The 141,398-nt window shown below is 31.6% G+C and overlaps 17 protein-coding genes across 26 annotated transcripts; 6 read left to right on the plus strand and 11 right to left on the minus strand.

Annotated features, from left to right (window-relative positions):
* Positions 1 to 5,340: 5,340 nt before the first annotated feature.
* On the plus strand, positions 5,341 to 6,994 carry LOC124912591 (the record flags this gene model as incomplete). The annotated part of the gene is made up of 3 exons (XM_047453236.1): positions 5,341 to 5,626; positions 5,726 to 5,848; positions 6,586 to 6,994. Coding segments are annotated over 3 exons (585 nt in total), but the record flags the coding sequence as incomplete, so codon positions are not given.
* A 1,437-nt stretch (positions 6,995 to 8,431) lies between these two features.
* LOC124920348 (protein IMPAIRED IN BABA-INDUCED STERILITY 1-like) lies at positions 8,432 to 10,703 on the plus strand. Of its 2 annotated transcripts, none has more exons than XM_047460819.1 (5): positions 8,432 to 8,909; positions 9,049 to 9,660; positions 9,789 to 10,016; positions 10,102 to 10,190; positions 10,249 to 10,703. In XM_047460819.1, exons 1-5 carry the CDS (start codon positions 8,568 to 8,570, stop codon positions 10,508 to 10,510), a joined length of 1,533 nt encoding a protein of 510 aa, XP_047316775.1. In that variant the 5' UTR covers positions 8,432 to 8,567; the 3' UTR covers positions 10,511 to 10,703. The 2 variants fall into 2 exon arrangements, with proteins under 2 accessions (XP_047316775.1, XP_047316776.1); XM_047460820.1 differs by having other exon boundaries at positions 10,255 to 10,703.
* Positions 10,704 to 15,919: 5,216 nt separating this feature from the next.
* Positions 15,920 to 27,872, plus strand: LOC124920347 (formin-like protein 20). 4 transcript variants are annotated; one of them, XM_047460817.1, is made up of 20 exons: positions 15,920 to 16,443; positions 16,536 to 17,245; positions 17,317 to 17,538; positions 17,617 to 17,839; positions 17,915 to 18,030; positions 18,151 to 19,137; positions 19,183 to 20,156; positions 20,541 to 20,670; positions 21,045 to 21,116; positions 22,628 to 22,726; positions 22,892 to 22,933; positions 23,781 to 23,861; positions 23,950 to 24,000; positions 24,080 to 24,161; positions 25,072 to 25,166; positions 25,398 to 25,469; positions 25,559 to 25,675; positions 26,295 to 26,363; positions 26,466 to 26,532; positions 27,185 to 27,872. In XM_047460817.1, exons 1-20 carry the CDS (start codon positions 16,371 to 16,373, stop codon positions 27,322 to 27,324), a joined length of 4,422 nt encoding a protein of 1,473 aa, XP_047316773.1. In that variant the 5' UTR covers positions 15,920 to 16,370; the 3' UTR covers positions 27,325 to 27,872. The 4 variants fall into 4 exon arrangements, with proteins under 4 accessions (XP_047316773.1, XP_047316772.1, XP_047316771.1 ...); XM_047460816.1 differs by having other exon boundaries at positions 18,151 to 18,987; positions 19,018 to 20,156; XM_047460818.1 differs by having other exon boundaries at positions 15,921 to 16,443; positions 18,151 to 19,816; positions 19,901 to 20,156.
* Positions 27,873 to 29,407: 1,535 nt separating this feature from the next.
* On the minus strand, positions 29,408 to 30,364 carry LOC124912597. The gene has a single exon (XM_047453246.1). It carries the CDS (start codon positions 30,362 to 30,364, stop codon positions 29,408 to 29,410), a length of 957 nt encoding a protein of 318 aa, XP_047309202.1.
* A 2,763-nt stretch (positions 30,365 to 33,127) lies between these two features.
* LOC124920349 lies at positions 33,128 to 40,398 on the minus strand. 4 transcript variants are annotated; one of them, XM_047460824.1, is made up of 5 exons: positions 39,904 to 40,398; positions 38,302 to 38,551; positions 35,303 to 38,153; positions 33,920 to 35,209; positions 33,128 to 33,636 (listed from the first exon to the last, which is right to left on the minus strand). In XM_047460824.1, exons 3-4 carry the CDS (start codon positions 38,104 to 38,106, stop codon positions 33,988 to 33,990), a joined length of 4,026 nt encoding a protein of 1,341 aa, XP_047316780.1. In that variant the 5' UTR covers positions 38,107 to 38,153; positions 38,302 to 38,551; positions 39,904 to 40,398; the 3' UTR covers positions 33,128 to 33,636; positions 33,920 to 33,987. The 4 variants fall into 4 exon arrangements, with proteins under 4 accessions (XP_047316780.1, XP_047316779.1, XP_047316778.1 ...); XM_047460823.1 differs by having other exon boundaries at positions 33,128 to 33,406; positions 33,508 to 33,636; positions 33,920 to 38,153; positions 39,904 to 40,397; XM_047460822.1 differs by adding an exon at positions 38,667 to 38,724 and having other exon boundaries at positions 33,920 to 38,153; positions 39,904 to 40,397.
* A 4,071-nt stretch (positions 40,399 to 44,469) lies between these two features.
* On the plus strand, positions 44,470 to 47,911 carry LOC124920350 (nucleobase-ascorbate transporter 6-like). The gene is made up of 15 exons (XM_047460825.1): positions 44,470 to 44,555; positions 44,694 to 44,861; positions 45,082 to 45,179; positions 45,256 to 45,429; positions 45,521 to 45,621; positions 45,704 to 45,779; positions 45,861 to 45,920; positions 46,002 to 46,186; positions 46,277 to 46,373; positions 46,493 to 46,579; positions 46,670 to 46,728; positions 46,966 to 47,057; positions 47,126 to 47,203; positions 47,288 to 47,448; positions 47,514 to 47,911. Exons 2-15 carry the CDS (start codon positions 44,753 to 44,755, stop codon positions 47,727 to 47,729), a joined length of 1,593 nt encoding a protein of 530 aa, XP_047316781.1. The 5' UTR covers positions 44,470 to 44,555; positions 44,694 to 44,752; the 3' UTR covers positions 47,730 to 47,911.
* A 4,038-nt stretch (positions 47,912 to 51,949) lies between these two features.
* On the plus strand, positions 51,950 to 53,242 carry LOC124920353. Its single transcript, XM_047460828.1, has 3 exons — positions 51,950 to 52,328; positions 52,424 to 52,584; positions 52,697 to 53,242. Exons 1-3 carry the CDS (start codon positions 52,016 to 52,018, stop codon positions 52,817 to 52,819), a joined length of 597 nt encoding a protein of 198 aa, XP_047316784.1. The 5' UTR covers positions 51,950 to 52,015; the 3' UTR covers positions 52,820 to 53,242.
* A 1,481-nt stretch (positions 53,243 to 54,723) lies between these two features.
* LOC124920354 (LIM domain-containing protein WLIM1-like) lies at positions 54,724 to 58,027 on the minus strand. The gene is made up of 4 exons (XM_047460829.1): positions 57,743 to 58,027; positions 57,544 to 57,640; positions 57,191 to 57,312; positions 54,724 to 54,976 (listed from the first exon to the last, which is right to left on the minus strand). The coding sequence occupies exons 1-4, from the start codon at positions 57,878 to 57,880 to the stop codon at positions 54,797 to 54,799; spliced, it is 537 nt and encodes a 178-aa protein (XP_047316785.1). The 5' UTR covers positions 57,881 to 58,027; the 3' UTR covers positions 54,724 to 54,796.
* A 113-nt stretch (positions 58,028 to 58,140) lies between these two features.
* LOC124920351 (calmodulin-binding protein 60 A-like) lies at positions 58,141 to 61,714 on the minus strand. Of its 2 annotated transcripts, none has more exons than XM_047460827.1 (7): positions 61,362 to 61,714; positions 61,227 to 61,291; positions 61,063 to 61,139; positions 60,572 to 60,966; positions 60,341 to 60,501; positions 59,950 to 60,156; positions 58,141 to 59,167 (listed from the first exon to the last, which is right to left on the minus strand). In XM_047460827.1, exons 2-7 carry the CDS (start codon positions 61,278 to 61,280, stop codon positions 58,340 to 58,342), a joined length of 1,722 nt encoding a protein of 573 aa, XP_047316783.1. In that variant the 5' UTR covers positions 61,281 to 61,291; positions 61,362 to 61,714; the 3' UTR covers positions 58,141 to 58,339. The 2 variants fall into 2 exon arrangements, with proteins under 2 accessions (XP_047316783.1, XP_047316782.1); XM_047460826.1 differs by having other exon boundaries at positions 61,227 to 61,296.
* Positions 61,715 to 64,878: 3,164 nt separating this feature from the next.
* On the minus strand, positions 64,879 to 70,634 carry LOC124920356 (alpha-mannosidase I MNS5). The gene is made up of 15 exons (XM_047460831.1): positions 70,444 to 70,634; positions 70,039 to 70,081; positions 69,894 to 69,959; positions 69,753 to 69,814; positions 69,576 to 69,675; positions 69,208 to 69,390; positions 68,691 to 68,739; positions 68,435 to 68,614; positions 68,093 to 68,213; positions 67,606 to 67,687; positions 67,114 to 67,199; positions 66,927 to 67,027; positions 66,156 to 66,297; positions 65,871 to 66,024; positions 64,879 to 65,371 (listed from the first exon to the last, which is right to left on the minus strand). The coding sequence occupies exons 1-15, from the start codon at positions 70,569 to 70,571 to the stop codon at positions 65,141 to 65,143; spliced, it is 1,728 nt and encodes a 575-aa protein (XP_047316787.1). The 5' UTR covers positions 70,572 to 70,634; the 3' UTR covers positions 64,879 to 65,140.
* A 4,857-nt stretch (positions 70,635 to 75,491) lies between these two features.
* On the minus strand, positions 75,492 to 76,763 carry LOC124912608 (peroxidase 6-like). The gene is made up of 2 exons (XM_047453255.1): positions 76,338 to 76,763; positions 75,492 to 76,055 (listed from the first exon to the last, which is right to left on the minus strand). Exons 1-2 carry the CDS (start codon positions 76,761 to 76,763, stop codon positions 75,492 to 75,494), a joined length of 990 nt encoding a protein of 329 aa, XP_047309211.1.
* A 5,413-nt stretch (positions 76,764 to 82,176) lies between these two features.
* LOC124917868 (mannose-1-phosphate guanyltransferase alpha-like) lies at positions 82,177 to 85,269 on the plus strand. Its single transcript, XM_047458150.1, has 14 exons — positions 82,177 to 82,425; positions 82,603 to 82,700; positions 82,820 to 82,920; positions 82,989 to 83,067; positions 83,164 to 83,224; positions 83,295 to 83,341; positions 83,426 to 83,518; positions 83,599 to 83,689; positions 84,024 to 84,072; positions 84,163 to 84,279; positions 84,353 to 84,500; positions 84,570 to 84,662; positions 84,730 to 84,841; positions 84,947 to 85,269. Exons 1-14 carry the CDS (start codon positions 82,368 to 82,370, stop codon positions 85,045 to 85,047), a joined length of 1,248 nt encoding a protein of 415 aa, XP_047314106.1. The 5' UTR covers positions 82,177 to 82,367; the 3' UTR covers positions 85,048 to 85,269.
* A 695-nt stretch (positions 85,270 to 85,964) lies between these two features.
* On the minus strand, positions 85,965 to 88,318 carry LOC124917881 (E2F transcription factor-like E2FE). Of its 2 annotated transcripts, none has more exons than XM_047458157.1 (11): positions 88,133 to 88,318; positions 87,959 to 88,026; positions 87,821 to 87,873; positions 87,644 to 87,721; positions 87,505 to 87,558; positions 87,287 to 87,395; positions 87,138 to 87,205; positions 86,992 to 87,064; positions 86,837 to 86,898; positions 86,364 to 86,754; positions 85,965 to 86,280 (listed from the first exon to the last, which is right to left on the minus strand). In XM_047458157.1, the coding sequence occupies exons 1-11, from the start codon at positions 88,222 to 88,224 to the stop codon at positions 86,189 to 86,191; spliced, it is 1,140 nt and encodes a 379-aa protein (XP_047314113.1). In that variant the 5' UTR covers positions 88,225 to 88,318; the 3' UTR covers positions 85,965 to 86,188. The 2 variants fall into 2 exon arrangements, with proteins under 2 accessions (XP_047314113.1, XP_047314108.1); XM_047458152.1 differs by having other exon boundaries at positions 86,837 to 86,910.
* A 1,521-nt stretch (positions 88,319 to 89,839) lies between these two features.
* LOC124912618 (protein PLANT CADMIUM RESISTANCE 7-like) lies at positions 89,840 to 90,949 on the minus strand. Its single transcript, XM_047453264.1, has 5 exons — positions 90,887 to 90,949; positions 90,613 to 90,811; positions 90,461 to 90,532; positions 90,124 to 90,336; positions 89,840 to 89,949 (listed from the first exon to the last, which is right to left on the minus strand). The coding sequence occupies exons 1-5, from the start codon at positions 90,947 to 90,949 to the stop codon at positions 89,840 to 89,842; spliced, it is 657 nt and encodes a 218-aa protein (XP_047309220.1).
* A 941-nt stretch (positions 90,950 to 91,890) lies between these two features.
* LOC124912629 (protein PLANT CADMIUM RESISTANCE 4-like) lies at positions 91,891 to 92,762 on the minus strand. The gene is made up of 4 exons (XM_047453276.1): positions 92,534 to 92,762; positions 92,377 to 92,448; positions 92,088 to 92,300; positions 91,891 to 91,985 (listed from the first exon to the last, which is right to left on the minus strand). Exons 1-4 carry the CDS (start codon positions 92,760 to 92,762, stop codon positions 91,891 to 91,893), a joined length of 609 nt encoding a protein of 202 aa, XP_047309232.1.
* Positions 92,763 to 93,487: 725 nt separating this feature from the next.
* On the minus strand, positions 93,488 to 98,263 carry LOC124917930. Its single transcript, XM_047458197.1, has 5 exons — positions 98,155 to 98,263; positions 97,810 to 97,986; positions 96,635 to 96,718; positions 94,240 to 95,217; positions 93,488 to 93,824 (listed from the first exon to the last, which is right to left on the minus strand). Exons 1-5 carry the CDS (start codon positions 98,167 to 98,169, stop codon positions 93,792 to 93,794), a joined length of 1,287 nt encoding a protein of 428 aa, XP_047314153.1. The 5' UTR covers positions 98,170 to 98,263; the 3' UTR covers positions 93,488 to 93,791.
* A 22,301-nt stretch (positions 98,264 to 120,564) lies between these two features.
* LOC124920357 (transportin MOS14) lies at positions 120,565 to 136,436 on the minus strand. The gene is made up of 27 exons (XM_047460832.1): positions 136,075 to 136,436; positions 134,733 to 134,810; positions 134,429 to 134,491; positions 133,519 to 133,566; positions 133,295 to 133,441; positions 133,026 to 133,157; positions 131,443 to 131,483; positions 130,978 to 131,069; positions 130,652 to 130,779; positions 129,822 to 129,897; positions 129,530 to 129,650; positions 129,358 to 129,457; positions 128,807 to 128,888; positions 128,039 to 128,121; positions 126,664 to 126,783; positions 125,619 to 125,670; positions 125,256 to 125,414; positions 124,159 to 124,282; positions 123,991 to 124,072; positions 123,833 to 123,921; positions 123,668 to 123,742; positions 123,520 to 123,574; positions 122,796 to 122,915; positions 122,619 to 122,711; positions 122,393 to 122,538; positions 121,757 to 121,934; positions 120,565 to 121,239 (listed from the first exon to the last, which is right to left on the minus strand). Exons 1-27 carry the CDS (start codon positions 136,195 to 136,197, stop codon positions 120,973 to 120,975), a joined length of 2,874 nt encoding a protein of 957 aa, XP_047316788.1. The 5' UTR covers positions 136,198 to 136,436; the 3' UTR covers positions 120,565 to 120,972.
* Between the last annotated feature and the right edge of the window lie 4,962 nt (positions 136,437 to 141,398).

Here is a 141,398-nt window from a genome sequence, read left to right on the forward strand (position 1 = left end):
TAGGTTCAAAACGATTAAATACCTTGAGCATAAGTCGTAAGGAACCACATTCCTGTGACGGGCAGCAGCCAGTGCATGTGTACAAGGAAGACCGGAGACTTCAAATACCCTACAAGTGCAGTCCTTGTCCTTTAAATTGACTTTATAATGTGCCTCATTATCATGCACATACAACTCAAATCGGTTAAGGGATGATACGGTATAGAATCTTGCTTTCTCAAAACCATCACATAATAACTTTTCATACGTTGGAGATAAAAATTCTTGGTGGTTGGACGCTTTTTTCTCTTCTATCATTAAACCACCCTTGTAATGTTGTTCTTAAAGACTCAAGCATTGCTGAAATTGGATACTTTCTGGCTTCCCTGCACTGACTATTCAAACTCTCTGCATAATTGCTTGTGAGTTGATTGTATCGCTTACCGGGGAAATATGCTCTACTCCATCTTTGAAACCCAATTTCTTCCAAATAGGCAGCAATCCTATGATCTTTAACCCTGATCTTGTCAAAAAAACCGATTAAATTGGGGGATAGTGTACGCACGAGAAGCCAAATCAAACTCGACATGACAATTATCAGTTTTGAATTTGGCATTAATATTCATCTTTATGTGATATGTGCACGCACCGTGGTCTGCTTCTGGAAAAACAGCACACAAGGCATTGGCTATACTTGGGTGTCTATCGGATACGAAGACGAGATCATCAACTAATCCAATTGCTTCTCTAAGTTTTTGCATAAAATAAGTCCACGAGTTGTTATTCTCTGAATCAACAACGCCGAATGCAACAGGATACAGTTGCTCATTGGCATCCAATGCAACAGCCACCAATAGTTGACCTCCCACCTTGTGCTTGAGAAAACTTGCATCAACACACAATACGGGATGACAGAAGGCTTTGAAACCCCTAATTGAGAGGCCTAGAGACATGAACATATATTTGAAGTGGCCGTGCTCGTCTGTCTGAATATCTGTTATGGTACCCGGATTATTCTTCTCCAACATGTATAGGTATGAAGGCAATTTTCCATAAGAATCCTCTACCGTTCCTCGCACCGCCGTTAAAGCCGTTTCCCTTGCCCTCCAAGCCTTATTATAAGTCAAAAACATCCCATAAGCTGACTGCATGTCTTCAATTATTTTTTTAGGCAAGTGGTTATGGTGATGGTCCATGTACTTACCCTTCATGCACTGCCCAATAACCCATGCCGGTGTTTGTATTTTTTTTTCCGGCCTCGACAAAACTGAGCATGAGTGTTGTCGATTGAATTTCCGAATCTCAAACATCTCGGAAAACTTACCTTTCACAGCACGTAAGCTCCACTTGCATGTCTCATCCATACATTTCACATACCAAAGATGTTTTCGAGACTTTTTCACTTTGAATTCAAAATGATAAGTCATCGCATATTTATATAGCGTCAGTTGAAGTTCTTTTTTAGTATCAAATAACGTACCGACTTCCAATACGGTTTCACTAGTTAACGCCAATGCAAATGAAGGGTCTGTCGGTGATACATCTGTAGGGTCTGTCGATGGTGTACCCATTGACGCTCTTGCACTAGATGGTGTACCCATTGACGCTCTTGCACTAGATGGTGTACCCATTGACGCTCTTGCACTAGATGGTGTACCCATTGACGCTCTTGCACTAGATGGTGTACCGATTGGTGTAGGTATTGACCGGTGCGGCGTGCGTGCAACTACTGATGCAGGACTAGTAGTAGCTTGGAAATCACTAACCCGTTCATAATTAAAGTCAATAACGCGTTCATGATTAATCAGTTCATGATGAGCCCGTTCATCTTCTTCTCCTCCTCCTTCATTATCACTTTCAAATAAAATCTGTTGAGAAACAACTCGAGAAACAACGCCGGGTATAGTTTTTTGAGTAATGATTGGTAGTGTAGTATCTTGACTTGGGTACTTCTCTACTAATGAGACACAAAGTGGTGATGAAGATGACGAACTTCGACCCGATATCAACCGTGATAAATACATGCCCACATATTTATCTCCCTCAATAACAACAGGGGGAAGTTTTACAGAAGGATCATACATGACTTTAATCACTAAATCATATGCAGACTTTTGCACGTTAATCGTCTCATAGATTGTATCAACTAATTCAGCAAATGTAGTACATTGAGGTATATCCATGGTTTTGCATGATTGTGCAGAGAAAGACCTGGTACCATTGGCTGCAATTTGCCACTCTCCATTGTACACAACAAATACGTCAGCAAATACTTCAGCTGCAATTGAAAAAATGATAGTATCAATCGAGAGACTCCATAACAATGAAATGCAAGTAAAGTGTATGGGGTGCGTTACGCATCTGCGTAACGCAACTACGTGACGCAACTGCGTTACGCAACTACGTGACGCAACTGCGTTACGCACCCAGTTTCCGCCGCGACGGTGGCATTCCACCTACTCATTCCCTAATCACTACACCCTAACAAACAAAGCGTGGAAAGAGAAATGAAGAAGGAGAAGAATACCTGTAGAAGCAGAAAGAGACATTGTGAAGGAAGAGAATGGATTCCGTCGTCGTCTTCGTCGGTCGGTGGTTGGGTTTTTTAGAGAGAAGGAGGAGAAGGGAAGTGAAGAAAGAGAAGAAGAAAGAAAGAATGAAAAGAACTGAGTTTTTTTTTATTATATAGTAAGGGCATTGTGGACTTTTCACAATGCCCTCAGGTGCGTCACGCAACGGGAGGGTGCGTGACGCAACGGGGGTATTTTCGGCAGAAAATTGTTTGGGGGTCACCAGCGCTATAAAAATTATCCCCCCGCACCGTACGCATTTAGCCCCCTTTTTGGGGTCATTTCCTCAAATTTCCCGCCACGTGGGTAGGAGAGAGAGTAAAAAAAATAATTAAATTGAAATTTTCCATTTTCCCCGAGACCAAAACTCTATTCTTTCTCTCTCTTTTGTTTCATTCTCTATCTTTCTCTTTTGTTTCATTTTTCCTAAACCCACCAGCGATTCTCTTCTTTTATTTTCATTGACTTCTCTTCCGATCAATCGAAATGGTAAGACTTCTTCCGTTTATGAAACGTTTCATTTTTCTTCAAAACCAAAACCCTCACGACATCTCTCTCTTTATCTTTCGTTTAATTTCCCAAAACCCAACCCACTGTCGATCTTACTTAAACGTTTCATCGACTTCTTCTCTTCTGATCGATCGAAATGGTAAGTCTTTTTTCTTTCCTTTGTTTATCTTCCGTTCGAAATGATTGTCATATCAATATTTATGTTTAACGTTTATGCTTTAGCTGCTGAATCGATTTAGATTAGGGTTGTAAAAGATTTGGATATCAATATTCTATTTCAGCTGCTGAATCGATTTGGATTAGGGTTGTAAAAAAGAGTCTTGAAACTACTATTTTTGGTCCCGAAACCAACATTTCTGGTTCCGAAACTACTATTTTTAATCCTGAAACCAGCATTTCGGGGTGATTTCTAGTCCCAAATTTTGTGGGGTGATTTCGGGTCCCGAAATGGTTTCTATAAGAACTTTTATGGCTGTTTCATTTCTTTGCAGTTAACTGTCATTTCTCCGGCGTAGACAGTGAAGAATAACAATGATCTATTGGAGAGGTCTGAAAAATAGATTACATTTAAGTTGTGTTGTTAATTTATTGTAAAGACATCAAGTATATATATATATATATAATTTTTGCTCAAAGAATTTCAGTAAATTTGATTGTCTATTCATTGCTTTTTTTTTTCTATACAAAATCTATAATACAAATGAATTAATAATGAATCATGTGGACAAAAATGTCATTGCTGGTTATAGAGATCATAAGAAGTCCATTAATGGAGAGTAAAGAAAAAAATTATCTTCATTAAAAAAATGTGATTTACAATGTTACAATTTGTCCTTTATAACACATTTAAAATAAAATCAATTATATATTTTGAGAGATCTCAAATAATCTCATTTCTTCATTAACTTGATCAATAAGAAGATCTGAATTTTCATACATGACCTACAAATCAAATTAGCATTACAATAAGATTATTGGTTTAAAAAAAATAAAATAACCATAAAAGATCGTATAGAAACCATTTCGGAGTCTGAAATAACCATTTTAGGGTCCGAAATAACTATTTTTGAACCCGAAATAACCATTTTTGGCTGTTTCAGGACTAGAAATGGCTGTTTCGGGACTAAAAATGGTTGTTTCGGGACTAGAAATGGCTGTTTCGGGACCAGAAATGGCTGTTTTGGGACCAGAAATGGCTGTTTTGGAACCAGAAATGCCTGTTTTGGGACCATAAATGCCTGTTTCGAGACCAGAAATGCCTGTTTCGGAACCAGAAATGCTGGTTTAAGGAACAGAAATGGCTATTTTTTACAACCCTAATTGAAATTGTTTTAGCAACTAAACCCAAAATGCAGTTAAACCCTAATCTCTAAATTCTAAACCATAAACCAATCATCTAAACCCTAATCATCTTAACCATAATCCCATGCACTAAACTATCAATGCCAAAATAGATTCAATTATGAAAAGATGAATACATGGTGTTTTTACCTTGGAGTTGGTGTTGTTTTGCCAGATGATGAACTTGCACTTGCACATGTACCAGCTTGAAGACAAGAAGAAGTATGAAACGGAAGATAAATGGAAGATAACGAACAATAGATAAACGGAAGAAGACTTACCATTTCGATCGATCGAAAGTTAAGTCGATAAAAATGAAAGAAAAGAAACGCCGGTGGGTTTAGGGGAAATGAAACGAAAGAGAAAAAGAGAGAAAGAGGGTTTTGGTTTTAGGGGGAAATAAAACGTTTCAATTTATTTTATTTTTTCTGTTTCTCTCTCCTACCCACGTGGCTTTGCCACGTAAAATTCGTGGTCTTGCTTTCGCTAATATTTCGTTGAGTTTATCATTCCTCTAAATTTAACATGACCCTTTCAATTTAATATTTGGTTTCATCCCTTACTTAGTAATACGAATTACAACAAAACTTTACAAATATCCATTTTTTTGTTTTTGTTTAATAAGATAAATTGTTTGAAATTGTTGTTATGTATTATTTTGTAATTATTTAAAAATTAGTTTACAAAATGTCAAATATTAGTTATTGCATGTATATGGTTTGATATTTAAAAATTATCAAACTAATAGACATATATGATGGGTTACAAGGTTATAACAGAGTATAACCAATACATTATGTCCGAATTTAAATTTATCTTTATAAATGCAAACTGTTTTTTATTTTTTATTGAACGTGAATGTTAATAAATAAATTTTAAAAAAATCTATTTAAAAATAAAATAAATTGAAGAAGGATATTAAACAATTAGGTCATTGTGAAATGTTTTTATACTCCGGCGTCAATTAGGCGAAATGACCTCTCCTTCCTCGCCGCGCCGTCATCGGGAAACTGATGGTGGCGGTGCCGGTGCCGGAAAGGATGATAGGCCAAGGTTCTTTGATTTGAAGGCAAAAGCAAAGTGCTGGTCCAACGCAGAGATCGTTTCCGGCCGGCATCCTGAACGGTGGCGGAAGGACGCTGCTGGTAATATAGTATGCAAGCGCTTCTGCAATTGTCAAGGCTGTCTCTGCTTCGAGTATGATCACATAATCCCTTACTCCAAAGGTTTTTCCTTCATTCTTCATCGCTTTGATCTGCGAATTTAAGCACTTACAAATTGATTGATTGATTGATTGGGGAAATCTGTAAACTACTTACTATCAGGTGGTGAATCTGTTGCGGAAAATTGTCAGATTCTTCAGACAAGGGTTAATAGACTTAAATCAAACAAAGAGATTATTGATTCTTCTCAATTACAAGACTATTCTTGTGATATCAAGTTCACTGGTATGTTGTTTGTTCGCTTCCCTTATTGCTTATTTTGAGCTATCATGAGATAATAAATAATGGGTTTGCAATTGCATTCTTGAAGATTCAGTATTTGAAAAGTGAATGTCAAATAAGAGACATACTTAAATGTTGTACAATAATGTTTGAATATGAGAAGATTTAGCTCATGTTATAGATTCCATTGATGATGGATGACATAGATAAATAATGGGTTTGCAATTGCATTCATGAAGATTTCCATATTTGAAAAGTGAATGTCAAATAACGGAAGATTTGTTTGATCAATCACTTAAAATTGAATGAATAGCTTCAAGCCTTCAATGTTCTACAATAATGTTTGAATATGAGAAGATTTAGTTCATGTTATAGATTCCATTGACAGATAAGGAGTTTGACATGAGATTGATGATGTATGACATAGATAAATAATGGGTTTGTAAATTGCAATTGCATTCATGAAGATTCAATATTTGAAAAGTGAATGTCAAATAGGGAAGATATGTTTGATCAATCACTTAAAATTGAATGAAAAACTTCAATGTTCTACAATAATGTTTGAATATGAGAAGATTTAGCTCATGTTAGAGATTCCATTGACAGATAAGAAGCTTGATAATGAGTTTGCATTTGCATTGATCTTGATTCAATATATGAAAAGTGAAATGTCAAATATGGGAGATATGTTTGAATATGAACATATTTAGTTAATGTTATAGATTCTGATTGATTGACAGATAAGGAGCTTGACATAATTGAAATGGCGGTTTATGGAGATGTGATTCGTCCTGGAAATCAATGTCGATGTAGAACAGTAGCTGAAATGCTTGGCAAATTCAAGCCTAAAGACAAAGCTGTTAGTGCTGCTGCTGCTTGTAAGTTGCCTTATGATGAACAACAATCATCCTCATAGCTAATAATTGGAAAACTCATTATTGGTTCTGATTTTAATAAACAAATTTGATCTATTTGTATCTTTTTAAAGTTTAATGATTTATTTAAACATTAATGGAAAGTTCAAGGACTTATTATCCTTTTTTCCTCCTGAAATAATAATTCAATGACTTTAAGTAGAGGGCCCGTTTGTTTATTATTGTAACACTGACTTTAAGTAAAACAATATTTTAATGATTGAATTTAAACCACTACATATGGCACTCTTCTAATAAATACATAAATAAATATATGAATTATGAAAGGTGTTATTATTATTATTGATGTTGGGGTTATGGGGGAAATGATAAAAATTGAGAATTTGGCTTCCTTTTAAAAGCAAAGAAAAAGTACTAAAGAGTATTTGTCCTTAATTATTTTTTTAATAAAGCAATTTAGCCTTGAAACTCTTAGGTGTTTGTATATTATTTTTTTATATAAATCATTTATGGATTATTTAAAAATTTTATGGGTTAAGATTTGTAGGAAATTGAATATTTTTTATAAAAAGAAAATAACTAAAAAGTAAGAATTTATTAAAAAAAAAGTTGATTGGTGTTAATTTTGAAAAAGATTATTTGTTTAAGTAAAAAAATTTAGAGGATATTAATTTATAATAATAAAATAATTTTTTATAAAAAAATAGAGTCTTTTAGTATTTTGTTTTTTTAGTATGTGTAAAATGATATTAGATAATAAACTTTTATGTTGGTATAATTTTAAAAATAGTTTTTTTTCATTTAATTTATTAATATTAAATTATTTAATATTTTAATTAAAAAATTTAAGCTTTAATATTTCTCTTTCTTAAATTTATTATTATTAAATTATTTTAATATTAATTAAATTAAAAAATATATATTATCTTTTAAAATTATTAAAATATTATATACATATAACAAACTTACAAATATTTAAAATTATATATATTAATATGTTTTCTAAATTATATAAATTTATTATATATATAACTTTTATAATTGTAAAACAATATATGCATTTTTTTTAAAATTTAATATATATATATATATATATAATTAAATATAATTTTTTATTTTCTCAAACATAAAAGAATATTATATATTATTTTTTAAATAAACAACTATGGTAGAATGTAAAAATAAATAAACTTAATTTATATATATTTAATTTGATTTATTCTTTATTATTACTTTTTTAAAATAAATATTTCAAAATAAATATAAAAAGGATGGATAAATAATTCAAAGGATAACTAGCTACAATTTAAGTAAATCAAAAATCAAAATTTAACTTTTGTTTGTTAGGCAATGAATAATTCAAAAATTAGAAACTCAATAAATTTGAATATTTAGCTTTTTTTTTAAGTTTGTTTGAATATGCCTACTTTTTTTAAAATATTTATTTTTATATAAAGATATATAATTTATTTGTTTTTCTCCATTTTTATATATAATATTTTTTTTTTCCAATAATCACACTCACTAACAAAAAAAGAGAGAGTTACTATTCTAGAACGGCTGATCACGCCGAAGAAGAAGAAAAAAGAGAACAAACTCCATTTCATCACCTTTTTCATCATAACTTTCTACAGCATACAGACAACAATGCTTTCGTTCCCGTTGATTCCGCTTCTTCTTCTTAATCTTCCAAAAACCCACAATTCTCCTCCCCTGCGCCATTCCCCACTTTGCACCAGTTACATTTCTTCATTCATAACTGTTAATGTTTCTTGCTTCCATTGCCGTTCCCATCTCTCTTTACTCCTTTCTTCACATGGGTTTTACTTGAAATCCCTCAATTTCCAATGGGTTGTGTTATATCCAAGCAAACAGTGTCTGTCACGCCGGCGATTGATCATTCCGGCGCCTTTCGCGATTATTCAACATTCTCAAGTTCAAATCGGAGCCGTCGAAGTGGGATAGATGGATTTGAGGAGAAAAGGAAAAAGAAGAAGAAGATCGAATCGTGGGTGAATAATGAGAACGATGTTACTGATTCAATAAGCTTTAGGTTGGGGAATTTACAAAAGTACGTTGAAGGAGAACAGGTCGCCGCCGGCTGGCCGGTTTGGCTCAGCACTGTCGCCTCTGAAGCCATCCATGGCTGGTTACCCATTTCCCCCGATTCGTATGAAAAGTTGGAGAAGGTAATATTACTTATGATTTAGCTGTTCTTCATTGTTTAGATTAGCCACCATGAATGATTCATGAAGTGGGCTGCTAGTGCCTGATTGAATTAGGGTTTTCATCTTTTTCTCTGAAATTTTTGTTGTTTTCTTTGTATAGATTGGACAAGGAACATACAGTAATGTATTCAGAGCAAGAGATCTAAAAACAAACAAGATTGTGGCTCTAAAAAAAGTTAGATTCGACAATTTAGAACCCGAAAGTGTTAAATTCATGGCACGAGAGATCACGGTTTTACGCAGGCTTGATCATCCCAACATTATAAAACTAGAAGGCTTAGTAGCATCAAGATCATCTTGTCAAATCTTCCTTGTTTTTGAATACATGGAACATGACATTTCTGCTCTTTTATCTTCACCAAATATCAGTTTCAATGAAGAACAGGTTAAATGCTACATGAAGCAGCTCTTATCTGGGCTTGAACATTGCCATTCTAGAGGAATAATGCATAGAGACATTAAAGCTGCAAATCTTTTGGTTAATAAGGATGGTTTGCTGAAAGTAGCTGATTTTGGATTGGCTAATTTCGTTAATCAGAATCGGTTTGGTCATAAACCAACGCTAACTAGTCGGGTTGTGACTCTTTGGTATCGACCTCCTGAACTCTTGTTAGGCTCCACTGATTATGGTGTTACTATTGATCTGTGGAGTGCTGGCTGTGTTTTTGCTGAACTTATGATTGGTAAACCGATACTTCAAGGCAGAACCGAGGTATGTACAATGTTGTTTTGTTTTGTTTTCGTTAATGAAGTAGTTTTGATTGTGTAAAAGTCTAGAGAAGATGAAGAGAAAGATTTCAAATGATACTCTGCTATGTTATTCTGATGTATTGTAATTAGGTTGAACAATTACACAAAATCTTCAAGTTATGCGGTTCGCCTTCTGAAGATTATTGGAAAAAATCGAGATTACCTCACACAGCAATGTTTAAGCCACAGCATCCTTACGAAAGTTGTCTTCGAGAGACATTCAAGAATCTTCCTGAAACTGCTGTGGAGTTGATAGAAACATTGCTGTCTTTTGAGCCGCGTAAAAGAGGAACAGCTGCTTCAGCCTTGGTATCGAATGTAATGTCATGTCATGTCTTTATTCAAAATAAACTGAATTCAATGATTTTTTTTATGTTTAATGTTGATTTTGTGTTGTTTTCAGTACTTCTCAATGAATCCATGTGAATGTGATTCGTCGCCTTTACCAAAATATGTTGATTTAAATCGTCGTCAAGAACAAGAACAACCTAGGTAAAAGTAAATTGTTCAAATATTTGGAATGGTTGGAAATTGAGTTTTTTTTTTTCAGGAACAGATCGGTTCCAGAACTTTTGGGATCAAGTGGATTTGCATGGGCAAAAAGACGAGTGAAAGATTCATCGGTTCCAGCCAAAAGGAACGATAATATCATGATTCAAAGGAGTCGAACTAAGCCAAGGGATAAAGTTTCGATTCATACAATGGTTAGACAATTAGGATGGCCTGATTCTTACCATTCACAAGAATTATCTCAGGATTTATATCAAAGACGCAAGAGAATTGGATCGGTAAAATTTATGTTTGGTTTTTAATGTTGTATATTGACATTCATCGAGTTTTTATGAGGCGGTTATTGCTCTTATTTGGATGCAGATTGATCCGGTTGAAGGGCGAAATATTGATTATTCCCGACATTTTTTTGAATTTTAGGAAGCCCTCTTGGTGTTTTTGTCACTCGAACTATATGTATAAATTCAATATCTTCAATTCTTCATATAAAATGAAAAATAGAAATGGAAATGGTGCAATATTTCAGCTGCTTTTATAAAAGATACACTAACTGCAGCCTTCAATCACATTATTATTATTATTATTATATAAAGATAAATATAAAATGTTCTCCAACTCCTTTTCCTTTTAAAATTCATTAATAAATTTTCTTTTAATTATGAGAAGTAGTAACTATTCTTTTTCTTATTAGGAAATATCTTATATGATTTATAATGAATTTTAAGTGGGGAATAATTTATGTATCTGATAAATAAATAATTAAAAAAATATATATTATTGTTGTTTAAGTAGTTTAGTATGAAAGTGGATTTGATCTAATATAAAATTAGTGTAAAATAATAATATATATAGTAATATTTAATAGAATGTCAATAATTCTACTTTATATTTATGTGATTATAAATAAATACTGGAAATTGATAAAACACAATTTTGGACGTGATTCAGAATATTTTGTAAAAAAAATTTATTTGTTCTCATAATTTATTCTAATATTTAGAATCATCAATAAGAAATTACAATATTGTTAAATTCTCTGTATTATAATTTTAATTATTGTAATTTGTTATATTATTTAATTGTTTTGATTTTATAAAATTAATTGTTTATATGTAATTTCTTATTTGAATTAATAATAATTTATTTTTTATAAATAAAATAAATAAATATGAGTGACATTTGTGTTAATATACTATAGCTGTGTTTGTTAAGTAGTATTAAAATGTAGGGATAAAATAATAATACTAATAGTAAATTTATTTATGTATTTAATTAATTATTTTATATAAACAGTATTTAAAAGATATATAATTTATACTTTAAACTAGATACAAATTTCTACATAGTGTAAAGAAATATTTTCCATTTTTACCCTTATACTTTTATTATTTTTTTTTGAAAACCCTATTTTCATATTTACCTTTATATTTTAATTATTTTTTCCCTTCCTATATATTACCTTTTACTAAATATATATAAGAAGTTAATACCGTGCTCATTTACTTCCTCAATTTTAAAAATGTTAAAATTATTAAAAAAAAAATATTATATATAGATTCTATTTAAATATATATAATATTATATAATAAATAAAAAAATAAAATTTTAAATAAATTATTGGTGCTATTAAATATATAAGATAATTTAATATATTGTGATAAAATTTAATATATTCTGATAATCTTAAATAAAGTAAATAAAAATTCCTTATTATTAAGGTGACGATGATTTAATATAGTGGTAAGAAATTTGATAATTAAATTAGATTTAAAGAGTAAAATTTCTCATAAACACAAAAATAAAAGAATTAAAAGTGAGAAACAAACATTCAATATTCAACATAAACAAAGATCAACATTTATTAATAACATTTTATAACCTAACACAAAATATGTTTACAAATTATATGTAATAATAATAAAAAAAATACATGAATGGAAAGAAATAAAAAGAAATCAACTAAATTTATATAAATATAAAGGGTAAAAATGTCTTTTACATTCCATGCAATAAGTATAAGAGAGAAATTATAAAATCTATACAATTTATAAACCCTCTTAATACAAATAACATATATAATTTATACCTCTTAATACCCCTTTATAACTTATACCCTTTACCATGGATAGTTTCTCAAACTAACCTTGTTTGGCGTTCATTTTTCCAAATTAACCTAATTTGTTCATTCATTCCCAAACTACCCTAGTTTACTATTCAAACTTAATTTGTTTTATTTATTTATTCTTTTTACATTTAAAATTCATTATATATAAAACTAATTAGAGGCATACCGTTTCAGAGGCATACCGTTTCCGATTTTGATAGTTTGAGTACTTGTATAAGGAGCATGTACATATAGATTATTAAGATCGGAAGTAATATGGTCGGTAGCACCTGAATCTGGACACCAAGTGGGATATACAATAGTAGATGATGTAACTAACATTGTCGTAGAATTTGTAGAAGGATTAAAACGAGGGCACTCGAGAGCACTATGTCCTTGTACATTACATATTTGACAAGATGGATTATAAAAACAACTTTCGGAGCGATGACCAATTTTATGACAAAAATTATATTGCGGACGATTATTGTCTCGGTTCTGTCTTTGGTTCTTTCCGCCTCTATGCCTATAAATATAAGCAACATTCGTCGAAACGTTTGAGCGCGAAATATTTTCATAATGAAATTTTCTTTTCTTGAATATGAGTCGTTGTTCATAATTTAGAAGGATGTCTGTCATCTCATTAAACAATAGATCTTGTCTGGAAGTTAGAGCACATATCATCGGCTCGAACTCGTCTCCAAGCCCGTTGAGTAGAGTTAATTGCAGATCTTGATCAGAAACATATTGTCCGGCAGCGATAAGTGCATCTGATAGGTTTTTGATGTGTTGAATGAAGTTAAGAAGAGAATCACTACCTTTGTGTGCGTTTAGAAGTTGACTCCGTAACTCAAATAGTCGACTCTTTGATTGAGAAACATAGATTTTCTCTAAGGTTTTCCAAAGTTCTTGTGTCGAAGATGATTTTGAGACTTGTTGACGAATCTCGTCGGTCAATGTTGAAAAGAGCCATGCAAGTACCCTTTGATCTTGGATACGTCATTGTTTAAACTTTGTATTCTTGATTTGAATTATATTATTTTGACCATCTGTTTCTTGAAGAAATTTGGGAGGAGTTTCAAGATTTCCTTCTACTATATCCATAAAATCATAACCTATCATGATTGGAGTAACTTGTGATTTCCAATAGATATAATTATATTTATCAAGCTTTACGCTTCCAGATATTATTGGTAGAACTGAGGAGTGAGTCCATTGAAATGAACTATTTGATTGAGTTCTTGAAGAGAAAGATTGAAATAATATTATTGATTGAATGAATAATCTTTACAATAATAGTTTATCTATATTTATAATATTTATAATAGTAATAGAGAAATAACTAAATTCAAAAAATATAGAAATTAGTTATTATATTTAGCCTAATTAATCTAATTAATAATTAATAAGAGATAAATAAATAATTTATCTTATTTATTTAATACTTTATCATATATATATATATTAAAATACAAATAATCAAATTTATAAAAAATAATTATATTTAAATTATATATCAAAATATAAATAATCTAATTTATAAAAATAATAATTTAAAATATATATTAAAATATAAACTTTATATATAATAAATTTTAAATGTAAAATAAATAAATAAATAAATAAAACTGAGTTTGAATAGTAAATTAGGTTAGTTTGGGAATGAATGAACAAACTAAGTTAGTTTGAGAAAGTGAACGCCAAACAAGATTACTTTGGGAAACCGTTCCTTTACCATTAATACTATATAACTAATACCATATAACGCTACCTAGTTATATCTTATAATAAATTGGTAGGTTAATGTTTCTTTTTGTTTTTATTATTAAAACTTTGAATTCAGTTATTTATAGTTTTTTTAATTAAATTAAATTTTATAATTTGAGCTTAATCTAATATCAAGGATTTTAATTAATAATTAATATTTATCAAATAAACTTAGTCAAAGTTATTTAATTATTTGAATTCAGCCATAAATTGTGTTATCAAAGATTAATACAATTTTTCTGAATATTTTTTCAAATTCTATTCTATTTGAGATTTCGAATTCAATTTTTGAAAAAAAAAATAAAGTGAGATTAACGGACAAACTCCAATTCAATATTTAAAATAGAAAGAGAAATATTCATTATTATTTTTTCTTATGACCTGGCAACTTATACCACTATTTAAATTAAAAATTATAGATTCTATAGCTATTAATAATTGTTAGTTGTCTCAACTTGATTGTGAAATTGAAACATTATAAGAGACTAATCTTAATTTAAGAAGTTTGGTATAAAGTTGAGATTATATCACCTAGTTATTATTACTCTTTAACAAACCTTTAATAATAATAATATCATCTACACCTTATACTTTTTCTATAATTTTTCATCATTTTACTTTGCTTAATAGATTGTTGGCAAAGAGGCCCATCACCCCTAACTTCACCTAAAAATTTATTTTTATTTTATTTTTTTAATAAATATTTATAACCAGATAATTAAATTGTTAAAAATATTGTCTGACCATAAATATAAGATAAAAAACATTTATCTTTGTCTTTTCTTATTTTTTTTGTTTGTTGGGTTTCATAGTTTTTCAAAACAAAAAAATTGTTTGATAATTAAAAAAAAGTAAAAATTAATAGTTTTGGGTGATTATTGACCAAAAAAAATAGTCTTACTTTTTTTTTTTCTTTAAATTGAATGATAAAATAATTTTAAATAATTAATATTTTTGATATTCATAAAGAAGATTGATTAAATAGATGAAATGATGTTCAAATTATGACAATTTAGACCCGAAAACAGATCTCAATCTAACATGAAAAAATTAGGTCAATGTCATGTATTCTCAATCTAACATGAAAAAATTAGGTCAATGTCATGTATTTTTTTGGTTTTGGTCAAAATTAGGTCAACCCATTTAACTTGATTAATAAACAAGTCAAAATCGGGTCGACTTAAAATAACCCGCTTACAATTTTTTTTTTTGAGATCTGTGCTTTCTTTTATTACTCACTTATTTTCTTTTATATGATTTTTTTGTAAGCCAATAAATTAATTACATCGGATAAATCGGATTGTGTTCAAGTTGAGTTAGGTAAATCGGGTTCAGATTAATTACAAATAAACAGGTCACGTTAATGTTAACAAATTTTAACCTAATTTACCATTTCAGGTTCAGGTAAATATCACCCTACCCTACCCGTTAACCAACCGGTCCGAACCCGAATTGTCACCCTTAATTGAATGATGATTGAGTTTTAGATAATAAAAAAATTCCTTAATAAACCCCAAAACCTAGAGATCAAACAACACCCTAGAAACAATATCATAAAATCAATCAATCTCAATTAACTATCTTAATATTTTTTAGGGTTCTTGAAGTAAATAACTCAATTAGAAAGTGTTGTATATAATTAATTAAAAGTAAAACAATTAATAGGAGTAATGAAACAATATTAAATTATTAATGATAGTGATAAAAGCAATATAATTAATTAATAAAGAATATTTTAGAAAGAAACAAACTAAACTGAAAAAAGAAATCATATAGAATTGTAATGAAAGAAAAACCAAAAATTGAGTCCTTTTGTCTACAAATGGAGTCTCTTGCCCCATTTGTACTCTCTTCTTCTTCATCCCTGTCTTCCTGCCACGTACAAACAGTCATCTTCATTGATCTAGCCAAACCAGTTGAGAGAGAAGTTATCAACAAGTAGAGAGAGAAAGACGGAGAAAGTAGGTTGAAGGAAGTCCAAGGCAAGCAGCTAGATTCTTCAAATCTCCATTAATGAATGAATTGTTGAAGTAAGTTGATTGATGATGATGATCAATTGTACGTCTCTATCTCTTTATCAAAGTTAAACACTACTACTGTAACTTTACCACACGTCTTCAACTCCATTCCAATTTCCATATCTGGATCCAATTATTGCTCGAATTTGAACTACATTTGCTTTGACCTTACTTGTTTTTGGTCAACATTGGATTGAATTAACGTTGTTTAAGAGATCCGTCGGTTGTTAGTGACAATTTTGATCTGAAACGGGAGAAAAACAGCGCCATTAGATGGCGTTGTTCAGAAGGTTCTTTTATCGTAAGCCACCGGATCGGCTTCTCGAGATCTCTGAGAGAGTTTATGGTATGTTCATTTCAGTTTAGGTTTAGCTTGTAAATAGTTCACTGATTAGATTTAGCTCACATTTACGGTTTTGTTTTTCTTTCTAATTGCAGTTTTTGATTGTTGCTTTTCAACTGATGTATTGGGAGAAAATGAGTATAAAGGATATTTAAATGGAATTGTAGCGCAATTGCAAGATTACTATCCTGATGCTTCATTCATGGTTTTTAACTTTAGAGAAGGAGATAAGAGAAGCCAACTTTCAGATATTCTGTCTCAGTATGATATGACTGTAATGGAATACCCTAGGCAAGTTGAAGGATGTCAGTTGTTACCTTTAGAAATGATTCATCATTTTCTTAGATCAAGTGAAAGTTGGTTGTCATTGGAAGGACAACAGAATGTATTGCTGATGCATTGTGAAAAGGGTGGATGGCCTGTTCTTGCTTTCATGCTTGCGGGTCTTCTTTTATATCGTAAACAGTACACTGGTGAACAGAAGACACTTGATATGGTGTATAAACAAGCTCCCAGAGAGCTTTTACATCTTTTAACACCTTTGAATTCACAACCTTCTCAGATAAGATATCTTCAGTATATCTCTAGACGGAAGTTTGGTTCTGAATGGCCACCTTCAGATACAATACCATTGGCTTTAGATAGTATTAAACTTAGAGTCCTTCCTTTGTTTGATGGCTGGACGGGTCTTCGACCAATTGTTCGTGTTTATGGATTAGACCCTAGTTGTTCCACAGTTAATAGATCTTCTAAGCTCTTGTTTTCATCTTTAAAAACGAAAAAGAGTGCTCGTCTTTATCAGCAGGTACAACTCATGATTTACCATATATTACTTGAAATTAACATATTTTACAAGTGTTTTTTTATTCATTGCAGGAAGAATGTGAGCTTGTAAAGATAGATATCCGTTGTCGCGTTCAAGGGGATGTCGTTCTTGAACTCATACATTTGAGTGATGACTTGATGACGGAGGAAGTGATTTTCAGGATCATGTTCCACACAGCTTTTGTCAGGTCACATGTTTTAATGTTAAATCGTGACGAAATTGATGTTTTGTGGGATGGAAAAGATCAATTCTCGAAAGAATTTAGAGCTGAGGTATTATTATTTTTGTTTCTATTTAGGTCCTATAACAGAAGCTGAAGGAGTTCATTCCAACTTATATTATTGTATCAGGTACTCTTCTCTGATGGTGACGCCATTCCATCTATTACCTCTACAGAAGTAGCTTGCGAGGATGAAAATGACGCCGAAAATGCTTTTGCTGAAGAATTTTTTGAGGTTGAGGAGATCTTTAGCAATACTGTAGATGGTATTGATGGAAAGATGGATGTTGATTCACAAACAAGTTTAGACAATGATGCTCAGGGATCCCACACGTTTGAGGACTGTGCATCAGGTATTGGGCATTCCAGACAAGACTTGAATGAGGATTCTCATACTAATGTGATAAAAATGGTTTTACCTTATGCAGATATCAAGTTGGATGACAGAGTATTAGGAATGGAAATCAAGAAACCTGTTGAAGATGGAAAACTGGATTCTGACATAAATGAAGCAGACAGCGATTCAAGAAGTACAGATACAGAGGTAAATAATGGAGAAATAGAATACGATGATATGGCATTTAATTTTGAAACAAAAATTCCTGTTTCATATGAAAATGGATAAGATTCAGAAAATGCTTATGTCTATGGCTTGGACATGCAGGGTTCATACCAAAATTTGCAAGTTGATACTTCTAGAAGAAAATCCGTTAAGCCTAATCCACCTATATCAAAGAAGCAACCAACTGCAAATGCAAAGCTTGCAGTCGATCCGGTTTCTACAAAACAAAAGTTGAGACAACAGGAAGGTCAAGGTTTTCCAGCAAGACAGGCAAAGGCAAACACATCGAGAAGCTGGATCCCTGCTAACAAAGGCTCATACAACAATTCAATGCATGTGGCATATCCACCAACAGCAAGGTATATTCCACCACCACCACCACCTGTGGTGGCAGTTGTAAAGGACTCTCAGTTGGGTGTTAAACCTAAGGCTTCCATAGTTGCTGCTAAGGTCTCAGGAGTTGTGGCCTCAAACTTTGAGGGTCGACCAAACTATCAAAAAATGAAGACCACATACTCCACACCAGCTCTAGATGCACCAGCAATTCAGCAACCCTCCCCCATTTCAAATCTACAATCAACCTCTTCAGGTCCAGATCAAGTTGATTTCCCTCTTCTCTCTCCTCCTCCACCTCCACCTCCACCTCTGCCATGTTTTAACTCAACTCCTTCCATAATGTCCTTTTCGCCGCCTCCACCCCCTGTTCCACCATCATTGCCCGCTCTTGTACCTAGATTATCACCAGAAATGACTAAAGGTGCCTCTCCTCCTCCACCACCACCTAGGAAGGTTGAACTTTCAGTAGCTAACACTTCGATAGACTTAGTATGTACAAATCCTTCTTCTATGGATTCACGTGCAAGGCCTGGACTTTCCCCTTCCCTAACCCATGTTGCTCATGGTGCTTTGCGTCCAACGTGGCCTCCTTCATCCAGTACACCAACTCCATCTCTACTTCCGCCTCCACCTCCACCTCCACCTCCACCTCCACCCCTCCTTCCTACTTATGGTCATTCATCATCTTCTTTTATTTTGAATCCTAAAACATCACACGTTACTTCTTCACACTTGCCTCCACCTTCACCACCACCACCTCCTCCACTCCCATCACCATCACATGTTGTTTCCTCATATCCACCACCACCCACTCCACCTCCGCCACCCCCACGATCACAATTTGCTCCAGCACCTCCCCCACCACCCCCACCTTCACGTCTGTCACACGGTACTCTTCCACTACCACAATTTCCTTTGCCATCCTCACCATCATATGTTGCTCCACCTCCTCCACCACCGCCTCCTTCACGAGGTGCTCCTCCATCTTTAGGTTATTCCTCACCCCAACAAACACATGGTGCTCCACCACCACCTCCACTGCCTTCTTTACATAGAAATCCACCCCAACCAACCGTATTGCCTTCTTCGCATGGTCCTCCTCCACCCCCACCGCCACCTCCATCGGAACTATGTGGTGGTCCACCACCACCTCCTCTTCCTCCACCTCTTTCAACTAGAGGCCCCCCACCTCCACCTCCTCCAATGCGTGGAGAACAGTCTCATATTTTTGGAGCTCCACCTCCACCCCCACCTCCATTTCATGGAGTTCCACCGCCACCTCTTCCCTCCAATAGAGGGTCGTCTTTACCGCCTCCTCCACCACCACCATTCAGCAATCGAGCACCAGGTCCGCCTCCTCCACCACCACCACTCAGCAATCGAGCACCAGGTCCGCCTCCTCCACCACCACCACTCAGCAATCGAGCACCAGGTCCGCCTCCTCCACCGCCACCACTCAGCAATCGAGCACCAGGTCCGCCTCCTCCACCACCACCTCTCAGCAATCGAGCACCAGGCCCCCCTCCTCCTCCTGGACCTCCAAGGCCTCATGGAACTCCACCACCTCCACCTTTTGGCTTTAAAGGACCAGCAGCTGGAGGTGCACCCACACCCCCTCCACCGATGGGAAGAGGTCGTGGACTTCCACGTCCATTAGCACCATCTGCAGCTGCAAGAAGGTCTAATTTGAAACCACTTCATTGGAGCAAGGTAACTAGGGCATTGCAAGGAAGCCTCTGGGAAGAATTGCAAAGACATGGAGAGACTCAAATGTACATCTGCTTACCTTACAGCCTTTTTTTGTTTAGTATTAAATCAATATATATTTTTTCATTAACATTCAATACTTTGTTTTATCAGTATCTTGTCAAACTTAAGCAACCTCCTCCAGAAATCAATATCTTTCTACTGAATGTTTTAAGCTTGAATTGGACAATAATTGCAAGCCTTCTTTCTTTACATGATTCACAAATGTTTTTGTTCTCAGTAATAGTATATTTAGCTTCAGCGCTTCAAGCTTATTTACAATATATTAGCCATGGGCAATCTCATGCAAAAGCCTATACCTGGCCTTTAATAGTTTTAAGCAGTTGTGTCTCCTCTTTCAATAGTACCCAATATAAATCTCTGATGTCTTTTTATATTTGTAATGATAGTGCTCCAGATTTCGATGTATCAGAACTGGAGACTCTTTTCTCTGCCACCATCCAAAAATCAGAAGGCTTAGGAACTAAATCTGGAAGTCGAAGGAAATCGACTGGCTCAAAAGCTGACAAAGTGCACCTGGTAATTGGGCTAAAAACTTTGCTTCCATCTTAAATTTCATCCAAAACTTATGCATGTTTTCTAACATTTGGAACTTACAGAATTTTATTTAGAAAAAAAGATTTGAGTTCTTCAGATCAATTTGTTGTGTTCAATTAAATGCTTGTTTTTTATTGTTATCTTTGTTCCCATGCTTACTAATTTTCTCAAATGGAGCAGTTGATTTAGTTTCCAATACTAAAATGTAGTTTCCAAGGTTGATTTGGCGTGATTGTTGGTTGTCGAATGACCTTGCATGCAGCTTCCTCAAGAAGAGAATAAAAAGAAATAAACGAATTCTACAATTTTATGTACATTTCTTAATATCAGATATCTTTGAATCTCCTATGTTGTAGGTTGACCTGAGGAGAGCCAACAACACTGAAATTATGCTGACCAAAGTTAAAATGCCACTACCTGATATGATGGTAAACACAACCCTGAACTTCATGGATTCTGTTACAGTTAGACATATTCAATGGTTATTTTTTGAGAAAAAAATCACCATCTTCTCTGTTAGACCAATGATGTGCCTGTTGAAATTGAACTTTTAATGGAAGCTAATCATACTGTATATTGTTTGTTTGTCTTTGTTGAGTTGCATACTTGTCCTCTAAACTGAACCTCCTGTGGGTATTTAAATTTTTATCTAGTAAGTTCTATGACATGAAAGTTGGAAACACAAAATAAAACTTCAGTGAACATAGCTGACTAGAATCTGGTTGAAACATTACCCAATTTGTTTTTAACAGTTAATAATATCCATAATCCACTAAGGTAGCTCAAGTGACAAGAGTTGGTGCCTAAGAAATCAAATGTCACGGGTTCAATTCTCCCACTTAGAACGCCTTCTCCCACTTAGAACATCTTAAGTTGAAGTGAAGGTCGTGACTGTGGGGGTCATGCTAGCTTCATACATTAAAAAAAATACACAGTTACTGATATTCATCTTGTTCACATCAGCCAGCTGAGGTTTAAACTTGATAAATCATTAAGATTCAGTACTAATGTAAAAGCTTATTGTGCATGGTTTTGAGATAGCATGTCAATTACGACTAACAGTTGCAAATCACAATTAATGTTTAGTTTTGATCTGTTCCCACAAATTAATCTTATTGGAGATTCTCTCTAATTCCTGATGATTTCCTTAAGAAGTTAATGGAAAAAGCCATAGTTTTCACTAGAAGTTGCAATACATACTTGAATCTCCTGATGGATTGGGAAGCTTTTTTGTCTTTGTAGAAAATAGTGGGAGTGTACAGATCAAGATGACGCTTTTGTGATTTGAAATTCGTTTGTTTTAGGTGGAATAGGAAATGAACTGAGAAATTCAATTATAGGTCTAACTAATTTTGTTATTCCACTCCAGGTTCGAATCCTTATTCCACTAATTTATTTTTCTTTGAAAATGGTCTGAGGTGAAGATTCGAATCATGAGTTCATGTGCTCTACCACTGAGCTATGAGCCCTTATTCCACTCATTTCCATTCTTTCTTTTTCTCATTTTTTTTTTTGGAATTTGACATAAAATCTATATATGATGTTTGGTAAAATGTTCTAAAATTAGTATTTTTTTTTTTCATTTTTCTCCCATCCATCTCACAATTTACATATATATTTTATTTGTTTCCTTCTTCCTTACCATATTAATATCATTGGTTTTTCACTAGTTTAAAAGACTTTTACTAGGGATTAAAATTACGAACCCTATCAAGAAGGTTAGGAATTGACAATGCTATTTTCACATGTCAAATTTCTATTCTTTCAAAAATATCATAACTAAATAATACAATTAAAATTGTACCTCCCTAAAAAAGTTATAATTCCTACCATTTTTCCCCTAAATAAATGGAGTGTGTAAATTAGGTATAGTCATTTTAACATGTAATTCATTCTAGCTCTTCAGATGAGTAACACTGCTTGTGCATGACCTCACCAGGCTGCAGTTCTAGCAATGGATGATTCAGTTTTAGATGCTGATCAAGTGGAGAATCTAATAAAGTTCTGTCCCACTAAAGAGGAAATGGATCTGCTTAAGGTGATACAGTGAGATATTGCACATTTCTTCTTTGTTGTTAATTGTATCATTATTGGTGGGCTCTTTGAGTAGCTCTATATGCTTGTAATTTGTATCTTCTACTTTTTTTCCTCATTCTTTTGTTCCCCGAGGTTGTACGCTTAATCTTCTTCTAAATGTCTACAGAATTACACAGGTGACATGGAGATCCTTGGAAAATGTGAACAGGTTGGTAAACTAGACCTTGTCTTGACCGTCCCACTAACTTATTCTTGATCTTAATAGATAAGGGAATCTAGTGCCAGGTCAAATAATTTTGTACTCTACGTTTTTCTCATTATTTCTCGTTATATTTTGATGCACTGATATATTGATAAAAAATCATAGCTTCTGCATCTTATTTATACTAGTCCTTAACCTCTGTTCCTTTTAGTACTCCAGTTCTTTAGTAGAAGCTTATATGTTCCGGTTACAATTATCTTTAGTATGAAAAGGTTTTCCAGTAAATGAGATACATAGAACCAATGTAAATCATAGTGTCTCTCCTTGAGGTTTTCTTTGCATATAAAGTGGGTTGAAATTTGTATTATGTAATTTTCAATGAAGAGAGATATTTTACTAAATCATTGAAATATACTGGTACTAAGTGAATTTCCATATTGTTTTCTTTGGTGACTGGATAACGTAAAGGATAAATATATACGGGGAAGTGACCTGGTTTAAAAATGGTTGTTGAGAGTCCATATGATATTCAATTTGTGTACCATGTGGTATTAAAGGAGTATGGGGTGAAACCTACAGAAGGTATATGAGAATGACAAGTGTATTTTCTAAAGCAGTTTTGTTCTTAAAGGCCAACATTTATATCATGTAAAAACCATTTATCCTTTCGCTCCCAAACCGTTTTCCTTCAAACAATTGTTTATTTTCTAAAGCAGTTATGAGCAACTTGATTGTAGAAGGCATTCGTTTTATATTCCTTTCTAGTTGTAAGCTACTAGATTGTGGAAATCTTTTGTCTTGTGGCTGTAGACATATGACTACTATTTTTGATGTTTTGTCTTTTTCCTTTCAGTTTTTTCTTGAGCTAATGAAGGTTCCTCGAGTTGAATCTAAACTCAGAGTTTTTCTTTTCAAAATTCAGTTTAATGCTCAGGTTTGTATTCTACTGAGTCTTTTAGTACTTCACTGAACTTACTGAAATTATCATGCTCCTATAACTGTCCAGTTTTCTATCATTTCAGGTTTCTGATTTTAAGAAGAGCTTAAACTTGGTGAATTCTGCATGTCAGGAGGTAAGGGCTTAATGAAAAAGCCATTATGTTTGGCTTGTTAAGGTTTGTATCATTCTGTGAACTTTGTTCATTGTGTTAGGTTCGGAACTCCCTCAAATTGAAGGAGATCTTGAAGAAAATCCTTTACTTGGGCAATGCATTAAATCAAGGAACTGCAAGGGGTAAGAAATTTACAGTTCCTAACACAATTCTTCTGTGTCATTTATTGCTTGACTTGTATGAGATCACAAGAACTTTGTGTCTTCCAATAAAGATAGTACACAAGTTGTACTATTACTAAAGGTATAAATAACTTAAGAATCAATGTACAATTCACGATTGATTGATAAAGAAACACAATCTTGGTCTTCTCATCCCAAATTCTCCCACTCTCTCATCTGATTTTTTTTGTAAAGGAAAAACAAATTAGATGAGAGAGGTGGGATAATTTGGGATGAGAAGACCAAGATTGTGTTTCTAAACATACAAACTGTGACAGAAGGTTTCAATTCTCTTTCCCAATCTTATTCTGGTTATTGATCTGATCTTAGAGTTTCTCTCCATATACAATACTGTCAAACCTAAAATTTAAGTAGCCGTTAATTACAAGGGTCAGTGAGAGTCCATAATTAACAACAATTAAGCATTTAAAGCACAATTTGAGACTGAAAATCCGAACAATTAGAAATGGCTACTTTAACAGAAATCATTTATTGCTTTGAGGATTTTTTTTAGCAAATTTGTTTTTGAGGCTGTAGGATACACTAGTTGATTGGGAAAATAATCTTCCCATTGATAAACGTCTACTTGTTGGCAAAGAGTCATTTATCTAGTTATACATGTACGTTGTCTTCCTTAGAGTAGTTTGAAGTTTTCAAGTTTCTTCTTGGACTCCATTTGTAAATGTTGGAGACAAGTTGATAAATTCATCTATGAACTTGCCTGTAGTTATCTCAATATATTTTCTAGTTTTACTTGCTGGAAACATCTTGCAATGGTTTTCCTTGTAACTTTGTTTCTGTTTTATTTCATAAGTTAAAAACACCAAACAAGTTGGAGAATTTATTGGATTAATGAAATATTCTCTTTTAGGTTCTGCAATTGGATTCAAATTGGACAGTCTTCTGAAATTGACAGATACACGTGCTTCAAACAATAAGATGACGCTCATGCATTATCTTTGTAAGGTATGCATATTTAATGTGCTTGCCTTTTTTTTAATCATGTGTTTTAACTTATACTGTCCAAAAATAATTAAGAACTAGTTTACTTCAGAATGGTTGACTTTAAACATTTCTTATATTGTATTTAGATATCTTTGTCTATCTTGGCTGAATCCTCTACCTATTTCCTTTTCACTATATTTTTATACTTATGTCAGACATTTAATTTGACCAACTTTGTTCTGTTGCCTTCAGGTCCTTGCCACCAAGTCACCCACTCTGCTGGACTTCCGTGCTGATCTGATAAGCCTGGAAACTGCGTCAAAGGTTTAAATGACATATTGTCCTTCAACCTCAGAAGTATTTGTTTGGAATTTTTTTGTTGTTGTTTAAATTAATATCTTATTCTCTTGCAGGTACAATTCAAATCTTTGGCAGAAGAAATGCAAGCTATTACCAAAGGACTGGACAAGGTGAAGAATGAGTTGTCTGCATCTGGAAATGATGGTCCAGTATCCGAGGTTTTCTGCAAGGTGTGTGGTTGATATTTTGTAGCTAATGTTCACCACTTTTCATGTAATTTTCATATATTTTAACTTTTTAAAGTCTTCCTTGGGCATGCTTAGGGAAATCCAAAGATAATCATGTTTCTTTTATACTTCCTTACCCATGGAAGTCATCACATACAACTTGTGTTATTTAACTAAGACGGTATATGATAACACAACTTACCACTTAGTCTAAATGATGAAGCGCTCATTCGAATTAAGTTGATTTGATAATTGTTATTTAAAAACACTTAAATATTTAGATTCATCTCAAATTAAGCTAAAAAATCTAGCTTAATTTGATAAGCTTTGAATGAATGACTTAACATGGTGATCAAGTAAGAACATCCAAAGACAACATTAACCCTGAAAATTAATCAAATTATATCTTTATAAGGGTAAAATAATTTTTAAGTGCTTTTTCGACATTAGTTCCACATTTTATCAAATCAACTTTCATAATGCTTAAAATTTAGATATTTTCATTTGGTTTATTCAATATTTAATTTTCAGGCACTTAAAGCTTCAATATTCATATTTCCAACACATAATTTTCAGTTTTATAAAATGCAAGATTGTACTAAGCTCATTGATATTTGTTCAGACATTGGAGCAATTTGTTGGTGCTGCTGAGACAGAGGTGTCATCCTTGACTAATTTATACTCGAGCGTGGTAATTAACATTGTTCAGTGTACTTTCATTTGGATATTGCAACCTTTAGAGAGAGTTACAAGATTATAAGGAAAAGATTCATAACTTATCGTTCCTTTGCAGGGTCGTAATGCAGATGCACTTGCCCTTTATTTTGGTGAAGACCCTGCCCGATGCCCATTTGAACAAGGTACTATTATATAGGAAACATGTTTTTCATACTCTACTAAAATAATGAGAAATTTCCGGAAGATCATTTGATGTGGGAGTTTTTTGGGGTTATTTGAAAGTTATTAAATGAAAATCTTGTTTGATGAAAATGTGGGTTTCTCGATTAAATTACTAAAAAATTCCTTTCATATTTAAATTTAAATTTTGACCTTGTTCGGTTTGGGTTATTTACCAAAAAAAACATCATTTCAATACTAAAATACCCTCTATTTTAAATTATTAATTTTTATTTTCTCCTTATATATTAATACCTTTTAAGTCTTTTTATCAAAAATATTCTAAATCTCCTCAAAATCATATGACCAAATAAAGTTATAATTTTAACCCAAATCCGAACAAGCCCAAAATGTATATTCAAATAACCCAACTTATTATAATTCCAATCCAAACAAGGTTATTTAAATAACCCCAGCCCAATCAAGGCCCCGGGGTGTTTTGGTTGATAAATTAATTAACAGGTTTTTTTCAAATAACTCGAGATCAATTATTTATCAAGAATTTTTGCTTATTTTTTGTTTCAAAAAAGAAATTGCATTATCCTGCTAATAATTAACCTTTTAGTTCATTGAGACAATTGAAAGTGGTTGATTTCTCTACTCATTTCCATGCAGTTGTCGCTACCCTATTGAACTTTGTAAGATTGTTCACAAAAGCCCATGAAGAGAACTGCAAACAGGTTGAGTTGGAAAAGAAGAAAGCTCTAAAAGAAGTTGAAATGGAAAAAAACAATTTGAAGAAGAGTGGGAAATAGTCTTGAGTTCACATCATTCACTGAATATCATTTCGAAACTCTCAAGCAAGCAATGGTTGGCGACAAAATGAAAGCCTGAAAAGACCTGTCCGGCTATTGGCTCGTTCAAGTTGATAAACCGATATAGTTCTGATGCCAATTGAAGCAACCCGAGTTTCACACATATATATATATATATATATATATATATATGACCGGGGATGAAGAAACTATATATTTATATATAATCGGAACTCAACCGGTACAGATTTTGTGTATAGAAACTGTCGTCGGAACACCACAACGAGGATTCAAATTCGGTTGAGGATAATCAAAGCAAGCAGAATCATTGTCCCATAAATGTAAGAAGTTAGGTTTATTATAACTTGATTCTTTCCTTTGTATCTTTGTGTATAAAGATTTTTTTGTATAGTTAGTATAGTTAATTTAGAGGCTATTTTAGTCCAAGTTTAGACTGATTTAATGTAGATGCTTAGTTTGGAAAACTTATAATTATTTTATTTATTATTGTTAGTTGTTTTAACTTCTAATGAAGCTCTCATTTTTTTTATTTTATTTTTTTTAAAGGATAAAACCCTTCTCATAATAAATTCATGTATTTGTGAATTCCATAAAGATTAAAAAAATCTAATAGTTTTTTAAATCTATTTTAATTAAAAATTAAAGATTTAAACTTGTAAAATGAAGGATTTATTTGAAATTATGAAAATTTAATTTGAAAAAATATTAGTTATATATTATTATTATTTATATTTATAATTAAATATTTTATACATTAACTATTTTTTTAAAATTATATATTTAATTATAAAATTAATTAATAATAATAATAATAATAAATAAATAATACTATAAATAAAGGTTATATTTACAAAATTAATTAAATCAATTTATTTATTTGAATAAATAATAACTTTTTTTAATTTATAAAAATAATTTTGTTTTTTCAATGTGAAATTATATAAATCGAAAATATTTATAAAATTCGTAAAATTTAATTATCGTAAATTTAAAATCGTAAAATTTATCTAAAATCAGACTTATTAACTCTCTCTCTCTCAAATCACAATATCTTAAGAGTTTTAAAGTCCACTTCAAATTTTAACTGTCTTGAAATGAATTCATAATAAAAATAAATTATCTAGGAAAATAGGAATTTTAGGTTTGATTTTTTTCATATATTGCTCAGTTATGTAATATTGTGGCTATGAAGATGAATGAGTGTTTGGCTGATCACCTAATTCTCATTTATTTTTATTTTTTTTAATTTTTCACCCAAATGGATGGTTAACCTACCACCTTCATACCCAATTTCCACTTCATTATTATTATTACTTAGAAATGAAATAATGTATTTAATTTTATGATAGGTAATTGATTGAGAGAATAAATTTAGAGTGATTAATTGAATAGACCAAATAAATCAAACTAAATTAATTTTTTATATAGTAGTAACCTTTTCTCAAACTTAAATTATACACAAATTTATTCATTATCAATTGTTTTCAATTCTAGTTTTAATTGTGTGAATATGCTGTGAATTTGTTATGTAATTTTATAAGTTTCATTGTATGGTTATTAATTCTTGAATTTACATAATATTACCTACATACTAATTACTTACATTTTTTTCATTGTGTTTTCTTTGGATTGGATTAAAAATATTGATAAATAATATTATGAGGTTATGTTAATTTTTTTTTTTTAAGATAACAAATTCTGATTTAAAAAATAAAATGTTAATTTAAACATTAATATTTTATTTTTGACCAGGTGGCAATTTGAGCATTTCTATCAAATTCGATGTGGAATTTGGGTTTTATCTTATTATTTTTTTTAACTAATTTTTAAAATGACTTTGTATCAATTGATTACCCTCATGCTTCATGAACATCACAAATTCAGTTATTAAAAAAAAAATCTAAATTCTAAATTTTCACATAATCAATCAATAATCATCATCTTTACATGTATGTGGTTTCATGGACTATTAGAAAAGGGTCTTAATGAAAATAAAAAATTGAAAAAAAGAACATTAATAATATATTTTACTACAAATCTAATTAGAATTTTTTTTGAAAACTCAAACATAATACAAATTCAAATACCCACTTGAAATCTCCTCCTCAATCTCATCTTCAATCCGATCATCAACAAAACAAGAATCACTACATCTCTTAAAGAACAAACAAGTAACAAGAAAATCAAGAACAAGAACAATAGAATACAAATAAGTAATCAAAACCCCTTCAAAAACCATACAAATCATCGAAATCATCTCATCATTTCCACCATAATAAACTCTCATCACCCTGTACTGAAACAGAGCTTCAAATCCAGCCATGGCTACCATCAAAGGCAAAGCAATCGACAAACCAATACCCATCTTCCCTCTAATCAAAACACAAGCTTTAAGAATCGAAACATACCCACCAATCTTCTCCATTCCAGATAAAGCAATCGCCAAGTTACAAATAACAACAACATTCGCAAGAACAACAGAGTAAATAACACATCCAAGAACAGAAACCAAGATGGTCGAACCCATAAAATTGAATGCAAAGAAGAAGATGAAATAACAAACGGAGTTAGCAGTGAGGATAATAAAGAAAACCCATAGTTGGGTTTCAACAATTGAACTGTAAATTGACCGGAAGTAAGAGAGAGAAACTTTCCGGCGACTGTGATTTTGACTGATAACATGAATTACAGAGGTTTTACAAATGGCGTTAAAAGAGATGGATAAAGGGATTAGTATGAAAGAAGATGTGATTACTTGAGAGAGTTTAAGATTTAAGAAAGTGAATACAACGGAGGAAGGAGGAAAGGCGGCGGCTTGAAAGAGTAAAGAGAGTCGCCGGAGAACAAGAAGTTGCAGAGGGGAATTGAGAAGAATCGCCGGAGAAAGGAGGACGGCGGCGGCGACGGGGAAGGCTATGAAGGAAGAGAAAGTGGAGAAAAATGGGTAATGTTGAAGAAATGTGAAAATGGATTTTCTTAGTATAATCTTTGTTGATAGATTCTTCTCTGTAAACGCCATTGTTGTCTCTCTCTTCATTCTTCAAGCTTTCTCTCTCTATATCTGGAACATATATAGGCCAACAATGGAAGAAAACTGTCTTTGCTTTGTTTTCACCAATTAATTATAATCTTTGTGATCTCCAATTTTGGCATTTTATAAAAAAAAAAATTGGTTAATTGTAATTATTATTAATAGATAAGTAAGTAAAAAGATTAATTTTTTACTTAAAGAGATTGGTTGTTTTTAAATAAGGAGATATAATGAGAAAAACCCAAAACAAATTAAATTATGGTAATCAATATAAAACACATATAATTTATAGTCATCTAATAAATTTTTATTTAAGACCTTGTTTAATATAAGGTTATTGAAACAATAGATTGATTATTTCAATAATCTTGTTTTTGTATAAATTAAAAAATGAAGTTTTTTCTAATAAAGAAACAACATAATATTTATAAATTTGATGTAATTTAAATCATTTAAGTGATAAAGAGTATGTCTTATCACTTATGGATATGTTAACTTTTTGAAGTTAAAAAAGGAATTTACAAATTTTAGGTCTAGTTTTAAAGAATGGTAAATTTTTTGGATTGAATTGTGTAAAATATTACCTTTTGGTTGAAGGAATATAATTGAAAATAGAAAGTATTTTTTACTCAAAGTTGTTTACTTTTTAGGGGAGCAATGAATAATAATAAGATTGAGGAACCAACTTGTATTTTTTTTCTAGGACCAACTTGGTTAACTTAGAATCTAAGAATAGGAGTAGGGAATTATTTAATTTCTATTTTTTTTAACAATTTTATATTTTTTGAACTCAACTAATCCTATGAGTTATACATTTCATTATGATCATTCATAATTAATTCTTGATGATTTTTATGGTCATTTAACTATGAATTAAATGGGATATGATAAGAATAATATTTATTTGTCACGTCTCAAACACTAAAAGAAAATGCAATATAATAGGATAGAGTCTTAATTCATGTGCACATTAAAATGGTGAGTTGAAGACTTACAATTTAATACTTTAATTAGGTTAGTCATCTTAATTTTTTGTTCATCAATTTAGATTATAAGTAATATATATTAAAATATGAGTCACAGTGGAAAAATAAATAAATATATCATGTAAATAGAGAGAAAGTAATGTTTGGGATGGAGACGAAAATACTCTCAAACATGGTCATGTTTGGGACGGAATACTCCCGAACATGGACGAAATGCAAAAAAATTCTACCGTGACTTATGTTTTGCCAGGTGGGGGTCGATGTGCATCGCTCTCTATCATTATTCTTAAAATATTTTGTTAATAAAATATTTTACAATTAAGTGTCCACTTCAATATATGACATTTTTTTTAAGTAGATGTGGTATGTTTCTAAATCCAAGCATTTTGTAATATGAGACTATTTAATTTGTGTATTTTTGTAACTATTATTATGTTGTACATTACACTAGTTTTTTTTGTTTTTTTATGTATAATTAAGCTAATGTTTATTTTATGATTGCATTTTGTTTATTTTATTGAACTTGAATCAAAATTTTGTTTTATATTTTCAATTTGTGGCATGCTTGATTTATTTTTAAAATTGCTTAAATTTAACTATATATATTTAAGTTACTCTTGAGTCATTTAAAAAAACTCAAGATTGGTTGAAAAAACATTACTTGACATTTATTTGTTATTTAAAGTGTGTACCATAAAAGATTGTAAATTTTTTGAATCTCTTTTGGATTATTGCAATTTGAATAATCTATATTTAATATAATTATTAAATAGAGTAGATATTTGTTGAATCTGAACCATATCCTAAATAAAACAACACAAGAAACACTAGGATTAACTAGCATAATCAACCTCAAATAGAAAGTGAAAGAAACATCTTTTTTTTTATTCATTTAAATAAGAACATTTTTAATAAATTAACTTAAGATATTTAGTTTCTTAGATAAAACAAGTTACCATTTCATTTATTGCATATCTCAACAACAACAAAAATTAGAGTTCTTCTTAAATTTTTTTATTTGGTATTCACATTCTAACACATTTTTAATTTATGAACAATTTTAATTAAATTAAAGGAGTTTGTAACTTTAATGCAACAAATTCCTCAAAACTATTGAGACATAATAAAAATATATTAAAATTCAATTTATTAATAAAATATTCAAAATAAACGAGGATCAAATTATTTATAATTTTAAAAGCGTCTTAATACTCGATTATACTCTATCATGACACTAGTAAACAAATAATAACAAATTCTAAGAATACTGAAATTTTATTTTTTAAGAATTAGAGGCTGTTTAATCTTTGGATTATGCTTTGAAAATCATGCAATATTTTGATTCAATTGACAAAAATTATAATTTTGTATTTAAAGTAAAGATATGTTAATTTGATATTTTATTCTCAATTTCAAGATCATTTATTATTTTTCTATTTTTCAAATTGTATTCATAGTTATAAAAAATTGTAACTTCTTTATTCATATGAAGTTTAAATTACAAAAACAATGACTAGTAAGTAATACAAATGATTTTTGAAGGTTAACGAGACAATCATTAATCATTCTTTCTTTTTCGAGATAATATACGCCTCACAAACAAATATAAAAATGGTAGAAAATTGAAGGTAAACAACATACAATAAGCTTACAAAACACACAAAACCATGTATAAAAAGAGGATTAATCTCAAGACCAACCTAGATTATATGTGTATGTGCAATAAACAAACAAAAACGAGATTGGGAGAAGAAGACGAACAATATGAATTGTAAAAAAAACGGGGGTTTAAATATTTTGCTTCGACAAAGGGGTGCGTGTGTTTTCAAATCAAGATATTTGCTACCGACCCACTCACAAACACACACCACAAGAATTAGATATGCAATTTGTTTTTTTATGTGTTCTTTTCGAGAGTTCGATCCGATGGAAAAATACACTTAGTACAAACATTGACTGACTTGACTTGACGAGATGATTTTTATCAGCTGTTCATGCAAGCAAAACCAACTGCATGCATGCATGATATCCAACAGTTAAATATCTACAAAAAGCACCCAAAATAATCCTCTAATCATATATGATTATGACTAAGAAGAAAGTAAAAGAACAAATATAAAGGATTGCAAGGGCCAAAATGCTCACCGTATGACAACGCCTCTTTATATGGTGGGGGGTCGGAGACTATCAAATAACAAGACTCTTTCTCACTTACCACCCATCTCTCTTCAAATCCGCAATCATCACCCCCCATCAATGTCTACCCAAACCGACCTGTTAACACAAACAAAAAACATATCATCAAAACAGCCTCAAACTTACCAAACAATCAAGGGCTTGTTTTATTTGGAAATAATTTAGGTTATGTACTCAATCTTGTATGGTAAAATAAGGGTACCGAACTATTTTTTTGACAGGTTTTCACCATCTGTTTTAAGTGAAATTGTTTTATCCTTCCAAACTTAAGTGAGTTAATGGTGAAATGAAAGGTCTTTTTATGAAAAGAAACCCAAGATCAAATAAGCTCCAAATATAAACATAATATTCATTTACTCACCAAGGGATGGAAGTCACTTGAGTGGAGGGTAAGGTCAGCCAGACCAATTGCAATCCCAGGCGTTTCTTTCACTGCCATGAGGCTTGTTGCTTGTCCCAGCCACCATCAGGGCCCTTCTTCTTTTGATGCTGCTGCTGCTGGTACATCATCATCCTCACCTGCTCCTCAGCCAGTGATTGAGAGCTAGCAAGAGATAGTTCTCTTCTTATCAATGCAGTTTCGTCTTTTCCTTCTATCTCCAATCCACCAGGACCTGCATTTAGGTCTAGACTCTGTCTTCCCCCCCACTTCCTCTGGTCTACTACACTACTACTCTCTTGAATACTAACAACATAAGGCGGCGGTGGCGGCCTTGGATACTGACATTGACCTAACAACTGAGAATTCACCCGAAAAGCGCCAGAAGAATCCATAAACGCGCCAGATCCACCTGAAAACGAGCCACTCGGTAACGAGAAGCTTGTTCCAAATGGAAAAACTGGGTACTGGAAAGGAGTTGTTGGAAATTGGACCGCAGGAGAAGATGACAACACTTGCCCCCTGTATACGTCGGTACTAATAAAAGGGATCCCACCATTCCCGCCGCCGCCACTAGAAGATGAAGATCCCAGTATCCTTGGAAAAGGCTGCTCCGATGGAATAGCGATAGGCGAATAAGTATTTCCAGGTGGAAACCATGGTGAGAAGTTCCCCACATGGCTGGCTAGAGGCGGTGGTGGCGGTTGCGATTGTATAATGCTCCTACTATTACCACCATACTGGTTTAACAATAACGGTTCTGTATTTGTTTCGTCAACAGCAGGTCCATCGTTTAAATCGAAGTCTCTTCTTACATCACAATTTTGTTTGGCTGCTAAAAAGGAAGAGACAGCTTCTGTTCTGTTACAACCACTTCTGACCAAGTATTGCCCCATCATTTCACTGGCTTCATCCACTTGATTCAAATCAAGATCTAATCCTCCTCCAGAGCTACTACGAGCAGCAGATGCAGAACATGTAACAGCAGTTCGAGACGTCATGTCTTCAATAACTCCTTCATCTGGCACATTCAGATCGAAATCTAGAACAGGCCTACGACTGTTTTTTCCAGTATTAGAATCGGGATTTGGGACAGCAGTACTAGAGCTGAGTGGCATCTCAAGAGCTTTCCTTGGTTCAGCTGGCCGAAATGCACTTGTTGCGGCAGATCCTTTCCATCCAGGCTCTCCCTTACTCTTCATAAGATCATCAGGGTACACAAACGGTCCTTTTGCAGCTGCAGCAACAGTTATGGAAGCAGTAGAAAAGCCACTGGAAACAGGGGAAACAGAAAAAGGAAATGAGTTTACTGAAGGAACAGTAGCTCTACTACTGGCTGTTGTCAAGTTTATTGGCTTTACATACTTTGACTCATCTCCCACAAATCCTTCATTCAAATCAAACTTCAGTCTTATCTCTGACCCTGATGTTCTTACAGCACTTGCAGATGTCTCTGCCAAACTGTGGTTGCTTTCATCTGCTTTCACCTCAGTCTTCTTCAAACACCCCTTTGGTTTCACATGCAACTCCATACCTTGGGCTGATTCATTTTTAACATTTTCTTTATTTTCATCAACCAAATCCAGGTTACCAATCACTTTTGGCACATTACCAAAAGAGGACGAAACAGCTTCAACCACCTGATCATATTTGTGCATCACAGTCTGATTACTGCTACCTTTGTTGTTAGTTTCATCAATCATTCCACCATTTTTCATCATACTGGGCTGCTGTAACATTTCATCATTGTTCCCCTCACGCTTTAGATGCACTCCTTCATTCAATGAGCTTTTGTTCACTTCATTTCTCAATGACAGGTCTGCTGGCAAGGGATCTCCGATTGTTTCTTTCTCAACATTAACACTAGAAACAGTATTGGTTTTATCATCATCTAACGATGAAGATCTTCCCATAGATTTACCATTTTGAACGCCATTAGCCATAATGTTCGTTGCAGCAGAGACTTTCTCCTCAAGATTCTTACTATCATCATTATTCAATAATCTTTGAAGTGGACTGACTGAGACTGAAGTGGTTGTCGCCAAAACGCCCATCAGTTCATCAGGTCTTCCATCATTTCCTGGGCATTGATCCATTGCTTGTGGAGGATCTTCATTTCCCACTCCTCTAGTTGAGGGTTCAAATTTAGGAGAACTGATGTTCCTCATTTTAAGTAAGTTGTCAGATGACTGCATACCTACATGACCCGGAGCATCTCTAGAAGACAAACTATCATCAGGACAAGTAACCAGTTTCTGAGCTTCTGTTGTGGCATCGTCGAAATGATGGGTGCGGTCATCACCAACATTATTATCAACTAAAGATTTCACCTTAGCTTCATCTCCCATGATTAAGTCTTCTTTCAGAGGTACACTTCTGTGAGGAGAATCCTTTGGTGGGACTGCGTCGCACTCGGCCAAAATCTCATCGGCGGCAACACTAGCAAGCAGATTCATTCCAGCATCATCTCCATCTGATGGAGATGCATTTGTTTCAGAATATTTTACACTTTCAATCAAAGCATTCATGGAGTTTAATGATGATTCGTGCATTTTCCCAGCCTTGTGTTCATTCCCTAGTGACGAGGAAGCAACTTTTGGAACTTCCAAAAACTTAGAAGCATCTTCAGCAGGCCTACTTTGATCCTCACGTATGGCTTCTGGTGAACCATCAGCTTCATCAGAAGCAGAGAGCATATCTTTCAAATCATTACTTTGCCAGGATTCAGCATTGACTTCAGAAGCAATAGGTCTATTGCTGTCAATCTTTTCTTTAACATTGGGATCAGAATTATCATGCTGCAAAGGAGAAACTGCCCTACTATTCACTAAAGAAGGATCGTCAACTGAACCCCCACTGACACTTTGAGGGCTTAGGCCTCTATTTGGTATCTTAACAACAATTTTGTGACTGTTCCCATCAATTGCATCTTTCTCCGGAGCTTGACTTTTGTGGAGCCTTGAACTTCTGCTTGTTCCAATTTCCCTGTGGCTTCCGGCTGATCCAGGGACTGTGGGCCCAGCATAGCCATTAACTGACTTTCTATGACGAGAACCACCACCAGATGTCTGACCACCTAGACTCATTGATCCAGCTGTAGAGCTTCTGGCATCTTCCTTTCCCGATGAAACCATAGTCTTTGTATGATCACTTGAACAAGACTGACTGTTATTATGAGACTGGCTTGAACTGCTGCTCCTATCTTCCCTTACAGCATTTGAAGGAATGTCTGAGGGACTCCCAAATGCCAATCTGAACTGACCATCATTTCCTGATGCAGGGGACATGGCTGACTTTGCTGGACCAGTTGGGGAGGTAGATTTAACAGCAAGCTCGCCGTGAACAGGTTTAATAGGAGTTTTTGAAGCAGTAACCATTGTAACTGAGCTCCGAGTAGCAACCATAGAAGACCCTCCAGTCTGTCGAATCCCAGGATGGGAAACTTCAGGAATACGTGATCTAGAAGGCCATGGACCAGCCTGAGGAGAACCAGATTTTGCATCAATAACATTCATTTCGGCCTCAACCCGCTTCTTCCACGTGTCCACTAGACTTCTTGCCTTTTTCTGAATCTCCAAGTTTTTATGTGTGCGTAGATGATTGACCGACTTTCCAATGTTACACATCTGTAAGGCTTGGAGATTCACTGGAAGCTTATCAAGAGCACGGAGCAAGACTACAAGAAAATCCTCTACATGTTTGTCACCATCCTTTGAGTTAACATCACCAATCTTTCCTTTATGAACGTCTTGTAACCATTCATCTAATACGGACAAGCCCTTGAGCTGCACAAATTGACTGAGGCAATCAAACCTGTCTGTAGCCGCCACCACAGCAGCAAGCATAGACCGGCTGTTTAGTTCCAATTTTCTATCAGTTCTATCAGACTGCATGAGTAGCACAAGTTTCTCCACCCCTTCAGTATCTATTAACCCGCCCTTCTCTGTTATCTTTGAAATCTCTGATTTAAGATTGATTTCTGGTCTAACCTGACCTAAATCACCATCTTCTGTCTTCACAGAACGCTCTCTTTTGACTGCCTCTGGTCCATGATCTGATCGCTCCCGTTTCTTACCCTTCCCGTGAGAAGGGAATGAAGTAGGTGTCTGTATGCTATCTGAATTCATCTGTTTAGGGGAACGGCCACCAGGCTGCAACGTTGCATGCATATTTATGATTGTATTATGAGTAACTGATAAACGTTGTCCTACTGAACCTGTGTAAAGGTTAAAATAAACAAGTTAGTATAAGACCAAATCAGGCATAAATCCAGAAAATTAGTAGATGAATCAAAAGAAACCCGAGGTAAAGAAAAACAAATACTAAAATAGGAATGTGATCCAAATGATACAGAGGCCACTCACATCAACAAGACTCTTCCTTAATAGCCACCATAAACGCTTAGTTTTGGTATCATGAACTTAATGGCTGACAAATTGGGATATCCCTGAAGAAAGTTCAATATTCTTGAGAAGGAATGCAACTTCGCGCAGATATAATATCTGTCCAACAGAAATCTCATCCTTGAGAAGAAGTTGAAAGGCTTTGTTAGGCAAAGGTTCCAACAGGATACCCTTGCCAAACTTTACTTCAAGCAAGCAAATTTGCAACTAACTGCAGAAAGAGACCCAAATAATTAATCTGACAGAAATAAAAAGAGAGTTTTGCATGATTTTAAAAGACCAAGTCAAACAAACATTGAAGCAGACATGACATAAAATACCCCCACCAATTTAGCAGCACAGTGAATTTTTTATTAAGATTCTAGAATCTGCTTGGGAAGGAACCTACAGAATATAACCATTGCATAAATAAAGGGATCACACTGAGATTTTGACTATATAGAGAATTATTGATCTACATAAATTTCAAAATGCAGGCAGGTAGACAACAATGTATATGCTGTTATGCTATGATTAAGTTCTATCATCAAGGACACCTGGATAGTAGGGATAAGTACTATTTGGATAAGGAACTGAGAGGATGGGTACAGATCATAGCAATGGATGCTCAAGTGCAAGGAACCTTTGATAAAAAAGACTTGCATCAATGATTGGTATAAAACACCAAGAAGCTCTTAAATTGAACATTTTCCCATAGAACAAAAAAAATCAATGTAATGGACCCAGTAGTTAACCAAAGCTAGTGCGCCATCAGATATTTTACTAATTGCTTTTACTGGGCTTATGCTAAAATTCCATATCTACAACTGACTCTCATTATTCTTAACTTCAAATTCTACTAATTTCCTCAACAGTAGAAATGCATTAACCAACTCCAGTCCTAGAAAAAACAAATACAATCCAATTGCACCCACACACTGTCCCTAAAGCAAGAGCTACCTAGCTTATAATGCAACATCAAGCAAAAGATCACTAACTGTTGCATAATAGTTCAGAAAAGTTTATATACAAACAGTCTATCGATAAAAATCTAAATTTGCTCATCTGTGTGTTCAGAATAAAGCAACCAGAAATTTTACATTAGGTTTAGCATCAATGACCACTAAATCTAACATTGCAGCGCATGCATAAACAGAACCTATGACTACATGGTTGTATAAACCAGCAGCCAGTGATAATGGTGCATACTGAAACCCAGGTATCATAAAACCATAACAAAAAAGTTTGCAAGACATTCAGAAGACAAATAAAATGACCATTCAAGGGACAACAGAAAAGGTATGAACAAGGTCACCACACGATGAATATGATTATCTTTCCTTCCCTAGCTAACAAAGGATGTCAATAGACAGAAACACATAACCAGACATATTTTCCAGTAAATACACATCATTTAGAACACATGCAAAATCATGAAATTAAATCCACAACAACCCAAATACGAAATCAATCTAAATATGAAACTTTTGAACTAACGATGATGAAAAGTTCAACAAAATCTTAAATTTAATAGTGTCCGCACCAGAAATCAAACTGACAAAAAAAAATCCACAAAGTTCATACCTGGCAGAAACAATAACATGTGGGTTCCTCCGCTCAATCAATATTACACCGCATGCGTTCAATCCGTCGACTATTTACACCAAACTCTTCATCCCCCAATACAATTGTCAAGCTAATTTACCAATTACAGCAGTGCGAAACCCTAGATCCCCCTTCAATAGCTGTTTCCAACAAAAAGTCACAGAGTTAGAAACCCTAATTCATGCAGAAGCTGATTCGAACCCTAGAAAGGTCTTCCAATTAGAATCTACAAAACTATCGATCCGATTGAAGCTCATGAAGCGATAAAATTCAGATCCAAGCGAGTCAAGCAAGCAAGTAAAGAGAGAGAGAGAAAAGGAAGCAGGTGCCTTCGCGAACCAAACGAAACCCCACGATCTAGAGAAAGAGAAAGCAGAGAGAGAAAGTGATATATAGAGAGAGAGAGAAAGCGATATATAGAGAGAGAAAGAGAGAAGTTATGATGTCGCGAGGGCTCTTGCTCGCCAGACGGCAAAAGGAAAAGGTGTACTTGGTACTTGGGGCAGGCAAACCGGGGCAGGGAAGGGCAGATCGGGCAGTCAGGGCAGGAGTTTTTGTAGAATTACATGTCTGTGATATTGGTTAGGTCAATGGCGATTTATTATTGGATGAAATATTCGTTGACTGATCTCTATTTGTGGTTTGACTTTTGATTTCTGTGCTCATTTTCATGGATTTCATCGCCCTCCTTTCTTTCTCTCTCTAATGGTTTTGTTACATTTTTTTTAAATTGGTTCTATTAGAAATCTCATATTCAATTTTGTATGATATAATGGTAAATGGATGACGGGGGTATCACTTAATTTACAAATACATATCTCATTCAAGTTTTAATGCAATTTGGGTGAAAATGTTTTGTGGGTAAACATTTAACTAAGGTTAAGAGTTATTGATTTCAAGGACCGAGACTAAATTTGTTGTTGTAAGGACAACGAAAGAGTTAGAAGAACAAGAAATCAAGGGTTTTAGAAGAAAAACGAAACAGAGATGAAAAAAGAATATTGTTAGTACGCCTACCAATCCGATAATTGAAGAAGACGAAGGAAAATTAAAATACAACAGGCTAAACTTTTCACAATCTTATTCATCTTTATAATTAGATTTGGGTGCGTTCAACTTATATATGAGTCAAACCTACCATTTTTTTAGTTAGAACTAGTTATAACGGCTCAAAAAGAGAAAATGAATTTAACAAAATGTGGTTAGTAAATAATATAAATCGAAACAAACAGATAATTACAACCATAACTATCTATCTAGAATTGTAGCAGATTATTAGTTATGAATAGTATTTTGTTCCTAATTACAATTGTAATGTCTAAAATGAGAGAGTATTGAATGTCTCATATTTTTACTATAAATGTTTTAAATTAAAGATAAAAATCGTGTTAATTTTTGAAATAAATGAAAAGGAATAACCCAAATAATAGTCTTACACTATACTAATTTAAAGATTTTACATCCGATTTTTACTTTAAAAAAAAAATCAGGTATTATAAAATAATAAAGATTAACTATGGTTTGAAAAGAAAAATGTTTTTTATTATTTTTTTAACAGGAAGTTATGTAAATGGCCATTTATTGATGATTTTGATTTAGCAGTTATGGTAGGACTTAGAAGATGGTGAAAGCCTTTTTCCGAAGGTTGGACTGTAAGACTGTTGTTAGTTTTGTTGGGCCTTTAGAAAATTAAATAAGTTGTTAGTGGGCTCCCTTACATATTGGGCTGCAACAAAGTAAATCAAACCTATTAAATTGTTTACAAATCCACTTTAAAATCAATTGATGGCCCAATTTAAAAGCCCAATTCAAAATACAGTTTAAGTTTGTTTGTGGACTTATAATTCGTCAATTCAAATAAAAAGTTATATATTAAAAATTAAATTCCACGACCAAATAAAAAAAAGACGCATTTGCAATAATTAAAATTTTAATCAAACAATTTTTATTTTTTTAGGGCGGCTCCAAAGATCCGTAACAATTTGATCATGAAATAGAGTAAACCAAACAAACTAATCAAACAGTGCCAAAAGAGTCACTACAAAATATTATGAGCGACATTGAATTTTGTTATTAACCGAGAGGTTGTAATCAACGCTATAAAATATCATGCTAAATAATAATTGATCATTTACATATATGGTCAGAAAAGTAAGAAACTCGTAGAAATAATGGGAGGATAATGTTGAGTGTCTCCAACTCAATTATCTTATTTGGTAACTCTTTATTGGAAAAATAATAAACGACTTCAAATCTGATAATTTCATCTCATTTGCTGCTAAAAAGGGAACAGACATGGACTTGAGAAAACATTATCAATACAATCGGAGGATATGAGTAACAAACAATCCACTGAAATTGAGAGAATTATTAGAATCACAAAAATTCGGAATAAAAAATTCAATCCAGCTAAATAAAATGTCGTATCAAACAAAATACAAGATCAACTTAAATCTAAGTGATGAAAAGAAAAACATGATACTTTCGATGCTAAAAATTTTATGAAAAAAAAAAAGACTTTTTAATTTATTTTTTTTACTAAATTTTTTACACTCTTTTTATTAGTAGTATATATATAATTTAGTATCATTTGGAATGGAATATAGATTATATATGAAAATTCTAAGACCTCACTTAATTATATTCACATTTAAACTTATATCAAGATTCAAATTTATATGATAAAAGTGTGTCCACAGTTGTGAAATATTATTATCACATCAATAAATATTTATAAAAAACAATTCCAAAATAGATATCAAACATCTTAAAGGTGTCTTTAAAAATATTAATAATCTCTTCATCACAAATTCAATATTTATTTATTTACCTCAACTAAACAAAAATTGGTTCAATTTCTACTAAAAATAGAGTAAATTAAAATGAACCCTATTAGTAACTTAAAACACAAAAGTCTTTATCCGTATTACATAGTTTACAAAATAAACTTGTTTAAAAAAAGCAATAATCAGTTACACAATATATATCAAGATTTTTTTTTTCTTTCTAAATTTGATATCTATTGAGCTGTAAAATTTTATAGATTCCATTTATAACACTTTTTTTTAAAGAGAAATATTCCATTTATAACTTAGGTCTTGTTTGATCTTTAAGTTTTCAATGAACTTTTACTTAAAACTCAACTATTACTTCATTTATCTAATTACTATTTTTATCTATAAAAATTACTAAGATTATCTTTTATTAGAAAGATAAAAAAAAAGTAAGAGTATTTTTATCAATAAACACCCCTATTTTTTTTTTCTAATTATCAAATAGGTTTATTTTTTATTTATTTTTTTGGAAAAACAGATAAAATCAAAAAATGAATTATAAGAGTTTGTTTGATATTGGGTTATTTAAGATTTTTATTGAAAAAATATAAGTTATTGAGATTATAATTAGTTAAATTATTGTAATATTTTAATTGATAGATTCAATAATGAGATGATTAAAAGTAATTAAGGCTTAGAATAAAAAAACTCAGCATCAAACAAGGTGTAATATGAAAAGTATTTAGTAAAGGCAATATTCTCTCATATTCATCTTCTCTACTGCATCCAATTTATATAGATACAAAAATAAAAAATAAAAAATAAAAAAGGTTAAATCAGTGATAAAGAAAACACATACCTATCGTTGTCTTTCTGCATCACCTTTTTGTTACCTTTTATGAAAGCGGGGTCTTTCTTTTATTTATTATATCAATTAATTAATTATTTAATTAATTACTGTATTTGACCTTTTGACTTTGGATGCTCTCCAAATTTTGAATTTAATTTCAGAATGACTTACAATACAAGTAAAATTAATAAAAAGGTGTTTTTAGTAACACTAAGTTTGGAATTTATTTCAATATAGGCTCAATTTATTATATTTTAACAAATTTAGGCTCGAACTTTGAATTGTGTGTTATGTGTTCTAATTATCATAATTTAACAATTTTTTTTACAAACAAATGAAAATAACAATTCTCTATTTTTTTCCGATATTTCCAATTATTTTTACTCAACACAATTTTTTTAAACATTCAAACATATTTGACAGTTTTGAACATGTATATATCAAAAAAAACACTCAATTTAAAATACAATTATATACAAATTGGTAGAGCTTACACAAAGTTACATCGTTATAATTTTTTTTTTAAAAGTAACAAATCTATCTATTCAATTTTTCTTAAATGTTTATTAGATTAAACATTTCTTTAGTCACCAAAATCGACTTTGACAAATTAAAAGGCGTAAATTAAAAAAACGTTTTATTTAAAAACGTGATAAATTAATTTAAAAAACAAAAATTATACAAACGTTTTTGCCTATTTTGACTAAAATTGGATAGTTTTTCACACAATTCAAAATTCAAAATTTTTCTTCGATAAAAACGACCCAAATTCGAATTTAAGATAAGAATTGGGGCTAAGTAGTAAAATTTGTGAAAAGGGTGTTTCTTTGACCATGAAGACTGAGTTTTAGAATTAACTTCACCATTTCAGTTTTTTACTGTAAGAATTTACTTTACATGGCCCTTTCAGTCAATTTATGATAATTACAGCAAAGAACGGACGGATTATCCATTTGGGTCAGTCAGTCAGTCTCTCTCTATCCTAGTGGAAACCAGACATGTGGAAGGTGGCTTCCATCTTTTCAATCTTAACACTATTATATGGTTATTGAGCTTTCTGGGTCATCTTATTTTCAGCCCTTTCTTCTTCTTCTTCATCACTCAAGTTCTAACTTTCATTCTCATATCTTACTCACCAATTTCAGGATCTGGGTTGTTTATGATCGGTTCGAATCTTGTAAAGGTGTAGTAAAGAGAGTAAATTATGGCAGGAGGTGGAGGAGCTCCATCGAAGCCTGAAGAACCAGCGCCTCATCCACCCAAAGATCAACTTCCTAATGTTTCTTACTGCATTACCAGTCCTCCTCCATGGCGTGAGTGTTTCTTTTTTAACCTAATATTTGTTTGTTCTAAAGTATTCTCGAATCTTCCTTGTTGGGTTTTTTGTATAATTAGGTTCAAAGTGGATATAAGATTCTCTGAACCTAACTCCTGCATTTTGATGTAGTATTTTATCATGAATCATTGAATATGAACGAATTTGATCTGATTTTATAGCTTTAATCATGTGGGTGTTTCTTTTTTTTATGTTAGCCGAGGCAATCCTTCTTGGATTTCAACATTACTTAGTGATGCTGGGGACAACGGTTATTATTCCGACTGCTCTTGTTCCTCAAATGGGAGGAGGAAATGTAAGTTAAAGCTCTGCTGTTGCCGACATTAAAAAAGGAAATTGTGGGATTCATTTTGTTTTTGTTATTGGTGTAGGAGGAAAAGGCTAAGGTTATCCAGACTCTACTGTTTGTATCTGGAATAAACACTTTGTTACAAACAACATTTGGTACTAGACTGCCTGCTGTAATTGGGGGATCGTATACGTTTGTTGCAGCTACGATTTCGATCATTCTGTCTGGTCGATTCGATGATCCAGATCCCAGAGAGGTTTGCTTAGTATCTTTGAAGGAGAAAGGGGCTGGGTGCTGTTATCGATTCTTGTTTCTGATCAAATTTTTGTTGTTTTTTGGTGTTGTAGAGATTCATGAGGATAATGCAGGCTACCCAAGGTGCTCTGATTGTTGCTTCAGTTCTTCAGATAGTTGTCGGTTTCAGTGGTTTATGGAGAATCGTTGCAAGGTTTTTGTTCTAGTAATTAAAGCAAATTGGATTTCTCTTTTCTAACGGGTTCTAACTGAGAATTTGATTTGATTTTTCAAAGGTTTCTAAGTCCGCTTTCGATTGCTCCTTTGGTTGCTCTTGCGGGTTTTGGACTTTTCGAATTTGGCTTTCCTACGGTATATATATGTAAATTTATCTTAGTTTCATTTTCAATAGATTTTACGAGTTTTAAGTTACTAATGGTTTACGATATTTAGGTAGCCAAATGTATCGAAATTGGGCTTCCACTTATTATTCTTATGGTTTTCTTCTCACAGGTAATTAGGTCCATTTAATGAACTCTTCTATTACTTCATTTAATCCGATTGAGCTGAGATTTTTCAACCTTTTTTTTGCAGTATTTACCTCATATTATTCACAAAGGAAAAGATGTCTTTGGCCGTTTTGCAGTGATATTCACTGTGGTAATTGTGTGGCTCTATGCTTACATACTTACCATCGGTGGGGCTTATAATGGTAAACCTCAGAAAACACAGATAAGCTGTCGCACTGATCGTTCTGGTCTTATTGGTGCTGCTCCTTGGTGAGACTTGCTCATCTTAATCTACACAATAAGTGAATTTCTAAAATAATGTGGAGTTTATATAGGGTTTTCGAATCTTTCATTCTACAGGATAAAATTTCCTTACCCGTTTCAATGGGGTACACCTTCATTTGAGGCGGGTGAAGCGTTTGCTATGATGGTCACTTCGTTTGTTGCCCTAGTTGAGGTTTGATGTCTCTTTATTACTCGTTATAACAAATAAAAACGAGCTGATATTGAATTTGAGATTGCCAGTTTAACTAACAAATGATTGTATTTGTTTTCTTATGATATGAACCATACCAGTCCACAGGTGCGTTTTATGCTGTAGCAAGATATGCTAGTGCAACTCCTTTACCGCCCTCTATTCTTAGCCGAGGAGTTGGTTGGCAGGTATAAAAAAAAAATTGTCTTCATGAATGAAACTCTTTGTTTTTTCTGGGTTTTCTCTCTGAATTCTCATCTTGGCTTCGGCTCTTTCAGGGGATTGCAATTTTGCTATCTGGATGTTTTGGAACCATCACCGGTGCTTCTGTGTCTGTGTAAGTTTAATATTTTTTGTTAAGATAAAGAAAGATCGCGAGAGGCGTTCAATTTTTTTACAAAAGGGGTGGGAAAAGAAAATACAGATATCAGTTAGATGCCAGTATGATCAAAAAAATTCTCATCCAGTAAAAGTTCCTCTTTTTCGAATTGATGCAAATGTGTGGAGCAAAAATCCTTTGATTCTTTGAATTATCTTGTTTATGCATTAATTGGTTATGAATGATGAACTGCAGTGAGAACGCTGGCCTTTTGGCTTTGACACGAGTTGGCAGTAGAAGGGTGGTTCAAATATCGGCTGTCTTCATGATTTTCTTTTCAATTCTGGGTAAGCTGCTTTCATCTAGCTTAAAATACAACAAACCATTTAAAAATATATTGTTTTTGATTATTCAGGGAAATTTGGAGCGATATTTGCCTCTATTCCTGCTCCAATTGTGGCTGCGTTATACTGTATATTATTCGCTTACGTGGGTAAGAATAATTCTATTTTTCTCAAGCAAAATTCGAAAGTTGATTAAATAATACCAGTCATTTGCTGAACTGAATCTACTACAGGTTCGGTTGGGTTATCATTCCTTCAGTTCTGCAATCTGAACAGCTTCCGAACGAAATTCATATTGGGCTTCTCTATCTTCTTGGGCCTGTCGATCCCTCAATATTTCAACGAATACACTGCAATTAAGGGACGTGGTCCAGTCCACACCGAAGGAAGATGGGTATGAAATTTGAATGATGAGAAATGCTTATTGTTTATTTACTTACTGATTTTCTCTATTGACAGTTCAATGACATGATCAATGTTCCTTTTTCGTCGGAAGCATTTGTTGCGGGTATATTGGCATTTTTCTTAGACAACACTATCCACAAGAAAGATAGTATAAGGAAAGACAGGGGCAAGCATTGGTGGGATAAGTTTCGTTCGTTTAAGACTGATCCAAGAAGCGACGAATTCTACTCTCTTCCTTTCAATCTCAACAAATATTTTCCATCCGTTTAATCTTGTAACACTCGATCTTCCTCTTCTTCAAAAGTTGTGGAGTTCTTTATGACTTTCATCTAATGTATTATATTATTATGTTCTAAACCAGACATCTTGAATGATGATTTAGTTTGTTTTGCTTAGAAAAATGAATACTTTTAAGACTTATAAATAATAGTTAACCTACTTCTTGTTTTATATGATTTTAGCATAATTTGCTTAGATTGCTTTTGTTTGTTTAAGTAGTAGTAGTTGGCTGAGTTTTGATTTGTGGGTAAAATTAGGTTTGATGGATAATAAATGTTATTTATAATTGCAATGTGTCAATATCTGATATGGGTAAATATCTGATATGGGTAGATGAATGGTTGTCAATGGATCATTGAATTATGTTTGGTAGTCATAAATGATATGTTGTACTATCAATTCCATTTGTCAATAAGAGGAGGTTGAGTGTGGGGATTAAATTGAAATAAATTGAGAAATTTCTATAAATAAGTTTTGTATTTGGTTTATGAATTAAGGAATTGGGATGACAATTATAATTTGTTTTCTCCGATTTTACTGGTTTTGGATCAATAATAATATTGGTGTTATCCGTCCCGATCTCACATTCCGAACTAATAAACATAATTAAATATATAACATCATCCATATATATATTTATTTTATAAAAGTTTCAAGTTATTTTTTTTATAATAATATAAAATTTTAGTATAGTACAATATATATAATATTAAAAAAATTATTTATATAATTTTATAAACAGAATTATTATTATTTTTAAAGAATATGATATAACGATGCTCAACGTGAATTTTTTGAAACTTAACTGGTCGGGAAGGTAATATAAAATGCTCGAAGTAGAATGGGAGGGGATGCTAAACACATTCCCACCACATTACCATTTCTTTTAAATCATCTCCAACTCACCTGCAAACTCAACTTTATTATATGTTTTAATCCTCTAACTCACCTGCAAACTCAACTGCATTTTGAGTTTTCTTGCAAAATCTCCCTCTTCCAAACTCAAATATGTAGGGATACTCTTCATATACTCAAAAAATTTTCATTTCAGTCTTTTTAGTTTGTTTTTAATTAATTTATATAACTTATTTATATTTTAATTTGTTTACATATTTTATTTATTTATATTTTAATTTATTTATATAATTTATTTATATAATTTATTTATATTTTAATTTATTTATATGTTTAATTCATGATATTTTAATTTGTTTATATGATTAACTTATATTTAAATTTGTTTATATTTATATTTTTTATTTTTTACGTATTATAAATTTATAATAATAAACAATATTGATAAAAAATAATTTAAATTTTTTTTAATAAAATAAAACACGTAAAAAAATTAAAAAATACGATAATCCATTACATAATTAAGAAATTGAAAAAGACATTTCGATTACATAACTAAGAAATTGAAAAAGACATTCCGATTACATATAAAATACAAGATGGATAATAAAAATATAATTAATAATATGGTAAATTTGCACCACTTCCTCTAAGATAATTGAAATTGATAAAACGTCTATTTTATGTGTGGAAAATATGTTTTAATAAAGTTTGTTTTGTTGTATTTTTTTGTTTGTAAATTAATGTAATTTACATTTATTTAATAATGTTTAATTCTTTTTATGCAGTTGTATAAATAATTGATTTATAACTAATTTTTAAAAAAAAAATAATTGAATGAGAATTTAAAAGTAATTAATAAATTATTGTAAAGTTATGGATTTAATTTGTAATTTTAGATCAATATATAAATAATATTGAAAAAATTAAAAAATATTATAAAAAATAAATATTCTGATAATATTATTTTGAGTTTGGGTTTTTAGGTTGAGATGAATTACTGTTTGATAGGATGTTTACTGCATTTTGGGTTTGAGTATTTGGGTTGGAGATGACCTTAGGGACACAACTTGTCTACCCAATCCCGACCAACCCATTGGGTGGTTATATATATAATAATGGCTTGTTAATAAGTTTGTGAATTATTATTATTTAGTTTATGAATTAGCTAGATCAGGTGTACGAAGAAGAAGATGAAAATGAATGAAAGAATGAACTGTAGTTTTGTTTTGTTTTGAAGACAATGGGGATCAACTTTTTAGTCCTAAATAAAACATTTGGAATATGGTTTGCTGGAATATATATGTACAATCAAATTTGTATTATTGTCTTTTCTTGTCTGATCTTATTTTTTTTTGTAAGGTAATAATTATAAAGTATCACACATTCAAACCACTTTTGTTTTTGTTGTTGATTAGACCTTGCTTTTTTTCTTTTTTTTTTGTGAAATGCACAAATCATTCCTGGTTCTTTTAGTTGTTCAAGTGGATTTTCAGGTCGGTCTCGAGAATTGAATAGTTTTAGTATCATACAAATTCGCTTAAACGTGACAAAAATATTATTTAAAAAATTAAAAATAACTAATTCAATTTCGAATATGAAGTTTTTTTCATTAAAAACATGGTTTAGGATTATAATAGATTAGTGGGCAATTTTAATGTCAATGAAGCAAATATTTGTCGGATTAAAAGGAGGGTCCGGTTTGAATATTCAATTAAAGAAAAAACTCGATGAATTAGGAATCAAACAAAGACTAAAGAATATATCCGTACATAAAAAAAAACAGGCAAACGTGGACCAGTGGAGGTGGTAACCAGAAATCATGGAAGATGACGTGGAGAGAGAAACACATTTTTTTTTGAAAATTTTACATTTTAATTTGCTTTTTAATAATTATTTAATGCATTGTTTTTTATGTTTTGAATCTAGATATAAAATATATTAAAAATACGTTTCCAAGAAGATTTCTATTATAAAAATAAATAAAACTAACACATTAGTCTCATTGGTATGAAACCAAAATTTGTTTTGTTTTAAAAAAATACTTGCACAATAATTTATTGTTAAGTATATAGTTCAGTGTAGAGCATTTTTTTAATGCTTCTATGATATGTTGTTATTTAATAAATTAAATTTTAATTAAATCCATTTACCCGAGTCAATTGGGTGGGTCCTGGTTTGAATGTAGCAATCCAAATTACAGCCCAACATGAATCATTTAACTTTTGATGGTCCCCTACTTTTTGCAATAATTTTACGTAGAGCAGTGATCATATACAAAGGAAGTGCATGCTTAGGCTCGTGCACTCTCTTCATAATAGCCAATTATTATACTCTTGATTATTTGTCTTTTAACATTATCATTTTGGACTATATTTTCATATATGGTTAAATTTATGTAAAACGTTAATGCTAGGTGTGTTTGTAGGGCGGTCGGTTCCGAAATTTGGGTGTCCTAAGCAAAATGTTAATTTTTATTTTTTTTTTAACTTATATCTTATATTGAAAATATAATATTATACAATTATTTTTTTATTTAAATTAATAAAAAATATAATTTAGTTGGTTAAATGGTCTAATTGAACGGTGGCATCTTTAAATATTGTGAAGGGTAGTTTTTTTTTAAAAAAATATATGAAGCCCGGCTAGGTAACTTGCCTCACCCTAGGTTGACACTGTGTGTTCAAATCTTATAAAGGGTAGTTTTGTAAAAAAAAATTATGGGTTCAGAGAAGGTAGCTCATCAATGTGGAGCTTATTCAATGTATTTGATAAGTTTAATCGTTTTATCTTATTATTTGATAAATAAACGCTCAAATATGTGTTTTTTTTTAATTTATTTGTGTCAATTTAATTGTTACTGTGTTATGTAAGAACTTAATATGCATTTAAATTATATTTGTATACGAACTGTATCAAACTAATTCATAATTAATTCAAATTACAGTAATAATTTTATTTAAAAAAAAAAATCAAAACATTAGTATTATTACAAAAATAAATAAACAATGATTGTATTAAAGTAGTTACACAAAAAAGAGAATACAAATAATTGTACCAAATTTTCATCTTTTTCCTTTTGCAGTTTTATAAATAAAATTTATTTTATTTGTCAGGAGTTAAACAAAACCCACAAGGCACATCCTGCCACGTCAGGGAATGGCCACTCATTAAAATCTGTCACGCTCTTCACTTACTAGACAAAAACTCTGCGTCTTCACCGAGTTACCATGCTACTGCTCATACTCTATCATATACCCCACAAGGCACTGTTTGGTTTCCTCATTATTATTATTCAAAGCTTGGTGCCTGCCTATAGAAGGAGACTATTCTCCTGAGTCCTTTCTTCCTTCATTCATTCAGTTTCAATAATTTACTGTTATAGTGAGAGAGAGAAACTGTTATAAAGAGAGAAAGAGAGAATGGGAAACTGCCAAGCTATCGATAATGCAGCTTTGATGATACAACAACCAGGAGGCGGAAGAGTGGAGAAGATGTATTGGCCGGTGGCGGCAAGTGAGATTATGAAGACGAATCCAGGCCATTATGTTGCTCTTCTTCTCACAACCACCACCTTATACAATCCTCATTCGTCATCTTCCACCGCCCCCGCACCAACAACAAAGCCGGCGAATGCTTCTTCCACCGCACCGGTTAGAGTTACAAGGATTAAGCTACTCCGGCCGACTGATACGTTAATCCTAGGTCAAGTTTACAGGCTCATAAGTAATGAAGGTTAGTTTTAGTACTCGATCGATCAATTGAATAGATCATCATCAATCGATTAATCAATCAATCAATCAATTTAATATGTTTTTGATGATTTGCAGAGGTGATGAAAGGACTGTGGGCGAAGAAGTATGCGAAGATGAAGAAGAAGGAAACGGAATCTGGAGAGCAGAGAGAGGAGATGATTAAAGAGAAGCTTGGATGTGAATTTGATGTATCGGCTGGACGAATTAGGTCAAGTGGAGATCAGAAAACTGATCAGGTATAGATTAAATTAAACTTCTGATCTGGATCAGTCTCATCTCAATTCTACAATGATTTGTGATTCTGTCGACCTGAATCCTGATACAATTTCTAATGAATTAACACAACAGGTAATGAAACATGATGAAAGGCGTCATCATCATCATCGTCATAACAAACAATCATCAGCAGGTGCAAAACCATCAAGAACATGGCAACCTTCATTGAGGAGCATCTCTGAATCTACAAGCTGATCGATGATGATGATCACAAGCAAGCAATTAAGAGTTAAGATAATCTTCACTTTTACTTAGTTGTACATGAAAGAAAGAAAGGAGGAGAAAATGAATTTGATGTAACTGTGGATCTGAGTTAGTTTTAGAGATGATGATGATGATCTTCACTTCCAAATTATGATTAATCTATCTAATAATAATAGAAGATTCATAGAAGTGTGCAATGATTTAAAAACCTAAATTAATAATTTAATTACAATTCGTACAAAAGAAGGGATCTGAAAAATGTACGAGCTGCAACAGAAAGAAAATAGATTCCATTTTTCCAGGTGAAGAAGAAGATGCACTCTTATTATTAGCTCACTAGCTAGCTGTAATCACCACATCCTCACATGCATCTTTATTCATTTCTCTAATCTCATAATAATATTCTTTTATTTAGGTTCTCATTTATTTTAAAAAAAATATTATTGATGGGTATTGATAAGTAAAATATCAAACATGTTACACTTGGGCTCTTTATTGTGTGGGTTAATGGGATTTTCGGACATAATTCTTTCAAAATTCGTAATTTTAAAATTGTGTTTCGACGATTTTAATTGTGTTTCGACGATTTCAAACGTCATTAACTTATTATCTATTTGATATTTATAATTATCTGAAATTCGGTACTCTCGTTTCGTTGAATTCGGTAGCTAAATTAATAATATAATTTTTTTTATTTAATTATTTATTTATAAATGTTACACAGATAATAACTTAAAGAGGAGTGATAGAGAGAGAAAATTTGGTGAGGGAATAACTTGACATCACCTTCATTGGTTGAAAAATGTAAAAGTGGGATGAAAGAGAGAAAAAAGAGAAATTATTTGATTTTTCAGTGAATAAGATTATGCCAAGTCATTCCCTCACCTAATCATTTCTCTAACTTAAATATGTTTTAAAATAAGAAACCCGTATTATAAAATTTGAATAAAATTGTCCAAAATCTCAGGTCATAATAAGGAGTCTCAATTTGAAAATTAAACCTTTCTTAAATAAACATTATTCATTCAAATTTATTCACTACAATCGTACATACAACTTGTATTGAAGTATTAGTCTAATAAAGTGGTAGAGATTTATTGAAAAGACCAAAAAAATTGATCTTTGTTTACTAAAGACACTCATTTAAATTGGGGTTTCACTAAATTCTTATGAGAATAAAAAACACCCCAATTACAAAACATATTTGAAAAAAGGGGTTTTGAGTAAAGTTGAAAAAGCATGATATAAAAAAGGTGTGGAATTAAAAAGTATAAGCCGTCCGGCCGGCGTGTACATTTGTGTTGACTGAGAACAATGATAACCAGCAGCATGAAAATAAAAGAAAGAAGATTTAATGATTATGAATTCTCAAGAGCTATAAAATTCAATGGCCAGCATTAGATATTGATTATCCCAATTATCTCTTTTTTTCTTTTTTCAGTGTTACAGACCAACAACATCAATTTGTTGTTTGTTTGGTTACACTTCCAAGGTAACAACAACAAAAGAATAAAGATTCTTTCTTTATTTATTTTATTGTCTCCTCCCTCCATATAAAACAAATCAAATAGATAACTTTATACTTTAAAATGGAAAAAGTTGTAGCATGCTCATCATCATTCTCAGATGAGCCTCCTATTATATAGCCAAATATCATAATCATCATCATTCCATTCCATTCCATTCAAATATTCAATCTAATGCCTAGATTCTTTTTAATTAAATTATTATACTATCAACTTTTTTTCTTTTTTTTTTTAATTTAAACAAAATTTGCACTTACCCTATATATAGTAATGATAACACATTTCTTTTTAATTGAGAATCAAATTCAAATTCTAAATATTATAAATCAGCTAAAATATCTCATTTCCAACATATAATAAAATGGCACAAAAGCTTTATAATTCATAAAAACAAATAGCAAATCTTACTAAAAATTCTCATCAAATATTCAAGTACTCCATTTTAGATGACTTGAAGCTTGCCAAGTTGGCTGAAATTTCCCTTGGCTTTGAAGAGCTGAGAATGATGGTGCCTGCAGTATAGACGTTGCTCGTGGGTCACGAAGTTCGACGGGCTTATCACACATCCTCCGTGATAGCACTTGAAACAAGCATTATGGTATGATATTCCATCGACAGTCACCTAAAACATAGTATTTGACAAATGTTAGGTTATTGATACACGGTGAAAGGATATTAGGATTAATGCACCAAGATGAATGTTACCTTTACTAGTTAATTGAATAAAGACGAAAAATACAACGAACAGTTACTAGTAACAGAATAAAGCAAAAACAATTGGGCCAGACAGGAACTGATTTTCGCGGGAAAAACAGTTAAGACTAAGCACTCAAATATCAGCCAAACAGGAAGGTGATCAATTGGTTAAACTCTTAGGTTAATTCATATTATCTCTCATCCCCATTTTCTTCACTAACCGTTAGGGTTCTATCTTCCTTCACTAAATCTTCACTACTCATTTCAATATAACTCTTTTATATTTAAAATTTATACATAATTCTACTTCAAGGTATAACAGTGATATCAGAGCTCGTTCTTAACAAAATAGTGTGTACAAATTGAGGTTTATAGTTGAAGCAGATTTGTATTTGAGTCATTTGTCTGAAATTACCTCCTTAGTTGCTGTTTGAAACAGTTCACAAGAATCCTAATCAAATCACTCAAGAAGAAGAAAGTTCCGCTGCTTAGAAATCCTAATCGAATCACTCAAGAAGAAGAAGTGCTGCAAAGAATGAAGATCGTCGCAGAACTGTATATTCTTTTGGCGCGATCGCGAATCTGAGTTCGCAATATTCACACGATTGCGATCACTTATGTGATTGTAATCAACCTTTGTTAAACCCAGCGACCGCCAACATCGTTTCTGTTTTCCGATTTTGTCCTGATTGTCAAAGACACCAGTGAGGACAAGAAAGGTGGATAGCATATAGTTGGAACTGTATCTCCCCATCAGTTTTGGTTGTCACTGTTTGGATATACTTTTGGTCTAACTAAATATTTTCTTAAGAAAAGAGAAGTCTTTTTTGAAGTACAAAATGCCCAAGAACTCAATTAGTCGGAAATGACGAAACTCAAAACGAGCTAAAAGAGATGTGTTTGAAGTTCAAAGAAAATGATAAAAGATTAGATTAAAATGATAAACGACTCGACCGAAAGGAAGAAATGTTGGCTGCAATACAGAAGCGAAACACTTCAATAATCAATGAATGTTTTAGAAAAAAAATCGGAACTATTTTGACGAATTGAAGAACTCAAGTCCGATTCTTCAAGTGGCACAACAAACCAGTGTGGATGAAGTAAAAGTGGAGACTCAAGAGGTATATGAGACAAAATGCGACAATTTTGGGTTTGAAGAAGAGATATGCAGTACTTTAAAATTGTCGATTATTTCCTTACAAATCCCAAAATTAGTCTTGGAAAACGAAATGGCACTAATAGTGATTAACGAATCGAAAGTGCAATCGACATACGTTAATACATACGATTGTGATCAAGTTGACCGAGGCATAGCTCAATTTGCTTTGACAGGTGATGCATTTGAAAGTCTCGATGACCAAATCTTGGCCAACGACCATATATTTCAATCATGTCTTGATTCAAAACAAGAAGTGCGATACTTTTTGTGGTTTGAAGAACCACCCAATAATAAAAGTTATATTCGAAGAAGTTTTGGTCATAAGTTGTTGATGAGTTGCATATACTTTCTATGGTTTGTGTAACCAACCGATAGCCTAAGGAAGCAATTCCGGTAATTCATATGGTTCGAAGAGCCAACGGATGTTTTTAAGTTTCAACTGAATCTTCTACTATTGTCGTTCGCGAACGAACGAATTGAAGGAGAGAGCAATGATACACGGGGAAAGGATACTAGGGCTAATGCACTAAGGTGGATGTTAAAGTTACTAGTAGTTAATTGAATAAAGACAGAAAGTATGACAACAATTATTAGTAACAGAATAAAGCAGAAACAGTTGGGCTTGACAGGTTGATAGGAACTGATTCTGGCAGAAAAAACAGTTAAGGCTAATCATTCAAATATCAACCAAAGGAAGGTTAATTCATGTTCTCTCATCTCCATTGTATTCACATAACGGTTAGAGTTCTATCTTCCTCCATTAATTCTTTACTACTCATTTCAATATAATTTTTTTATCTTTTATATTCAAAATTTATACATAATTTTAATTCAAGGTATAACAATTATATTCACATATACACTTTATATTTAGACCATAACATCCTACTCCCGTGATTCAAAATGTGTTTTAAGTAGAAATCGAACTTTAGACATACGTATCACATCATATATATATATATACAATACTAATGCACCTACCTTTTCTATTGGATAGACTGTTTTCTTGCACGCAACACACTTATCTTGAGTTCCAACAAATAATCTTGAAACTTTGTTGTTGGTTTGGACCTGATCTGCAGATCTAACCTGTCGCGAACCACCTGAAATGTGACGTTAATTAGAAATGGGATTAATTATCGACAACCCATTTGTAAACACTTTATAGACCTGGAGCTGAGTTTGGACAGAAATGTGATTTTTTTTTATGAATATGTCTAATTAAGTTACATTAAACAAAAAAAAAGTGTTTCAAAGAACATTTATTCACATTTTCTTGTCCAAATTAACTCAGATCGATAAAGTGATCCCCAAATGGACTTAAATATGCATGCCTTGGAAACTCTTCTGCAAGCTGCCTGTCATCTTCAAGAGTTGATCGAAATGAGGCTTGCAATACAGCACACCCTCGAAGGAGCTATAATTGCTCAGCTGATGAGAATGAAAACTCATTACTAATTCAAAAATACTCAAACCAGCCAGATCCATTAACCCCTAGAGAGAAAAGAAGATCAAAGATTGGTTTCATTATACCTTGAGAGTTCCCTTACAGTGATGGCATCTAAAACAAGCCTTGTGATAAACTCTACTGTCTGCAGTCAACTGATCCACCAAATATACTGTCTTCTCGCAAGACTTGCATTTCTGAGTTGTCCCTCCATATATCGCCATTTTCTCTCAAGATTACTAATGATAATCGATACACTCCACCTCTTAATATTTGGTTCTTGATGACCTAATAGGGATTTTCTGCAAAGATACTGAAAGGCTGGAAGAAGATACAGATAGAGAGAGTAGTTGGCAATTGACACCTGATCAATAAAGTCTTTGTCTTTCAATGAACTGTTTGAAGCTGTCAACTCTTGGCTTATACCAGTTGAATAATATATTCAATAATCATTAATAATATAGGCATCAACCACCATGCTCAATAATGACAATAGAATGGTTTTTATTGACCGAATTACATCAAAATAAGGTAATACTAGTTTAGTCATATGAGGGATAACAATTGGTGGCTTTTCTAGATGACATGATATAAAAGCCTCATAAGAATACTAAAAATAACTGAAGCATGTTACTCCTATCAACCGAAACAACCTCCTTTGCAAATTTTCTTACTCAGAATGATCAGAAGTCAGCAGTTGAACTGCCATCACCATCATCGTCATCATTGTCCTCAGTTGAACCAAAATGAGCAGTTTGCCCGTTTAGCATTCGACCATTGCGTAAAGAGCAGAACTTCATTACACTGGATAACACCCTCCATTTTCTCTGAGCTATATCTCTTTTCGGGACATATTTTCTCTGAGCCTTATTCATCATCGCTCCAGCAGTAAAATCACGCAGAATCTCGTTAACAGCAGATTCTCTGTCTTCCTTGCTTTCAGATTCCAAAAGCTGCAGATGCTCATCCACACAGTAGTCCGAAGACTTAACTTGTTCACTACTAGTAGATCCAACTTGTTTCTCCTCACCTTTCTTTCGAACAGAAACTAACCTCATCACGCTAGAAAGTATTTTCCACCTCATATGAGCCCTGTTACTTTTCGGAACACATTTTCTCGGAACCACGTCCATGGTAATGTCAGCATTAGCAGAAGATGGAACTTCTGCGTGATCATCAGAAAATCTCGAGCGTTCGTCCTGTGCGAATGCCTGAAACATCGACTCTGTATCACAAATTGAGTTAGTATGATCAAGATGATCAAACTCATCATAGTTCAATTCTGACCAGGGGCAGAGTGTCTGGTTTTTATCAGAGATAGTTTTAGAAAAGGAGGAAGCCTGTTGTAAATCTAAGCTTCCATTAGCCTCCTGAAAATTAGGAATAATGTTGAAAGCAGTAGAAGCGATTGACAGATCTGAAAAGGTCTTGGATAGAGAGGCCTCATTATCGAAACAACTAATGTTCTCAGCATCGGCAAATGCAGATCTTATTAGTTGAAGGGCCACATCCTGAACAAACAACCATTAGGAAGAAATTAGATGGATTCCGATTCTTGATGAATATTAGTTGTTTCGATAATGGTCATGTGGGTATGAATGAAGACAATGAGCACATCTTGTTTATTAAAAATCTAAGGACAAGTTGGGTGTTTTAATTGTTTATGTTAATGATAATATCATACAAGAAACTTTGATGCACAAACTTTGCAGCTAAAAAATAAGCTAGCTTAGGAGTTCGAGACCAAAGACCTAGGAAATTTATAGAACTTTGGGAATGGAACTGACAAAAATGAATAGTTCTAACCTAAATATCGTACACTCTAGACCTGTCGAAAAAAGTCTAGCAAAAGACAGTGAATAGTTTCAGAAGAAGTGTAAATAAGATCTCATAATACGAAGGATTGTGATTGCAAAAGTTATCAAAGAACACAAATACTTTAGGCCCTATTAGTAAACACTTATAATTTTTAAAGTCCCTAGAGATTCTACAACACAAATATTTTAGGCCCTATTAGTAAACACTTATAATTTTTGTTTCAATATCTGGATCTGGATCCATACGAGAAACAGCCGATAAATTTCTGAAATTGTCATTCACTAAGTTTAGTTTCCAAAACGTTTCAATTCTATATCTAAATTCAAAAACAAAAAAGTGTTTTCAAATGGGGTCTGTGTGAGAATCAATCAACCATTAGATTGGAAAACAAATCCAGTTCACTACGAAAAAACAAAACATAGTCACAATTATTATTCCAAAATTCTACAATAAGAAAAATGCGAGAAATACTTGCCTTCTGGGCTGTTGGCAGCCTCTCAGCCCTAGTATACTCGTTTTCAATAAATAGTCCAGTCAATAGTCCCACAGAATTAAAAACAACCCCAATCTTGTGCAGAGATATGGGAGACCAATACAAGAGTAGACTCTGATCAACTTCACAATTCCGAGCATGGTTCACCATAGTGTTCCAATTGTTACCATGGAAGCCAGGGCCAAGGATCTGTTGGATCCAGGAATTATCAGTTAGAAAGAAAATCAAGAAACTAGTTCTAAAATGAACCATCTGTTGCAATACACAACTCAATTAATCACTTCTCATAACACAAGCTTAGTTAGCCATCTTCATCATGATGTGTAATTTTCTAAAACAGCATATAAGAAAAGAAAGGAATCAATCTCCTTACATCTTTCAGCTTCTGCTGATCTGTATTGAGTAGAATCAACAAATCCTTTACAGTAATAATTTGTTCTCGATTTAAGTTACCATGGAATGGGCCATCCTTCTGAATGGCCCTCAGTCGCCAGATTTCATCAGATGGAGTTGGTGGATCGTGCTTCCCATTCACTGCACAAAAAAGAATTGTGTTTTCTTGATCTCTAGGGGAAGAGAGTGAAGAGAAAGCTCAAAAACTTACCTTTTGAACGTTGATCCAAGAGAGTAAATGATTCACTCTTTCCTTCTTCCACTCTATTTCTGTTATGACCAGTGATTCTTGCAATCAACCGAACTTCACACTTCCTAGTCCAAAGTTTAGTATGCGTAAACCGCACATTATGGAGAAATCCAATTCCATTTTCAAGGTTGAATCGTACATTCCCTATAAGCCCTTTCTCAAGTGGTCCTCTCACAACGGAAACTGCAATTTCCACTTCTGAAGATGATTCGGGGCCAGAGTTGACTATGTGTCCTGTTTTCCGATCAACAAGAACCACCTGAATCTTCGAACATCTGTCTCCGCAAATTTCCCTTCCAGTCAATACTTCACTAGAGGGTTTGTTTTGGAATTTCAGCTGCAGGGTTTCAAAACTCCTACAGAGTACAGATGATCATAATTAAGAATGAGCTATTCAGATTAACCCAAATAGAGTTGCTCAACTTTGAAAAGAATCAGTCTTATCCACTCACGGATTCCTGTAGTCATTATGATTTGATGTTTGGTTTTTCAGAGCCGATTGAACATCATCATCATCATCATCATTCATCTGGAAATAGTCAACACAACAGTCCATCATGATGTTTTAAGAATGATCATCTAACCCTGAAAAAATACATGAAGAAATTGAACTCACCTCAGTTCTATTCAATTCGGAATCAGTTGAATTGGAGTCATCGCGCATCCTCATTGTCTCCGACACTGCACTGAGAATTGAAACACCGGTCAGAAAGAAGGGCACTTTATCAAGTTATGATGAAAATCAGATTACCTTTTTAAGGGAAGTTGACACATCCGTCTACCCTTTGAACTGGGTACTAGATGGTCTTACTGATCTGGGTTTTGCGGCATCTCTTTTACCTTGTTTCTTCTCTCTACTAGGGTACGGACAAGGGAGATTCCAGTTGAAGACGATGAAAGTCTAGTCTGATAGTTTGGAAGTGATTTATAAGAAGGAATTTAGTGATTGGGTCCATTGGATTGGAGAGTGGTGCAAATTTTCAAATGGGTTTAAGAAAGTAGGGACAAAGAGAAGATCAAAATCCAGATACACACTGCCACACCCTCATCGTCATTTCATTATAATTAAACAAAAATGACATCTTTTTCATGAATCAGCCAATCCGATTCGATCTTTCTTCTACCCTAGAAATAAATAAAGAGAAAAGACTGAAAATGAATGAAAAGTCTGAAAACGAGTTTCGTCCGCGTTCATCACCCGCGTTCGTCACCCGCGTTTTACTTGTTTGATTTCGGTTTTTCAGAAAAATAAATTCAAGATTTAAATAAAATTAGGGCTCTTATGAATTGATATTTTCAATCTCGAGATTTTTATTGTTAAAATTATATCAAAAAATGTTTTGTCACAAGTTTTTAACAGTTCAAGTTCCATTAACTATGTGTTATTTATAAATAAATAAAAGATTCATGTCATTAATTTAACTATCGAATTTCGAAGAATGAAAAATCCAGACTATTTAAAATAAAATTTCGTTTTGTATAACTTAAAAATAATTAACCTAAAATTATAAAATTTGAAAGGCCATATTTGAAATTCTAATAAAATCCGAACACTAAAAAAAAAAGTTTTAAAAACATTACATATAAAAATATTAAATATTGCTTATAATTTTTAAAAATATTTTTTAATCATGACACCATGAGTTAGGAATCAACTACTTAATGACCAGAGGAGGATACATAGTTACATACTAATAACTATTAATTGAAAATTCAATATTTAATCAGATGATTAAAGAATATAATAAAATAAGAGATTACTCATAATATAATTTTCTCTATACTTAATTACAACTTTTAATTATGTAAGATGTTTGCAATTTCTTTACTTTACTTTTAATATTTTTAGATAAATTGTTTTTTTTCCAACTATTTTATTCTTTATTTAATTCACTGAAATCTAAAGTAACACCAATAATAACAATTTCGCGTAAAAGAATATGTGTCTCATATTTGATTAATACTAAAATCGCTTTAATTTTCGATAATCATATTTATAAATAAATCTTTTGTCACAAAACAGATAAATTAAAGTGGAATATTATACATTGTACTAACTTATTAAATTATAAGTATTATACTCTCACTACTAATGTATATAAGGCTAAAAGATAAGCCTAAACAAGAAGATTATTTGTATTTTTATAAAAAAAAAATTAATATATAATTTTGTGTCAACATCATTATTCACAATTCTAGAAGATATGATGCAACTTACATCATCATAATATGAAAAAGATGATGCAAAAACCATGCTTATCTATTATTTTTATTTAAAGAAAAAGAAAATTATATAATAAACTTTGAAAAGGAAAAAAAAAAATACTTATATCTATTATTGACCTTCAATTTTTTATTCTCAAGACTTCTTTCAAAATGTTTTATTTTTGGCCATTATATATATATATATATATACATGTTGTATTTAGAAAAGTCAAGTCTATATATGAAAACTTATAGAATATACTCATTTTCAAATATATACTCTTTTTGTCTCACATTAGTAGGAGTGTGTATTAATTATTAAGTTTATCTTTATCTCATACAATAGTAATTCTTAATTTTAAAAAATATATATTTTTGGATAATATTATGTTCATTTAAATTATTCTAATAAAAATATTTCATAGTCAACACTCTCTACATTTAGACTATTATAATAATGAGTAATTAGTTGGAGTGTATTAAGCTAACAAATATTTCATTTATATATTTTAGAAATTCATTGACCAATTAAATGGATTTCTAGATTAGGTTTAGGAAGAACTATTTTTTATTTTATTATTAATTATAAATATTTTTTTTAATTAATTATATTTTATTATTATTATCATTAAATATTGTCCACATCTTAGAGCACGTGAGATCTTGTTCTCAATGACTTTTGTACAAAATAATTTCTTGTCGTTGAAACACAATTGGATTGGATAAGCATTCACATTTAAATATTATTGCTTTTTCTAGAAACACAATTATTTCTTTCTAAACATTTAATAAAAATTCTGATTTTTTTTTTATATGAATGGTTCACTTAGAGAAAAATCGTTGAATATTCAATTATTTTTTATTATTGTAGTTGTGCAATACGTACTGTTCATAATTTATTATTACGACACTCTCTGAGATTTGTTTAGGAAAATCAGTAGAGTCTGTCGGGGAGTTAATCGTTCTTCTCGACGATTTACGAGCTCGATAATTTATTGAGTACCGTTTTTTCTTATTTTTTGTTTTGTATGTAATTTTTTTTTTAAAACATTTTTTTTTCATTTTTAATATTTATAACCTTTTCCAAAAAATTAAATTAAATAAAAAAAATAAACATTCTGCCTGTTTAATTTTCATTAAAAACTTCTTAAACTAAAATTAGGTGGTCATATTAATTTTTAAATTCAAATCTAAAAAAGTCATTATTTGTAAGGCTTTTTATAAATGAGTTATCTTGATATCCAATCCATTAATTTCATGAGTTAGTTTAGGGAATGTTTCCATACTGACTATATTTAAGGATTAAAAAATGTACATAATTTGATTATTAAATTTTAATTGAAACTATATATTTATTTGGTCAATGGTCAAATTAGGGTTTTTAATGTTAAAATTATTCAAAAACGAGATTTTATTTTGATTTTATTTTAACGGTTTCAAACGTGGTTAACTTATTATTTACTTGACATTTATAAATAAATAAAAGATTTACGTTACTAATTTAACTATCTAATTTCAGCGAAAAGAGGGTTTTGATTACCGATTTTCTAAAATTCGGTAGTTAAGATCCTCACTTCGTTAAAATTAGATAGTTAAACTAGTGACAGTAATATTTTATTTATTATAAATATCATGTAGATAATAAATGAAATCATTGAGACAAAACTTCATTTTATATAATTTTAATAATAAATTTATTTATTTTTTTTTGATAATTTGACCATATCTAATTTTTTTTAATAATTACAGCCAAAATGATATTTTCTTCGGTAAAAATTTATTTATTTATTTTTTGATAAAATCAAAAAATAAATCGAAATCAATGGTTTAAAATTTTCTTGAACAATGTAGTTGAGCATTTTAGTGTTCTAACAGAATCATTTACCCAATATAAACAATAATATGTTTCTCAATTCAATAAAGTTTTCAAAAGAACTTCATTATCCACTAAGAATAAATCAAACAAAATTAAAATCAATAAAAACATGGGAATGAGCACAATCCAATGAATCCATAACCAGACATAAATCAAACTAACATAATTATAAATTCAACATTCCTAATTTCATCAAGAAAAGATGTCCAATCTGTAATAATTTAAAATATACTTCTGTTTCTATTGTAACATATTGCTACAAATATCACACCCTATGGACCATATTAATAAACCTCATAAATAATTGTCTAAGAAATATACACCAAATTGTTCCAAGGGAAAAACAAAAACTGCTGTGTCTATACCGATTAATCACCATGTTTTCTCGGAATAAAATGGCTTTTGTTTTCGCGTGACTAAAAAGAATGCGATCCATCCTACAAAGTGTTTTATGTTAACAGCCATAGCCCACAGAATCCGGCTATGCTACAAGATCTTTGCCTGCAAGAAGTTGCATCCACTCCACAATCTTCGTCATTGAAACATCTATGATTATTTACAAGATCCCGAATGTGGCAAACACTCTCCACATGTTCCTCGTAACCATCCCTATGGTTCAAATTAGTTGCTGGACAGATTTGTAAAGACATAGCACTAACTCCTTTTTCTCGTCCCCCATTCTGCAAATAGACGGAAAACTAGAACAGTTATCTCCTGATAAATAAAAAATAAAATAAAATAAATCGGTCAAGTTCAAGACCACCATTATGTATAAAGAGCTCTGCTCTAGATACAAAAATTATTGATCCAGAAACATGTGGATTATGCTTCAAAACTAAATTTAGTCATTAGGAAATTGAGAAAATACCAAAATAACATTGCACCCCCATTTAGATAATTTTCAGTGTTGTAACGAAATATAGTTACGACTTGTGTGAGTTTCATTTGGAAAGCTGGATTATGATCTCAAATTTTATACCCACATCCAACCGAACAAACATGGTCTAACAAAAAAATGATCCCAAAATTTATTTTAACAAATATATTTTTGTTTGGTGAAAGATGCATTTTAAGCTAGATTTGGCCGAATGTTGAAATGAAACTGAATGTTTATCCAGCTAAAATTTTGTTCAACCAAGAACACAATGCATAAAAACGAAAACAAGGAATAGGCATCACCTCAATAGAATATGTATGGGTACTAGGAATATAGGTATCTGGTAGCCTATCATGCCAAGCACGAAGTACAGGAAGCGGATGACCTTCAGTTGTGAAAACATAATTTCTACCAACTAGAAAAGAATCGTTAAAGAGAAGATAAAGGTACTTGCACCTGCAAATACAGGACACGTTATGTCAGCCGTCATTCAAATGAAAGCCAAAATTTTGAAACAGTTATATTCTCGATAGAGCAAAAATCAAGCTGAAGTACTACTTTCTATGCAGTTGACCATTGTTACTCACGTCTCAGCTAGAAAGAAACTGTGTTGATGATCTTCTAATTCCATAGAAGTGACATCTTTAATGCTGGCAAACCCACCTTCAACTTTTGTGTACAAGTTCAAGGAATCTATAATTGATTCACCCACATCCATGTACCATGGATCTGTAAAAGAAAGCTAAATTGTAATTATATCTGAAAATAAAACTGTGACTTTCACGTTGATGTTTTAATGGAGTTCTCTGAAAAACAAGCCAAATTTATAAAAGGTCTGATGCCGTAGTATGCATATTTACACATTGAAGAGAATTTCCATCTATTTGAGAACAAGTAGTTTATCAACTTCTAATCGTTATCCCTGTAAAGCTAGAATTTTAGCAGACATCCCCCCCATAGCTCCTATAGCTAATATGAAGATAACGGGCTGTTTTGATATACATATACCAATTTGTTTTTATGTTGATCATGGGATTTAAAAGAATTTCTCTTTACCAAATGAAAAAAAATACACTATAAAATGGATCATGATCTAAAAGTTCATTTCTATACCAAATGAAGCAACAAAACTATACCAGAAAAAATATTATACCAAACGGAAAACAAATTTACTTTAAATTTTAACTTTGATGATTTTCCTGGGATTGTGACTTAGATCATCACAAAATACAAATTTCCAAATAGGCTCATATCACTAGTTATATTTTTCAAATTTAACATAGATCAACACTCAAAAGAAGTATAAATAGAAGGGAAAACTGTAGTTCGTCTGCATTAAAATTAGGAAGTCAACAGACCTTTTGTCGCTTGATAAAGGTAAAATGTGGATTCAGCTAATTCAGGACGCAAAGGATAATATTTTTCGGTGGGATGTATTATCTGATGATCTAGCAAGTACCTATAGTAAATGTCAAGTCACCAGTTAATATCTGTCCAACAATTTGAAGGATAAGACCAAATATTGCACAAGCTTTAAATTGACACCTTTCTGGTAATACTCCATATTTCTTCCACACTGAAAAAAATTCACGATGAGAAGAATTGGCACCAGAAACATCCCCAGCTAGGACCTAATAAACAAACAACAAATAAGATGCTTGTCCAGAATCAAACTACATGAAAAATGTGTGTTACCAAATTCTAGGTTTTTATGGATAATTTTGGTTTGACATAAAGCTTTCATATTCTCTGTCTGATTTTATTTTAACACCTATGCTCACATGGTGTTTATCTCATAAGTACAATTGAAAGTATATATATTTTTGAATTACATCTAGCAGCTAAATTACGTTCAAACTAACATGTACATAAATTCACTTAGCTTGAAACCAAATAGTTCATGAGCCTAATTTGAAGATTGATTGTTTGCCAGTGCAATGCAATTGAAGAAATAAATAGTTGCAACTTAATGATTGATTGTGTAAAAGCTTATTCTTGGGTGATAATCAGTAACAACACTTTTCCTTTTTTACTTGCCTGTAGACCAGGCCAAAATGCTTGAAGGCTAGTGAGTTGCCAATATGTAGCCATTCCTGTTCGCATGTCAGCTTCATGGTACCTATTTTTGCAGAGACATGCTCAATTCATTTTTAGAACAAAAATAGCCACTGAATTCACTGTAAGTTATATATGCCATTTTTCTTCAGATGGAATTTGCAAGTATTAGGGGAAGGCAAGATCGATCCAACCCAACAAGAACCTAGTAGACCCATATTAGCTTTGACCACATCAGGTCAAACATACAACTAGATTCAAACCTGTTTTGAAATAATTAAAATGACTTGACAGGAGTAGAAGACTTTCTAATACAATCTTCTTTTTTTAAAGCTAAAACTTGTATCTAAATGAATTGTCACGAAATACGACTTCGGGACTTCCTTATATCATCACCAGCATGGATCCTTAAAAGAAAATCAATTAATGACATGAACAAACAACACAACAAAGGTTGAAACAACTATACCATGGTCCATGTCTAAGATACTTCTGCACTGCAAGATATGCAGGCTGAAACATGCTCCAAAGTTCATCGCTTCCAAAAAGAATGTAGGCTTTGAGGAGATATTCATAGAACGAATCAACTCCTGAAATAAGGAGATTCGTAGAACAAATCAAGTACTTAAATAAATTAGCTCAATCAAGTAGTAATGTAGAAAATAAGGCAAAAAGTCCACAGAGTGGCATCTAGTGAGGTACATAAAAATTTGAGAATCAACACAACAATACCCTAACAAATAAATGTTACATGCATCACAACTAGCAAACAAGGCAAAAGCATAAAAAAGTAATCCCATAAAGTACATACCAGCCCCAATTCCTGATGAATATTCAATCCACTCTCCTGTTTCAACATTCAAAGTAGTTCCAAGAAGATTCAAAGAGCTCCTCATGCCCCATAACGTACGAAGAGCGCGCATAGCTGAAAACTCATACCTGGGATCACCAGTCAATCGTGACAAAACTCCCATTTCAAGAATCAATGAACCTGAATCCGTTGCATAGAAAGAGTTAATCACCAGCAGAACTTTAAGGACTTCACTCAACATTGAGGTGCTTCTCACCACAGCCAGACGTGCTTGTTTCGGTGGTTTCATTCTCCATCACGCCATACTGTACAACATTTTATCATAAAACATTCTTAAGTAAGATTGCAAAAGATTAATCTTGCATAGTTAAATAACGAGTAAGATATAAGTTTTAATGCAAATGTATGGACATGTGACAAAAAGTACAAAAGGAGTGGATAATTTGAGACATTGATTGTCCTATCAGTTAAATCATATATTTATGTATGAATGACTTTATGATCAGGACTTATTCATAAGACTCAAACTGCATATACGATTCTTTATTTTTTGACAAATGACAAGTTCTGGATTTATCCCTATGTCCTCATATTGTTGAGGCAATTTGTAATTATAACAGAAGAGAGTTAGAACGTTCCTGATATCAGTGACATACAAAGTATTCAAAAGTTTCTTCAGAGATCAATAAAGGTTTATTATTCAATTGCAGATTATATATGGATAAGATCCAAGTTTGTCTTTTTAACTTGATAAGAGTTAAGAAATTTAGTACCTTAAGGTTAACCCAAGCATATGGCAATCCAGTTGGGGTATTGAAAGCAGGTAAGAAACGTCGACCCAAATCTTCAGCTAGGACAAGAAGCTGATTCTTATAGTGTCCTTGGACCATCCTGTTTGTAGAATCAGTTGCAAGAATATGAGCAGAAACAAGTCCTCCAAGAACTCTTATGTTGCACTACACAATAGCAACAAAGAAAATAAAGCATGATTAGAATACAAGAAAATTAGACAAAATCAATGGAAAGTCAAACCCCCAGTCCTCATTATTGAAGATAAAATTAGTAACTGTCTTAACTAAATCTCCACGTGAAATAGCTTAAATATTGACTTAAACTTATGCATGAATACCTGCTTTTATACCTCAAAAAGATTCGTCCTGGCATCAACGTCAAATGACAAATTTTCTGAAAGCCAAAGAACTGCACGTTCAAATTCCGAGTTGTTTCCCATGATGACAAGGCTGACAGAAGCAAAAGGTGAGAGAAGATAATACATGGGGAGTCAACAATTCCAAGGTTTCAACAGCTCAATCCTAACCTGGACAATGACTCGATAAGAGTAAGGGCAGATCCATTGTACTCTTGTGATAAATGTTCAAGCTGTTAGTGAAAACAGAAGACATTCTTATTACAAATTTAGTGCTGGATGCTTAAATAGACATCAAGTAGAACTACTTGCCTTCAAATTTCCAAGCTCAACGAGCGAGTTGGTATAACTCTTGGTAAGGGGTTTCAGCTCATCATACTACAGATTAATGAGATGAAACATCATGTTTATTTGAAAGGATATAATAAAGATTTCAAAATAAAGAACTAGCACTAACCGGAAAGGCATGTGTCATATAGTTATCATATGCATGATAAAACCTGAGATGACAGTTGATCAAGTTACAAAGATTAACTTTGACAGAGATTCTAGTACAGTTTATTTTTCATTTTAATAAATAATCTTAACTGAAACAAAATGAACACCTAGATTATAGAAACATAGGGTAAACAAATCAACACAATTTTAGCTCAATTGTCTCTCCCTAAGTTTTGTTTTTCCCTAACAGAAGGACGAATACAATCCTTGTTATCATCAGAAAAATTGCATCCGGTCGAACAGGCAATAAAACTACACAACAGTTATAGAACATAATTGAATCTAAGATAAAGAAAGAAGATCGTAAATGTCGATCAGCTGTAATTAAGTTGGTAATCAAAGCGAAGAAGGAAAATTGGCTTACATCTTGCGAACTTTTTCACTCATCCGTTTCCTTTTAGCTGCCCAACGAGGATCCTCTGAGATTGAAGACTGAAAAAGCATCATCAAGAGTAAAACGACAATCCAAATTCCGACGTTCCGAATCGCCATTTTCAATGTATAAACAGATCAAGAAAGGGTTTTGGTGGAAAGAGTGAGAATTCTAGCTCTTAAAAGACAGGTTAGAACTTAACGGGTGTACGAATATTTGACCTTATTTCTTATTTTGTAGTTGCAATATTTATTGTCAAATTCTCACAATTTTGTCCTCCTTATTAAAATTAGTAAGATGCGATTCTCTCTTAGAAATTTTAAACGTTGTTAATTTATTATTTACGTAACATTTATAAAATATTAATGAAACGAGAGTTTTGACTAAGGATGAAAATTTGAAACCACACGTGAGTTGAAGATAGTGGAGAAAGATCTTTCAATATTTGCTTACCGATCAAAACTCCATTTGTAACCGAACTAAATTACCCTGTTTGAAGCGGTTTTCTCCGATTTGATCGGTAATTGATCGGAGATGGAGCGATGACGGTATTTGTGTACCACAACCCGTCTCGATCTCACCCAAATTCTGTCCTGAATACTATAAACACAATTAAATATATAAAATCATTAATATATATTTATTTATATATTCATTATATTTTATAAGAGTTTAACCTCCAGGAATTCCCTTCTGTAACTTAGCACGTGTCATCGACACATGGCAATATGGGGGATCGCGGGGTGGGCCGGTGACTAGAGGTTTGATGCGTTTCAACCTTAGTTTGTGTGACAAACGTCTTTTAAAATGAAATATTTACTTTTTAAAAGATTTTGAAAATATTTGAGAGCTTTAAAAATTAATCATGTAAAAATAATCAATTTTGTTCAAACTTTAATAATTTGGGGGCTAAAAAACAATTTAACCAAGATTCGGTTTAAATTAATCAAACATAAATAATTTAAAAGATTATTTATTTGAAAATAGAGTCGCCAAATAATTTAGAAAAATTAGTAAAAATGTACGTGTATATTATATATTAGAGTGTCTATAAAGAATTCGTATTTTGGCTACGCTTGAGAAAAAGCTTTCGTGTTAGGTCCTCCGTGCTTGTCAAAAGACGGTTTTATTTTTAAAATAAACAAAAGTCTGACTATTACAAGATTTATTTATAATATTTATTTATTTTAATTAGTAGTTCGGGAATTCTAAACAATGATAGGTTTAGATTAAGTAAATAATTATACAAAATTATTTAAAAAGGCATACATATGATTGTGTTGATATAAAAATAAGTAAAAATCCTAAAAAATATCAAAAATATTAGAATTTAAAAATAAATTTCAAACGGGGCCTTAACCAAAATATTTGTTTAGGAAATATCCTAAAAATGTTTAAATATTAATTTATGACCTTTCAGGATTATCTGAAAATGGATTGGAGTTCCAAAATTCCAAAAATAATTTTAGAATTTGAAAATTGGAACCAAACAAACCTTAGGATCGTAGTCCTAGGGTCTGGGTCTGGTTTTACCGATCTGGACTCGAATGGGCTCGGTCTAGACCAGGGAGGTCTAGATCAGGGCTCGGGAGCGTGAGTCCTTGGATCTGGAGGGCTCGGTCCTAGGTTCAGGAGGCTCGGTCCCGAACTCGGACTAGGCCTAGGAGGCTCGGTCTTGGGTCTAGTTTACCGGTCTAATATTACGGTCCTAGGTTAGGAAAATCGGTCATGGGCTAAAGGGAGTGCTCGGTCCTTGTTCAAGAATATCGGTCATAATCATCGGTCCTAACTCAAGAACACTAGTTTTGAGTCTTGGTCCTAACTCAAGAACATCGGTCATCGGTTTCGGTCCGAACTCAAGAACATCAGTCATTGGTCTCGGTCCGGACCAAAGATCCTCAATCATGTTTCTTGGTCTTAGTCCTACAGGACACGGTCGTCGGGGACCGAGTATTCTTGAATTGGTCAAGAATTGCAGAGACTATAACTTTTGATATAGATCATGGAATCGTGATATGTAAGTTGTAGATGATTCATATGATCACGGGGAACAAAAGCCCTAACCCTAATCACGATCAATCAATCTCTACAAATATCAATTTCTAAAAAATATTTTAGGCCAAAAATTTAGATATTTTGAATTAGACCATCTCATGGCCTAATTCTTGTTTCATTAATTTTGAAATGATGAACGTAGTTAAACACAACCAAAACAAGAACATCATAACATCACTATAACAACTTTTGAAGATGAAATTCAAATTTGTTTTTTCAAAATTTCAGTTTGATCAAACATGATCGAGATGATGTTACAATGATCGAGAAATCATCCTAACATTCAAAAATTCAAGATTAAAACTCAAGAACATGAATTTTAAAAAATCCAAAATTTCAATCCAATTTTATGTTTTGATCGTTTAAGGTTGATTTGATCAAAACTCTTTCAATAGAAAGTTCATATAACATTTAGAGATTGATTCTAAACAAAGAAATCACACAATTGAACCCTAGAACAAATCAAACCGATTAAACTTAAAAAAATCTAATTTTCAATCACAAATTGAAATTCAACAGAACTAGAATCATACCAACAACTAGAGAACAATCATAGGGGTTGTTGGAAGCTTTTCCAAAGCTTGGACCAAAGATGTGATCACCGGAGAAGTTTTTTTCAAAAAACTATTCTTGGCCGAATTCTTGAATCTTTGATTTAGGTTGTAAGATGTGTTGATTGTTTGATGGCTTGGTAGAGGATCACCTAAGGAGTATTTATACTCAGTTAGGTCAGTTGAGATGATCAAATTCAACTTCAATTTGTCGATTAAGTTTTATCCATAATTGTATCTCATTCGTGGCAGTCCAATTCTGAGAAGATAAGGTTAATAGGTTTAGGGGCAATGATGGCAAGGATAAGGTGAGCACGAGGGAAGAAAAACGGAAGGATAAGATCAATGAATGAAGAAGCTAGAGCTTTTGAAAGATCGTTGTAGTTCATCGCGGCCTGCAGGGAATTCGCGAAGAAGACGATCAAAACGACGTCGTTTTGATCCGTCCAAAACGCGTCGTTTGGTGTTCCATTCGCGTCTGGGCGGTTGGGCTAACGGACGTCATCGTCCCGTTAGTTAATTCAATGCAGCTCGGGCGCGCTTTGGATTCGTTTCATCTAACTGCGTAGATGATTGATTCATGGGCGCTGGATAAAAATCCAGCGCTGATCGGCCTGATCCGATGGCTGAAATTTTAGCCGCATTAATTTAACATAATTTTGGCCACACATGATTATTAGTTTTATTTTTAATAAAATAGTTATTTGAAATCGAATTTTAACCTCTTTCTTACGTTTTTCTTTACCAAAAAAACAAAAAATATTTTGGAAATAAAATAAAAAATATGTCCATTATTTTTATTTTGGGGTATTTTAAGTATTTATTTAATTGTTTTAAGTCATAAATTATACATAATTTATGTTTAAAACCATAATCAAATAATTTCAACCCTTTCTTGGGTTTATTGTGGGTAAAATAAATATAATATTTTAACCACAATTTTTTTTTTATATTTTTATTTAAGTTTTCTAATTATAGTTTAATTATCACAATAATTAACTTTAATTTTATCTTTAATATCTTTTAGATTATTTTGAATTTAAAATTTTAAAATACTATTTTAATACTATAATAAATAATAATATTATTTGTAAATTAAGTTAGGTCAAATTTTCATGCTTATAAAAGAGTCTTAAATTTATTTTTTTATAATAATATACATTTTCAATATATTGCCATATATATTATATTAAAATATTCATTTATATAATTTTATTATATAAATATTTTTTTTAGAGAATATGGTATAAACGGTGTCCCGGTGAATTTTCCATAATCGAACGGGACGAGGATGATAATAAAAATCTCCGATGTAAACGTGAGGAGGATGATAAATGCATTTCTCGCTCTGTACCGTCTCATTGTCATCCCTAGTTTTGACTACTGAATTTCAAAATATCGATAGTTAAATTAGTAAATAAATCTTTTATTTAGTTATTTATAAATGACAAGTAAATAATAAGTTAACGGTGTTTAAAATTATTAAAAATAAAATCACAAAGAGTTTCAATTTTAAAGTTTAAAATAAGAGATGCAATGTCTCACTTGGTAATAAGTAACCCTGATTTTACAATTGAACTATAAATTTATAAATTTATATTATTTTTCTTATATAATTAGCTACTTATTTTTCCTAATGATTTATTTTACTAAAGGTAAGTTTTACTATTTTTTTAATAATTAAATAAATAATATAGTGAATTCTATTGATTTTTTTAAAAAAAAAATCAAGGGTAATGTCACATTCTAATCGTTGAAAAAAATAAAATAAAATTCAAGGTGGGCTCGAGTCCCTACATAGATCGTTCCTAAATGTTAATTCAATTTGATCTAAAAAAAATCTATCAATCTAATCATTGAAAAATTAATATATATATATATATATATATATATATATATATATATATATATATATATATATATATATAAACACTAATTTTATTTTTTTTAATTAATTCATGAACATTTTTATAAATAAAATTAAAAAAAAAAATGGATAAGTTTGTTTGTAAATCACTCAAATTTAAAATATATATTAATTAAAAAAAAGTAATATAAAATATATTAATATATGTGTGGCAAGATTTAAAGTCTTAACAAAATGATAAATGTTTATACTTGATAAAAAAAAACATCAAAATACATATATGACGGTTAACTTTTGGATATGGCCATATTAAGTAGTCACAACAATAAGCAAATAAACAATTCTAATCTTTATTGCCTTAATAATATTATAACTCAATTTTGGAGAGTTACATAATATAAAATAATTTCAATACGAAGGATTATACATATATCAAATTGAAAACTCAAAATAATTAACAAATACAAATATTAAAAATTGTTTTTAGAAGATAAAAGTAAAAAAAAAAAGATGAATTAACATCTTTTTTATTGTTTTCTTGGTAACATTCTTCTTAAATAATTAGATCATTCTTCCAAATTAAAACGGTCACAACGATCCCTCACCTCGCCATTCTTTCCGGTTTTCACGCCAATTTGACCGGTTTTTTCCATGGCACTAGTAAACGCGGCAAAGAATGCTTTTTGGCTCTTAGCGAACTTCACAACAATGGGTCGGGTCCTATGATCCATTGCCAAAAGTGTGTCGGACGTCATTAAACCGAGTCCATTAAGTAGATTCTTATAGTATTGATTGTCGAAAGTTCCTGCACTAAACGGGTCGTTGAAAGCCGCTTTCCCTGGATTGGTAGTGTAATTTGCACATAGTCTTCTCAATGCTTTAGCATACTTGGGGTTCAATGTCGGGTCGGTTTGTACTCCGGGCTTATAGTCCCAGATCCGGTTCGCGAACTCTTTGCAATGGGTAAACCCGATGGTGTGAGCTCCGACGAGAGCCACCATATCCTCAATCGTATAACCCTTGGCTTCGAACATCTTGATCATCGTGTCCATGGAAAAATTAGATCGAGCTAAATTCCCCTCTACCAAAGAAGCTTGAGATACAAAGCCATCTTTCCTCCCAAGTAGAACCTTGTTAAAGATCATGATCAATTGTTATTATTCATTTATCTAAAAATAATATTTGTCATTATAGTATTATCTTTTGGCTAACATAATTTGTTAGGTATATTTGAAAAAAATAAACCATTGACTAATTGTAACCTAAAATAGTATTTCAAAATGTACTAAGAAAAAAAGTATTTCAATTATTTTCTCCATTATATTTTACGTTATATTTATTGATGGCGATTTCATGCATGCATGATAAATAAATAAAGTTATTCTAAATTCAAATATATATTTTTTTCAAACCTTATAGTATGGTCCTCCGACCATCTTGACAAGAGTGCGAGCAGCAACAGCAATAATATCAGCACACGACACGGTACCAGGGCATTTCATCTCGAGCTCCATTTTAGCTCGAATGATGACATCAAATCCATCACCACTCAAGGCTTCATTGATATCCGCATCTTTCTCAACCTTTGGTTTTCCTTCCATAGGAGCTATCAAGATTGAGGCATCACAGCCAGTGACCATGCAGTCGTGGAAGAAGATACGGAGGGCGGCCGCGGCTGTAGCTTGTTGATCGCGTTGCTTCTCGAAGACAACGTCTTGCATTATGTTGAGAAAGTCCGGGCATGTTTTGGCATAATAGTTTTCGGAAAGTTTCGCAGTTGCGAAAGAAGAGGCGGAAAGGAGGAGGAGAAGGACGGGAAGTAGCAATGGGGCGTCCATTTTTTCTTTTTTTTTCTTCTTCTTCGAGTGAAGGCGACCGAATGAAAAAGATGAAGAGCGAGGAAAGAGTAATGGAAGTCGAAAGGGAAAATGGATGGAGAGGTGGAAAAGATGGAGAAGAGTATTTGTAGGATTAATGGTTGGATGATAAGGATCATAATTATATACGGTTCTTATTTATCATTGTTTTTGTTTAGTTATAAATAAGTAATTTTCCATACTTATTAATAGAACATGCAATGTTCATTACTAAATGAGGAAAAAATAATCTAACATTACATTAGACTGGGGTGGCCATAAAGATTGGGGCCAATGCAATTTTTTATTTTGTGTCCCTAAAACTATATAAAAAAAATAATAATAATTAATAATTATAAATATTTTAATTAACAAAATATATATATCCCAATTAAATATATAACAACAACATCTCATAATATGTTTATCATTTTCATTTTAACCTAAAATATTTAAACTATTTTTTAGTAAGAGTATTTAATTAAATCTAGACTTTAAAAATGGGAAAAAATACATGATATAATGTAAAGTGATTTGAGATAATAATGATGATATGATATCTCTACTCTACTATAAAAAACAAAATATAATGATAAATATTTTAATTTTTAAAGTGGTAAAGATTAAATATAAACAATAAGAATAAGAAAAAAATTAAACAAGGGTAGAAAAAATTGATAGAATTATAAAAAAAATTAAAAGATATGAAATAGAAAATGACGGATGAGATTTAGGATTAGACTTAGAAACTTAGAATATAAAATGATGGCAAATTAGGTTAAAAAATTACGATTAATATTAGATATTAGGTTAGAAAAGAGCAGCTACAACTTAATCAAGGGTAAAAAGAATACGATTAATATTACTAATATTAATTAGATATTAGGTTAGAAATGAGCGACAAAATAGTTGCGTGAAATATAATTAATATTTATATATAATATAAAATGAAACTAGATATAGAAAATATATATATATATATATATATATATATATATATTTATATATTGTATAATATTTATTTAATATAAAAAGAGGAAAAAAAAATAATATTAATAATATAATACAATTATTTTATAAAAAAAAAATTAGGGGACTATCAAGATCCAATTTCTTCAATTAAAACAATTTATGAATGTTCTCTTTTAACTTGAATGGTAGAGTTTTAATTAAAAGATTAAAAGTTTTAATTCGATTACGCTCAAAATATCATAATTTAAAAAAAGATAATAATTATAGGTCATGTTAACCCATCTATAAATGAATAAATTTAAATAAAAAAATAATAATTGTTAAAACATTGCAAGCATTTTTAAAACAAAAATTAAATTTACTATAAGTTCCTCTTAATGAAAATGATAGATTTAATAAAAAAAATGAAACTAAATCATAACTTGTTTCCTTCTAATTTTAATGTCTTACTTAATATATTGAAAGATTTGTTATTTTTATGGAGTTATATTTTGAGCTGACAAAATATAAATAAAAAATGGTTTTAATTATTAATATTTAACATGTAAAATATTAGGCTTGTAAGAGTTATTTCATTTTTTTTTTTATATTGAAAGTTATAACTAATGACTTGTGACATTGAAATTGAGATATTCTAAATATAAATTTAATTAATTTTTAATTTTACTATTTTCTCACTTGCCTCTTTATCAAATTAATTAATTTATTAAATAATATATTAAAATATAATTTTATAATTTTTAAACAAATATTGTTCATTAAATATTAACACCCTATTTTTTTAAAAAATAATTAATTATCATTCATTCAAATACAGAGTTATTTAAATTGCAACCAATACTCAACAAAATCAAACCAACAAAATGAAAATTTAAATAATAAATAATATGACAATTGCAATAAATAAAGAATATCTAACAAATATTATATATATAGATATTGTAAAAATATTAAAAACTCATAAAAATAATGGAAAACTATAAATAAGGGTCTTAGTAAGATAATAATTTGAAGTCGTTCAGTGGTAAGTTAGGGATGACAATGGGGCGGTTCGGTTCGGTGAATGACAATACCAACCCCGCTCCGAGTTTACCCATCCCGTCCCGATCCCCGCCCCGATCGGGTACGGGGTTTCCCCGCAGTGCACCGAAACCGAATAACAATTTTAATTTAAAATATAAATAATAAAATAAAATAAAATAGTTCATATATTTAGAGTTATAAATTATCAAAATATTAAATACCAAACAAAAACAACATTCAATAATAATAATTCTAAAGTATTAAATACCAAAACAAATAAACTTCCAATAATAATAATGTTTCAAAATATAACAAAAACTCTAATTGGACTAAATCTCCATTCTTCATCTTCATTCTTCAATGGTTAGGATCACATTCTGTATTAATAAAAAAAATTATTAATAAATAAAATAAAGTATAAAAATTTAAATAAACTCACATTTCTCAAACTATACTAAATAAAAACATTTCAGCTTATTTAAAAAACAATAAATTACTAATTTTTTTAAAAGAAAATAACATGTAATACCATTTTTTATTTGAAGAACAATAAAAGTGTAAATAAACTAATGAAGTATCATACTTCTCAAACTATACTAAATAAAATAATTTTATCTTCTTTTAAAAATATTAGATTACTACCATACTCTTTTCTCAAACTATTAAATAAACTAATGAAGTATCATATTATACATGAATATAATAGCAAAAGAAAATTATCGGACACAAATATTATACAAATTAAATAATAGCGATCTAAACTAATTGTTTATAATGAAAATAAAATAACTAAACTCACCTGAAATCGAAAATATCGTCGTCAAGTCGATAGAAGATGTAACAAAGATTGTGAAAGACAAAGACGAATATAGAAAACACCCTACAAAAAAGACGTGATGCCATTTTGTTTATATTAATTAGTAAAAAACAGTAAAATAATATTAGCAAAGAGTTCAACTAACCTTCAAACTGAAAACACATCCAATAGAGAATCATGAATCATGTATGTAGAATAAAGAAGATGTAACTAAAATTAAAATAAATTCTAGAAAGAGAAATAATAATGAAGATTGAGGAAGAGGAGAGAAAGATGAAGAGATAAAAAATAAAAGATATTTAAAGATATATTTTATTAAAGATAGCGTCTAGAGGGAGGGAAGATAAAAAGGTTTTCAATGAAAAAGAGAAAACTAATGATGACATTAATTAATGATTTCATTAATTAATGATTTCATTAATTAATATATTTTTATTAAATAAATATAATTATATTGTATCGGTTCGGTTCGGTTCGGTTCGGTGCATGTAAATACCATCCCCGCCCCGAACCCCGGTCAACATATTTCGGGTTTTTCCCGATCCGCCCCGATCCCCAGTCAAAGCGGGGAAAAACCATACCAATCGGTTCGGCTCGGTTTCAGCGGGGCGGTTTCAAATTGCCACCCCTAGTGGTAATCGATATGAACCGAACCGATTAGTGCGATTTTTCCTCGCTTTTGATCGGAGATTGGGATGGATCAGGAAAAACTCAAAACATGTTGATCGGAGTTCGAAACGGGGATGATATTTACATGCCCCGTACCGATTCCTAAACCAAAAATATACCATTGTTTTTTTAATAATAATTATTTAAAATAATTAATATATATTTATTTAATGTCATCCTTACTTGTTTTTTACTTAAAAAATCTCTTTATCTTTTCTCATTTAATTAATGACATCACTAAAATTAAATTATTTTTTCTATAATTTATAATTATATGAATTATTTTATTATTTATATTTTTAGGTTTCGATGCACCTTAGGTCCGTAGGGAAGTTCCATCTCGATCGGGGCGAAGATGGTTTATATTTAAAATCTCCGTCGGGATCGGGGCGGAACTGACAGATTCAGGGCGGAGATGGTAATTCGGAACCAATTCCTGTTCTACCCACCTTACAAACAATTTTTCCCAAACTACTCACATTTTCATTCACATTCCCAAACTACCCACCTTTCTCTCTCTAAATCATTAATTAACCTTTTAATTACACATCTCCCACATTAAATTCACTAATTAATTTATTTTATAAATACAAATATATATAATTAAAATTAATAATATATATTAGATAAATAATTTATATAAATATTAAAATAACACATATATTTTATTTTTACTTAATTTTATAAATATAATATATAATTAAAAATAAGCATTATAAATTAAATAATACAAATAAATATTATAAACTAAAACAAAAATCATTACTTACACCTTTAATATTATATATTAAAATAAAATATATTATATTATATAAATATTAAAATAATACATATATTACATTAAATATTAAAATAACACATCTATTTTATTTATACTTAATTTTATAAATATAATATGTATAATTAAAACTAAACCTACTAAATTAAACATCAAAATAAATATTATAAACTAAAATTAAATAAATAACATAAACCTTAAATAAAATAAAATAAACTAAACATTAAAATAAATTACCTAAATCTTAAAATATTTATAAAAGTATTAATTTAAAAAACCTTAAAATTACAATAAACTTTAAAATATACATGTTATTTTAATATTTATGTAATATATGTATTATTTTAATATTTATATAATATAATATATTTTATTTTATTTTAATAAATAATATAATATTAAAATTTTATGTAATGTAATTTATTTTAGTGTATAATATTTTATTTTAGTTTATAATATTTATTTGAATTATACTTATAATGTTTAATTTTAATTATATATATTAAAATATATATATATTTGTATTTATAAAATAAAGTAATTAGTGAATTTAATATGAAAGATTAGTAATTAAAAAGTTGATTAATGATTTAGAGAGAGAAAGGAGGGTGGTTTGGGAATGTGAATGAAAATGTGGGTAATTTGGGAAAAATTATTTGAAAGGTGGGTAGGACAGGAATTGGTTCTGGTAATTCGATTCCCTGAACCGAACCGCATCATTGTCATCTCTAATCTCAAGCTGAAAAATCTGTTTTAGTCACTCGTTATTAAAAAATAAAAATAAAAATAATTTTAAATCTGGTAACTTCATCTACTCTACTGTTAAAAATAGACCAACTCAGACTCGGGGAAATGATCAGTGTTAAACCAATAAGTGGGTATAACACCAGACGAACCACGAACAAAAACAAAATACCAACTCAAATAAGGGTAAACCAAACTTTCAAATTAACCCAATTTTTCATAATTTTCAAAAATAAGTCAAATTGTTGCCTTTTTATTTTACATTTATACCAGTAAATAGTTCGGTTATTAAACTTCGGTCAGATTGGCCAACTGCTGCTGGAGATCCTGTATCTATCTAAAGGAGTAAAGACTCGCCTAAAATTGCCAAATATTATTTATTATCTCAAGTTCACATAAAGTAAGCTCTCACTACATACCCTGTCTCCTTTCGCCGTAATTCACCTCTCCTTTTCCATAACTGTACGATTCAAGCACGTGAAACTTGTCGCTATTCCCCTTATCAACTTCATCTTCTTCATCCAAACCTCCCCACTACTTCCACCTGAGGTGAGATCTCTTATCGTCCTTTCTCTTCTCACCAATGGGTAGCTCCGATGAAAGGGTTGTCGCCGTTATAATGGTCGGTGGGCCTACTAAAGGTACGACATTTACATTCAATTTCAGTTCAATAAGCTCCAACACCTGTTGTTTTGACCTTGCTCTGATTTGTTGTATATTACTTTATCAAGAAACCTCAGATCTGTGTAGTTAATATGATGGGTGTTGATCAAATTAACCCATTTGATGTTGAATTTATATTGATTTATGATGTTCAGGTACTCGGTTTCGACCACTGTCTTTGAATGTTGCAAAACCATTGTTCCCTTTGGCTGGACAGCCTATGGTTCATCATCCAATATCTGCCTGTAAAAGGGTAATTGTGTTTATGTCAATTGTCTAGATTTGAGATAACACGAATTTGAATCTAGTAGGTTTGGTGTTTTTTACTTTTCTGGTCAACTTCCATCCCATAATGTAAGTTTTTCATCTCAGATTCCAAACCTAGCACAAATCTATCTCATTGGTTTCTACGAAGAGAAGGAATTTGCACTATATGTCTCGTCAATTTCTAATGAACTTCGAGTTCCTGTTAGGTTGGTTATAGTCTCTCTTTTTTATTTTTAGTTTTTCAGACTTTTCTTCTGACTGTTATTGATATCAGATACTTGAGAGAGGACAAACCGCATGGATCTGCTGGCGGAATTTACAGCTTCAGAGATCTCATCATGGAAGATAATCCAGTATTTATCTTCTTCGCTAAATTGTTGTTCCTGACAATCTATTTGATATTTATCTTCTTATTGACTGACTTTTCTTCAATGATCATCTGTTGTCAGTCACATATATTCCTGCTGAATTGTGACGTTTGCTGCAGTTTTCCTCTGCCCGAAATGCTTGGTACTACTACGTTATATATTTTTTTGAAACGAGAGTCGAATTCAAACAATTTTTGTTTTTATATCTGTAGATGCACATAGAAGATATGGTGGAATAGGGACAATCCTAGTTATTAAGGTTAAATTCATGTTTTTTCTTCTTGGGGACTTTGTGTTATTTATTTTTTGCTCAAAAGTTAAGGCTCGAGTGACTCATGTGCAGGTCTCAGCCGAGTCAGCCAACCAGTTTGGAGAACTGGTTGCAGATCCTGTTACAAATGAGCTACTTCACTACACAGAGAAACCTGAAACTTTTGTAAGTTGAAAATGTTTTTTTGAGAATTAACCTGACCTGTAATTTGTTACATTATTTTGTCCTAAAATTCTATGTTACAGGTAAGTGATCTAATCAATTGCGGAGTGTATGTGTTCACACCTGATATTTTTGATGCGATTCACAGTGTTTCTACTCAACGGAAAGATAGAGGTCTCACTGTTTGTGATTTTTTATCTCACTTTCTTTGTCAAATAGATAAATGATATTATTGAAGTATTTCTATGATTGTATCTTGTCTAAAATTTGTTTGGCAAGGAATACTCTAAAAATGACTTTTTAGTGATTTTTTACCCACTTGCCCTTCCGCCAACTAATCCAACACTTGCTGCTTCATTATTAGTTTTTCACGGAGAGTGGCAAAACAGGAAACTAAAATATGATGTTGCTTCTGCTTGTTTCAAACTGAACAAGAACAACAATAATAAAAACATATAAATTTATCTATTTCCAACTTCAGTTTACCTATGATGTGTTGTTCTTGCAGCCAACTTAATGCGTGTTTCTAGCTTCGGATCCCTCCAATCAGCAACAAGGTACCAAATTCTTTCGAGTATATTATATTTGAAAACAGTAGAATTTGTTATTGTATTCTTTTACATTCGAAGTTGACATTTTTTTTACAGGAGTCTTCCTTCTGACTTTGTGAGATTGGATCAAGATATATTATCGCCTTTAGCAGGGAAGAAGCAGTTATATACATACGAAACTATGGACTTTTGGGAACAAATCAAAACACCCGGGTAGGTTTAAACAAAAAGTAGGAACATTTGTGTGTAAAAATTCATTACTCAAGTTAATGATGATCATGTGCAGAATGTCTCTAAGATGCTCAGCTTTGTATCTTGCTCAATACCGAATTACTTCTGACCATCTTTTAGCGACTGGCGATGGAACAAGAACTGCTACAATCATCGGTGATGTTTATGTCCATCCATCTGCAAAAGTTCATCCAACTGCCAAGGTAAAAATATCAGATAAACCAATATAAAAGCATCTTTTTTACTTGTTTTAAATATGTAATTTTCTGTAGATTGGTCCAAACGTATCGATTTCAGCAAATGCCCGTGTAGGGGCTGGTGCAAGGCTCATCAGCTGTATTATTCTCGACGATGTTGAAATTGAGGTAATTAACAATAATATATAAATTAACTTATTGACTCAAAAATTGATTTGTTTACCGAATTTTCCAGGAGAATGCAGTTGTGATCCATGCGATTGTTGGATGGAAATCATGTATTGGGAAATGGTCGAGAGTGCAGGGCGAAGGAGACTATAATGCAAAACTTGGGGTTACAATTCTTGGTAAGTATCAGTTCATTATCACGATTGTCTGTCTCATTAATAATAATAATAATAGTTCTTCAGAAAATATTATCATTCTTTATGTGTTTACTTTTAACAAAACAGGTGAAGCTGTATCAGTTGAAGATGAAGTGGTAGTTATAAACAGCATTGTTCTTCCAAACAAGACTCTTAATGTCAGTGTTCAAGAAGAGATAATACTCTGATTAACAAGAAGAAGCAATGGAAAGATCCAATCAAACTCTTAAAACTTTTTGGGTAATGTAATGTCACTAAGATTTCTTCCATATCGAACTTTTTTGGAAAGTCGATAATGTATGTAATTTTGACTGCTTGAAAGACAAATAGGCCTTGTTCAATTATCAGTTATTTTCAAATAAACTTGTGTTCCTTTGGTGTTATAATAAAGTGGGTTATTTGGTTTTTGTAAGTAGTGCTCAAATCTTTGTCTATTTAAATTAATGACTGAATACAAGAGAGTAATAATGCATAGCCTATTATTAATAGTTTTCAAATAATGTCAATCAACCATACCATGTCTTAGCTGAGAAGACCTTTATGTCTAAATCTTTTTTCACTTAAAACCGCAATAAGATCATTGTAACCGGGGTTAAAAGTTTTCTTAATTTCAATAACCAAAACTAAATCTATTATTCAAAGGACAACGGATGAGTTAAAAAAACAAGAAATCAAGAGTTCTAGATAAAAAATAGAAATGAGAAGAGAATACTGCTTGAAACAAAAAAAAATTAAAAATACAATAAGCTAAACTTAATCTTATTCATATATGTAATTAAAAATAAGTTCAGCTTATATATAAATCAAACCCACAAAAGTATTCCGTTACAACTAATCAAATAGAGAAAAAGAAACTTAATAAAATATAATTTGTAAATAACAGAAATTAAAAATTAACAGATTATCAACCATAACTGTCCAAGATTGTAACATAATCATATCATGCCTTGTTTTAGTGTCAGCTAAATTATGTCTCTTTATTGCGGTTTCATTTGCACATTAATGTTTAAAAACAAATAATAATACAGTAAACATAATGTTATTATCACTAGACTACATAATAATTTAGGTATATGTGAACTCATCATTGACAAATGCACAAACATGTTAAACTTCAAAGTCATATGAACAAATGACAAGAAAATAAGTTCCTTTAGAGTTGTCAACATGAAACCTAAAAAACTTGGTAAATCAGATGATTACAAATGAATGTGAAGTGTACAAAAACACTAGCCAGCAATCATATCATCTCTAAGAAGATGCACTTAAACTCAAGCCATCTCTTCACATATTCTTCAGTCACCCAGTTGGGTATTTGTTATCCATCAACTAAGAAACTGTATGCACGTGTTTCTTACCTGAAACTTCACCAAACCACAAGTTCCATGCTTCCATATAGTGACTAAACAGATCGGTAAGAGCTGAAACATCATACCAATAAATCAAACAAAATTTTTCCATCAGAATTGTAAGAAATAGAATTTACTCATCGGTATTTTCTTACCATGATTTTGATATTGAATGGGACGATCAGAAGCCAGTCTCTCCAGTTCACGGATTCTGTACTCACAAGAACTAGGGAACTGATCATCAACTGGAGCAAATGGACCAAACTGGTAAACATTTGAATCCGGCTTCAATTCACCCGTATCAGCAACAGTTTCCAAACTTTTCGATTTCATTTGGGTTAGCTGCTTATCGCTTTTGATAATTTGTTCTGATCCTTCATCAGTTGATACTATCTTGGCTTTCTTGTAGCTGATATTACTGATATCGGTACCAAATAATCTCTTCTTTGAATGTTGTACAAATAAAGGATCAACTCCTTCAGTTTCCATTGCTCCTTGAATTCCCAACCATCTGAAAGCTGGCTTTCTAGTTTCTGGATGATGTGTCTGCCATACAAAGAATGATTAAATTGCAAAAACTTATAGGGTTTCCAAATAAGCTCAAAATATTGTTTATTTATCTTTTTACCTTCTCAATGAAATTCATTGAAGACAAAACATTTGCAATGTCATACAATCTTCTCACTTTAGCTGCAGAATTGTCTTAAAAATATTGTCAATCAGCATTTTCTGTACTTATGTTTTACCTCAATTAAAACTGATAACAATGATACAAAACATTACTTCTCATAAGCGATGGATCACGGGCATCTCCAAGTAGTATTTTGGCTGCTTCATCAAGGGAGATTAAATCTACCTAAAAGAATAGTTACTATTCAATATAAAGGTCTACAACAGATAATGAGCTTACAGTTAAGAACTGAACTTACAGTTGAGCATAGGAATAGCTTGACAAAGTTCCTGGTTAGAAGTCCCAAAGACTTCTCTTTTCTGTTATCTGTTCAAATTATACTTGGATTCATTAGTCTCTCTCTTTTTCGTCGAAAAAGGTTATACATTATATTAAGTTAAATCTCACCTGTTTTTGAAAGTGTGGAATGTTGAGTTAAGAGGATTGTGTTTGCAGTATCCTCTTGACTTGAACCATATGGAATTGACAACCTTTCATCATCTTCATCATCAGATACCTTAAGAATAACAGATTGCAAACATGTTAGTGATCTTTGGGATCTTTTAGCAAACACATGATCAATGAATTGGTTTTATCTACTGAATTCAAAACCCTAATCCACATACTTTACTATGGTTGCTTCCATCTTGTACATTACTGTTCTCCTTAAGACCCTCATCCTATAACCAAGTATAAAGAAGGGTGATCAACACAATTTACAAACAAGATCACAGACACAAATGATAAACCAAACTAAAAAAATACCTTTAGCTCCTGCAAAGCCAAGGGAATCCCTCCAAACCCTAACCAAGAATACCTATTTTTCGCCTTTCTTGCAAGAACCTAATACATAAAGAAATACTTAAATGATTAAAATGGACATGAATTAATTCAACACTACAAACATAGAATGAAGTTGAATTAGAGATCTCATATACATACCCCAACACTCTCAAGAACATTAACTATATCGTAAATCCGTCTCCTTTCAACCCCTGTTCTATTCAAAACCCAAAACAAAATTAGCTACAAATACATTATAAATTCCCAAAAATAAAAGATGGGTAATCTAATGTAGACCTAATTGTGCTGCAGCATCATCAAGTCCAATCGTTTCAACATCTTCTCGATTATACAAGCTCAAAAAACTGTCAAATTCAAATGGGTATGTAAACATTACAGCTATGAGAATCATTTGACACCAAATACACATGCATTCAACAATAAAAACAGATCTAGAGATTGAATGTTTACTTGGTACAAAGTAAACCAAGTGATTTCTGTTTCCTACAGTACGTGAATCTGGACCCTTCTTCGGATGAAGCAGATGTAGAGAATAGCGCCATTTCTGTAATGGATCCAAGATACAACGAAAGAGAAAATAGAGAGAAGAGAACCGTTAAAGACGAGAACTTTGGCGGGCAATTTAAGGTTTTCTGGCGGAGGAGAAATGTTTTTCAAAATTTCAAAACTGGGCGGTGCGTTTATAATAGCTAGCGGGAATCCAAAAAATTTTCTTTCCCTCTCGAGATGCGCGTAAGATTAATCAAATACCCATTTTGTCCTTTATCCTTTACTTAAATGAATGGTTTCAGACGAGGGTAATTTCGTAACTTACTTGACAAACGTTGTTAATAATCAAATTCAGACAAATATATTTTATTATATAATTTACTGTTTTTATTAAAAAATCATAATAATGTAAACTAATTTATATATATTTTTTAAACTAGATACTCTTTGAAAAATTGAGCCAATAATTATACTGGATCTGGGTTTCGAAAAAAAATATTATTTAAAATTTATTTTTTAATATATAATTTAGGTATTGATTTATTTATTTTTAATAATTAAATTCAGACAAATTGTTATATAATTTGACTGTTATGTTAAAAAAAATCTTAATAATGTAAAACTAATTTATATTATTATTTTTTACAAATTAGTTGAGCTAAAAATTATCCGGATCTGGGTTTGGAAAAAAAATTATTTAATTTTTTTTTTAAATATATTATTTAGGTATTGATTTAAATAAAATATATTTTCTTTACACATATATTAATAAATTTAATAATATTATCTTTGTGGCTCAGTATAATATAAATTATTAATTAAAACATTAAGTTTTATATTAAATAATATATCATTAGACTTTATTCACGGTTTAGAATTATAAAAAAATGTAGGTAATTTTTTTATATTTGATATCAAACGTATAATTTAACTATATGAAACTCATTTACATAAAAAAATATATGAAAAAAGTTTTTTTTTTTATAATTCTTAGATCAAACTATAAGAAAATTTTGATGAATATATTTGGCCACTTTTTTATTTATTTTTTACTAGAATCTATGTAATATGCATATCTAAAGAAAATTCATTAAATTTTGGATAATATTCTTTTTTTTTAATAATATCTACAAAATCCAACCAAAAGTTATATTTTTTATTTATGATCAACAAAAAATAATATTCACATATATATGATAAAGTTATTTTCAGAATCTACAAGATATATTACAATTATATATAAATTTAGTAAAGTTTCATTTATGTTTCTATTTTGGATGGATAGTTAAAATTTAATTTTTTTTAAGTAAAACCCGCCAATAATATGTTTAAGTCAATTTATATGTTGAAAAATCATGATATGATAAGAATATTTTTATATTTTTTATTACATTTCTAATTTATCTTTTATTCTACATTAATATTAAACTTAATCATATTTATCAACATAAACCCCATCTCAAAATATTTGAAAACAGAAATTTTGGATTCTAACCAAAAGTAAAATCAATCAAATTGATCTAACCATAGCCATTATTTCGAATTAAAATTTAAACAAGAGATTATTATTAATAAATATTTATGGATTTTAAAAGAAGAAAAAAGAGATTAATCAATCAATAATGATGATCAATATTATTCATATTCATGAAATTAACCATGCATTAATTAATTCATAGTCTGGGATGGTGGTGGATTGATGATCATATTATTCATCGCATCAACTTGTCCATGTAATTGTTCATATTTTCTCGCCATCGCCACATTTCCCGCCCATCCTGTCCAATCGTAGAAAATAAATATATATTGAATTAGGTAATGTAACAAAATATTATCTCAAATCAATCGATATCTATATAACTGTATTTTCAAATAGATTTATGATATTGTATAGTTCAAATTCAAACTCGAACTCAAAATCGAACTTGAAAAAGTGTTGTTTTCCAATGTACCAATAGATGGATCAATTCCCCTTTGATGAAGCTCCCTATAAGCCTGGCAAAGAGCACAATATTCACAACAGAAATGGGTGAGACAATCCGGTGCAGGAGATTCCACCAGTCCGAAAATGTTCCTCAACTTAGTCCTATATGTGCACGACAATATCCATGGTACCCCGACACACGCTGATATCAATCCATACAACATCCCACTTGTTCCGCAGGCTGCATGAATTAATTATTAACCAAACTTATATATTCAAATTAACCAACTCTTTCGATGTAAAATTAGAATAATTTGTTTGTTTTGGATACATGTTTTTGTCACAACCATACTATTTATGCTTACATGTTTGTCCATTGTCGAGAATTTCTGCTATTTGTCCAAAAGTTAAGCATGGAAAACAAAATGTGGCAAGAGCTGCAATAAAAAAACAAATCAACTACAAAAGGATCATGAAATAGATTATAATTGTATGTAGAATGAAATAGTAGTTGTACCGTTGATTGGATCTTGCATGCAATCGAATAATCCGGTTTTCCAAGGTTCATTGAATGAAGGAGGTATAAATGGATATCTTTGCGGCAATATCCAATTATGGTATTTATAATTTATAACTGTTATCGTGTTCTCGTTATTGTTATAAGATGTTACATCGTATGTTGCTGATGTCGTTGCCGGTGGTGGGAATTGCACTGGCTAATGAATTAATGAAATAAAAATAATGAAATAGATAGATTAATGTTTTTAATGAAATTAATTAAGCTTACTAACCTCGGATGGAGTACTAGGATCAATGTTATAATTAGTTGTTTCAGCTTGATCAGGCCGACCCATTTCTCTATCTCTTTATCCGCCTAGTGAATTAATTCATTATATATATAGGCAACTATTAATTTAATCATATTATTAATAAGTAATTATTAATTGTTTCGTTACAAATTAAGTTGATAAGACAATTTAATTCGTTAAACCCAATGTTAACCGACTCTTGACAATATTATACAAGTTTATTTATAGATGAGATTAGCAATCAAGAGTTATAAAATAATATATCAAAATAAATTAAATTAAAAAAAAATTATAGAAGTTTGAGAATTATTCCTTTTCTTTTATTTTCTCAGATTTTTTTTTTTTTTTTCTGTTTTCACATCTCATATCTGAGTTATTTTGTGTTTTTGTTTGTTCTGGTGTCTTTTATTAATTAATTTTTTCTAATTAATTTTTGAATTTTTTAAATCTGAATAATATTATCTTTTGTGAGTCTGTATTATTTTAAATTCTTTAACTCTTTGTTTGTCACATTTTTAGTAGAAAGGAAGAAACAAGTAATTGGATATGGAGTTATTTTTTATATATTAAATAAAAGGTTGTCGAAATTGATATTTATGTATCTTTAAAATAATTGTTATTTTATGTCTACTCTATTTCATTCATGATAGTTAAATATCACCTCTTTAAATTAAGTTATCAAGGTTTTTGTTATTGTAAATTGATCATATAATTTAACATTTAAAAGTTTAATTAATTATTTTAATTTTATAAATATATTTTGTATTGTTTATAAATTAATGTTATATATATATAACTTTAATTTAAAATAATTAAATAAAAAAGAACTCCAACAATTTTTTTGAAATTAAAATAAAATTTGAAACTCCATGATAACAATTAAATTTCATTACAAACAATTGAGAAATGACTCCAATTTCAAACAATTTCAAAATTAATCAAACAGGTGATAGATTATTAGGGTTTTAAATATCTTTATGGATCAATCAACCAATATTCATAGCCTGATGTTGTGGTGGGTTCATGCCAGCCTTCTGCTGCTGCAGTTTCAGCTGCATCCTGGCCACATTCCCTATCCATCCTGTCCTCATAATAATCATCATCATCATGCAATAAAATGTATTGTAATGAACAAATAATTTTTATAATTCCAATATCAAATTCAAATAATAAAAAAAAATACCTATAGAAGGATCAATTCCCCTAAGTTGAAGCTCCCTATAAGCTTGGGAAAGAGCACAAGGTTCAAAGAAGAGATGTGTGATCCAATCAGGTGCAGGGACTTCCACTAATCCATACTTATTCCTTAGTTTCTTTCGATATGTAGATGAATATATGCAAGATAATCCTATGAAACCCGACATAAGTGCATGCAATATTCCACTCGTAGCACAAGCTGCATGCACCAGCACAACCACAAACATTACACACACGGTCAAATTCAAATTCAAATTCAAATTCAAATTGCTTACGAGTTTGGCCATTATCCAAGATCTCTGCAATTTCTCCAAATGTTATGCAAGGGAAGCAACATGTCACAACAGCTGTTGCAAATATAAATAAATTTTCAATATCAAATCAGACATATATAGTTAGAACATATTAATAATATCATCATAAGCTTGTCACCTAGAGTTGGATCATTCATGCAATCGAACAATTCAGCCTTCCAATTCTCCGTGGGAATTCCATTCCGAATCGCATTCACATTAATATTAATGTCAGGAGTCTGATGTCTCATTAATATTGGAGATTCTTGATTATCATTTATTGGTGGGAATTGAACCGCGTCATGAAAACCACCATTCATGTTTTGAGATTCATCGGGATTAACTTCGTGAGGCTCGAGCTGACCCATGTTTTTGATTTCTATGTTTTTTTCTAGATGATCATGTGCTATATATATATGTGTGTGTGCTTTGTACAAAATGTACTTAGTGGGATTCAATAAATCTCTTAGGTGATGGTGGTGTATCATAGAAAATATTATTTTCTTGACCAAGGGAGCATTGACCTTATTAAAGGTCTTTTTTTTAAAAAACTATTTATAAACTATAAATAAATAGAATTTTATTAACAAACTAAATGTCTCAGTTTAATTCTTATTAATTAAAAAAACAAACAGTAATAATTATAAACAAAGGGCATGAGATGAATATAATAAGCTCAACTTGTGAATCTCATGGCTACCATTATCTTCCTACCTCATTTTATTCAATTTGTAAATGACTCCTTATAGTCGACATACCCTTTTTAAAACACATAATAATAGAATGGAAAAGTCTATATATTAAATATATTAACTAATAAAAATACATTTTATTATAAAATAATAATGTTATGAGCAAACTTATGTAAATTTTGAACTCTTATAAGTAAACTAGATTCAACATTCATTAAAAACAATAGATAATCAATTAAGCTTAAATAGTAAACAATCTCAATTTCAAATATATGATATAATTATTGAGATTTTAGAAAAGATATAATTATTGAGATCAAAATAATATATATATAAAAGAAAAGAAATAGAAAAATGGGCAATTAAGTCTAATCGATAGTCTATAAATGTAAAAAAATATCCGGGTTCAAAATCTGACATATTCAACTAAACAAACATTACCGTTACGATGTACTATTATACCAAATTCACAAGGTAATCAAACCGACATGCCTAAATAATAACACAACCACAACAACATTGACGATGCCAACAGAATAAGGAATTCATCATAAATAAACCACAATTGTGCAAAGGTTAACTAACTATATTAACTAACCATTTACCAACTCTAGTAATAGGAAAAAGGGGATTTCCATTTACATTTGGTGTTGTTGTTGAGATTATGTCAAGTTAACCAAACATGTTTGATCACATCACATCACATCACGCCATCTTCATCTCCTCTACCGCATTTTCCTGCACACAAAAGACGTTATTTCTATCAGATATAGTGTTATAAGATACAACTTTACATAGATGAACAAAAACCAAACCCCAAAACTTTGAAATCTGCATTTAAACAAAAATGATAAGAGTTTACGAATGGAGCCATTTGCTGCTTAGTTAATTTCTTAATCATGAGGGAAAACTATAAAGGGTGCAGAGACGGACAATAAATAGGCATCAAATCTGGGAGCTTACATTACACCCTTTTCATCACAATCACTCTTTTGTAATCATGCCAAACCATACATTTTTGTTAGGAAAAAATATTTATCGAAGAGGTTGACTAGTAAAGAAGAATATCTAAAAAATACCCAAAGACAATTAATACGGTATACTTATTGCTCGTGCATGTAAATTAACGCAATAAAAGGAAAATATCGCTGACCTGATGAACAACCTGTGCAACCTGTTGACTGTTTTTGTTCTCTACAAATGTTTCATTATTGCAGCTCAAAGACTCTTTCTTCTGTTTCCTTTGGTATGTGAACTTGATTACCCTACTAGCTACCGACTTCGCCTCCTGTGCATCATGTTTCCCTATCAGATCTGCAGTGCCATCATTTTCTTGCTTAATCAGAAAGACAATATTAGCTGTTTCAGCTTTAGACTTTTCGTCGATTACAGCAACTTTGGCATCCACTTGATTAACAGCATGGTTTGCCTCATCAGACACAGAAGAAGCTTGTTCTATTATCATGGCCTGTTCAGCAAGGAATCTTAGTGAGGATGTTTTTGGTTTCCTGTAAGTTCTTTTCCCTTTCCTAGTGGACCTAATTCGCACTATGTCTTTCCTTTTGTTTGCTTTTTTACAATCCTCCACAGCTTCTTCGTTATTTGGTCTCGCCACTTCCCTGTCTATAATGTCTGTTGGATTACGAAACCATAACTCCCCAGCCATGATCTTCTCTTCAAATGCTAGAATTCGTTGAGTTCGACGATTTCTGAAAGGCTCTGATACATTGCTTTTCACTTCAATGACAGGTAAAGTAGGTTTATTTGAATCATTTTCGTCGATAGACCTATTTAATGAAGAGGAAGCTAGGTCTTTTGTCTGCGCGACAATTTCAGACAGTATAGAATCGGAAGCAGTTTTCTCACAGGCTCCTTGAACTTTTACGGCTGGATCCTCAGACGCAGAACCTGGCAGGGTTATGCTGTTTGTCAGAGATTTATCTTCCAGACCAAATGAATTTAACTTCTCCAGATAATCCAGGTTAGAAATTTTTGCTCTCTTCAAATGAGCCTGCAAAATTGGAATCTCTTCCCTAAGGTCCTTTACTATGTCTTCAGCTTCTTGAAGCTGTGCCTCAAGTTCTTCAATTTTGCTATGTTGATTAAAGGCCGTCACATGGCTTTCATAAATCTGAAAAGTTTGACAAGTTTATTAGGATAATAGTAATGATAAATAGATACAAAAAAGTAACTAGGTAAGGTACAAATTTATCTGCATTATGATGTTACCTTTAACCTGCATGAATGCACTTATGGGTAATAAATGTGATAAAAAGAATACAAGGTAAGGCGAGAGAATATAACCATAGATTTTCATCTGCATTATAAATTCTCTAAATTCATTCCTGATTTGTATGTCCAAGTATGCATGGAAAGTATAAAATATACATATCAAATAACTAGGAATGTGATTCAAATGTAGATTATTTTTTATAAACAATCAGAAAAATCAATTAAAAATGTGTCTTTTGAGCAACACCGACGAAGTTAAAGTTTAACAGAAACTGCAAGAAAGAAACAGAAAACCAAAAAACAAACAAAACATGTGAACTGGGACTTCTTTCTTTACATCCTGAAAAGGATGGATTTCGGAGAGAATGGAGGAAGCGGATCAAAACATGTATTGATGAACTGAGGTTTTCTATTATCATCAATGGAGAAGTCACTGGATTCTTCAATAGCTCAAGAGGCATAAGACAAGGCAACCCATTATATCCTCTACTTTTCACCATTGTCATGGATGCACGCGAATGATCTTTGAGAAAGCAGTTAGTTTGGGCATGTTATTGGGAATCAATGTGGGATTATGAGGTGACCCTATAGGATTTCCCACCTTCTCTTTGCAAACGGTACACTTTGTTTTGCCAGAGCGACAGTTGAGAACATCCCACCATTTACTTAGATTCCCTAATTCTTTCTATAGCCATCTACATCCCTTATTTTTCTATTTTATTTATTGATTCTATAAATATTTCTCAACACTTTTTTCTTCTGGAATTCATTAGGGCCAAGGATGCATTTACATATATATATATATATATATATATATATATATATATATATATATATATATATATATATATATATATATATTAGAAGGGAAAACTTGATTTACAGTACATTATACAAATTAGAACATGTTAAAGTACATGAGATCATTAGTTTAGGCAGGCCATTCAGTACAAAGTCTTTTAGAGTATATATTATACAAGTGAGAAACATTACCTTGGAATAACGATTGACATGGAGACAAATGTATTTAAAAAGGTCCTACAATTGTATGCTAAAACTAAGGGTCGTAGTAAAAGCAAAATTTTGAGATTTGGGATAGAAAATAACTACGTATAAAGACTTTTCTATAGTGTGAGTATTTATCTACCAAAAAATCTAAAAATCCCATGTTACCTTAATCAGACTAGGTTCTTTTCAGCATTTACTGAGAGCTTTAAAAAGCAAATTCCACATTACAAGTAAATCCTTTAATAAGAGCACGGTTGGTGTTATAGTGCTCCATAATTATTGAAAAATGATAGAACTATATTTCTTACAAAATTTTCCGCTTCTTGGAGCTGCAACGTGAGCTCCTCAATCTTTCTTTGCTGATCTGAAGATATCTTCTCTGCTTCATAAACCTAAAATACAACAGCTAGCTTGGTGATTACTATAGCCATGAAAATGAAGCTCAACGTAAGTCAATGAAAATAGATTAAATGCAGATAGTCTAGAAAGCTAATTGATATAATGTGCATATTCAGAATATCATGCACCCTACAGATTTGTTGACGAAAAGAATCCATGAACACGTCATTGAATTTGAGTACCTCTTTGCATTTAAAGTTTGATGAACGCTGATAACATCAGATATCTTGTGTACATATAGTTAATACAATTGCTTATGATAATATAGTTAAAATATAAAAACAAATAAAAGATCCCTTTGTAACTTAAGAAAAATGTTAATCAATAACATTCATCCCATAATATCATTAGAGATGTTTCTGCATTATGTTGTGGAGACGTCGGCTACAAGTTTCTTGATATTTCATCCAACGATAACATGAAAATATGCTTTTGTTTATCATTCTTAAATGTAAGAACTTACGTGTTAAAATAATATTATTTTGTAACCTAAAAACACAAAATAAAGCCATGAAAAAAAAATTCAAATACAAAAAGTGGATCACAAACTAGCTAGTAAATTCGTTACCAAGTGAAGTGTATTTACATTCGATCACAAATTTTTATACCAAATGAAAAGAACATTCACTTTTAAGATTAACTTTTGTCGTTTTCTAATGAAAATAGAAATTGCGACACCAGTTTCCAAATAGTCTCCAAGCTGTATATAAAACCAGCACAATAAAAAATAGAGCAGAATTAACCATACCAATGATGGAAGAAAAGTAGATAACAAGCACTTGGAGAGAAAATGGAGGAAAATGAAAAAACATATCAAAATCTCCATACATTAGGACATAGTATTAACCACTTGGAGAAATTGAACAATAAAGTTGATGGGTCTAAAGTACATTGTCAATACATCTATCCTTAGGTTAAAACACAGTAAATGAAACAATCAACTCAAAACAGACCTAGAATAATCTAAACAACACATGAATAAAAACCCATAAAGAAATTCATCAATTTATATCAATCACCAATCAATCCAAAAGAAACAAGATGAAAAAGTAAAAACCCATTTGAACAAATTAACAGGGTTTACCTTAGAATCCATCACTCGTTTGAGCTGAAGCAGTGTCTGAACACCTTGTTCACGAGCAACATTAAGCTCGTGCTGAAAATGTGCAGCTTTTCGTTCAGATACCATAATCCTACTCGATGCATCTTTCACCGTGTTCATGATGACATCGGCGTAAGCCTTCTTCAGCTCGATCAATCCCTGATAGAAGTATCGTAACCATCAAAAGAGAAAAAATGAAAAAGATACAGCACAGAACGATATGAAAGTTGTTTTTCTTAACAGATGGAGATTAGTAGGTGGGGATTGAGGTTGCTTCGTGGGTGAAGATGGAGATGATAATCGAATTTGAGGGTAGATAATTCTTACCAAGTCCACGTCCATGGCTGTTGTTGTTGTTGTCGTTCTTCAGCGAGCGTTGTTTTCGTAAACAGAGAGAGTGAGAGAAGAAAGGAGTGAAAGGAAGGAAGGGGTTTTCACCCTTTTTTTATTCTTTCTTTTTATGGACTTCATGTTTAAATAGAATACTAGATTACCCAAACATTGCCTATTGTTTAGTCAAATATTCATATGGGTACTTACATTTTTGTTGTTTTCAAATAAGTTATTAAGTCTAAAATTATTTCAAATCTGACATCCTTGGATGAAAGGTAATTCGCTTCATATATAATATATATATATATATATTTTTTAAAGAGTGATAGAGAGAATAATGTGTCACTGTATCAACATTCGGATATGCTGTCTCATAGGAGAGAAAAGAGTGGAGAGAGGAAAGAGAAAATTAAATCTTAAAATAAAATGTTATATATATAATTTTTTAGGGTTTAAGATTTAAGATTTATGGTTTATAATTTAGGGTTTAAAGTTTAAAATTTAGGATTTATGGTTTATTTTATATATATAATTTTTTTATTGGTCTAATTTATAAAAATTACACCGTTTTGATAAATGAGACAGCAATGGACAACTCACTTAGGACAGCAATCCTCTTCCCTGTATCACTTGAAAAATAGAAATTTTTTTTATTTTTTGGCCAATCAGATTGCGCCACGTCATCCCTTTTCCAATTATTTCTCTTTTTTATTGAGAGAAATGATTGAATAAGAAAATTTGTAGAAAGGAATGATGTGACGCAATCTGATTGGTTGAATTTTTTTTATTCTCTTTCTTCTCACAATTTTTTATTTTTTCAACTAATGAAATGTGATGTCATTCATTCCTTTTATTATTCTCTCTCCTATTTTTCATTCTCTCATTTTATTATTATTTAAGGTTTATACAATATTATATAATAATACTTGTGTAAGTATATCGACAAAAACAATATAAAAATATATGGGTGTTTACCTTGTTACAAAACATATTCAAAACACAACGAGATTAAAATTTGATAGCAATAATGAAAATATAAATAAAATATATTTACAAACTAACAAAGATAATATAAAATTTAACATTAACTAGTTCAGATATACTAAAAAAGATCAATGAGTTCATGACCGTCTTCACCGGTCTTTCAAAAGTCGTATTACCATAATAATAGCGTCACCGAGTAAACGCATGACTCAGAAGACTCAGAAGATGGTCACTAAAGGTGTTTATTTCAAGTAACTAATTCACTAGTTTATTATAAAAAAAGACAATTGAAAACGCCTAGAGTTGAAATTTGAGTACATTTTAAAGAACAAATGTTATTAAATTTGTTATATATATATATATATAAATAAAGTAAATTTCAAAATAAATTTTATTCTAAATTAATACCTTTTAAAACCAAAATAATATTTTAAGTAAATTAAAAAAAAATCTTTCAAACCAAGCTAAGGTTAGTTTCAAACAAAATATCCATCAAATATCACTGGTGAAAAAGGGGTCAAAACCGAGAGTAAAAACTCTCGGTTTTGACCCTATAACTTTCGGTAAAGACACCTTACCGAAGGTTTTAGTAACTCTCGCCATCCCTCAGTATTGACTCTCTCGGTTTTTCCACAAAAAGAAAAACCGAGAGTTATATGAAAACTTTCGGTTTTTCTCTTTGTGGAAAAACTTTCGGTTTTTCTCTTTGTGGAAAAACCGAGGGTTTTACAAATAACTTTCGGTTTTTCTCTTTGTGGAAAAACCGAGGGTTTTAGAAATAACTTTCGGTTTTCTCTTTGTGGAAAAACCGAGGGTTTTACAAATAACTTTCGGTTTTTCTCTTTTGTGGAAAAACCGTGGGTTTTAGAAAGAACTTTCGGTTTTTCTCTTTGTGGAAAAACCGAGAGTTTTCATATAACTCTCGGTTTTCTCCTTTTGAAGAAAACCGAGAGTTTTGTAATAACTCTCGGTTTTTCTCTTTTGGGTAAAAACCGAGGGTTTGTCATATAACTCTCGGTTTTCTCTTTGGGTAAAAACCGAGAGTTTTCTAATATCTCTCGGTTTTTCCATTTGAAGAAAAACCGAGAGATTTCAATATTACTTTCGGTTTTTTCCCGTAAATTTTTAAAAACGTGCGGATTATTTTGCTCGCAACCAAAACCTGTTCAGCCAAACCAATATATCAATGATAAAAGAAATGCAACATACATACATTAAACGATCACATTAATTGATCATCAACATTACAAAATTCGAAACCAAACTAATATTCCGAACAATCTGTTATAAATTCAACTACTAATGAAAACATGTTCATAATCGAAACAACCTTAGCTTGTGGGGGGAGGAGGTGGTTGTTGCCTCATAAACAGTTCGAATCTCTCCATTCTTGCGTTCATCTCTAATTTCTCCCTCTCCATTCTCTCGTTCATCTCTAACTTCTCCCTCTCCATTCTTGTCACCATTTCTTCCTTTGCCGCTTCCATTTCTTCCATTTTGCGCCTTCTTTCTTCATCCCTCTTCTCCAGTTCCTCCAGCTTGAGCTTCATTATTTGATTCTCTTCTAACAATCGCTCATTGTTTCGCTGTGAACTGTTTCCACTTCGACGATCCTCACAAAAGTGTGTGGGCCGGACGCCTGATCTCATTCCGAACACTACCCCGTGTTTTTGTTGTCCGAACACCCTCTCCGTCAATTCAAAATCTGATATTCCCGGTTCGTTACTAACAACCTCCTCCATCTCAACCTGCACAATTCAAATAAAATATAATTTATCTAATAAAAAACTAGGCATATTCAATTCACTTACAATTTTCTCTTGCACGTGTTCGTCCAGGACGGGTGTTGGGTTTTCTTTTGTCGGTTTAGGGGTACGGGTCCTCTTGAATACTTCAATTACAGACGGTGCCCGTCCCATTTCAATCGCCTGTTGAAATAAATGATTTATATAATTAATAACAATCTTTAGATTAAGTTATTACAAATAATGTACTTACCAACTCGTCTTCAATTTGTGCAAACGGTCTACTTCCCGTTCGATGCGGGAATTTCAAGTTCTTCATGTTCTTCATATTTGTAGAACTGTTTCTCTGTATTTGAAAAAAAAATGAAGTTAGATTAATTAATATCAACTTTTATTTGAATTATGAAACCATACCTTAAATGTTTCTGTGAAGAAATGGTTGCGACACACAAACTCCCAATCATCTCGATCGTAGTCCGGTGGAGGATTAGCCAGTACCGCCGCCTCGTCTCCTTTGTGGATGCGGATATATGTCTTGTTCAAATCCGACCGCCATCTATCCCATATCTGATTGGCGTGTCCCAATCCGGTCTTTCGGAAAGACTCAATATCACCATTAGTGGCTTCAAACGGATCCTGAAAAAAATAACATCCGAATGTTAAAAATAATTATTTAATGACGTAACGTATAATCAAGTAATAAGTATTACCTTGATAGCAGTCCACAGTGAATCCAATTGATCTGCACTTAAAGCCTTCCACTTTAGAAGACGGTGTGAGACAGCTGCGGGGTCCCGGATAATCGACCCCACATGTCTAGACCACCGTGTTCTTCCCACGTCTGTACCGCCTGGCCTCCCATCCTTCTCCCTAAACGTAAGAGGAATCCTTGTCCCCGCTAACCTCTTAGACAGCGCAATATTCTTGTTCTTCCCCCGTCTCTTGCGGGCAGAAGATTCTTCAAAATTATCAAAATCATAATTAGATATGTCAATCAATTTAAACACTAACTAATTTGTAAACGAGTTACCTGTCGATGATGGGTCGGGAGTGGTCCCGTGCTCCTCCTCGCCATCCTGCTCCCCGATATGCTCCTCGAGACCCTCGTCTACGAGACCCTCGTCTTCAGCTTCATCGCTATGCACCATATCAGCGAATGTGCTCTCTATAAACTCTTGTAGCTCACTAGCCTCAACATCCTCGTCTGTTGGGGGAGGCGCAGTAGCTATCGGGACCACAACAATCGGTGGTTGGTCTCTAGAAGACGATCCTCGAAGCTTTAACGACTCGGATTGGGCAAGTAGGTTTTGGTAGCTTTTATCCAATTTCTTGGGTGTCTTCCTTATACTCTTCCAAGTTGTTTTAGGACCTTCAGACATTCTTAATTCACACCATTAATAAAATTGAGTGAATAATTGAAATAAATTATTAATAAAAATGAATATAAAGTTAAAAATATAAATCTACCTAATTAATTAATCTGAACTATATGTTTGTAAACCGCGGTTTTATTTTTGTCACAATCTTCCAACCGGGTCGGGCTGACATATCAGGGCCGTAGAATACTTGTTTTGCTTGACTTGCCAATTTATACGGGTCTTGACTTTGGGTTTTCAAAATTCGGTTTACATTTACTCTTACGAAGCCATATTTATTCACTTTCACTCCTAGTTCCCCCGAGTGTGTATCAAACCACTTACACTTGAATAAAACAACTCGTTTGTGAGAATAATATTGTACTTTGATTATATCCGTCAAAACTCCGTAGTATGACATAGTTTCAGATCCGTTGTACCCCTCAACAACCACCCCACTATTTTGAGTTGTCAAACCTTCGTCGTGTTTTTCTGTACAGAATTTGAATCTGTTTACTTTACACCAAACATACATAGACGAGTACATACTTGGACCTTCTCCTAAGATCTTGAGGTCTCTTGATATGTCGTTAATTTCTGCTAAATGGGCGACCTATATATGTATCCGAAATGAAGTTGTTAATATGAATAAAAAGAGTTAGGATATATGGTTTATAAATTACTCACTCGATGCTTGAAATATGCGGCAAACGTTTCTCCACTGGACTCGTTGTTATAATCTCTGCAAATAGATCGAATATTAAATAGCATACTCTTTAATGCTAATTAGTAACAACAACATCGAATCTTACATGTAAAAGGTTCTGCTTCGGGACAATTTTTCAAAATGTAAGAATGAACTGTCACTCGATCGATATAATCCAAGTTGTATACTTTTCCGTTAGATAGGTCTTCCAACGATGCAAATATTGAAATGCCCGAGATTTCAGGTTGTGCATTTTCTTGCTCTTGTTCCTCCATATATCTGGCACATAAACTAATACTCTCATTAACAAGATAACTCTCGCTTATAGAGGCTTCAGGGTGGTTATTATTCCTCAAATATCTTTTCATTGTACCCATGTAATGTTCGAACGGATACATCCATCGATACTGAACAGGTCCTCCAAGCAAAGCCTCAAAGGACAAGTGAACCGGGAGATGCATCATGATGTCGAAGATTGACGGCGGAAAAATCATTTCGAATTTGCAAAGTGTCAATGTAATATCCATGTACAATTGTTCGAGGTCCTCTTGAATCAACTCTTTGAAGCACATCAACCGAAAGAAACGAGACAAATTTACTAACGCATCATACACATTATCTGGAAGTAATCCACGAGTTGCTAAAGGAATAAGATATTCCAATAAAATGTGACAATCATGACTCTTTAATCCCGAAATCTTTTTCTCTTCCAAATTTACACAACCGCCGATATTTGAGCAAAACCCATCAGGCAACTTGAGATCTTTCAAGAAGTTACAAAGCCGTTTTTTATTTTCGGATGTCAAAGTGAAAGGCGCTTCTGGATAATGAACAACTCCTTCATCATTTATAGGATGTAACCATGATTTTATGCCTAAGAGTTATAAGTCTTTACGGGCTTTAGGACCATCCTTAGTCTTCTCTTTCACATTCATTATTGTTCCCAACACGCTATCACAAATATTTTTCTCAATATGCATCACATCCAAATTATGTCTCAATAATAGCGATTTCCAATAAGGCAGACGGAAGAAAATGCTAAGTTTGTTCCAATTGTCTCCCCGCGTTTCATGATATATCTTGGTTCTCTTGCTCAGATCCGCACTAAGAATTATGTCTTCTAGGTCTCGTGCTTGCGCGTAATATTCTTGCCCCGTTAACAATCTAGGGGGATCTCTATAATCAGTTCGACCATCAAACGACTCTTTATCCCTTCTGTATTTGTTCTTCGGTGGAAGGAAACGTCTATGACCCAAGTAACATTGTTTGGAACCATGAACCAATCGAAGGGATACCGTGTCGTTGTTACAACAAGGACAAGCGAATTTACCTTTCGTACTCCAGCCTGATAAATTCGCGTATGCGGGAAAGTCGTTAATGGTCCACAACAACGCCGCTCGCATGTTAAAGTATTGCGAGGTGTGTGCATCAAACGTTTTCACACCTGTTTGCCACAGTTCATGCAACTCTTCGATCAATGACTAGAGAAATATGTCAATTGCATCTCCCGGACTCTTTGGACCCGGAATTAACATAGATAAGATGAAATTGCTAGAATCCATGCAAGTCGTGGGTGACACATTATAAGGAACGAGAATAACCGGCCAAACACTGTATGATTTTTTCCCATTTGCAAATGGCTGAAACCCATCGCTTGATAAACCCAGTCTTACGTTTCGAGATTCTGAAGCAAAATCTGTATAATTTTCATCAAACGTCTTCCAAGTTAAGGAATCAGCGGGATGTCTCAACGTATCACTATCAACTCTTCCTTCTTTATGCCATCTCATCATTGGAGCCGTTTTTGAGGACATGTATAGTCTTTGCAGTCTTGGTATTAAAGGGAAATATCTCAACACCTTTTTTGGAATGAATTTCCCGTTTTGCTTCTCCCGAACTGTCCCACTTGTTTGGTCGACTTTCCATCTTGAAAGACCGCAAACTCTGCAAGAATCTTCATTTATGTCGTCCTTCCAAAATAGCATACAGTTGTTCTTACATGCGTCTATCTTGTCATATTTTAGCCCGATATCAGTAATGAATTTTTTACTTTCGTAGTATGAGTTTGGCAATTGAGCGTCAATCGGTAATATGTAGTCTTTAAGTAGACGCAGCAACATATCGAACGAAGAATCCGTCCATTGACATACATTTTTTATGTGAAGTAGTTTCAGTAGTGCCGATGATTTCGTTATTCGAGCACCTTCATACAATGGCCGTTTGCAATCATCAAGCAATTTATAAAATCTATGCGCATCTTCGACTGGTTCATCGTTATCCGGGACGTCATTAACGTTGGGGAACATATCGTTTATAAATTCGTACATATAACGTTCTTCATTAACTGTATTATTCATCCCCTGTCTCGCATCGTTGAATTCCGGCACGACATCCTCCGACTGATCATCGCCGTCATCATCATCATCATCTAAGTCATCGACATCTTCATCGACATCGTCATTAACCACTTGAGTAGCACGTCTCTTTTCTCCATGAAAATACCAATACTTATAATGAACATTTATTCCATAAACGATGAGGTGAGTCTTCACTTCGTCTATTTCCATAAACGGCGTGTTCAAGCATTTCACGCAGGGACATTTCACGGTTTGTCGGGATGTATTCCTAACAGCATACTCGAGGAATTTGTCAACACCTTCCTCGTAATCTGGATGATCTCGACGTAAGGTCATCCAGCTTTTATCGGGTACTTCCATATTTCTAATAAAATGGAAAACAACCCACATTATTATTTACTCAAATTTGTCTATATTTTTTAGGCTTACATAATGCTAACATAATTTCTATCTAACCTATCATTATCCAACCAAAATTCAACATACATATAATCTAACATTATTTCATTCATACACATTTCAAAGCAATCAATTATAATCCAACATAATTTTATTTAGACACAATTCATTCCATTTAACATTTCTAACTTAAAACAAAACATAATTAAAACGCAATCTAATCAAACATAATCTCACATAATCTAACACACATAATACCTAATCTAACCTAAATCAAATCTAACATAAATCAAACTTAAATCTAACATGAAAAACTAACATAATCTAACATTATACCTAATCTAACATAAATCAAATCTAACATAAATCTAACATGATACCTAATATAACCTAAATCAAATCTAACATAAATCAAACTTAAATCTAACATGAAAAACTAACATAAATCTAGCATTAAACTAAACCTAACCATATAATAAACCAACAAGAACTAACCTTGCACAAAAAGAGCAACGAAGAAGAGCAGCGGATGTAGACTGACGGGCGGGCAGGGGGCGGCTGAAATTCGTAATCCAAACCTAATAACATTAAATTACAACCAAATCAAACCAATCACAACCAAACCAAAACCTAAATCAAACCTCAATTAAACCTAAATCAAAACTCAAATATTTAACCCAAATCAAAGCAACCAAAATCAAACCAATAACACAATCCAATACAATTTCTAAACTTTTTAAACAAAAATATAAACCTAATCTAACAATAATCCAACATAATCTAAGCAAAAACAAAATCCAACAACCAATTTGAAAAACCTAATCCAAATCCCAATCCAAAACCAAATCTAAAAATCCAATTCAAACAAATTTCAATCCAATTCATACCAATTCCCAAAAAACCAATTCAAGTCTAACATAAATCAATACTAACCTAAAATCCAATTCAATTCTAAATTCAATCCAATTCATACCAATTCCAATAAAATCCAATCTAATTCATACAAATTCCCAAAAAATCCAATTCTAAATTCAATCCAAATCATACAAATTTCTAAAATCAAATCCAATTCAATTCTAAATTCAATCCAATTCTAAATTCAATCCAATTCATACCAATTCCAATCAAATTCAATTCAATTCTAATTTCATTCCAATTCTAACAAATTCCCAAAAAATCAAATTCTAAATTCTATCCAAATCATACAAATTTCTAAAATCAAATCCAATTCAATTATAAATCAAATATCTAACATAATTTCAATTAAATTAATTTAACTCAAATCCAATCTGACCTAATCTAAAATCTAATAGATTCAATCCTAAAATCTAACTAATCTAACCTAAAATTCAATCTAACCTAAATTGAAACTAATATATATATAACTTCAATTAAATTAATAACTAACCTTCTAATAGCGGCAGTCTCCGGCGGCGGTCTTCAAACAACGACAGCAGCGGAAAGCAGCGGTCTTCGAACAGCGGCAGCGGCGGTCTTCAATCGGTCTTCAAACCGCGGGATCCTCGTCGTCTTCGGCTGGATAGTGGGCGGCGCGGAAGGGACGGTCTTCAATCGGCGCGGAATGGATGGTCTTCAAGCGGCGGCGCGGGAGGGGCGGAGGAAGAAGCGGAGAGATGAGAGCGGGGAGAGAGAAAAAGAAACGGGGAAGAAAAGAAGGTTTTTTTTAATTTAAAACGTGATTCCCGAGAGTTATACCAAAACCTCTCGGTTTTTATTCAATTAAATTCCGAGAGTTAATTGAAAACTCTCGATTTTTTATTGTTTGAATTCCGAGAGTTTATAGTAAAACTCTCGGTTTTTTATTATTTTTTTAGTTTTTTACAATTAAATTTAAATGCCCAAAACCGAGAGTTGTATATTAAACTCTCGGTTTTTTATTTTTTTTTATATTTTATAATTTAATTTAATTTTATAAAAACCGAGAGGTTTTGGTAAATCCCTCGTTTTATATGCATATTTCCGAAAGTTATATATTAAACTCTCGGTTTTACAACATCACAAATTATTAAATTATTTGGTTTCTCACTTTCTAATAACGTTGAACAACATTAATTTAACACATTTGATATCCTTAAAACATTTCCCAATCCATATGATCAAACATTACACAAATACATAGGATAATCAAATATAAACATTCATATACACTTCTATATATAATCAAACACATTCATAAACATTTTAACATTAAAGACAATCTAAAATTTTAAAATAAAAACACACACTTGATTATATTACTTAGGAGTCTAGATTGGAAGGTAGAAAACGAATTAATTTAACAATTTTGTGAAATGATAATTCCGAAAGTTATATAATTAACTTTCGGAAATATCCATCAAAACCGAAGGGTTTATATAAAACCCTCGTTCTTGAGAAATGTAAAACCCGAAAGTTTATATAAAACTTTCGATTTTGATGGCTATTTCCGAAAGTTAATTATATAACTTTCGGAATTATCACTTGACAAATTGTTAAATTCTTTAGTTTTTCACCTTCTAATGACCTTTAACAACATTAATTTAACACATTTGATATCTTTAAAATATTGCACAATCCATATGATCAAACATTACATACATTCATAAGATAATCAAACATAAACATTCATATAGACTTCTCTATAATAATCAAACACAATCATAAATATTTGAACATTAAACACAATATTAATTTTTAAAATATAACACAAAATTGATTATATTAGTTAGAAGTTAAGATTAGTGGGTTAAAAACAAAATAATTTAACAAACTAGGAAGTGTTAAAACCGAAAGTTATAAAATTAACTTTCGGTTTTGATGTGTATTTGCGAAGGTTTTAAATATACCTCTCGGTCTTGACCTTGATCAGAATGTTTTTTGGGAATTGTTAAAACCGAAGGTTTTCAAATAAACCTTCGGTTTTTACACTTCCCCATACTTAGAAATTATTTTGATTTTTTTAAATATGGGTCAAAACCGAAGGTTCATTTGAAAACCTTCGGTTTTTACCCTTCCCCATACTTAGAAAATTCTCTGATTTTTTTAAGTAGGGGTCAAAACCGAAGGTTCATTTGAAAACCTTCGGTTTTTACCCTTCCCCATACTTAAAAAATTCTCTGATTTTTTTAAGCAGGGGTCAAAACCGAAGGTTCATTTGAAAACCTTCGGTTTTACCCTTCCCCATACTTAGAAAATTTTCAGATTTTTTTAATCATGGGTCAAAACCGAAGGTTCATTTGAATACCTTCGGTTTTTTCCCTTCCCCATACTTAGAAATTATTTTGATTTTTTTAAACATGGGTCAAAACCGAAGGTTCATTTGAAAACCTTCGGTTTTTACCCTTCCCCATACTTAGAAATTATTTTGATTTTTTTAAACATGGGTCAAAGCCGAAGGTTCATTTGAAAACCTTCGGTTTTTACCCTTCCCCATACTTAGAAATTATTTTAATTTTTTTAAACATGGGTTAAAACCGAAGGTTCATTTGAAAACCTTTGGTTTTTACCCTTCCCCATACTTAGAAATTATTTTGATTTTTTTAAACATGGGTCAAAACCGAAGGTTTATTTGAAAACCTTCGGTTTTTACCCTTCCCCCATACTTAGAAAATTTTCAGATTTTTTTAATCATGGGTAAAAACCGAAGGCTTATTTGAAAACCTTCGGTTTTTACACTAAGATTTTTTAAAATATGGGTCAAAACCGAAGGTTTTCAAATAAACCTTCGGTTTTGGCCATGCGTTTTTTTTTAAAAAAAAGGTGAAAAATAAACAAAACATAATTATTTAACAACATATTAAACCAAACCAAACATAATAATAATAATTCATAAATATTAAAACATAACACATAAAAATATTAATTGTCATCGTTCGTACGGAAAAACTAATAAACCCATAATAAATCTAGAAATTAATTATTAGATGGGGTGGAAGGAGGGGGTGGTTGATTCAGTCGACTCCTCCACAATACAAGTTCCTGTTCGAAATTCTCTAATCTCTTGGACATTTCGGCCCGGTCCGCTTTAATTTCAATGAGCAAACGACCTTTTTCCGCATCCCTTAATCGGATTTGTTCCATTTCCAGCGTCATCTGTCTTACCTCTTCCTCACGTGCCGCAATTTCTGATTGTGCTATCAGATTCTGGTAACACGGATGCAGTTTCTCCGGTGTACGCCGAAGTCTCTTCCATGTCGAATCACCCATATCCTAAATGCATTTCAGATATATGTATATATATATTAATCAAACAAAATAACGTAAACTAGCATAAATCTAGATCTATAATATATATATATATATAAACTTAAGAAATCTAAATCTCATAATAAACAAAAAAAAACCAAATGAAACAAATTACCTGAACGAGAGAGGAGAAGAACCGGCGTGGAGGAGGCAGGCGGCGGCGGCGCGGAAGAGAGAGAAAGGAGAGAAGAGTGGAATGAAAAAGAGAAGGGTTAGGGTTTGTATTTATAGAGGTTGATGCCAAAGGTTTTCATAAAACTTTCGGTTTTGATATTAGTCAAAACCGAAAGTTTATTAAAGACCCTTCGGAAATAACCATTACTAAATTTAGAATTTTTTTTAATTGAGCAAAACCAAAGGTTATTTGTAAAACTTTCGGAAATGAGAATTTCAAAAAAGGCAAAACCGAAGGTTCTTTGAATAACCTTCGCAATTAAAAATCCAGGGATTTCAAAACCGAAGGTTTTTACAAAAATCTTCGCAAATAACCCACATCCAACACTTAGAATTTTTTTTGGTTTTTTGGGAAGGTAAGAACCGAGAGTTCTTTGTAGAACTTTCGGTAATAGTTAATAAACCCGAAGGTTTTACACCCCACTCGGAATCTATTTTTAATCCCGAAGGATTTGTTTTTCTCGGGAGTATTTAGGAGAGGTTTACAAAACTTTCGATAAAAACCGTCGGTAAAGGTCCTTTTTTTTACCAGTGTATCAAATTATCTTTTATTTAAACAATAAAAAAAATTGTTGACTGTGTAACAAAATATCCATCAATTAATATTTATTTATTTATTAAGAGAACAAACTACATTTAAGATTTTTCTTTTTAAATTTTATTCAAATAACCTATTTTTTACTGTCAAATAATAATAATTGTTATTTTAAAAACCAGATTATTTTCAAATAACATACATTAACATTTTATTGTGACATAACTATTATTCTGTAAAAGTTCTTTAAAGAATTTTGTATACAGGAGAACACAAATCTCATATTCAATTTATTAAAAACAGTAATTTAAAAAATAATTTTAATTGTGAGATTGTATTAGGCATTCTCTGAATAAAATTTTATATATACTTTTTACTTTTGTTTAAAGTAATTTGGTATAATTTAAATAGATATATATATATATGAGTAATTCAGTTTTTAAATCAACTTAACTATATATATATATATATATATATATATATTTTAAATTTAGTATTTTTAAATCAAATAAATTATCAAATTATTATTATTTATTTTTAAGGTAGGAAGCTAGTATATACAATATTTCATGATTAAGTCATTTAAGATTTTGAGTTAAACTATTATAATTTTTATAATTCTAATAAAATATATTTAAATTAGTTAAATTTTTATAAGTTAATAAAGTAAATTTATATTTATTCAAAAAATCATATTATTTATTTTGTAAATACTTTTATTTAATATATTTAGTTTATTATTAATTAAAAAAATTAGTAAAAATCACACATTCATTGTACTTTATTTATTAGATTAATTTTATATATAAATAATAATTAATATTCTTTTAAAATAAATTATTACAAATTCTTAATTTGTAGATTAACTTATCCCTTGAACTATCTTGAGGTTTAAAACATTAAATTATTCTTATTTTATATTTAATTTATTACATATTAATCACAAAATTATATTATTTATTTAATCCATTGTTTCACAAAAAAAAAACTTAATCAAACAATGTTTTTAATTAGCAAGTATCCATCCACAACAAAGATGTCCATTTTCTAGATAACCCATGAATCACAAATCATTACAAAAATGTGTAAAAGTTAATTTTATTCCTTTTGTGATTTAAAATCATCTAAATATTCTTCATATAGTGAAAGCAATTATATGATCACCTTTGGAAATGAGTATGATAATCATTTCATAAAAAAGGAAAAAGACAAAAGACAAACCAATGTAGTACATAACAAATGAGATCATAAAAAAGAAAACAAAACATATTATCTCTTTTACATTGTAAACAAAGAGATAATAGATCATAAAAAAAATGGGAAGTGTTATACATCAAACCACTCCATCAATTAATGAAATCATCATTCTAAACTATTAAAGGAGGATATTTTAGTGTTTAACACAAATAACCCCAAATGATCCAATTTTTAATCAAACAAGTTTTTTTTTTTTTATTTCTTCCAAAAATGCCTAGCTCTTTAATTAATATCCATCGTTCAAAAACATTATGAACATAAGTGCTGTCAGAATCTTGGGAAAACCTGTGTTGAACAGTACTTATGCCAACCAATGATATGATGGAAAGAATAATTGTGGGCATGCAGTAGTAGCGGATGCATGCATCTTGATGCCAAGAGAAAACAATCATCTGCAATATCTGGCCTGGAAGTGATCAATTCCTGTGCACATATACATATATATATATATATATATATATATATATATATATATATATATATATATATATATATATATATATATATATATATATATATATATATATATATATATATATATATATATATATATTAAAATGACATTTAACCAACTAATATATATATTATGCTGGTCAAAATCAACAACATATATAGGCAAAATAAGATTAACTGAACAATGGATAAAAAATTAATAACTCGATTTTAGTTAATTTCATAAATAAAATGAAATAATTTTACCTTTATAACCTCACTCACTAGAGAGATAAAGAAAAAACAAGGTTGATGATGTTGTGTATACAGACAGACAGTCCTTGTATCTCCTCCTTGAGATAAAGAAAAAACAAAGATATTTTAGTTAATGATATCAATGATTTGACTGATGATGATGATGGAATAAGGAGTTATTTAGATTAAACATCATCAAATAATTAAGGCCTAAGACTTAAATTTGATCACAAAAGTACGTAGGTCCTTTCACAGCAAATCAAGTTTGGCAATTAGACCACCGTCTTTATTTATTAAGCTGCAGAGATTAGATTAGAATCTGCTTAACATGCTAACAATTAATAATAATAATTATACAACCAGACAGACATAGGTGCTACAATAGCACACACACCTATTCTGACTTCTTCTAACACGTGACCTATATGTTTTTCCCACACTATTTCCATGTAATGTGAAAATGAAAGCTAATCTTAGTTACTATTTCAAGTAAAGACGAATAACTAGAAAAAAGTTTTGTTTTTTTTGCAGCTGAAAGAAAGATCTGTTATGCAAACTCACAGCATTTTTACACGCACGACTGAATAGACATTTTTCAAATTGATTAGGTAGGGCACCCCTCCCTCTGGGATAATAAACGGCAATATTTTCCCAAGAAGAAAAGTTGAGTTCTTACGTATCAAAAATTGCTTTGAAAATCGGCCAAATCCTCTGAATTAATTGTATCTGCAACAGCTTCAGGATGACTGACTCGCATATCTCCATGCAGGCAAAATCTAGTACTTATTGCCATTAACAATAATAGAATAGACAGGTTAAAAGATAGAAACATACACGAATACCAGACATACCTGAAGATATATATTTGCTAGTCTATCAATATGAGGCCCTTAATTAATACAGGATGAACTGTTTGTTACTTCACGAGCATTTACTTTATCGTCCCAAGATAAGAGGCCCTTAATTGATAGATAATCTCCTGGAATATAATTAGTCATTTAGCTAGCAAGCATAAAGTCAAATGAATACATAAATTATATAGACAATCAACAAACCTGAAGAGAATTTGCTGCTGGCAAACAAAGCATTTCAATAGCTCTTTTAGCATGCTCAGGAGAGGAAGTTCAGTTATGACTACACTGCGCGCGGAGATGAAGTAAATTCTTCAATAAAACCATTTAGCTAAACCACCAAACAATATAATGTGATTTTAATTAAGACAAAGAATGATACCTTAAAGCCTCAACTAGATGAAGTGAATCTTCTGCAGAAATCTTAAAGTTACCTTCTCCAGTCATTGCTAACTCTTTGGTATATGTGAAAGAGGCCATCCAAGGATCCAGAAAGTCTCTTCCCACAATCTAGGCATAATAAAATTAAGATCCAGGCTGTTGCAACGGAACGCGTGAGATGACGTAAGCAATAAAGAACAACATATATTTTAACGTGGTTCACCAAAATAAAACATGGTTACGTCCACCAAAAAAAGATAATCTTATTAGGAGATCAGAACAAAGATTACAACCGTATAAACTAGGGTTATGACACAAGTTTATATAACACTTAGTCCCCGAAACCTTAACAATTACAGAACTCAGACTAGAAATGATGCTCTCAAAGCAAAGACTTCAACTTTCTAAAGTGCCCGACTGTACTTTTAAATAGTCTTCAACTAGATTAACACAATATTTTAGCAAAATAATCTCCAAAATATTATCACAATACTTTCCTAGTTATATTACCATAAAAAAGATCATATTTCATTTTGTGTTAATCTTATACCCTTAAATCAAGATTACACACCAAAAAGATATACTTTCATTTTGTTCAATATATTCTCTTTCTTTGCATCATCAATTCAAAACATCTCAATAAATCTCCACATTGACTTGAATTCTCTAAAATGCCCCAAATGTATTAATCAATGCTCAAATATTGTATCTTCTCTCTCTAATCTAGAGTTGTCATATGACAACTTAACAGATGCACTCGTAAATGCTAGATGACCCAGATGCACTCGCCGGTGCCGGATGGCCCAGATGTACTCGCCGGTGTCGGATGGCTCAAAAGCACTCGCTAGTGTTGGATGGCCCAGATGCGCTCTCCAGTGTCGGATGACCCTGATGCACTCACCGGTGTGAGATGGCCTAAAAGCACACACCGATGTCGGATGTCCCAAAAGCACTCACCAGTGCTGAATGGCCCAGATGCACTCACCGGTGCTAGATGACCCAAATGCACTCGCCGGTGTCGGATGACCTAGAAGAACTCGTCGGTGCTAGATGACCCAGATGTACTCGTCGGTGTCGGATGGCCCAGAAGCACTCGTTGGTGCCGGATGGCCTAGATGCACTCGTCGGTGCCAAATGGCCCAGAAGCACTCGCAGGTGCCAGATGGCCCAGATGCACTCGTCAGTGCCGGATGACCCAAATGTACTCGTCTCTCTCTTCTAGATCTAGAGTTGTCTCCAAGATAACTTAACATCTTCTTAGGTAACCCCAAATATTCAAGTCTACTCAGCAAATTAGTCAATGTCAGATGTGGCCTAGATGCATTAGTCAAATCTTCTTAGATGAAGTGAATCTTCTGCAGAAACCTTAAAGCTACCTTCTCCAGTCACTGCTATCTCTTTGGTATATGTGAAAGAGGCCATCCAAGGATCCGGAAAGTCTCTTCCCACAATCTAGGCATAATAAAATTAAGATCCAGACTGTTGTAACGGAACGCGTGAGATGACGTAAGCAATAAAGAACAACACAGATTTTAACGTGCTTCACCAAGATAAAACTTGGCTACGTCCACCAGCAAGAGAGAATCTTATTAGGAGATCATAACAAAGATTACAACCGTATAAACTAGGATTATGACACGAGTTTATATAACATTTGTTCCCCCTAAACCTTAACAGTTACAGAACTGGGACTAGAAACGATGCTCTCAAGGCAAAGACTTCAACTTTCTAAAGTGCCCGACTTCACTTTTAAATAGTCTTCAACTAGGTCAACACAATATTTTGGCAAATAATCTCTAAAATATTATCAAAATACTTTCCTAGTTATATTACCATAAAAAAGATCATATTTCCTTTTGTGTTAATCTTATTTCCTTAAATCAAGATTACCCACCAAAAAGATATACTTTCCTTTTGTTCAATATATTCTCTTTCCTTATATCATCAATTCAAGAAAAATCTCAATAAATCTCCACCTTGACTTGAATTCCCTCAAATGCCCCAAATATATTAATCAATGCTCAAATATTGTATCTCCTCTCTCTGATCTAGAGTTGTCATATGACAACTTAACAGATGCATTCGTCAATGTTAGATGACCCAGATGCACTCGCCAGTGCCGGATGACCCAGATGTACTCGCTGGTGTCGGATGGCCCAGAAGCACTCGCTATTGTCGGATGACCCAGATGCACTCGCCGGTGTCGGATGGCCCTGATGCACACGTCGGTGCTGGATGGCTCAGATGCACTCACTGGTGTCAGATGGCCTAAAAGCACTCACCGATGTCGGATGGCCCAAAAGCACTCACCAGTGTCAGATGACCTAAAAGCACTCACCGATGTCGGATGGCCCAAAAGCACTCACAGGTGCTGAATGGTCCATATGCACTCACCGGTGCTGGATGGCCCAGATGCACTTGCTAGTGTTGGATGACCTAAAAGAACTCACCGGTGCTGAATGGCCCAGATGCACTTACCGGTGTCGGATGGCCTAGAAGAACTCGCAGGTGCTGGATGACCTAGATGTACTCGCCGGTGTCGGAGACCTAGAAGCACTCACTAGTGTTGGATGGCCCAAATGCACTCGCTGGTGTCAAATGGCCCAGAAGCACTCGCCGGTGTCGGATGGCCCAGATGCACTCGTTGGTGCCGGATGGCCTAGATGCACTCGCTGGTGCCGGATGGCCTAGATGCACTCGCCGGTGCCGGATGGCCCAGAAGCACTCGCAGGTGCCGGATGGCCCAAATGCACTCGTCGGTGCCGGATGACCCAGATGCACTCGTCTCTCTTTTCTAGATCCAGAGTTGTCTCAAAGATAACTTAACATCTTTCTTAGGTAACCCAAATATTCAAGTCTACTCAACAAATTAGTCAATGTCAGATGTGGCCCAGATGCATTAGTCAATATAGAGTTGGCCCGGATGCATTAGTCAATGTTAGAGATAGCCCGGATGCATTAGTCAATGTCAGAGATGGCCCAGATGCATTATTCAATGTCAGAGATGGCCCGGATGCATTAGTCAATGTCAGAGATGGCCTAGATGCATTAGTCAATGTCAGAGATATCCCGGATGCATTAGTCAATCCCAAAGATGTCCCGGATGCATTAGTCAATGTCAGAGTTGGCCCGGATGCATTAGTCAATGTCAGAGATAGCCCGAATGCATTTGTCAATGCTAGAGATGGCTCAGATATATTTGTCAACGTCAGATGTGGCCGGATGTATTAATCAATGCCAGAGATGGCCTGGATGCATTAGTCAATGGCAGAGATGACCTGGATGCATTAGTCAATACCAGAGTTGGCATTCTAGTGATGATCGGTGACGGTGGCGATCGGACATAGGAATGAATAAGAACCTGTAAAATACCACAGGTTAAACGTTTAAACCAGAGAAAAGAGAAAAATAAAGAAGATAGAGAGACTGACTTACCTCTCGCATTCTCCACCATCTTCCAACGAACTTTAGCATGGATGGAGATTGGAGAAGAAGAAGATATGTAGAGAGAGAGAGCGCACTATCAGAGCAGGTCTGATTTAAACGGCGGCCAAAGGATTGATAAAGCAGAAAACTACTTAAAAAAGAAAGTTTGTACAAAAAAATAAAAAACTTGTGTTCCTCCCGTTTCGGCAATAAAAAATTCAGAAAACATACCTGTTCATTTTCTCTCTTCTGCAATAAGTCACCGGGTGAAAAGATACATATTAGCAAGCAATATCTTGGTGATACAAGCACCTCATGGAACCATTACACTATCTCTGATAGATAAGTCAATGCCAGAGTTGGCCCGGATGCATTAGTCAATGCCAGAGTTGGCCCGGATGCATTAGTCAATGCCAAAGATGGCCCGGATGCATTAGTCAATGTCAGATGGCCCAGATGCATTAGTCAATGCCAGAGTTGACCCGGATGCATTAGTCAATGCCAGAGTTGGCCCGGATACATTAATCAATGCCAGAGTTGGCCAGATGCATTAGTCAATCTCATAGATGGCTCGGATGCATTAGTCAATGCTAGAGTTGACCCGGATGCATTAGTCAATGTTAGAGATTGCCCGGATGCATTAGTCAATGTCAGAGATGACCCGGATGCATTAGTCAATGTCAGAGATGCCTGGATGTATTAGTCAATGTCAGAGATGGTCTGGATGCATTTATTCCTCCCGTTTCGGCAACAAAAAATTCAAAAAACATACATGTTCCTTTTCTCTCTTCCGCAACAAGTCACCGGGTGAAAAGATACATATTAGCAAACAATATCCTGGTGATACAAGCACCTCGTGGAACCATTACACTATCTCTGATAGATAAGTACAGAGCAATTCAAGAGCTCTTTTAGCATGCTCAGGAGGAAGTTCAGTTAATCTCTGATAGTTTGTCCTTGATTGATAATCTCCTAGAATATTATAAGCCATATAGCTAGCATAAATTCAAATGAATGCATAAATTACACAGACAATCAACAAACCTGAAGAGAATTTCCTGCTTTGTTGAAGAGAATTTGCTGCTGGCAAACAGAGCATTTCAAGAGCTCTTTTAGCTAGCATGCTCAGGAAGAAGTTCAGTTATGATCACTACACTGCGGAGATTAAGTAAATTCTTCAATAAAACCAATTAGCTCAACCACCAAACAATATAATGTGATTTTAAGACAAAGAATGATTGATACCTTAAAGCCTCAACTAGATGAAGTGAATCTTCTGCAGAAACCTTAAAGCTACCTTCTAAAGTCACTGCTAGATCTTTGGTATATGTGAAAGAGGCCATCCAATGATCCGGAAAGTCTCTTCCCACAATCTAGGCATACTAAAATTAAGATCCAGGCAAAAAAATAATATTCCGTGGTCAATTTATGTCGACTGACATGAAATAAGTGGTTCATATATTTTTAATTTTTTTTGCTACTAGGTGTCTTTTCATGAATTCAGCACATGTAATAATGACTTGTACTAGGTTGTTTTTCCAATCATAGACAATGTGACTTTAGTTAGCATTGACTATGTATTTTTTTTTTATGTATGAATAAGATCTTATCATCTTCCTATGATCTCTTGCACAACTTTCAGAATTTGAAAAAGACCTCAAAAGTGATTGCTTTGGAGACCATACATTTTCTATGAATCTATATTTATTTATAAACTAAATGCAAGCGCGCTATAGATGAAACTAGCCAAAATGCATTTTAAAAAATTTACTCTTACAAATTTTTTGCTACTATTCTCTTAAGAAAATTATCGATGCGATATTAACTCTGAATCAATCATGCATGCCAATATACACACTATTTTTATTTTTTGATAGTGTCTCATTGTTAATCCTCAAGTAGACTGTGATCCCCCAATCTTTCATTCCAATAAAAACATAAGATTTATTCATAATAGTTTTGCTTACAAATGAATCATTTATGATTTTTATTTTTTAGTAGATGATCAATTGATATAAATAACGGATTTGTTGAAAGTTTCATCAAATCTTAATAATCATTACCAAAATTAATTTACATTGCTACACCCCAAATCCCTACTTCGACAAAAGGAACCTTATGGTAACTCCATTTTTTATTATAACCAAGCCCAAAACTAAATGAAGCAAACCTGGGGCAAAAATTCAGCTTCTGTAAAAGATACATAATCAGATATGGCCCTTATACCATCTTCATTTTGACTACGAGCCACAGCCTGAGAACACAAATCTCATATTCAGTTTATTTAAAACAGTAATTTAAAAAATAATTATAATTGTGAGATTGTATTAGGCATTCTCTGAATAAAATTATATGTATACTTTTTACTTTTGTTTAAAGTAATTTGGTATAATTTAAATATATATATATATATATATATATATATAATATATATATATATATATATATATATATATATATATATATATATATATATATATATATTTAGTATCAGTTTTTAAATCAACTTAACTATATATATATTTCTTTTCTTTTTTTTAAATTTAGTATTTTTAAATCAAATAAATTATTATTATTTATTTTTAAGGTAGGAAGCTAGTACAATATTTCATGATTAAGTTAATAAAGTAAATTTTTAAGATTTTGAGTTAAACTATTATAATTTTTCCAATTCTAATAAAATATATTTAAATTAGTTAAACTTTTATAAGTTAATAAAGTAAATTTATATTTATTCAAAAAATCATATTATTGATTTTGTAAATACTTTTATTTAATATATTAAGTTTATTATTAATTTAAAAAAATTAGTACAAATCACACATTCATTGTACTTTATTTATTAGATTAATTTTATATTTAATTATATATATAAATAATAATAAAATATAATTAATATTCTTTTAAAATAAATTATTACAAATTCTTAATTTGTAGATTAACTTATCCCTTGAACTATCTTGAGGATTAAAACATTAAATTATTCTTATTTTATATTTAATTTATTACATATTAATCACAAAATTATATTATTTATTTAATCCATTGTTTCACAAAAAAAAACTTAATCAAACAATGTTTTTAATTAGCAAGTATCCATCCACAACAAAGATGTCCATTTTCTACATAACCCATGAATCACAAATCATTACAAAAATGTGTAAAAGTTAATTTTATTCCTTTTTGTGATTCAAAATCATCTAAATATTTTTCATATAGTGAAAGCAATTATATGATCACCTTTGGAAATGAGTAAGATAATCATTTCATAAAAATGGAAAAAGACAAAAGACAAACCAATGTAGTACATAACAAATGAGATCATAAAAAAGGAAACAAAACATATTATCTTTTACATTGTAAAAGAAGAGTCTGGAAGACCAAGAAAGCAACTGAAAAAAAAAATGAAATTTACAACAAATTTCAATAAGTCAAGAGGAAAAAAAAAGGGAAAAAATCCATGATACTTACATGATCACTCAAAATCCCACAAATTAAATAGAATTTTCACAATAACAATTCTATACCACAACTCATATGACCCAAAAAAAATTGGGTTACATAGATATAAGAAAACTGCTAATATAATAGTATCAAATGGAAAAATAACAGGCAAATTTTAAACCACTCCTTTTCAAGCTGACAACTAAGATTTGGCCTCGATAAAAATTGGCCGCGCCCCTTCCATTGTTATGATACAACAGCCAAATTTAGCTCCGAATTTCCAATGGCTTCAATGCCCCTTGAACAATTTCCTGAACAGTTCGATTCCTGCGGCAAACCTCAGCCAGTTCTTCGATTGGAATTGTTAGAGCATTAATGTTAGCCCCAGATGCCAGATCAGATAATGCTTGAATAAAGCTTGACCGCTCCACCTCTTTTACAGCCGATAATGGGATTAATGATACAGCAATTTTCGCCCATTCTAAAGCACTAGACTTGTATGCTCGAGTTAGGGCTACTAATGTGTAAATCACCTGCATGTAAAATTCAATCATAAGGTTCTATATTACAAGTATAATATTGGCTGTTTTAGTATGATTACATTATTCTACGTAACATTCAAATTATAAGTTCAATTGACAAGAGTGGTTCCTAAGAGAGCAAAGGTTTCAGGGTCGATTCTTACTTAGAACGCCTTAAGTTGAAGTATGTGTCATGACTGTAGTGGGGTGTATCTTACATTAAAAAAAAACAAAAACAAAAATCAAATTATAAGTTCAAAAATTCAGATTATTTCAAAATAACCCTAGATAAAACAAGCCCTAAGACTGTTGATGGTAACTTAAGTGAGCAAGAATGCAACTACCTTTTGGAAAAACAAGTTTATTGCAATACAACTAAAATGATATGGATTTATTCGGGAACACTAATGAAGTAAATGTATAATAAAAAAGTTGTTGATTTAGTGTAGATAAAAATGGTGTGAGCTCCACTGAACAAAAGTAGCCAATAAACAGAAATTTTGCAAGGAAAATGAAGTATATTAGTTACCGATTCTATTCGAGAGGGAGGAAGTGCTCCAGTTAAGGAAGCAAGCAATATTCTGGTAATACAAGCACCTCGTGGAACCATTACACCATCTCTGATAGATAAGTACTGTTCTCCATGACCAGAATTACTAAGATCGCATATATCTGATAGAAAAGTTAATATGGAGTTGGAAGCCTCCCTGTGAAAAAAAATGGGAAGTGTTATACATCAAACCACTCCATCAATCAAATCAACATTCTAAACTATTACAGGATATTTTAGTCTTTAACACAAATAACCCCAAATGATCCAATTTTTAATCAAACAAGTTTTTTATCTTCCAAAAATGCCTACATCAAACAAGCTCTTTAATATCCATCCTTCAAAATCATTATGAACATAAGTGCTGTCAGAATCTTGGGGAAACCTGGAATGTAATTTATGTTTCTGTACAATATTTTGTTTACGATTTTAATAAGAAGTTTACACCTTTTTCTTCAAATAATGTTTTTTTTTAAATAAAAAAAATTAATTATTTAAAATGAAAATAAAAACTACATCAAACAAGCTCCTAGACAAAAGGTTGGTAGTTATTAAGTAATAGTGCTGCTGAATTATCACATGACTCGAGAATCGAGATAGAGAGAAAGGGAAAACCTGTGTTGAACAGTTATGCCAACCATGGAGCAATCAACCAATGATGGAAATATTGGAGATGGAAAGAATAATTGTGGGCAGTAGCGGATGCATCTTGATGCCAAGAGAAAACAATCATCTGCAATATCTGGCCTGGAAGTGAATTCCTGTGCACATATATATTATGCTGGTCAAAATCAACAACATAGGCAAAAGATTAACTGAACAATGGATAAAAAATTAATACCTCGATTTTAGTAAGCAGATGAGTAGTTTGGCTGAAGAGTGATTCTATTAATATTTTCAAGTAGTCAGCACATGACTGATCAGATCCAAATATCTGCACCAAATAATTAATCAAATGATTGCTAAAAGATAAGAACCATACAAACAAGGTTTCATAAATAAAATGAAATAATTTTACCTTTATAACCTCACTAGAGAGATAAAGAAAACAAGGTTGATGATGTTGTGTATACAGTCCTTGTATCTCCTCAAGCATTGCTCCAATAGTAACTCCCATGAATCTTCTTGACGTTCTTACCTGAAGCCAAAATTTGTAAACAAAATATTGTACAGAAACACAAATTACATTCCAGTTTTTCACAATATTCTTGACAGCACATATGTTCAGAATGTTTTTTGAAGAATAGATATTAAGAGCTTGTTTGATGTCGGGTTTTTTGGAAGAAAAAAGAAAGGACTTGTATTTAATATTTAAACTATTATAAATATTAAGGATATTTTGGTTAATGATATCAATGATTTGACTGATGATGGAATAAGGGGTTATTTAGATTAAACATCAAATAAGGCCTAAGACTTAAATTTGATCACAAAAGTAGGTCCTTTCACAGCAAATCAAGTTTGGCAATTAGACCGTCTTTATTAAGCTGCAGAGATTAGAATCTGCTTAACATGCTAACAATAATAATTATACAACCAGACATAGGTGCTACAATAGCACACACCTATTCTGACTTCTAACACGTGACCTATATGTTTTTCCCACACTATTTCCATGTAATGTGAAAATGAAAGCTAATCTTACTATTTCAAGTAAAGACGAATAACTAGAAAAAGTTTTTTTTTTTTTTTGCAATAACTCGAACAATTAGCTGAAAGAAAGATCTGTTATGCAAACTCACAGCATTTTTACACGCCCGACATAAGGATTCCATGGTCCTTGTATCCCAAGCACGACTGAATAGACATTTTTCAAATTGATTAGGTAGGGCACCCCTCTGGGATAATAAACGGCAATATTTTCCTAAGAAGAAAAAGTTGAGTTCTTACGTATCAAAAATTGCTTTGAATATCGGCCAAATCCTCTGAATTGTATCTGCAACAGCTTCAGGATGACTCGCATATCTACAGGCAAAATCTAGTTATTTCCATTAACAATAGAATAGACAGGTTAAAAGATACGTAAGAACCAGACATCACGAATACCAGACATACCTGAAGATATTTGCTAGTCTATCAATATGAACTGTTACATCACGAGCATTTACTTGTCCCAAGATAAGAGGCCCTTGATTGATAATTTCCTGGAATATAAGCCATTTAGCTAGCATAAATTCAAATGAATGCATAAATTACACAGACAATCAACAAACCTGAAGAGAATTTGCTGCTGGCAAACAGAGCATTTCAAGAGCTCTTTTAGCATGCTCAGGAGGAAGTTCAGTTATGACTACACTGCGGAGATGAAGTAAATTCTTCAATAAAACCAATTAGCTCAACCACCAAACAATATAATGTGATTTTAAGACAAAGAATGATACCTTAAAGCCTCAACTAGATGAAGTGAATCTTCTGCAGAAACCTTAAAGCTACCTTCTCCAGTCACTGCTCTTTGGTATATGTGAAAGAGGCCATCCAAGGATCCGGAAAGTCTCTTCCCACAATCTAGGCATAATAAAATTAAGATCCAGGCAAAAAAGAAATATTCTGTGGTCAATTTATGACTGACATGAAATAAGTGGTTCATATATTTTTATTTATTTTTCTGCCACTAGGTGTCTTTTCATGAATTCAGCACATGTAATGACTAGTACTCGGTTGTTTTTCCAATCATAGACAATGTGACTTTAGCATTGACTATGTATTTTTTTATGGAATCTCATTTTTTCAAAAAATAAAATTAAGATCAGAACACCAGAACTATCATATGATAAGATCTTATCATCTTCCTATGATCTCTTGCACAACTTTCAGAATTTGAATAAGACCTCAAAAGTGATTGCTTTGGATCTTACATTTTCTATGAATCTATATTTCGCTATAGATGAAACTAGCCAAAATGCATTTTAAAAAATTTACTCTTACAATTTTTTATGCTACTATTCTCTTAAGAATATCATCGATGCGATATTAACTCTGAATCAATCATGGCAGTATACACACTATTTTATTCTTGATAGTGTCTTATTGTTAATCCTCAAGTAGACTGATCCCCCAATCTATCATTCCAATTAAACATAAGATTTATTCATAATAGTTTTGCTTACAAATGAATCATTTATGATTTTTATTTTTTAGTAGATGATCAATTGATATAAATAACGGATTTGTTGAAAGTTTCATCAAATCTTAATAAACATTACCAAAATTAATTTACATTGCTACACCCCCAAATCCCTACTTCGACAAAAGGAACCTAAACGTAACTCCATTTTTTTATTATAACCAAGCCCAAAATTAAATGAAGCAATGACATATACCTAGATATTTCAAGAAATCTAATCATCTAAAAGGACAATGCATGTTCTGGTAGTGGTCTACACTTGTACCAGGCACATCTCAAGTGAAGCGATTGTACAAAGCTATTTGAAGTGTCCATTTATTTATACATGTATATGTAAAGTTACTTAATACGTACCATTGCAGATGTGCCTAAAAGCTAAAGCTGCCGCTGCCGCCGAGTCTTCAGAAACACTCATTCCACTAACAAGAATCTCAATCAATGAAGGAAGGAATGTGGTGAATCCACCAGGTGATGCATTAATCCACTTAGAATATGCCCCAATTGTCAAACACACTGAAAATTCAATAGCAAAAAAATTCAACATATTTACTGGTTAATCTTGTTGATCAAGAACCATGATATGAAATAGCAATAAAAATAAATTGATTGAGTGCTGCAAAGTAGCTTATCTCCCCCTCCATTGATAAAACCTTGTCAATATCAAGAAAGGAAAGCAAGAAAGCATCAAAGAACACTGTCAAAGAGTAATATTGCTACCAGTTGTCAAAAGCTGATGTTGACGAGGGAGTGTTGGAAGCAATGACATAATCTGAACAAGAACAGAAAGTAAAAATTATTAAGGAGAAATACAACACTATAAAATGTGGACGAGGAAGATTTCCAAAAGACCAATCAAACAAAAAAATAAGATAATAAAAAGCAGAACAAAACACAATAGTAACCAGAGGTGTGAGCCAGAGCTTTATCCAGTACATAATCATTATGAAGTGTACAAAGTCTACTCGTCCAAATCCAATTCATAGTTTTCTATGGATTAAAACTTCTTGAAATTGTATATTTTCAATTGTATCTACAAATTCAGTAGGCCAAAATTAAGTACAAATATTTATTACAAAGAATATTTACTAGTTAATTATAATATCACATAAGTTTTACGCAAGTAGTTTAAAGATTCAAAATTATATGTATATATCATTTTTGTCAAAATTGACTTGAAATTTCATTGTATTACAAGGTGTTATGTATTAATATTTAAGCAAGAGAGAATAAATCCAAAAGAAAGAAAGGAATCTATTGTTACTAGAAGTTTACATCACAATTTAATGAATAAACCACCCGGTATTGTCTCAGAAAATACCTCTGGTCCTTTTTCGCGAAGATAGTAACATTAAATTTAATCATTCTAAACTCTTAATCCACATTTGTCTCACACTAAATGCTAGAAAATGTCTATTTGTTAATCTTTTAAGTTTGTAGGTTCAAGATCTTTTTGGATTTCCTTCTTGATCAATAACAACTGCAGCGTTATCATACAAGATTATCATACCATTGTCACGTTTGAGTTTTTAGGGTTACGTACAATTACAGCTGATCACTTCTGTTTGATGCAATCCTTTTTTATCTGATTTTTTGAACAATCATCCAAATTCCATTCCATTAGCAAAAATTAGTTGGGATCTAAGGATCAACCTTTTTTTTACTTGCCATTACAATCTTATTTGCAATACTATGTGAAAAGATCAAAGTTCAGGTCAGGGCCATATTAACATTGAACTTATAGAAACTTGCTGGGGATGCAAACCTGGGGCAAAAATTCAGCTTCTGTAAAAGATACATAATCAGATATGGCCCTTATACAATATAGAGCAGCCTCTGCTGGTTGCCATCTGCTGCTTTCTTCATTTTGACTGCGAGCCACAGCCTGAGAAAATGGTGGTACGTTAAAGTTTGGAATAGAAATCCATCAGTGTGTGAACTGTTGAAACAATAGGCAATATAAATCAAAGAACTGCTTGGACAACTCAGACTATAATTTAATCATCTAATTATTGTGTGTTTAGCCAAATCGCTAACCCCAGAAAGATTCAGATTCACTGATGATAAAGGAAATAACTACACTAAGGGTGGTCTTTTAATAAGAAATAGAAACAATCTTTTTAAACTCAAAGACACAGAAGAGGACACATAGAGAAGGTCAAAGCAAAATTGCTTAATCTTCTCTAATGGACACAAAATAGACCTCAATGGACATTTCTCTTCAGGAAACTAAGAATATATCCGCAAGGAATTGCCCCTTCTTTAGCAATTCAGAAGGGTATAACACTAGATCCATGCTAGCCAATGAATCATCTATAGTATCCTATTCAACATTCTCTTTAGAAATTGGCAGCAGGTGGATAGCTTCAAGGAACACAACTGTTGCACAGAAGATTCTGATTTCTACCGCCAAATTGTTGAACAAAAAAGAACTTCATCCTTGAACTCATTTCCTCCCTCAATCATGTTGTTTATCTACTAGTTTTTTTAAAAGAACTCAGACGAGGTACTTCATGTTGTTTAGAAATTGTTTTTTAAAAGAGCAATTCACATTAATGCTAGTAAAATTATAATAGATAACACATTCTGCCAAAATTTTATGCAAAAAACACTGCCATTTTTTGTTCCATACTACGGATCACATACTAAATCATTCACTTAGCCAAGTAAAATGTGTTCAATAACATATGACGGAGAAAGCATATTGTAATATTATAAGGTGTTTATGTGTGCAATTCAAGATGAATACATACTAGCAATTACAGAACATCACCTTAGCATGTTCCTAAAAAGCTAAGTTCAGGAAGAAATTAGGAGGGTAAAGAATAGCCTAAACCTGATATAGATGAGAAGAAAAAACAGATTCATTCATAACATTTCTTACCTAGTACACTTACTCTACTCTTTATATCTAACTTCCTTCCTCAAATAATATTAATTACAATACTAGCTTTATCACTATTTACCCATATATCCTACCCTAATACATATCATATTAAAACAAGGAAACAATTTCCCTTTTATCTGTGAAGTAAAGACATTCCTTAATTCAAGTCTTCTTTTTTATTAAATCCTAACATAAGTACCTACAAGATGAATTATAAACCAATGGATGATCTGGCAGAAGATAGACTTATCACCTCACCAAACTTCATATAAAGAATCTTCAGTGTCGCTTCACCCCCTAGTACCACTGCTGCATCAATTAGAACATCCGCAACATCTAGTAAAATAAAATAAAAAAATCCATTACTGCCACATGGTGCTAAACCCATTATTTGCAATTTGAAATTAAGTAAATAGTCAAAGCCTCATATTACCTCATTACATGAATCTAAGAGAGCAATAACACACAGAAATACATTGCATAAGTTTACAAGTAAGTTCTCAAGAAACTTAAGTACAGAACTGAAACTGGTTATAGAACACTTGTCAATAAAATAGAAGACAGACAAACAGAAAGAGGTCACATTTACGATAAGGGCTAAATTCCTATATGATCAAAGTACTCCCATCTTGTGCACATCCCCCTTTTTTCTGGTGGAGGCAAGCATGAAGGAGGAAATATTTGATTCTTTCGATTCCGAAACACTTCCCTTGGAAAGTTTTTCTATTCCACTTATAATTCAAAATGTTTATATTTAACAGGGAAAAAGGTAATAAAAATAATATTAGACTATTTACAGCCTTGTCGATTGCAAATCTATGCATCAAAAACACAAATAAGTGGTAAGATATAATCATGTAAGCATCACATATGTTTTTATTTGATCATGCAAGCATGGCACATAACTGAAACAACAAAAGCAATTTGATACCAGAAAAGTGTCTGTCATGCATCTAGAACAATTACAATTCAGTTCATTATGTAGTGAATAATAACTACTCCATTAATGCCTTGTCTATACCATATCTAGTCTGTTTGAAATCCTTTTGATCCTCAGTCGTAAGCACTCCATAATCTTCCGGATATTGAACTCTTGAACTAACCTGAAAGTAGATTGAAGTAAAAAGTAATAAAAAAATCATCAACAACCATTACATTACATCAATTGTACTAACAGAATCCATAATGGTCAGGGAAACAACTCGACAAGCACCTCACTACCAGGCCTAATACATATTCCGAACAGTGATCAGTGCCTAGTAAATGAAGAAACTGCAATTGTTGTTTACTACCCACCCAACACACTAATACAATTGCTTTTGCATATCAAGTGAACAGAAAGTTAAAAATTAGATATCAGGTAGTACCAAATCCTAGAACACCTGGAGTTGGCAATCCAACATGTTCAAATGGACCAAATAAAAAATGAGGTTCCATAACCATATAACATATTGAAAGATATTGAGATCTTGGAAACTTACAATCAGCGATATTCAGGAAAATAAGGCTTCATAATCATAAGACATATTGGAAGCAAAACACATACTTGCAGGAAGCCCTAACAAGACTCACCAAGGAAACCAATGATTCATATGATGACTGAAATATCAAGATCCTGCGATTTCTTTCGGCTTCTATGGAAGATTCATCACCAAATGATGTGTAAGAGTGCCTGGAGGGCTGTAATCATCAATATAAGTACTTCACAAGAATTACAGCTGAGCAAAGGACCCAGAAGATTTACCTTTCAATCAGAATAGTCTGAAGATTGTGCCAAAAGTTGAATGTCATACAGGCAATGTCGTACTCTTGATGTGAAGCCACTTCCAGTAAAGCGTAAACGATCAACATAGATTCATCCGAGCCTGGAAACCCAAGAAAAGATATCACTGTATGGTAAGTTTTGGTCTTAATATAGATGAAGACAGACCTACTTATTCATTTTGAATGGGCAAGGGCGTTGGGTAATAATAGCTTAATGTGAGTGCATTAAGTAAATCTGGGGAAGAGTTCCAAGCAAAGAGGAAGACGCATACCATTGGCAATCAATTCAACATAAGAATCACCCATGTCAGCAAATAAACGAGCTATTGCCTTCACATCTTCTTCATCCTTAATGAAAAAGAATGAGCAAGTTAAACGAGTATTATGATTTGCATTATAATCCATTCATATAACAGCTAGGTAAACCTACATAGCAATAAATAGCCAACAGAAAGGATGTCATATCCACTAGATTTCTTATAGCCTGTTAAATATCAATATCCTTTTAGTCAAGGGGATTGTACAAAGGTAGAATAAAATTCCAACTTATTCTCCCCTTCAAAGTAATTTTTTTTTAAAAAGAAAAGAAATATACTTTGAAGTTTTATAGTTCCTAGGACCACAAAAATGACAATATATTCCTAGAAGATGGGTACATATGAGAACAAAATTCCCACATCAAAAATAGGAAATAAGATGCCATCACACCACATAAGTTAAGAAGGATAAATGGTTGTCCAAGGTAAAATAAAGGAAAGTAAACCTTACATTAGGTGTTTGGAATATAAACAACAATACTATTTATTGAGTGGGTAAAAACATTTCTAAACTGTTTAAGTGGTAGTGGGAGAAATTTAACTAACCAACCAAAAAACATTGCAAAAAAGATAATGTATTATAATATGCAGGGGCTGGAATCATGATATACACAAAGATAAAGTCAATCACAACTTTAGTTACACCATATGTATCCTGCGTAGAAAATTATGGAAAAGAGAAGAACTTCTATACCCTTCAAGAGACTGTATATGCATTGTTATGGTTTTGTTTTGATTATCCAGTAGAGATCTGAGAATGGTATAAAAGAATGCTCAAGTTATACCTTGGAAGGGTCTTTAAGTTGTTCCTTAAGGTTCATCACTTGAGGAACAATTACTTGAATTAAAGGCATCTGCTCAGAAATGCAAGACGAACGTTTTGATGATGTGTAGTGGATCAGCTCAGAAATAACTGCAAAAAATAATTAGAACATGGGTGTCATTAAAGACAACTAGTGAATGCTACAAGAAAGAAGATTTTGGTGATACATGCTACAAGAATGAAATCTTGGCTACTTAAAAGAGATGGCATAAAAGACTAGAACACCTTCAATCTAGTATCTTTGACACAATGACACCTTTAAACCTAAACTAAATATCTTCAACATACCATTGACGGATGCCTCTGAAAGGATGTCAGAATTCAAGCTAGAAAGAGCTGTAAGTACTAATGGATGAGAAACAAGAACAGCAGTAGGGATCCTGAAAGAGATAAAAAGTGAAAGAGATTAATTGCAAAACAGAAATAAGGAGATTTAAACCGGAAAAAGAATCAGTGTAAAATCCACTCTAAGCACCATGTATCCATTTTTTCTAGCTTTCTTTGGGGTTGGGGAGAATAAATGAAGTTGTATTTATCTGTTGATATGAGTTTTGAATGTAGACACTAGTTTCTTACTCAATGCCTGGAATAACTTTATTGTCACAAAAACATTTTTGGTTTAGCAAACACCATGGTTAAATGTATTTCCTAGTACGATATAGGTATCAACATTGGAAGAAAAACATATCACCCACTATTAAAGCCAAGTCCCAAATCATATAATGCTGAAAGGTGTGAAACAAAAAGAAGTACCTGGGCCTTAACCGTAGCCAAGAAGCAAATGCCTCAAGAACCTGTAAATTAAACAGCAACAAAAAACTAGAAACGTTATTCCAAAAAAATCTGGTCTATTTTTATACGATAAACTACAGGTAAAGATTGAACTATGCAAGTATTTGAGGTGCCACATGGGCAATGGTAGATATTTTACAATCCAAGAGCAGGATGACCTGACTAAATACGACCCTGGAAGGCCAACGTATTGAAAAGAAGGGACTGACAATGCATAAACATACATAGATACAAACTACTCATTTGTTATCTTCAGATTATAACTATAACAGCAAATCACCTGTTTAGTTAGTTTAATTATCTAATTAAAGCAAACTTTAAGTTAATTAATTTAACTTAGAACTCTAGCTTTGCATATAAGTAAGGTTGTAAACGTCCCCTCTTCTAACCTAGCGGCAAAAAAAGAGGTGGATATCCCCAGTCTCCCTGGAGGTCATGGGTTCGAGCTCTTCAGGCGACAAGTTCCGCTCACCTGGTTAATTGGTTAAGTGTGTTTGCGGATATGTGCTTAACTCGGAGATTAGTCGCACTCCGAAGGAGATGCGGAACCCAACGTTTTCCAAAATAAAAGTTGTAAACATATTGGTTGGTTTTGTTGATAGTATTTGATACTTTCCTCCTCTCTTGTTTACTTCCTTGTTCTTTTCCGCACTCACACAATGTTTAACAACAATTTGGTATCATAGCAGAACACTGATTTTCTACTCAAATTTGTCCATTCAGAATCTACTACTTTGTCTTACATTTTTATGCCAACAAAGACCTGCCTTGTTACCTTTCAAAGAATCTGCATTCCCCGAATATGGTTACCCATTCTGACTTAGCACATCAAGTTCACGATTTTGAAGACGGTAATAAAGCTACCCAAGAGAAAGTTTCAGCACTTCCACATGGGTTTGAAGCTATACATGTGAAGCTGGACCAACTACTGACTAAACAAAGGACATTTGAAGGTGAAAATCTTTTTTTTGGGAAAATGAAGGTGAAAATCTTGATCTCACTAGATTTAGATTTCACTATTGTGCACCAAATCCAGGGTTAGCAAAGCCCTTAGGAAGAAGTTCAATGTCAATATTCAACCTATATGAAATTTACATCCTAATACTCTAAAGTAGACAACACATAACCAATTAAAACCACTAACTACAAGTATCCTATATGGAAACACTTTTTATTTTGTTTCTAGATCTGAATCCCCATACAAAAATATTTAGAGACTAAACTTAGTAAGAGACAAATTCAATAAAACATGTATCTAGATTTAGATGGATAAACAGAGTTAAAAAGTGTTTCTAAACAATAGCATTAATAATATCAAACACATGTCATATTATTCTAGGAGATGTTATGTGAGAACTCTAATTCAAAATTAGAGGACGAGGTTGAGTTATAAAGCATGCATTAATAAGATTCCTAAATTCAAAAGATAACTAAGAATGAATAAAGCTAATAACAGAATTTACAAAAAAATGTAGACAATAAGATGAAATAACCTAGTGAGGAATTAATTTAATTCATGAAGACCTCAAAATAAAGGATCCCACCTGCTCTTTGAGTTCAACAAATTTTCCACAAGCAGTCAGGATATCAAGAGCAGCTTCAACAGCAAACGTCAATTCTTTTTCAAATTGGCGTCGTCTATCTGGACGAACTGCTATCTTATAGTTGAAGACTTCCTAATGTAGAGAATGTTAATCAGAATCCTCATAAGATCATAATGATCTAGCCATTCTTGTGTTATAGGAATACACAATGGATGGGTTACATGTTAAGGATGCACTTTAATTTTTAAATTTATACAACCAACATTTACCTCGGGTAGAACTTTAAGAAGCTCAAGAAAACTGGGTATGCATTCAGGATGAGATTTCATTTGATCTCTAAGCCAATTTACAATGCCACCATCACCCCAATCTTTTGTTGACACATGTACTGCCAATGCAGCCACTGCCAAACTAATCTAAAAAATGACCCATTTTAGAACACATTATCAGCTATAACATTGCACACTATGCAGGCACATAATCAGTTCAGTACCTGTGTTCTGACTTTTGGTGGACCCGTGTGAAATGTCTTCAACAATGTCTACATTGAAATCATTAGTGCAGAGTTAGATAAATAGATAGAAAGGTATGGCATCATGTGTAGAAAGCACCAGTTTCATATGTCAAACACAGCAAAAATAAACAATTTTACATGCATTATACTATTATCCAATAAAGATTTCATTTAGTATTCAGGGCACCTCCACATACTGAAAACACCTTTCAAATTAAATACTTTCAGAAGACCCCTGCTATTCCGGAAAACATAAAGCACCAGATGTGATCATTGGTTTCTCACATGGAAAAAGTTTATCTTCTTTGCTTAGCAAATGAAATGTAATAAATAAATAAACTCGCTATATGTTAAATACAACCATTATAAGAAATTGGTCTTACATTGTTACCTTATTGTACTGGGAGTATGCTTTCTATCTTCTTGATTTAAGTATTATCTAGATAACATATTCATTTTTCTATAGTTAAAGTTTCTCATCACTTACAAGATAAATATTTTAACTTTCACTAAATAGTGTCTTGATAAAAAAATCAACATATGCCATGTGTGTACAACGATTCTAATAAGAAAGCATTGTACTAAACCAAGAACGGATATTTGGAGACATTGCGTGTAATTTAGGCCTTGAATGACTCCAAAAAACTTGAAACAATTCTTTATATCCATTTGTATCAAAAGTAGACCACTCATTGAGATGAAATTCTATGAACAAAATGACAAGTCATCATATATCACTTTGAAAGTTTTCCCATGAAACTAACAAGCAACTTACTCTCCTGGCATAAAAGAAGTGAAACAACAATAGATTCATGTGTCCACAGAAATTACAATATGACTCTTAACATTCTGGGTAATTACTAAAATTGCAAAAATGAAGTGGACCTACAGTCAGGGAGTCCCGCAAGGGACAAAAGGCTTCAGGAGGTAGTTCTTCAAAATCTCGTTGTACCTATCAATCAAATATAAATATGAGAAAGCATAATAGAAGCCGCTAATAACATTGAAATATGATCAGAATATATTCGTGTGGACACAGTATCTGAGCTTGAAGTGGATCAAAATATTGTAGCATAATCTGAAATTCAGACAGCAATTCCAAATGCAAATGAAGCCAGTGAAAGAAATAAAATGCAAAGATTCATGGGCAAATCATTAAAATATAAAGATTGATGGGGGGAAACCATGGGTACCTTGCTTCTTAAAGTCTGAGAACAAAAGATTAATGTCTCCTGATTGCTACTGACATCATGAAGTAAATTGTCAGCCACCTGCGGGATTATCAGTACAGTAGTAAGCGCAAACATCAAGAGTTAACATACTAGATGTGGTCATGTAGACTTTCCGCATACCTCTGACAAAGCAATAGATTAATATAAAATGTGTATTCTTTGAATCATTTATCAAAATCAAAGTTTAATAAAAAAATGGTTAGCAATGAGATTTTTTCCTATTTCTTTTTATTTGGTTTGCCGTAAGGAATGACAGACATAAATTGCACTAAATATTATGCAAAAGCAAGCATGTGTATTGGCAAACCGAACACTTTTCTCTAGTCATATGGTACAATATACTACAACGAATGGGTGATACACAAATCAAAAGTATCAACTCCACTTCGTCTCAAAAGCATAATCCTCCATAAGCTTCTGTGGATAGCGATGCTGACATGAAACATTAATTCTGAATAACCCAATAAAACATGCTAAATAGATAACAAGTACCGTTACTTTATTTTAAGAAATGTTAGTAGTACTAAATTGTTCATCTAACCACATGCATCTGACAAATCATAGCTTGTGGTCAGTAACATAGTCAAGGAACCAGCTTGCAAAATAATATTAATAGCACACTCGCTGTCATTGCCAAAATCATGGATTGTATAGATATTTCTTTATCACCTGTAAGTAAATACACGAAGCTATATCTGCAAATATCCTTTTACATCTTCTACACTTTTTATGTACCTAAGTTTGACTAACTAGCTCTATCCAGAGTAAATCTGGTTTCTTTTCCATCCCCCTTGCTTAAAAAACATTGTTATTAACTCTGAAATCATTAGGAGTACAAACACAACAAGACAATGAAGTAGGATAGTACATGCAAAGTGTTAGTCCAGTTGGATAGTACATGCAAAGGGTTAATCCTTACATCGGATTCAGTATCCAAGATATAATCTTGATGGATACAAACAATAATAACATTTATAGGATAACATCAAACATGCACTGCACTTGGGTGGAGCTCAAAACAAATGAGATGAGTAGAACCATAGAAGAGTGAGAGTGAAGACGATGAGAAATATTAACCAAATTGCGGAAATAAAACCAACCAGATAATCAAGTTGATGACTTTCTATGAAATTTGAAGCACTGATTCAGTCTCTCTATATTAAGGACTTAACCAAATCAAAAATAATGAAAAAGAAACAATACCCAGAATTCCGTTCAGTTAACAGTTTAAAACCCAATGAGAAACCCATAAGTAACTGTAAGAAGAAAGGCAAAAGATAGAGAAATGGATAATATAATATACCTGCCAAGCGTCAAGTGTTCGCTGAAACTCTTGAAGCCATCGATCGGCCTCTATGTGAACAGCATCGTCAGGATGATGATAAAGAGCGTTTAGGGCTTGCTTGACTGCGTTCTGCAGTTCCATATGGCCAAAATTTGGAAAAGAAAGAGTATAAATCTGATATTGTATTTGTAACCTGTCTTTCTCACTCCAAATAGCTGATAATGTAAAGAAAGGATAAAGTAAAAGATGATCAATATGAGATTATAATCTCGGTTTCCGATTGTATTTGTTTTTTCCCCTCTTCTTCTCCACCGAGAGATCTGATTATAGAACGAGACTTGTTTTTAGAAAACCGGGGGTTTTTGAAACTCCTTTGGCGTGCGAGGTTTTGTAAAAGCGTGAATTTGCGTTCTTGGATTCATCGCCTTTTAACGTTTATGGTCAACCTTGAGTAAACAATCATAATATACATTGGGCCGGCTCGTTCGATTTTATACGTTTTCAAATAATCTGGAATTTGAAAGCCCTGTATAGTAAGCCTTGGTTTGGTTTGACCTAATTTTAATTCAATTTATTATATTCCTTTTAATAATTTGTATACCTAAATTTAATAAATAAATAATAACTTACTTTTAAATTTGTAAATATATAAATTCACTCATTTATAAAATTTATAATAAAATATTAAAAATTTAAGAAAACATTTATAATAGAATATTAAAAATTTAAAAAAATTCAACAATATTTTAATTGAAACATTGAACCGAGCACAAAATTCGATAAACCGAGCACCATAATTGACACGAAATTGGCTAAAGGCCGGGAGCCGTGACATAATTTGGTCAATAAGTCATGTAATTACTTTCTTCATATTTTTATTAATTTAGGTATAGATTTTATTTTATTTTTTACTTTTTTTTAATTTTATTTTATTAAATAAATTAAATCATATTTTTAACTTTTAATTTATGATGAATAATATTTAACTAAAAAATTTAATATATAATTTAAAGAAATCTAATAAATCAAAAAGTATATTATATTTTCAACATGTTAACTCATTTTAAAAATAATATCTTCTTGAAAACACATAAGGAAACATTATTTTTATTAATTTATGTATAGATCTTATACTTAAATATTTAACTAAAAAAATAATATATAATTTACAGAAATCTAATAAATAAAAAAGTATATTATATTTTAAAAATATTAACTCATTTTAAAAAATAATATCTACTTGAAAACACATATGGAAACATTATTTTTATTAATTTAGATATAAATTTTAATGTGTTGATTATATTTTAAACTTTGAATACATAATATATTTTTTTTAATTTATAATGAATAACGTTTAACTAAAATATTCAATATATATCATTTACAAAATCTAATTTATCAAAAAGTATATTATATTTTGAACATATTATATAATTTTTTAAAATAATGTATACTTGAAAACATATGGATCTAAAACTGAATCTTAATATGGTATAAATAGTGTAGTTATATGTAGTTAGATAAGATTCATCTGCACATATGTTTGAAACCGATTTTTAATTTATAAATTTTGATAACAATACATTTTATAATATTAATTATTAAATTAATATATGATAATATTTTATTAAAATTTAAACATTATATTAGTTTATTTTAAGTTAGACATAAAACAAATAAAAATGTTAAAATAAAATAAATTTATAAATGTTAAATAAATTGGAATTACGTCAGTTTTTTTTTTATTTTCATCCAATTGATAATTGAACAAAATATCAAAATCACTCTTTAATTATATTTTCAAGTTGATATTTTTTTTTTTTGTTAAATATATACAATGGTTTCATTTTATGATTTATATAATTTAATATATTTATGGTTTGGCCCTATACAACCTTATAAAACAAAAATATTTATTAAACTGATTAGAAAATAATTATAATTTTTTTAGCCTGGATATTGTAAGCTTGAGTGAAAGAGATTTTGATAAATAGATTTAAAATACTTTAATTAAATAGAGTTTTAACCAAATTCAGTAAATATTTACACGTGCATAATAAAACTATTAATATATATATATATATATATATTATATATATATATATATTTAAGTTTATTATTTTTATAAATATATATAAGAGATAAATGTTAAGTAATTAGTGAAAAATATTTTATTTACTTTTAAAATAATATTTTATTACATTAATTTAATTTAAAATGTGAATAAATTTTTATTTATAATGTGATATTTAATTTTTAAATAATTTGTATAATAAAGAAAGAAAAATAACTATTAAAACAAACCACATAAAAAAAATAAGTGTAAAAAGATAATATAAACTTATTTATCTCTTAAATATTATTAATCAAAATTAAAAAGTATATTTAATTATAATTATAAATATAAAATGTAAAAAATTAAATAAAATTAAAATTATTTAAGTTTATATAAATATATAAAAAAAAAATTTATATAAATTAATATATATATATATATATTATATTTGTGAATAATATAAATAAGTGAATATAAAATTTGTAATATATATTTTTTAACCAAAACAAAAGTATTAATATAATATATAACTTTGCCTCAGAATTGACACGAGCCTAAATTACCTGCAAATAATAACGATAACTATTTTAAAAGTTTAATTAATATAATCTATGTTTAAAAGTTTAATTAATATAATGTTTATTTTTGTAGGTATTGTATTTTTTATTTATATATTATAAGTTAATTTATATAACTTAACTTGACAGTAATTGTAATGTAAGATAATTAATTATTAAAAATCAAAGATAATTTAATATTTTTATTATATCAGGGAAGTGAAAGGAGAAGAATAGTTTATGGTGTTGTTTGTTAAAATATGGTTCATTTGTATGATAATAAACTTTCTAGAATAAAATATATTTAGTTTACTTAATTAAGTTAAATAATAAAAATATACTTCATATTTAACATCTTAAGACATTATAAATGAATAATTGCATTTTAATTAATGATTTGAAAAAAAAAAAAAAACAAATTAGTTCAGAAATGACATAAGTTATTAAAAATAAAATACATTAAAAGTATAAATAAATAAAATTAAAGATTATGATTTAAATTATGTAGTTGTAAATTAATGTTAATTTGATAATTATTTTATTTTAAAATAATGGTAAATTTTTAAGATAAATTATTTTATTAAAATTTTACTATCCATAATTTTTAAAATAAATTTACTATCGCACTGTACCAGAACCAGAGTTAGCTCAGTTAGCTAATAGTTTAAGTAATATATATCTTAAGGCTAGTTTTAATATTTAATATTTGTATAGCTATAACTTCTTTTTTAAAATTTTTTTTCCAATAAATCACACTGTACCCAGTCAGTCCCCACTTATGAGCTGCCCTGTATCCAAGTAAAAATGTGAGAATAATTTTGAATTCCCTAATTTTAGTTTATAAAATTGTAAAAAAAAATATTTATGGTGAAGATTTAAACTCATAATTAATAAAAAAAAAATCTCTAAGTTCTATTATAGATATTATGCTAAACTCTTTTATATTTTAAAAAACAAATATATTTAATTAAATATATTTTTTATTTATTAAATGGGTTGCACGTTGGGCTTAACATGATACAATTTTTATATAATAAGTTATATGATATAATTTGTTATAAATAACCCCCAAAAAAATCACAATATATAACACTGAGCTTGTTTGAAGAAGTGATTAATGGGGTTTTGTTTGGATTTTTTCCCAAAACCTTTGTTTGAATAAAATTATGAAAAATTGGTTTTTAAATTTTTTTACTGAATTATTCTCCTCTTTCTATATTTTATTTAATAATTAATTTATATTAAAAAAATTAAAGGATAATTTTGATATTTAAATTGATTTAATAATTGATTAGATAGTTTATATAATGGTTAAATTTTGAAATAAAGACTTAATTTTATCCCAATAATCAAAGATGAAACAAGTCCTAAATGAAATTAACTTAAAATGTAAATTAACTCGTAACCTCGTAACAAAGGTTAACGAGATGAAACCGGATTAATATTGTCAACATTTCCTTATTTATGTATAGTTTATATTGTTTAAATGTTTCACGTTCGTTTATGATTTTTTTCACTTTATAAGTATTTTTTATAAACATTCTCATTCGGTAACCAAATATTAAAGTGATTTTATATTGACATTTATTGTGCATGCAAATGAGAACTTCAATACTAAAAAAATATCATTTTGTATTTAAGTTACTCAATCAAAATGTGTTCATTGTAGATATCCATCCACTTTAGGTTCTAAACAAGTGTTTGAATTATCTTTTGTCAAATCCGCCACTTTAGGTAGCCAATTCAATCTGTCTAGTAAAATATTTTAAAATACTGAATTAAATTATAGTCAATAAAAAAATACAAATAATACCTTATATATTAATTATATATATATATATATATATATGTGTTTTGTAATATATATATATGTTTTGTAATATATAAAGTATTTATTTTATTTAACTATAATCATTGACTGCTCTTGATATATTAATTATTATTTTTATTTAGTTTAACAGTATTTTTCCCTTAACAGATAAATTATTATTTTTATTTGTAAATGATTGAATTTTATAGATAATAAATTAGATAAAACTAACTTTATTAAGTTTACTAATTATTTGTTAGAAGACTACCTTAGGGTTGGTCTGCACTAGCCCATAATTGATGGGCTTACCTAGGTCTAACACGGACAATTGATTTTTATTTCTTTTATTTGTTTGGTTGTTTTTTAATTCATTTTATCTTTTGATTGAAAACATTGTTGTGGAATTATTTAGTTTTAATTTATTGTAGTTGAGTATGTGTTTATTCTATTTTATATGAAAATCCTAATAAAAATATTTTTTTTCATTTATGTTATATGAATTATTTGAAAGGATCAAATTCTCATACATTTGGATCTAACTTAAAAAAAGGTTATTAATCATAGGTTAACTCTCAACATCTCCTAACTTTGATGATTTTCTGAGTAAATGTATCTTACTTTAAATGTATATTTAAAGAAAAATATTTTGATAGGTGGAGAGTTAAATTTTCAATTAACTTTCATCTCTTTTGGGTATTTTATGATGTGATCTTCTTCCTCTTTTACATTTCCCTTGTATGTATTTATTTATTGTTTTAGTTTGTAATTAATTGGGTCAATGATCATAAATTATTGTTTTAGTTTGTAATTAATTGGGTCAATGATCATAAATTATACATGGATAATGAATTAAATCTTAATTTTCATTTTGATTTGGAGTTACTGTTTTGAACTTGATTTTTTTACTTTTGTTTAA

Source organism: Impatiens glandulifera, chromosome 1 (assembly GCF_907164915.1).
Source record: "Impatiens glandulifera chromosome 1, dImpGla2.1, whole genome shotgun sequence".
Taxonomy (NCBI): Eukaryota; Viridiplantae; Streptophyta; class Magnoliopsida; order Ericales; family Balsaminaceae; genus Impatiens; species Impatiens glandulifera.

What these genes read in the sequence shown, in the direction of transcription:
- LOC124920348 (XM_047460819.1), top strand. Translation starts at nt 8,568, where the DNA reads ATGGGTTGTGTTATATCCAAGCAAACAGTGTCTGTCACGCCGGCGATT. An exon ending in TACTTCAAGGCAGAACCGAG is followed by an intron (nt 9,661 to 9,788) that starts GTATGTACAATG and finishes TATTGTAATTAG; the next exon opens with GTTGAACAATTACACAAAAT. An exon ending in CTTCAGCCTTGGTATCGAAT is followed by an intron (nt 10,017 to 10,101) that starts GTAATGTCATGT and finishes TGTTGTTTTCAG; the next exon opens with TACTTCTCAATGAATCCATG.
- LOC124920347 (XM_047460815.1), top strand. Translation starts at nt 16,371, where the DNA reads ATGGCGTTGTTCAGAAGGTTCTTTTATCGTAAGCCACCGGATCGGCTT. An exon ending in TCATGCATTATCTTTGTAAG is followed by an intron (nt 25,167 to 25,397) that starts GTATGCATATTT and finishes TGTTGCCTTCAG; the next exon opens with GTCCTTGCCACCAAGTCACC. An exon ending in GCCTGGAAACTGCGTCAAAG is followed by an intron (nt 25,470 to 25,558) that starts GTTTAAATGACA and finishes ATTCTCTTGCAG; the next exon opens with GTACAATTCAAATCTTTGGC.
- LOC124912597 (XM_047453246.1), bottom strand. Translation starts at nt 30,364, where the DNA reads ATGGCGTTTACAGAGAAGAATCTATCAACAAAGATTATACTAAGAAAA.
- LOC124920349 (XM_047460823.1), bottom strand. Translation starts at nt 38,106, where the DNA reads ATGCATGCAACGTTGCAGCCTGGTGGCCGTTCCCCTAAACAGATGAAT.
- LOC124920350 (XM_047460825.1), top strand. Translation starts at nt 44,753, where the DNA reads ATGGCAGGAGGTGGAGGAGCTCCATCGAAGCCTGAAGAACCAGCGCCT. An exon ending in TTATGGTTTTCTTCTCACAG is followed by an intron (nt 45,921 to 46,001) that starts GTAATTAGGTCC and finishes TTTTTTTTGCAG; the next exon opens with TATTTACCTCATATTATTCA. An exon ending in CTTATTGGTGCTGCTCCTTG is followed by an intron (nt 46,187 to 46,276) that starts GTGAGACTTGCT and finishes TTCATTCTACAG; the next exon opens with GATAAAATTTCCTTACCCGT.
- LOC124920353 (XM_047460828.1), top strand. Translation starts at nt 52,016, where the DNA reads ATGGGAAACTGCCAAGCTATCGATAATGCAGCTTTGATGATACAACAA. An exon ending in CAGGCTCATAAGTAATGAAG is followed by an intron (nt 52,329 to 52,423) that starts GTTAGTTTTAGT and finishes GATGATTTGCAG; the next exon opens with AGGTGATGAAAGGACTGTGG. An exon ending in GAGATCAGAAAACTGATCAG is followed by an intron (nt 52,585 to 52,696) that starts GTATAGATTAAA and finishes TTAACACAACAG; the next exon opens with GTAATGAAACATGATGAAAG.
- LOC124920354 (XM_047460829.1), bottom strand. Translation starts at nt 57,880, where the DNA reads ATGGCGATATATGGAGGGACAACTCAGAAATGCAAGTCTTGCGAGAAG. An exon ending in ACTGTAAGGGAACTCTCAAG is followed by an intron (nt 57,641 to 57,742) that starts GTATAATGAAAC and finishes CATTCTCATCAG; the next exon opens with CTGAGCAATTATAGCTCCTT. An exon ending in CAGTCTATCCAATAGAAAAG is followed by an intron (nt 54,977 to 57,190) that starts GTAGGTGCATTA and finishes ACTATGTTTTAG; the next exon opens with GTGACTGTCGATGGAATATC.
- LOC124920351 (XM_047460826.1), bottom strand. Translation starts at nt 61,384, where the DNA reads ATGTGTCAACTTCCCTTAAAAAG. An exon ending in TGTCAACTTCCCTTAAAAAG is followed by an intron (nt 61,297 to 61,361) that starts GTAATCTGATTT and finishes TTCAATTCTCAG; the next exon opens with TGCAGTGTCGGAGACAATGA. An exon ending in CTTGGATCAACGTTCAAAAG is followed by an intron (nt 60,502 to 60,571) that starts GTAAGTTTTTGA and finishes TTTTTTGTGCAG; the next exon opens with TGAATGGGAAGCACGATCCA.
- LOC124920356 (XM_047460831.1), bottom strand. Translation starts at nt 70,571, where the DNA reads ATGGCGATTCGGAACGTCGGAATTTGGATTGTCGTTTTACTCTTGATG. An exon ending in CTTATCGAGTCATTGTCCAG is followed by an intron (nt 69,676 to 69,752) that starts GTTAGGATTGAG and finishes TGCTTCTGTCAG; the next exon opens with CCTTGTCATCATGGGAAACA. An exon ending in TTCATCAGGAATTGGGGCTG is followed by an intron (nt 68,214 to 68,434) that starts GTATGTACTTTA and finishes TCCTTATTTCAG; the next exon opens with GAGTTGATTCGTTCTATGAA.
- LOC124912608 (XM_047453255.1), bottom strand. Translation starts at nt 76,763, where the DNA reads ATGGACGCCCCATTGCTACTTCCCGTCCTTCTCCTCCTCCTTTCCGCC. An exon ending in TCGGAGGACCATACTATAAG is followed by an intron (nt 76,056 to 76,337) that starts GTTTGAAAAAAA and finishes ATCTTTAACAAG; the next exon opens with GTTCTACTTGGGAGGAAAGA.
- LOC124917868 (XM_047458150.1), top strand. Translation starts at nt 82,368, where the DNA reads ATGGGTAGCTCCGATGAAAGGGTTGTCGCCGTTATAATGGTCGGTGGG. An exon ending in GAACAAATCAAAACACCCGG is followed by an intron (nt 84,280 to 84,352) that starts GTAGGTTTAAAC and finishes GATCATGTGCAG; the next exon opens with AATGTCTCTAAGATGCTCAG. An exon ending in ACTTGGGGTTACAATTCTTG is followed by an intron (nt 84,842 to 84,946) that starts GTAAGTATCAGT and finishes TTAACAAAACAG; the next exon opens with GTGAAGCTGTATCAGTTGAA.
- LOC124917881 (XM_047458152.1), bottom strand. Translation starts at nt 88,224, where the DNA reads ATGGCGCTATTCTCTACATCTGCTTCATCCGAAGAAGGGTCCAGATTC. An exon ending in ATGGAAGCAACCATAGTAAA is followed by an intron (nt 87,396 to 87,504) that starts GTATGTGGATTA and finishes GTTATTCTTAAG; the next exon opens with GTATCTGATGATGAAGATGA. An exon ending in TTCCACACTTTCAAAAACAG is followed by an intron (nt 87,206 to 87,286) that starts GTGAGATTTAAC and finishes TAATTTGAACAG; the next exon opens with ATAACAGAAAAGAGAAGTCT.
- LOC124912618 (XM_047453264.1), bottom strand. Translation starts at nt 90,949, where the DNA reads ATGGGTCGGCCTGATCAAGCTGAAACAACTAATTATAACATTGATCCT. An exon ending in CATGCAAGATCCAATCAACG is followed by an intron (nt 90,533 to 90,612) that starts GTACAACTACTA and finishes TTTTTATTGCAG; the next exon opens with CTCTTGCCACATTTTGTTTT. An exon ending in GGGAATTGATCCATCTATTG is followed by an intron (nt 89,950 to 90,123) that starts GTACATTGGAAA and finishes ACGATTGGACAG; the next exon opens with GATGGGCGGGAAATGTGGCG.
- LOC124912629 (XM_047453276.1), bottom strand. Translation starts at nt 92,762, where the DNA reads ATGGGTCAGCTCGAGCCTCACGAAGTTAATCCCGATGAATCTCAAAAC. An exon ending in CATGAATGATCCAACTCTAG is followed by an intron (nt 92,449 to 92,533) that starts GTGACAAGCTTA and finishes TATTTGCAACAG; the next exon opens with CTGTTGTGACATGTTGCTTC. An exon ending in GGGAATTGATCCTTCTATAG is followed by an intron (nt 91,986 to 92,087) that starts GTATTTTTTTTT and finishes TTATGAGGACAG; the next exon opens with GATGGATAGGGAATGTGGCC.
- LOC124917930 (XM_047458197.1), bottom strand. An exon ending in AACGAGTGATGGATTCTAAG is followed by an intron (nt 96,719 to 97,809) that starts GTAAACCCTGTT and finishes GTTGTATTTTAG; the next exon opens with GTTTATGAAGCAGAGAAGAT. An exon ending in TCCAAGAAGCGGAAAATTTT is followed by an intron (nt 95,218 to 96,634) that starts GTAAGAAATATA and finishes CAAACTTTTCAG; the next exon opens with ATTTATGAAAGCCATGTGAC.
- LOC124920357 (XM_047460832.1), bottom strand. Translation starts at nt 136,197, where the DNA reads ATGGAACTGCAGAACGCAGTCAAGCAAGCCCTAAACGCTCTTTATCAT. An exon ending in GAACACTTGACGCTTGGCAG is followed by an intron (nt 134,811 to 136,074) that starts GTATATTATATT and finishes ATAATCCCGCAG; the next exon opens with GTGGCTGACAATTTACTTCA. An exon ending in CAGACTATTCTGATTGAAAG is followed by an intron (nt 129,458 to 129,529) that starts GTAAATCTTCTG and finishes ACAGCCCTCCAG; the next exon opens with GCACTCTTACACATCATTTG.